A 144,179-nucleotide genomic window follows, 5' to 3' on the forward strand; every position below is an offset into this window, starting at 1 on the left:
GAGAAGATAGTATATGAGCTCAAGGTAAGCAGATTCTTCCTATTGCAGTACCAATTAAGTCAATTCTTTGCTTTACAGGGAATCAATACAATATACCCACAATTTCCCTACAAGCTTTTAAAACAAACTTCTGTCATCAATTATTGCAGAGGAGTAAAACATAGAAATAAAATCAATTGGATAATGGCTAGTTCTAACTAAAAGCATACCTTAGCTATCGTGTTACATGGTTATTGCAGAATGCGACTTTTCTTTCTTATATTAAAAATAACAAGTAAGAAGAAAGAAGAGGAATTAAAGAGTCATGTTATTGTTTAATTTATAAAGTATTTACAAGGTAGCCTTCTGCATATTTACATTTGTCAGGTCTTAGGGTCCTGGTTGAAGTAACAGAAAATGGCCATGCCTCTCTAGATGTTCAGGAAAGGAGATGCACTTGAGGGCGAGCAGTGCTACAGAACATTGATTTCTGTAGAATGAAACGAATTACCCATCTCCACCCAACCCCACTGATGCCATAGCCAGTGCAAAGATGTTTACATGTGCGTTGTGCCTGTGCAATTTGGCTGCACCAAATGTTGGAGCATGTAAAAATCAGTTGATGAAGCTGATCGGTTGGGCTACAGCTGAGAGAGTAGCTGAGCCTGGGGGTTTTGGCAACAGTTACATATTTAGGTTTAGCTTTGCTATGCAGGAGCTTGCCAAGACAGGTTTGCTTCTGGGCTGCTGGAAGAAGATCTTCCAACATGAGCACCTAAGGACCATTTGAATCTCTCTCAAAGGACATTGTGTGAGTCAATGCAACTGCTCACGTGGTTGTATATACGAGGGGTATTTTTTAAGTAAGGTCCATTTGAACGTAGGTACACAACAAAAGTTTATTTCAAAAAAGTAAATTTATTTTCAGAAAGTACATACTTCACTCTATTTTTTTGACATAGTTGCCAAGTCTGTTCAAACACTTATCATACCTTTGAACCTATTTTAAAATACCCTCTTCATAAAAACGTACCGCTTGCTCTGATAACCAAATTGTCTGTAATCAAAGAAGGGCGACCGGAGTGGTCCTCATCATGGACGTTGTCATGGCCATCTTTGAATTGTCGTACCCACTTACGCACTTTGCTTTCACTCATAACAGTATCACCGTACACTTCACAAATCTGTCGATGAATTTCTGCAGCAGGCAGGTTCCTTGCTGACAAAAACCGTATCACTGAGTGAACCTCACATGCGGCGGGTGAGTTGATAGTCTTAAACATTTTTAAAGCACAGAACAGAACCGTACAGGTTAGCTACAGAGCGGAAACTGAGCACAGTTGTTCCCAAGGCATGCCGGTACACGACGCATGCCCTCTTTGCGGTATGCGTGCGAACTACTAGTGTCTACAACAAAACGGACCTTACTTTAAAAATACCCCTCGTATGTTGCTCTGCATTTCAAATAGTAAACTTCTTGTTCTTTACTGATCACCTGCATGGCATATCTTTTCTCTGGCAAGACAGTGTGTGGACTAGTAAAAACGTGAACTATGCATAATTTTTATTTTGCAACAATCCCCACTAATGCCATAGCCCAGTGCACAGATGTTTACATGTGCCTGTGCAATTTGGCTGCACCAAAAAGGGAGAGGAGACTCTGATAAGAGCTGGTGCACCATGTCCTTTGAAGAAAGGGAGTGGAAAACCAACAGTATGATTCACAAACTATCTTACTGTGCAAGACCTGGGTGGAAAAGTCTTCCACAGCTCTCAGTGTAGAAAAACTCCTTACATCATGTGTGCTGCAGAAAATGCCACAAAGGATGTGATAAGTAGCAGAGGTAGCAACTACTGTATTTGTTGGCTGCCAAAAACATGATGTCCTTGCTCAGAGTTTCCATATTACCTGGTCAACACAATTATACCTGGACTCTGAGTGCTTTGTGTCTTCCTCTCATGTCCGCTTCCATAATCAGTTCTGGTCTCTCTCGTAATCTTTGTCTGTCCTGCCAACGTGAAGTCACAAGGATCTACTCTCTGGTTTCAGAGTTTGGGGAAATAGGTTGCATCTAATATAACAACTTTAGGTTAAATCAGGGAATCACTCCCATAACATTTTGGCTAACAAAAATAATACAAGAAACATTATGAGGAGCAATTACATAGCAGAAAGGAAAATGGGTGTACATCTTGAACTCCAAGGGCTGAAAAAATGATCCTAATTAAGAATAAGTGGAATACAACATAGAATTGTAGAGTTAGAAGAGACCACAAAGACCATTCAGTCCAGCCCCATTCTGCCATGTAGGAACACACAACCAAAGCACCCCAACAGATGGCCTCCCAGCCTCTGCTTAAAAACCTCCAGAGAAGGAGACTCCACCATACTCCCAGGCAGCACATTCCACAGCCTGACTGTTCTTACCACCAGGGATTTCTTCCTAATGTTTAGTTGGAATCTCTTTTCCTTTAATTTGAATCCTAGAATCATAAAATCCTTGAGTTTGAAGAGACCTTGTGGGCCATCCAGTACCATCCCCTGCCAAGAAGCAGAAAAATCACATTCAAAGTACTCCTGACAGATGGCCATCCAGCCTCTGTTTAAAAGCTTCCAAAGAAGGAGCCTCCACCACAGCTCTCAGTCAGACATTTGTTGTCTGAAATCAGGCCTGTTTTACATTTTGGATAGAGAGTAAGTAATTTAAAGATCTCTCATCACTAGTTCAAGTCCAACATGTTTATTGTGTTAACAAGTTTTATACAGAATATTCAAGATAACAACTACAAAAAAAATCACAGAAGTTGTGACTATGCTCTTAAAAGAGTAAACACCTTTAAAGTTACAGATAAATGTCTAAGTTACCAACATGAAAAATCAAGTAAATACTTTGAGTTTCCATGGCAATTTTATTTAGGAACTTTACCACACGACATTGTCAGACTGGAATTGCAATAAGATAAACACATCTGTGGCTGATAGCTATCACATGGGCAGTTTGCCTTCCCTCCATGACTGTAGTGGGTTGTAAAACCTGCCAATGCCTCCCAATCCCACTGCTTTCTCATGGGGCATCTGCAGAGGCGGCCCTAAGTAATTTTCAATTGTAAGCAAACAGTATTTTGGTCCCCCCCCCCCACCCCCAACAATCACTGATATATATTTTCTGTTTGTCGTGGGAGTTCTGTGTGCCATATTTGGTTCAATTCTATCATTGGTGGAGTTCAGAATGCTCTTTGATTGTAGGTGAACTATACATCCCAGTAACTACAACTCGCATATGTCAAGGTCCATTTTCCCCCAAGAGCTCCTCAAGAGCGCCCCTGGGCAAATTAAACTATACTGCAAATGCTTACTTTGCGTAATGGGTTGAGCCGCCCCTGGGCATCTGTGGGCTTGATTATCTGCCTCTCCCCCACTTTTTGCAAGCAGGAAGTTTATGTGCCCTCCATCTTTAGCTCTTTTCACACTATGCAGTTATAACACTATGATTCCACATTAATTTCATGGTTTCATGCTATGGAATCCTGGGATCTGCAATTTAGGGAAGAGAATTTGAATTTTCAGTCTGCAAGTTCATCAGATCACAAAACCATGATCTGTAAGATGTTGCCATGACAATAAAACTTGAATCATTTTATTAGAATTGCATAGTGTGAAAGAGCCTTGTGTCTATTGGTTCTGAGTTGGACTAAGGGAAGGGCATACTTCGGGTTGCTGTGACTTTTTTGGACTGTATGGCCATGCTCCAGTAGCATTTTCTCTGCTTGTACCTATGGCAGATATCCATAGATCTACTCTGAACAAACCTCTGACGATGGCTGCCAGAGATGCAGGTGAAATGTCATGAGATAATGCTACTGGAACATGGCCATACAGTCCAAAAATGTCACAGCAACCCAGTGATTCCGGTCATGGAGGACTTCAACAACACAGAGCGTACTTTGTTGACAAGGATCATCTATTTGTATACACACATAAAGACTTTGATAGTTATCTGTCTTGGGAAATAGCTGGAGGGATCCTGGCCATCATCTCCTTACCCAAGGCATTATGTAAATTGAGGGCCTTCAAGAGATATTTTGATACACGCATTTGATACAGTTTATACTGTTAGGGATTGACATAGTACATAAAAGATACAAGGTATACAGAAAATCATTAAATTGCTATACTTTATTAAAGGATACGATAATTTGTAGGGTACAACCGCTGCTAGGTCCATTCTGGAATAATAATATTATTTGCCTGAAGTCTCTTTGTGTACTATAAATCTTGGGGGGTGGGGGGAGTGCTGTGACTTGACAACACATGTGTTCTGCACTTTACATTATGCACCATTTGAATAGGTAGATAGAACCAGAATTTTGATACAGTTTCTCATATAATAGTGTTAAAATCTTAATTGCTAGTTATGTTGTCTTCTTCATTAATAAACCCATTCTGGAATGCTGATAAAACTATGTTTTGTAAAATAAATATTCTCTATTAGGTTGTGGAGTAAATTAATTTGTGCGTATGTTGAAGTCACCTTTTGATATGTAACATTCTCATGAATTTTTCATAGTATTTTCTTGGAAATGTAGTTCCTTCATTGGAAATGAGTCTTGAGTCTGTTTCAGCTATCATTGCCATGTCAAAACACCCTTGATATATGCTAAATTTGGGACCAGTTGGGACTTGTTTCCACTTGACAAAGCAGAGTTTCTCAGGCTATCAGATGTTCAGGATCAGATATTTATTTTTTTCCCCAGTATGCCAGGGACAGGCACCATTTTTGTTCCTTCCTTTCCTGGAAACTTACTAGTGACGGACAACCAAGAATTCACGGGGTAACACAGATAGCACTGTAATAGTGGACATGTTCCTAGACATGTTTGATTTGGAACCCAGAGTTGATCCAGGGATGTAAAATACTTGGCCCTTATTTGTAGTTGTCATCTGAGGTCATCATGCATTACTATGCTTTGAGGGAAAATGTTGGCTTAAATCTGAATATGGGATATTATGTATGATACGGAATGCTGGCAGTCCCCAGATTACAAACAAGATACGTTCTGCAGGTTTGTTCTTAACTTGAATTTGTATGTAAGTAGGAACAGGTACATTTTAAGTGTAACTCCAGCCTATCTCCTCTGTCTCTCTCTGTCTCTCTAAGCTTTGGATAGCATAGGAAAGGGTTAACACCCCCATGGTGTTTGTTTTGCTGTCTGGGTTCCTGTTCAGATTTCACCTCGCTTTCTGTCTCTATGATCATTGGATTTTGAAAGAGTTGGCTTGTTGTGGAAACAAGGATTGATGAAAAAGCTTCAGTGGAGACACTTTCCCCCCGATAATTATTTCAGGGGTGAATTTCCCTTCCAAGGGGTGTTGTCTATCCCCTGTTCTTAACTAGGAGTCATTTGGAAGTCGGGTGTTTGTAACTTGGGGACTGCTTGTATCCCCAAATAGGACCATATTGTGTGCTATCAGATTGGCTCTCACTCATGGTGATCCTATGATAGGGCTTTCCTGGCAAGAATGACTGTCATTGCCTTCTTCTGAGGATGAGTGAGTGTGACTTGACAAAGGTTCCCCAATGGATTTCCTCCACCGCTGATTGGGGATTCGAACGCAACTTTCCCTGAACTTTTATCAACTTCTGGAACTTTTGGAAACTTTTTAGAAACTTTTTTCTCCTCAAACCTTATGGATTTCCATTATGATTTTAGGTCTTAAATGAACTCTGGTGGGTGGGATGGGTTGATATGAATTTCTTTTCCCTCTTTCCCAATGTATGCCTTATGAACCCTATATATGTGTCTGTGCATAAAATATGAAATGCCACCCTTTTCGTGACCCCAGCATGCCGAAATCTTAGGAAATTCTTCTTCATTTCCTGAGATAGATTTCCCCATTGATTATAAGGACTCAACAAAGACTTCTTGCATGGACAGAAACAATGGTGCCCCTCAGGCCTCGGAGCAAGGCCACCTGAAGGAGGCACCCCATGGTGACTCAATCACTCATCAATAAAGAGACATCTTGCCTTCAGGAGGATCTGCGTGCCCCATCCGCCTCACCTATTGTTTTCACACCCATGGCCGAAACCAAAGACCAAATAGCATCAACTGATCCCATACCCAGGGCTAAAGATTACCGAGGCTTGGCATCCGCACCAGCCACTTTTGTATATTTCACCCTCATGAGATAATACAAGGCCAGCTTGAGGAATCTCCGGATTATCGCTGGCAATTGGACAATACATTAAATCACATTAATCCACTCATTTTCCTCTCGGTTCATTGTTTCCCGCTTGTACCGCCTCCTTGCTCCTCATTGGCTGAGAAGGAGCGCTGGTTTCCCATTGGCCGAGGCGCGCCTAAGCCGGCCGTGCCTCCCCTCCAGCTGATGACTCCAGCCAATCAGCGTGAAGCCGGCAAGGGGGCAGGGACGGGGACGGGAAGTTTGAATTTGACAGTTCTGTATTTCTATAAATATGCACACTTTTGCCCTACCAAGCATGTCAGTTTTGGCAAGGGATTACGGTTTGACATCCGTACCAGCTGGGATGAAATAAAGACAACTCAGTGGCTTTTCTTCAACTTGGTGAGACTTTTATTGGGAAAAATCAGGGGAAAATCTTTGGGTGCTTCTTTTCATCTCGGCAGGGCAAACAGACTCTCTTTGGTGGGTCTGACTGGTCTCTGCCTCCTGGCAAAGATCCCCAAATTCTTGCTCGATAACACTGGGTTATCTGTGTCCACACTCATCAGATAATGTGGGATTTTCTGCCTTGATATTCTGGGATATAGGGCTGTATGGAAGGGCCCTCAGTTATCTGAGGCCCCTTCCACACAGCTGAATAAAACCCCACATTGTCTGATTTGAACTGGATAACTGGCAATGTGGACTCAGAGAACCCAGTTCAAAGCATATATTGAGGGATTTTCAGCCTTGATATTATGGGATATAGGGCTGTGTGGAAGGGCCCTGAGAGCGTACTGCACTTCTTTCCTGCCGAAAAGGCCAGAAATAAGGGACCCATGTGAATGTGCTGACCTAAGTGGGCGGCCAGAGGTGCATCTACACCAGGCGTGGGCAAACTTCGGCCCTCCAGGTGTTTTGGACTTAAATTCCCGCAATTCCTAACAGCCTGCTGTTATACAGTAAATAAAGAACAACACTAAAAAAACGGGAATTCCAGACAAGAAACAATCAGGGCCAGCTAATCACCTCTCAACAAAGGATTCCCCCAGGCAGGAAGCAGCCAAGCTTTGGAGCTGCAAGGCCATTTAATGCTAATCAATTGCAATATTCACACTTGCCTCAAACGGACAAAGAGTTCTTTCTCCCATCCTGGACATTCCACACAGATATGTATGTACACCCCACTTGCCTAGTTTCCAACACACCTCACAAACTCTAAGGATGCCTGCCATAGATGTGAGAGAATGCTTCTGGAGCATGGCCGGATGCCTACCATAGATGTGGGTGAAACGTCAGGAGAGAATGCTTCTGGAACATGGCCATACAGCCCAGAAAACTCACAGCAACCCAGAATTAGCACAGCTTGGCACCACTTCAACTTTATTTATTTATTTATCGTGTCAGCAGCGAACCAATACAGTTGTGTTGCATTAAAAACAAACAAACAAACAAAACACAACTGCCACGGTGCAATACCATGGAATTCTGGGAGTTGTAGTTTGTAGTTTAGGGAGGCACTAACACCCCGTGCCAGGGAAGAATAAAGGCTTTGTGAAAGGACAATCCCCAGGATTGCATAGCATTGAGCCACGGCAGTGAAAGTGTTGTCAAACTGCATTGAGTCCCCTGTGTAGGTAGGTGTGCGCGCCTGGCCCATCCCATTATCCTTCCTTCCCCGGTGATTGGCAGGCGAGCCAGGGAGGGGCGGGGCATAGGCCACTCTCCCCACGTGACCTTGTGAGGAGACTCGCTTGCTTGCTTGCCTGCCTCCCCCCCTTCCCTTCCCTCCCTACTTATTGTTCTCCTCCACCTCCTCCTTCCTCGCAAAGGGACAGGCACTCGGAGCACTTTTGGCCCTCATCCGCTGCCGTACTCAGAGCGCCCCGGCGTTGCTTTCGAGTCCTCAAGGCAAGGGCAAGAAGCGAGCGCCGGGCTTTCATGGAGCGCAGCTCGGCGGCGGTCGGGGCCGTGAGGCGCCTCCGGACACAGCAGCAGCAGCAGCAATTCTCCTCGCACCAAGCCCAGCAGCAGCAGAAGCGGCGGCAGCGGCAGCCGGAGAAAGAGGAGGATGGAGAGAACTGGAAGAAGGTTGGGAGGCTGCGGCTGCCAGTGGCGCTGCCGGAGTGGCGCGTGGCGGTGGGGCTGCTCCTCTATTGGCTCGCGCTGCGCGGGCTCGTGCACCTCTCCTTCCAGCGGTTGGTCCAGTCGGCGCGCGACCCGAAGGAATTCAGCGCCCCGCGCGCCAGGTAACGTCAGCCCCCCCCCCCATCCCCAGATCTCCATGGCAACCCTGGGAAGAGGAGGAGGAGGAGGCTTCTGAAGGGACGCAGCTGAAGGGAGACCGGCCATTCTTTAGACCAGGCCTGGGCAAACTTGGGCCCTCCGGCTGAGGGGGAAAAGGAAGGGGCCTAAGGCTGTTAGGACTTGTGGGAGTTGAAGTCCAAAATACCTGGAGGACCCAAGTTTGGCCAGACCTGGCTTAAACTCATGAAAGATTCATTGGAATTACCATTCAGGGAGCACCCAATCAGAGCACCCCCGACAGATGGCCACTCAGCTTCTTCTTTAAAACCTCCAGAGAAGGAGGCTCAGCTTCACCACACTCTTCCAATCAGGAAGTTCTTCTTAAAGTTTAGGTGGAATTCCCACCCCACCTCCCCTGCAGTTTGAATCCCTTGCTCCCTGTCCTAGGCCAAGGTGGTCCATGCCTTAGTCACCTCTAGACTGGATTACTGTAATGCACTCTATGTGGGGTTGCCCTTGAAAACGGCTCGGAAATTCCAGATGGTCCAACAACAGGAGGTTGTTAACTGGGGCGGTCAACCCTCCTGTTCAAGGAGCTCCACTGGTTGCCATTCATTTTCCGAACCCAATTCAAGGTGCAGGTGCTTACCTACAAAGCCCTGAACGGTTTGGGACTCACCTACCTGTGTGACCGCATCTCTGTATACGAACCCACACAATCTCTTTGATCATCTGGAGAGGCCCTGCACGCAATCCCACCTGCATTGCAAGCGCGATTGGTGGGGACGAGAGAGCGCCTTTTTGGTGGTGGCCCCTTGACTGGAACTCACTTCCTAAGGACATCAGGCAGGCCCCAACTCTGGCAGTCTTTAGGAGGAGCTTGAAGACGTGGTTGTTCCAGTGTGCCTTCCCACAATAATGATTCCATAGCACCTTGTCCTCCAAAGCACTTTACATTTTTTAGGTCTGCTTGTATGTTTTCCACAAATGCCCCATCACTTTTTCGCCCATGTTCCAGCATTACTTACTTCCAATTTTAATTTTACATTTGGCCTTCTCACAGTTTTAATTGTGTGGTTTTATTGTTAATGTTGTGTTATTTTATTGTCCATGTTTTTATTTTAATTGCTTGTATTGTTATTATTATTGCTTGTATTGTTGTATTTGGGCTCGGCCTCATGTAAGCCGCACCGAGTCCCTTGGGGAGATGGTAGTGGGGTACAAATAAAGTGTTATTATTATTATATTACTAGGCCCTTTTCACATCTATATAAATAAAAATGTAATGTTATTTATTTATTTATTTCCAGTATTTCTACCCTGTCTTTCTCAACCTCCGAAGGAGGACTCAGGACGGGTTAAATTTGACACCGTTTGATGTCATTAAATATAACAAAGCAATATAACAACAATTAAAACAATAAATAGATATTAATTAAATTCCATATCCAAAGTGCTATATATGCCTGCTGTCCAAAAGCCTGGTCCCAGAACGACAACTTCAATTTCTTCCTAAAAGACAGGAGGGATGAAGCCGAACTTACCTCGTTGGGTCCTGTCTCTCATCCCCGCCAGACGTATTTGTGATGCTGGTGGGAGCGAGAATCATAGAGTTGGAAGAGACCTCATGGGCCATCCAGTCCAACCGCCTGCCAAGAAGCAGGAAAATTGCATTCAAATCACCCCTGACAGATGGCCATCCAGCCTCTGTTTAAAAGTTTCCAAAGAAGGAGCCTCCTCCACACTCTGGGGCAGAGAGTTCCACTGCTGAACGGCTCTCACAGTCAGGAAGTTCTTCCTGATGTTCAGATGGAATCTTTCTTGTAGATTGAAGAAAGCAGGGTCTCCCTGGATGATCTTAAACTGCAAGGCGAGATGTAGAGGGAGATGCGTTCGGACAAGTAAGCTGGGCCAGAACCATATAGAGCTTTATAGGTCAAAACAACCACTTTGAATTGAGTTCAGTAGTGGATCGACAGCCAGTGGAGCTGACACAACAAGGGAGTGGTGTGCTCCCTGTATGTCGCTCCAGTTAGTAATCTGGCTGCAGCCCGTTGGACTAGTTGAAGTTTCAGAACAGTCTTCAAAGGCAGCCCCACGTAGAGTGCGTGTTAGTTTGTGGTATTTACATAACTCAAAAACCACTGGATGAATTGACACCAAATTTGGACATAATACATCTATCAGGCCAATGAGTGACCATCACTCATAAAAACACTGAGAAGCACAGCAGAAGAGACTTAAAGAGCAGAAAAAAACCCCAACAACAACAACACATGCACATAACCACATAAATACACATATACACACACACATTCACACACAAAACACATATACACAGAGTGGGCCACAGCAACACATGTCAGGGAATGGCTAGTCTATATAAATAAAAATGCAATGTTCGTTTGTGGTATAAGCATAACTCAAAAACCACTGGATGATTGGACACCAAATTTGGACACAATACACGTATCAGAAGAATGAGTGACCATCACTCATCAAAACACTGAAAAACACAGCAGAAGGGACTTTAAAAGCCAAAAAAGCAAAAAGACTCCCCCGGCAAACAAAACACACAATAACATATCCACACTCTCTTCCAGACTACAACTCCCAGCATCCCCCAGACCAGGCCCTTTAGGAGAGGAGGATGATCCAAATGCACTGCTTCCAGGATGCAAGCTTTCTTTTCCTTGGATTTCTTTGAGAGCATCCCAATCCCTGCATATTTCCATTTTCCTATTCCTAGACTGCAGCTCCCAGCAATTCTCCAGATAGATAGATTAGATAGAGGTGGGTAAGTAGGTAGATTGATCAGGAGGACTACTAGGAGTTGCAGTCCAATAAGAGGCAGGGAAGGAAGAATGGGGAGAAAGAGGAAGGGAAAGAAAAGGTGGGAAGGAAGGGAAGAGGAAGAAAAGGAAGGAAAGAGAGAAGGAAAGAAAAAAAGGAAGGAGAGAAATAGGAAGGGAAGGCTGGCCACATTTAGCTTCTTATGTTATCTGCATTGAACTGGGTTATATGGCAGTGTGGACTCAAATATCCCAGTTCAAAGCAGATATTGTGGAATTTTCTGCCTTGATATTCTGAGTTATATGGCTTTGTAGAGTACAGCAGGGCTGTGTACTCTCACCTGAGCTATTCAACTTGTTTACAGAGCACATCATGCGATGTGCAGGGCTCGATGAATTCAAGGCTGGAGTTAAAACTGCTGAACGAAACATTACATATGCAGATAATACCACTTTGATGACTGAAAGCGAGGAGCTGAGGAGCCTTCTAACCAAGGCAAAAGAAAAAAGTGCAAAAGCTAGGTTTCAGTTAAACATAAAAAAAACCAAGATTATGGCAACCAGACTGATTGATCTGGTTGCATTGGCAGACTTTGTATTTCACAAAGATTACTGCAAACATAGACTGCAGCCAGGAAATCAGAAGATGTTTACTTCTTGGGAGGAGAGCAATTACTGATCTCAATAAAATAGTGAGTAGAGACATCACACTGGCAAAGAAGATTTGCATAGTTAAAGCAATGGTATTCTGCATAGTAATCTATGGATGCAAAACTTGGACCATAAGGAAGGCTGAGCGAAGGAAGATAGCTGCTTTTGAACTGTGGTGTTGGCGGAAAATTCTGAGAGTGCCTTAGAGTGCAAGAAAATCAGATGAGTCCATGCTCCCTCACTGGAGGGAAGTATATTATGAGAGGACAAGAAAGCTTGGAGAAGATAATAATGCTGGGGAAAACGGAAGGAAAAAGGAAGAGGGGCCAACCAAGGGCAAGATGGATGGATGTTATCCTTGAGTGACTGGCTTGACCTTGAAGGAGCTGGGGGTGGCCACAGCTGACAGGGAGCTCTGGCGTGGGCTGGTCCATGAGGTTATGAAGAGTTGGAAGTGACTGAACACTGAACCAATAAACAACAGCAAAACATGGCTGTGTGGAAGAACCCCCAGTTTCCAGATCAGAGGAAAACAAGCTTGCCTCCTCCTCCTCCCAATTAGACATACTTCGAGATGTTTAAACATGGCCATTTATGTCCCCTCTTGGCCTTCTTTTCTCCAAGCTAAACATGCCCTCAGTTGCTCTTCATAGGGCTTGGCTTCCAAACCTTGGGTCGCTTTGGTCGCCCTTCTCTGGACACCTTCCAGCTTCTCAATATCCTTCTTGAATTACGGTACTCAGTGTTATTATGTGACCAAAGCAGAATAGAGTGAGATTATTACTTTCCTGTAGAGTTCTTAAGTCCCTTTTCATGTCTTTACATGTTTGTACTAGATGTCATCCTTTCTGCTCAGAGCTTGTTCATACTAGCTCTCTTTGCGAAAGATAGGATTGGCCTGTGCAGCTCTTTTTAAACCCTGTAATTAAACATGGAACTAGTTTTTTGGTTGTTGTTGGTTTTGTTTGTTTGTTTTTGACAGACCTGTTCTGAAGTCTCTCTGTGGCTTGTATTTCTTTTCCCAAAGGACACTGATGCTCATTAAGTTTGGCAGTGTTCTGTGATCCAAGCATAACTACAAATGCTGTTCTTGGTTATGTCCTGAAGGGCCCTATAACCCAGGCCCCAAGGCTGAATAAAATCCCACATTTTCTGCTTTGTACTGGACTATATGGCAGTGTGGACTCAGATAACCCAGTTCAAAGCAGATATTGTGGGATTTTCTACCTTGATATTTTGGGTTATATGGCTGTGTGGAAGGGCCCCCACTGCCATATAACCCAGTTCAATGTGGATTTTATACAGCTGTGTGGAAGGGGCCTTAAAAAACATGAATTATAATTTTATTAAGTTTGGCCACCTACACTTTATCTATTGGAGATCAATTATCCTCTCGTGAAAATGTTTTCAGAATGCTCACACTTTTTCCAAACCAAGGATGGTTAATCTCTGTGTGTACTTTTCCTTTGTCCTGTGACTGTCATGAAGAGGTGGATGAGTGAGTGAAAGCGTTGCAGTCATAGGTGCCTTTGCAATCAAGGATATCTATGGCTTGACTTGAGACCCAGATGTGTTTCTTTCGTCGTCACAGGGCTCACAGAGGTGAATGCCATTCAAACCCATTCCATTTATCAAATAGTCACAAATATTGACTTGCCTTATTAGACAGCAATTATCTGAGGATTTGCTATCTACTTCTCTCTGTCCACTGTACATGCCAAAAGAAAAATAGAGCCCATCTGCTCATTCTGGCTGGCACTTTTGCAGAAGGTGGATCTAACAAAAATGTTGCATGTACAGAAGAGGTAGACAGTCTTCTCAGTTTTCAGAGGCAAAAAGAAGCAGCACAAGTCCCTTTTTCCACTCTCTCCTTGGCAAACAGTCCAGATTCAGAGTGAATTCAGGTTGGTTAGCAATGGGCGATCCAGCAACATTCTTTTGGCAAAGCCTTCCTTGCCTTGTTAGATGTGGAGAAGAACAGGTGCTTCTGTGCTTTGCTTGTAGCATATCAAGTCATACCACGCCTGTTTGCAATGGGATAGAAAGTGAAGCAAGAACCATTCCAAGCATTAATCATCAACCCTGAAGGCAAGTTTCTAGTTTGCTTTTCCAGCTATTCATAGTGGGCAGTTTAGTTCAAACCCTCAGCCAAAATTGTGTAAATTTATCTTGATGTAGCACCCCACAGCCATTGTTCTCAATTCATTACTAGCTTCAACAGGTGAATACCAGCAGAAAATAGATTGGGCTGGATCTATACTGCCATATAAAACATTTTATCTGCATTTAACTGCATGTGTTCCGATGCTTCCAAATGTTCCATGGTCAAGAACATTCACCACTACTGTTTTCCACATAACTTTCACTTTGTGAAAGGGTTTTGTGGTCCTGTCTGCTATTTTCTCATTTCCCCCTAATTTGATGCTTGCCTTTTTTCCAATTCCTCTTTTCCTGTTTTTTCACAGTGGGGAACCTCTTTTCTGTATTAGTTATCATCAGCATCTCAGTTTGAGCATAGATGGTCCCATTATTTTGGAACAATTCATAGTGATGAACAATTTTGAGTGCATATCTGTAGAAACACAACTATATATTTTGGACTTACAACTCTCACTAAGCTTAACACAACCAGTAGTAGAGGATTAAATTCCCATGCAAGCAAAATGATGCTCAAAATTTCAAAACAAAGACTTTTACCGTATACATAAAGTCCCCAAACAAGATAGGTTCTGTAGGTTTGTTCTTAAGTTGAATTTGTACGTAATTTGTACGTAACTCGAGCCCCCAATTTTAAAGGTTGAGGATAACATAGGAAAGGGTTAACAACCCCGGAACATTAGTCTTACTGTCTGTGCCACCTCCTCACAGGGTTTTTTCCTCACTTTCTGTCCCTGTGACAATTGGATTTTGGAATTGTTGGTTGTCATGTAAATAAGGATGGCGATAAAACTTCAATCAATGGAGGTCCCCTTTTCCAATGATAACTCTTACAGGAATGAATTTCCATTCCTTGGGGTAGATTTCCTCTTCCTGTTGTCTCATCCCTATTTTTAACTTGGAGTTGGATGTAAGTTGTGTGTTTGTAACTTAGGGACTGCCTGTGTGGAGCTAAGATGACTAAGCAGAGATTGTGGTACTTTGGGCATATCATGAGAAGACATGACTCGCTAGAAAAGACAATAATGCTTGCTAAGGAAAAGAGGAAGATTGCATTCCAGATGGATAGATTCAATCAAAGAAGCCTCATACCTGAGTATACATTACCGGATAAGGACTGTTGATAACAGAGTGTCTGAATTTTCTCATTCATTGGGTTGTCAAGAAGTCACAGTTGACTTGATGGCAGTTAATAGCAACAGGCTTTCACATTGCACAGTTCTAGCATTGTGATTCCAATTTAAGTGGCATAACAACATCCTATGGTGTTTGTAGTTTGGGTTTGTAGTTTGACAAGTTACTAGAACTCTCAGAGAACTGGGGTGCTGTGAGTTCTCCAGGCTGAGAATTCTCTGAACTACAGATCTCAGCCTTCCATAGGTCATTATGGTGGAATACAGCATTATTCCCATCAACTGAATTCTGATAAAAGTTGGGTTTGAAAGATGTAGATTCAACACCTGTAATGCTAGATTATTTGTTGTAAACAGAGACAAAACAGACTTTATCTCTTGTATGTGGTAAGGAGTAAACTGAAGAAAATGTAGCATATTCCTGTGATAACACTACATGAAATTATGTAGATTTTTCAATTCTTTGGGCACTATCCTGGTAAACATTGCAGTTCTGAAGTACACAAATCATTGCTGTGTCTGTATGTGTATGAGCAACAGGAGGCTGTATTAAGAACTTGTTCTGTAACTTTTCCCCCCATTGGTTCCGGTTGTCAGTGGAATGTTAAGCAGTGGACCTCTGCTCCATGACCCTAATACAAGAAGGAATGTTATTAGGCTTATGTGGGTGTATGCGCGAACAGATTTAACTCTTTCCTCTTTGGCTAAGAATTTATTTGGAAGGGCTGTACATTGCACTTAAAATCTATCTACCAATACATCAAAATAAAACTTCTGATGCTTAATTTCATCTCTTACAGGGTGTATCTAGAAAATATTACTGCAATTGGCCCAAGAGCAGTTGGAAGCCCAGAAAATGAAGTCTTCACAGTAAACTACCTCTTGGAACAAGTTAAAGCTATTGAAAGAGAAAGCAGCCATGCCCACAACATCTCTGTAGATATACAAAGACCAACAGGCACCTTCAGTCTTGACTTTCTTGGAGGGTTCACTAGTTACTATGACAATATTACTAATGTTGTAGTTAAACTGGAACCCAGAAGTGGAGCTGAACATGCTGTACTATCCAACTGCCACTTTGACTCTGTAACAAATACTTTAGGTAGGTAAATCAGAAAACTTGGTGTAACTGGAGGGAGAAGGAAATCACAACATGCTAAGAAGTTTGTGCTAGCTGCTCTATTGAACAGATCTCTATCTCTTTGTTCTGATGCCATTTGAAAACCTGCATTAGTGAAGAATTACTCTAAAACAATCCTTATTTTTTCCTACTAATGTCAAGAAATAATAAGATTTGGTTCATAGCAAGACATCATCTCCTAGATTTTATTTAATAAAATAATTTTAGGATATTTTAGATAACATACTCATGCATAATCAATCTCATGTATAAGTTGAGAGCAGGTTTTGGGAGAAAAATTAGGGATTTGATATGCTCTGTGGCTAGGTCGAGGGTCATTCTGCATTAGAGGGGAAAGCACCAAAGCCAACTGAGAGGACCATCTGCTGCTGCTGCCCTTTCCTTGCCCAGACATTTAGAAAGGGTAGAAGCAGCCCATGATGGAAACAGGAGAGGAAATTGGTGCTTCTTTTAATTTCTCCCAGGATAGACTAAATTCTTGACTTTTACTACTGTACTCAGAGAAGAGTATGGTTGTTTTTTTATTAGACTTAAAAGAGTATAGTGCTCACATTGAGTCAAACCAACCCAGGTTTTGGGAGTTGTTTTTGAGCAAAATTGCTAGTTTTATACGTGAGCATATAGGGTATTTCTTTATTAATCTAAGTTTCTAAAATGGCATCAGTATTAAAATTAGAATTTGGATGGATAGATAGGTATCCCTTTTCTAATTATTACACAAATATATATTTCAAAGTGTAATGTAACTGTTGTAATATGTTTTCGTTTTTTTCATTACTAGCTAGGCTATACAGTACTTTTCAATTTTGAGAAGAATTTGCCGTTTAGTTCCTGTGACTTAATGGAAGAAATGACCTATGTGTTCTGTTTTAATGTGGAAGAATCTAATTGTGAAATTATTGTAGTTGAATTGCAACACAAACAAGAGTTATATTTACTTGTTAAGCTGTTAGACTTGTTAGTCGTGTCTAACAAGTGCCACTGATTTTAGTAGATCTAAGTCTAGGTAGGTTTTTGGATTTCACCTGTAGTAATCAGTAATATAATTGTATATAGCACTAACAGTAAAACAGAAAGCCTAGTTATCTGCAGTATAAATCATTTTACTTCATTTAATTGTAAACTATATGTTCTGTCCTTTTTTCAAACACGAAGTGAACAATATTTTGGGCTTCTAGACGAAGCTTATCATAGAATCATTCTGAAAGTCCTAGTGATGCCTAGAGAAGAATTCTTTCTAGGCCTGCAGTTTGATTCTATGGTCAACTTCCAGTAGAATGTCTGCTGGATGTTGACTATCGGTTGTACTATATCCTGGAGAACAGGCATTATTTGAGAGTAATTATGTGGTAGTCAAAGCTCTTTCCATATAGATGAAACCATCTTCAATGAGGTCATAACATAAGTTGGGCCTTAATCCTTATGAAAAAGGAGCCATCCCTTTTTCTGAGTAGATGTGAAAAGTGAGACCATAGTCCATCCTGGGAGAACCTAAAAGGAGCTCCCTCAGTGCTCCTTTGTGGGGAAGTACCAAAGAGCCGCCAACATTTCCTGCCAAGACATTCAAAAAAGCCAGAAGGATCACTGTGGCAGAAAGAGTACAGGTGGTTGGTGCTTCTTTCAGGTTCTCATAGAATAGGCTAATCTCTTGTCTTTTGCCACTCTTCAGAGAATAAAATAGTAATTTTTTAAAAAAAGAAGAGTTAAGATGTTTATAATGACCTGTGTATAAGTTGACTCAGGTTTTTCGGGTTGATTTTTTTGGGAATAAAATGCACGAACATGAGTGTATACAATATATTTGTCTCTGATATCTTTAGTACTATGCTAAAGCATACTGTTCTAGGCAGATTATACAAGAAATTAGTAATATGGTTATTGCATTCTTTCTTTTTCTTGCACCCTACTTCTGAACACACTGTCTAGATTACTGAGAACAACATATTTATTGGACTCCAAATTCCCTTGAGATTTTTAATTTGGAACATGTGTATCCTTCCTGCAATGCTTGATCCCATCACAAAGTTTTTAAAGAAGCTTGCTGAGCAGCAGCAGGATGAGAAACAAAAATCTACTTTTTGTACATGAAACAAATTACACTTGTGTGAATCTGTCACATGTAAGCAAATGTAACAGTTGAAAAGGAACTCACTTTCAAGCTATGATTTTTAGGTCTGGGATGCCTGAAAAACAATTCAGTTGTCATAGGAAGTAATCTGTTGTGTTTTACCTGTGATATGGATCTATAGATACACAGTACATCCCCATATCAATGGCAAAAATATGTTCCAGGACTTCACACGTGAAACCACAGGTGAATAAAATAGGGAGTCTGCTATGTTCCCCTCTCACCAGCTGTCCCAATAACTGATGTTTGGATAGAAGCTGCCTGTACTGTCCTTCCTAAAGCACCCCTATCCAACTGCCAAGTCCAGCAGGAAGTCTGGTTTTCCCTCTTCTCCCTGCTGATAAAAGAGGTCATTTGCAACAAAACAGAGGGATTGCTTTGTTGGCCCGGTGTAGGAGGGAAGACCTTTCCCTCACCCAACATAGCAGTTCTTCAAAGAAGCACAGCGACAGCTGGGCCTCCTGCAAGATTTGGCACATGGGGACTGGACTGTGGGAGCCAGGGCAGAAGGCAAGTAAATTGTGAGGACAGAGTCCTGCTGCCATGATTGTGGGTAAGAGAAGCCATGAATAATGGTCCCACAGATAAGGGGGTCATACTGCATTTTGCAAACTGCTTTTTGTAATGCTAACCAGCAGGGAAGTAGTGGAACTGAGTGTATGCCAAGTGCTTTAAAATGCTCAAACGTGAATAAGGAAATTATTTTTTACAATGAACATTTCTATAAAATACTTGAATATTTCATGTAACAAATTAAGACTGAATGAGGATAAATGAGTAAAAATTAAAAAAATAGGAATTATGTTTCAAGATGCAAGAGTCCATTCCACTAAGTGTTTTATAATTTTAAGGTGCCAGTGATGATGCTGTCAGCTGTTCTGTGATGCTTGAGATACTGCACGCTCTTTCAAAGTCATCTGAACCCTTAAAACATGCAGTTATCTTTCTGTTTAACGGTGCAGAAGAAAGTATCTTGCAGGTAAGGCTATAATTGACAGACTTATAAAGTTTTCCATACCACGGGCCTAGGTCACATGAATGAGATTACTTGTACCCCACATCTTCATCACTAAAATGGTATTGTGGGTAGGCAATAACATTTTTCAAACAATTACATTAACTTCTATCTGAAGTCCTATAGAGATGCTGGTAGTTTATGCAGGTAGTGCCGAGCTGTCTACAGCACAAGATAGATTTGTGCCAAAAGTGTAGCCTTTTAAAGTATGATAATCATGCTGGAAGATTGCAATCTGATTTTGAAGAATACTCTGCAAAGTTTAAATAGGGTTCACTGGCTAAACAGCTAACAAAAACAATACTTTAAAATCCCAAACAGTTTAATAGGTGCCATCTTGAGAAAATGGTGGCTGTCATATAAAAAGGAAAACTGGCCATTGTTGAGAGTTCTGTGCAATCATTAGTTGATCCTAGGGCTCCAGAAGACCAGGATTTGAGCCCCTTACTGAACTATAAAAAACTCAGTGGGTGATCTTGAGCAAGCCATACTCTCTCTGCCTCTGAGGAAGGCAATAATGAACCTCTGCCAAATCAGTCTTTACAGAGTTCGGAGAGATGTACTAGCTACCATCACCATGCCTCTAAATCTTTTTGGCCAAGAAATAATCAGTTGTATGTCCAGAGTCTTATGGTGAGCTATGATTGGCCATTTCAGGCTATTTCCAGGAGGGAAGGATCCAGTCTAATTTTAGGTTCAGATAAGTCATTTTTCAAAGCCAGAAGATAGTTCGTTATTCTAACTGACTTGTTTTTTTATTGTCTATTTATATGTAAACAGATCGCAGACAAAGACTTCTTGTCCTCAAGTTCAAGTGATACGATGGAAAGTCTCTTGGGAAATGATGGCTAAGAAAGTGAAAAGTTTAAAAAAATTGAATATTCTGTGACAAGCATACTGAACAGGGACATAATTATCCCCTTTATTCTTTGTGTTGTATTATAATTAACTTAATGCTCTCAGATTGCTTGCATTCTGCTTCTCTTAGTCCTCTCTACACTGCCACATAATTCAATTCAAAGCAGAGAATCTGGATTTTATATTGCAGGGTAGAAGGGACTCTAGTTAATATTTTGCCAAACCAATGTGTTCAAAAGTAGTGCCTTGACATCATTTATTTTTGCTTCTCATGCAGGCTAGCCATGGCTTCATTACACAGCACCATTGGGCCAAATCAGTTAGAGCATTTGTTAACCTGGAGGCTGCTGGCGTAGGAGGGAAAGAGCTTGTTTTCCAGACAGGTAAGCTACATTGACTTCTTATATATGCCAAGAATGGTTTTCTTCAATTATTTTAGCTGCAAAACCTGATCTCAACTTATATATGAGGTTGACTTATATATAATTATATATGGTACAGATTACATTTATGATTACAAATCCCAAAAACCAGCATGGACATAACTTTTCCATGCTCTGATTTATCTACATAAGCGTGTGTCTGAGGGCATCTGGGTCCAGCTCACATGAATGGAACACGCCTTGTGTGAATTGATGCTTAAATAATAAATTGATACCTTCATTGTAATGTGTGTTTTGCAATGGATGGGAAACAACAATAATTTTTACCAACACTGCATTTTATCAATCGTCTGCTATCAGTGCAAAGGCACTTCTCTGCACTGTACCTCTCTAATTGAGGATGACCCAAATTTGAAAAGCAAATAAATGTTTGTTAGAAATGTTATCTAGAGTAGTCTGCAAAACTGAACAAAGGTAGTCATGTCAGATCTTTAAACCAATTGGAAGAAAGCGTTGTGCAAGTTTTAATTTGAAAACCCAAAACAAAATAAATTACACAACAAGCTAGTTAGGAAACTTCAAGAAAAGATTAAGACATTAAGTGCATGTTGAAAAGTTAACGTTGGAGAAACAACAAAATATGCTAATGCAAGTGGAAGTGTAAATTGCAGAGAACTGAAAAGATCATGTTACAAAATGTGTCAGGAGAAAGATGGGATTGTAAAGAAGCAAAGAACTAATAAAACAAAATAAGATAAAATGCTTGCAAAAGGTGTATAACGAAAAATATATATTTAAGTACCATATATACTCATGTAGAAATCAACCTCATGTGTAAATTGCAGGCAGGCTTTGGGGCAAAGATTAGGGATTTTTATATTATTTGTGATATGTTTAGGGTCATTTCATGGAGATGGGAAAGTGCCAATGTTGTCTTAGGGCACCAGCCACCCCTGGCAACAGCTCCCATTTCCCCACCCAGGCATTAAAAAAGCCTGGAAGTGGTGCCACGGAGGAGTAGAGAGGCTTCTACTTTGAGTGGTCCTCAAAGATTTTAAGCAGAGGGACGATTCATGGTCCCTCAGACTGTTGGGAGAGTGGACTTTGGTTTGAAAAAAATGAACAAATTTCTGTGCACACTGCACATATCTTATTTGCAGTGCAAAAAACAAAAAGAAGAAGAAAAAGGAAGAACAATACAATGTTTAAAATGAAGAACAATTTAGCCAACATAAACCAGTATTTCAATATGAAGTGTGGGCCTGCTTTTGGTTGATGAGACAGTCAAGTTTCTTGGGATTGTTGTTGTTCTGTGCCTTCAAGTCATTTCAGACTTAGGGTGACCCTAAGTTTAAAGTTTAGGCAGGGGCTGGGTGAATGACCGTGGGGGGGGGGGGCACATATGGCCCTTAGGCCACAATTTGGTGAGCCCTGTTTTAGGTTCTCCCGGGATGGACTAAGCTTTCGCTAAGATAGGGCATGGTTACTTTTTTGATAAGTACTCAGATTGGCTCAGTATGGGCTTCAATAATGGGAAAGATTGGGAAGCAGAGTTTTCTGGAATATGAGGAACGAATGGCTGTAATCCAGTTGTAAGGGATGTACAGTACTTTGCATGTACAAAGGACATCTCAGTTTTGAGCTTCATTTAAGCGGTTTGACAGATATGCCAGGCAAATGAATCCACTGTATTAAATGAGAAATTTCAAAATGAGCTGAGTTGTCTGAAATTCTGCAAAAGAATCATAGAAGGCCCATGTTAATTGTTGTAAATTAGATGCTATGTTGTTAATTTTAGATTTTGTAAGGCAGATTGTTCTAGTGGTCCTGTAGCGTGCCTCTACTTCCTTAGACTTCTCCTGAAACTATGAGGTGTAACAAAGATGTTGAGTAAGATGACAGGGAAGAGGAACAGATCAGAGAGGAACTTCTCGGTCGTTCATTACTTTATAAAGTGGGACTAAGAGATTGCAAGAAGGTAGTGAAATGCTTGATTGGTTGTTTGGTTATTTTGTATGTATTAATTTTGTGGATGACAGATTCTGCCCAGCCAACATCTAACATTTTGAAAAAGGCAAAGAAGCTGTACGATTCAGAGAAGTATAGTCCAAAGAAGTAAGGTCCCAAACTCTGCTTGAAAGGATCAAATAATAGAAGCAACCTCGTGTTCTCTTTAGTAATAAGGACTGCCTGTTCATAACCATGGTTAAAGAAACCATTTAAAAACGTACATGAGAACTTTATGTTTCTTGAGGTGTGTCCACTTACAGGTTGCTGGAACTTGCCTTGTAGTTTTTCACTACTGTAGATTCTCTTGGTGATAATATCAAGCAGCTTGATGTGAACTAGACTCATTGAATTGGAGAGCTGCAACAATGGCGATTATGGGGAAAGCTCTCACTGTGCATAGTTTTCTTATGCATGAATGAATAGCAACCAGGGATCATGTCCCCTACATCCACTGGTGAAAGATAGATGGGGGCTTTAGAATACTAGAGACAGACTCTGCGAAACTGAGTTGTACAGCTGGGTTTTGGTTTGTCAGACAAAACATAATACAAAAATAAGTAGAGCTTAGAAAAATAAGAGTATCAAATTTCAAAATCCATATGGGGAATGATACAGAGGTAGGATTGCACCATAAGAGTGCTAAAAATAGGCTTTCTGTACCATGAGTTCTTTGATCCATCTTCTAGGAAATTCTAATTCTTTTACTAGATAATCATTATGGTATTGTTCATATGTACACTGCTGTCCTGAAAATGCCTTGTTCTTGTGATGCTTCCAGGAATATCAGGAATCTAGTCTCAATAGTTAGTAAACCTGCCTTTCTAGGTCAGGCCTTCCTTTAGTGTACAATGATATCTTGAGGCAACTGACCAAAGATGAAATACTTGAGAAACTGGCTTTTTGCATTTTATCACCAGCCAATAATCTCTCTGTCTTTCACTATCATAACCAGGAATCCTAAGAGTCTAATTCATCTAGAATAAACCTCGTTGAATCAGTTGTTAAATAGAATCATAGAATGAAAGAGTTGGAAGAGACGCAATGGGCCATCCAGTCCAACCCCCTGCCAAGAAGCAGGAATACTGCATTCAGATCACCCCTGACAGATGGCCATCCAGCGTCTCTTTAAAAGCTTCCAAAGAAGGAGCCTCCACCACGCTCTGGGGCAGAGAGTTCCACTGCTGAACGGCTCTCACAGTCAGGAAGTTCTTCCTCATGTTCAGATGGAATCTCCTCTCTTGTAGTTTGAAGCCATTGTTCCGTGTCCTAGTCTCCAGGGAAGCAGCAAACAAGCTTGCTCCCTCCTCCCTGTGGCTTTCTCTCACATATTTGTATATGGCTATTATAAATGGCAGATCAACGCATCCGTAAATACAACTGATTATGTGGCTCTGCTCTAGACTAGCTACAAGATTCAGCGCATAGAATCCAGAATACTTGTATTATATTTGTTCATCTCCTCTGGGAGGTTTTCCAGGAAAATACATGGCTAAGATGTTATTACTCTTGGAGACATTTTAATATATTTAATTGTATAAATGAGGAAAGTGACATGCTATATTAATATTAATTTATATTAATTGAACTATTTACATTGTTCATTGAATGTATCGTTATTAGTAATACTGTTTTAACTCACCTTATGAACTGTTGTGGGATAGACGTAACAACTGAACCTTCAAGCAGTAACACGATAAAATGAGGTCCAAATTGAATTTTATTTTTTTACTATACAGTGTTATGGTTTGTCAATGATTTGGATGCATCTTGAGAGGGTTAAAACCAGCAGACACCTTCTGGTGGGGAAAATGATTTTTTGTGTGTGTCAGAAGTGACTTGAGAAACTGCAAGTTGCTTCTGGTGTGAGAGAATTGGTTGACTGCAAGGGCGTTGCCCAGGGGATGCCCAGATGTTTTACCATCCTGTAGGAGGCTTCTCTCATGTCCCTGCATGGGGAGCTGGAGCTGACAAACAGGAACTCACCCTGTCTCGCAGATTCAAACTGCCAACTTTCAGGTCAGCAGTTCAGCTGGCACAAGGATTTAACCCATGGCACCATGAGTTCTACTTACACAGGAAGCTGCAATCTAGCAGACAAGTTTTTTAATGAAGCTTACCATGCCTCTTCTCATATTGTTCCCAACCATCTTTCAATTCTTTGTAATAGCTTTGCAGGGAAACAAAAGACTGCAGTGGAGAAGAGGGCTTGTCAAAAAACTACCTCCTTTGCCACTTCTTTGAGCTCAAGTTTGAGATCTCCATTCATGGATATTTAGCTCCAACTGGAAGATATGAATTATTCTCTGTAATCCAAATTAAATTCCCTCGGTAACAAAACAGGGATGTATTAGTCTTGAACTGTATCAAAACAAAAAAATGTTGGTATCGCCAACACGCTCATTTGCTCTGTATAATTTCTGTTCTCCTCTGTGGAGCTGAATTCTTAAGATAAATCAACTTGAGGAAATTTGTGAAAGCAAGGTTTCCGGTTTCTCCCTCATGTAGCCGGCTTTTCCCCCGAAGAGCCTCCCTATCCTCTGCCCCAATGTGACGTGCGTTTGTGTGCAGAAAACCACAGTGTTGTGGACAGGAACCTCTTCTGAGATCTTCCTTAAGCTATTTTAAGAACTAAGCCTATGACTATGGAATAAGACAAAATGAAAATCAGATGCATGGAATTGAACATTTATTTCGGCATTTTTGTAACTATTTTGTAATTATTACAGGGCCTGAAAACCCCTGGCTTGTATATGCATACATCTCTGCTGCAAAGCATCCTTTTGGTTGTATTATGGCTCAAGAAGTGTTTCAGAGTGGCATTATCCCTGCAGAAACAGATTTCCGCATTTACCGAGATTTTGGCAATATCCCAGGTATGTTGGACAGATGCTGTTAGTACTGACAGGGAGCTTGACTTTAAATAGATGGCAAGAGAGGAACAATGGAAAATGAGTAGCAAGGAGATCATCCCTATGAAAATGCAAGTAGAAGCTTATGATTTAGAATTTTAGTTTAGAGGTTTTGCTTTCAGCATGACTAGAAAAAACATTCTGATGCATGTTTTTCATTGGTTTCAGTTTAACAGCAATAAACTGGAATTTGAAAGTACTGTATTGTGACGTTCTGACATATCATTGTGTGGATCTACACTATGCTATATTACAGGATCTGATCCCAGATTATCTGCTTTGAAATGGATTACATGAGCCTACATTGGAATAAGCAGATTATCCAGGAGCAGATCCTAGGATATAGGGCGGTGTAGATCCTGCCATTGAAAACTTGAGCACTGTGCTGCTGCTTGGTGCTAAAGCCTCTTGCCGGAAATCATCGACAATACTTTTTTAAAAAGTGTAATACTTAAAGCATATCTATATTTCAATAGAAATCTTGTGTTTCTTTACTTCATTTTGGTTGAATTGCAGTGAAGTCCATTTCAACTTGCTCCATACAAGATATATGAAATCAGATCCTTGTTGGTATAAGTTATTTAGTATCCTGTATTTACCCCAGTTTGGAGGTCAAGGTGGCTTACAGAAAGGTTTAAAACAAAATACAATACAACTCTCATACCTACAGGTTCAATATCTTTGGTTTCACCTATCTTCATCTGACAAAATATGTCCTCTCTATGAATTTTCTGGGTCACTATAATCCACAATGTTTTGTATCTATGGTAAGTTCAGGAATGGAGTGAGGGTGTCATAGTGTACAAACTGTTGTAGAAAAGTTTTAAAACAAATAAGCAAACAAATTAAAACTATTTAAAACAGTTTAAAAAGCATTTAAGCATAGCAGTGAAGATAAAAGCACAGCACTCATTCAAAGAGCCTTCAACCACAATGAGTTAACAGGTTTTTTTTTTTTTTTTTTAAAGAGGTCAGAGACGGAACTAACCTAAGCCACCAAAATCCTCCTCATCAAATATTCCTATGGTGGTGTTGAAACCAAGATAAAGTATTTCCCCCCAGGCTGTAAATCTCAGGTTAACTAATATAAAGAGATAAGTTCTTTCAAATAGGCAGCACTCTATCCATATACATTCAAACCCACTTCATCATGAAACTTTACACTCTCTCCACCTAAATTGTGGAGGAGGAGAGCCTTGAGCACTTAGGAGGAAATCGGTATTGCAACCAAGGTAGGAAAATCTGTCCAAAACAAAATACAAGTTACAACAGTGGAATAACTGGGAATTAGATGAGGAGATAACTTGAGCAAAGACATTGGCATGTATTGAAAGGCTTAGTAATTTGGTTTGTCCACCAACATTAGGTCATAGATTCCTAGATATAATATTGTATCCTGGCGTGGGAAGGGATAGAAAGCCAAAGTTCATGAAGTTGGAGCGAATATGACTTTATAGTAGAACAGCACATAAGAAGTGATTTGATAATATTTTTGCTTGTTTTGCCTAGCATTGAATTCGTTAAATGTTTGGAATATGTGTATGTACTTGGGTAGTAATGTAACTGAATTGAATTGAATTGCATTAATAGGAATAGACCTGGCTTTCATTGAAAATGGTTACATCTATCACACAAAATTTGACACAGCAGACCGAATTCTGACAGATTCTATTCAGAGGGCAGGTTGGTATACTTTACACTGGCTACATCTTTTCTGTATTCTCTATTTTTTGTAACTATACTTTAAATAGAACAGCTCTTAATTGTGCCTTTTTGTAATTTTGTGTTGTTGTGAAGAATAGCTATACTTGGGCCAGGTTCACTGTCTGGCATCTGCACGGTATAATTACTGCAGTTTGATGCCATTTCAACTGCCATGGCTCAATGCTGTGGAATCATTGGAGTTGTAGTTTTACAAAGAGTGCTGGTGCCTCAGCAAAGTACAAATCCAGGATTACATAGCATTCAGCCATGGCAGGTAAAGTGATATTAAACTGCAGCAATTCTACAGTGTAGTTTCATCCTTTTAAAAAAAAATTGTATTTCTTTAGAAGTTACATTCAGTATTCTAATATGGTCCAAACTCCTTAAATATTTATTTTGCACTGTCATGTACTGTGTTTATATATCTGCAAAATTCTGGAGTGAATGCAAATCATTAACTACATGCATATGGTTTTTTTTTTCCCTTCAAAGGTGACAATATTTTGGGTGTGCTCAAATACTTAGCAACATCAGATAAACTGGCCAGATCTCATGAATATCGGCATGGAAATGTTGTTTTCTTTGATATCTTTGGTATGTTTGTTCTGGCTTACCCAGCTCGTGTTGGTGCCATTTTGAACTACACCATCACTGCACTCGCAATTCTTTATCTAGGAAAAAAAATTCTTCAGCCAAAAAAGAGAGGTAAGTAAACTTCTACTCATGGCTGTCTGACCGTGGAAGTCTGATAGGAGTCCCTTGTACAGTCAGGGCTGGGCCTTTAATTTCTGCAGATGCATCTCCCTCAGCCTACAGATAAAGTGGCTTCCTTGTTTTAAACTACCTCTACACTATAGAAATAATGCAGTTGGACACTACTTTAACTGCCACGGCTTAGTGCTATAGAATCTTGAGATTTATAGTTTGGTATGATGTTGTTTGGTAGAAAAGGTCACCAAAACTACAACTCTCACAATTCCATGGCAGTTAAAGTAGTTTCAAACTACATTAATTCTATAGTATAGATGCACCTAGAGTGAGTGAGAAGAACAAAAACTTAAGCTACATTTGGCAGCATCTAAAAAGGGAACTAAAACATCTAGGGCTTGTTCATGCTACACAAATATAGTATTGTATTTCTCTTTAGTTGCTGTGTTTTCATTGTTTCGTGCCTTCGAATGGACTCCAACATATTGTGATCCTTTCATAGAATGAGATTTATAGAAGGAAGGTTTGACAATGCCTTGGTCCTTTGGCATATTCCAATTCTCAGATAACTTTATTATATGATGATGCTTTTCATTAGCTGTCAGTTTTTACATTGATTTTTTTTGTTGGTGCATTACATGAAAGCACTTCAACAACCCTGAGATGTGGGACAAAAATATTAATATGAGTACTCATTAGATTGAATCCAATAATATTATTCAGCTTGCTCAGACTTACTACCGCATACAGAATTCCCCATTTTCATTCTTGCAGAGGTATCATACCTAATGCTCTAATTTCCTTTCTCCACAGAATTTTGTCAGGCATTGTGACTTAGAATCGAGTCATAGAATCATAAAGCTAGAAGGACTTTAATGAAGTTCACCATCTTTCTAGTGTAGACAGTTGATTTTCATTGCCAAATTGCAATAAAGTGTTATCATTTGGGATTCTGTCCCCTTATCAGTTCCAGATAGTAGAATTTTTGCTGAAGAAATACATTGTCATCTTTCTTTTATGTGTTTTACTTTCTCTTTCAGCACTCATGTACATAAAGGAACTTGCCATTGCCTTTGGTTTCACAGTCTTTAGTTGGTTTGCAGTGTTTCTTGGCATCCTTTTTGTGGCAATATTTATTTCTCTGATTGGGTGCTCTCTTTCCTGGTACACCCACTTCTATGTCTCCGTTTTTCTCTATGGATCGGCAGCTTTGGCAAAAATAATTCTTGTACATACATTAGCCAAGACATTTTATTACAAAGTAAGTTCTGAATCTTTAATTAAATTTCAATAATTGTCTCTATAGTTATATTTAAATATATTTTTCATTGTGTATGCCTTGAATTGGGTCACCCTATTGTTCTGTCTAGTTGATATATGCTATTTCCATCAGTTGATACCTGAATTCTTTACCTGGATTTGGCAGTCCCGTTTCCATGTACAGCACTTACTGTACCATAGGATGATTGAACAACTTCCCTGAACTACTTAATGTGCATAATTCATAGCTGTATTGCACTGGCTGTCCATGCAATAACTTTCAATTGTACTCTTGTTCAATGATAATGGGAAGGGGTTGGATTCAGTTGCAGAAGGATGAAAATTTTACAACTCTTCAGAAGTTGCTGACTGCATCTCTCAACAGTCCTTACTGTTGCCTGTTTTATTTTGAGACTGGTGGGAGCTGGAGCCTAGCAATAGATGGAGAACCACATGATTCTCATCATATGTTCCAGCCTCCCAGACCTGATTGGCGACCACCACCCAGAGGACCTTCCAGTCGGTCGCCCCAAGACTCTGAAATGACCTGCCAGTAGAGCTACGACAGCTAGATCAGCTGTTGGAATTTTAAAACCATTGAAATACACATTTCTTCCAGCATGCCTACCCAGACAGTTTTTAGCTATGAATACTAAATTCATGTCCTTTGTTTAATATCTGTTTTGTGTATTTTACTAAGTATGTTATAGAAATAAAGTTTTATTGTGGATCTTTAATAGAAATATGTATATTTGTTGAATTCTTGAAATGTTTTGTGTTTTTTAAATTGTGTTGTAACCCGCCTCAAGCTGCAAGGAGAGGCGGGTAAGAAATAAAATTATGATGATGATGATGATGATGATGATGATGATGATTATTATTATTATGTTCCTTATGCAGTTGTAACCATTAGCTTAGCCATAGTTGGTTAAAAGTTCCAGACTATTTGGCTTTCTGTTTTGGATGGATGGGATGACAGAAACCACAGGAAATGTGTTCTCATCCGAACTTACATACTTATAGAATCATAGAATCAAAGAGTTGAGAGAGACCTCATGGGCCATCCAACCCCCTGCCAAGAAGCAGGAATATTGCATTCAAATCACCCCTGACAGATGGCCATCCAGCCTCTGTTTAAAAGCTTCCAAAAAAGGAGCCTCCACCACACTCCGGGGCAGAGAGTTCCACTGCTGAACGGCTCTCACAGTCAGGAAGTTCTTCCTCATGTTCAGTGATGTTTTATTTTGAAAGGAGTGAAATGGATTTAAAATATGCAAGTTCAGTTGAGCTACCTTATATTCTCATGTATGTGTTTAGAAATTATAGTCAAAAAAGTGACCCAAAAGCCCCAAGTCAACTTATCCACTGGTCAGTGTGAATATTGAACCTTAACTCCTACCACAAAGTATGAAAGCATTTTAAAACAGATTTAATTAAAAAGGGAATAATAAAGACAAAAATATTGGCACTGTTAGCCTGCCTTTAGAATATTTGGAGGATTTGTCCCCCAAAAGTAATCGAGATGAATTTATGTTTTCAAATTGTTTTGTTTTTGTTTTCCCAGCATACAAATGAGCAGTTCCTTGCAGAGATCTTCTTTGACGTACCAGTGGTTTTTTGGTCAATTTCATTGGCTTCACTTACTTACCTAGGAGTGTCCTCAGCATTTGTCTGTGCAATATGGGTAGCATTTCCTCTACTCACAAAATTAATGACCTATAAGGAGCTGAAAGAAAAAGGTATGATACTGATACTTACCTTGCAGAATTTTTTCACAGATAACAGTAAGATGTGTTGTATTGAACTGGTGTCCCTCGTCCGATGCAATGCTCTTTGGCCTTTCTACTGATTTTCCACCAGTAGAAAGAGATGAATGATGATTTTGGATGGTTCTCACCTCCTCCTTACAAGTTGCGTTCTACTTCTTGGGCTTTTCTGAAGGGTCCCTAAGACCAAAGTTCTAGAGCAAAGCAAATCTTAGGGATGCTGGAGAGGCAGAGGAAATCACAAGAAATTGCCTTCTTTTGCTCCATCCCGCTGACAGAAATACCCACTGAATAAAAAGGCATTTCATCAGTAAAGTGATGCCATTTGGCCAACATCCAGTGAATATGAAAAATTTAGAACATGCTGCATTATTATGTAGATGCTAAGTAATGTGATGGGGTAGACAAAACTCATAGTGGAAATGTTTGTATCTGGAGAATAATTTTTGTTTTTAAAAGAGTATTTTTTTTTCTCATGACAGAAAAACAATTTTTATTTCAAATAAAAATGAAGAATATTTTTATTTTCTTTGTTTCGGATGGGGAACCTTTTCACTGCCAAGTTTCATAGTTTTGTAACGCAGACACAGATGCTCTTTTATTATTAAAGCATACAAATGAATGAATAAAAGCCAAAGCTACATATCTGTGTCACATGTTTGTATTGCTCTGTGGGTGTGAGAATGCGTCTATCAGTAGCTTGAATCATATTCTTAGTCCCAACTAGAATACACCCATTGAATCCATGTGATTTAATTATCTGACTCACCATTCAGTATTTGGTTTGGTGAATTTTGTTTAGTTGAGACTGCTCATTAGCATTCAGGCCTGTCTGGCAAACTACCCATGTATCATGCTTGCACTACCCAGCTTGGCAAGATTTAGAAATACCTGCGTTTCTTAGTTCTCACTTTGGTCTTGTTCTTTTTTCCTCTGCTCTTCTCATCTCACTTTCTTTAATTCAATTCAGAAATAAAGAAACCCGAAGTACCCTTAATCTTGCAGCTGTGGTGGAAAAGCAAACATGCACAGAGGCCTGCATTTTTATTATTATAGATGCACATAAAGAAATATAGATATATTTTTATTTGCATGCAATTGTCCCCATACTTCATTATGTTTGGACAGGATTAGAGACTTTCCACAAACAACAACATCAGCACCACAGCAGTGCATATCCACACTGGAAGTAATCTGCCTGCGTGAATATTTCAGATTGTGCCAGTACACAGTTGCTGAGATACTGCATCAAACAGGCAGAATGTAACACTCCCAATCGGGACCACATCCTCCTTTCCCAGTGAGATCTTCCTGTAGTTTGATACCACTTTAACTGCCATGGTTCAATGTAGTGGAATCCGAGGATTTGTACTTTGGTGAGGCACCAGCACTCTTTGACAGAGAAGGCTAAAGGCCTATTAAAACTCCATGATTCCATGGCATTGAGCCATGGCAATTGAAAAGTGGTGCCAAACTATATTAATTCTACAGTGTAGATGCACATATGCCATGGAGTTGTGAAGTAGCCAGCACCATACATGTCCCTTTGGCCTTCTCTCCAACTGGTTGCTTTTAATGGAAGCAGCTCACTTACTCTGCTAAAGCTGTTTAGTGATGTGCTTGGCAGTGATGTTTAGCCCTGTATGTATTGTACCTAAGCTTCTGGTGCCTTTCTGCTGTTGTCTTAGATGATTCCATGGACATTCTTGCTTTCACATGCCATCTGCTTTCTGCCAAAATGGGCTGCCCAAAATATTTTGGGTTGTCATGCTGTTCTTTAGTGTTGTTGCTGAGTGTTTCACATGAGAGCTTTAAAGTGAATGCAGTCTTGAAATGTCATCTTGTTTTCTGTGACTGATGCTCTCACGGGCACTCCCTTGCCCGCTTAAGAAAATAAAATCTCAACATTTGGCCCAGGGTTCCTTTCTTTTCTGCAGGGAAGCCCTGTTCTGTGGGCTTTGATAGGTGCCTGGACACACCCACAACAATGCTAACATTGCTACTGCAATTTACACTGCCAGGAAATTTATTCTTATCTGCCTTTTGCCTGTCATAAGGCTAAAAGTTGTATGACCTGTGAACCACATCCAGCCTAAGTGTGTGTATAATCCTCAATTACTTCCAAAATCTCTTTTTTCCTCCCAGTTTCCAAGTCTTTTGGGGAAACACAAGTTTCAATTTCAATGCTGTTGAGGGAGAGTGCACCTGAAAGAGGCCCCAGTCCCCCCCCCCCCAAATAAAACGAGAAAATGAACAGGCTGTGTCTTGTGGGTTTGAGGAAGTGAAGGGGTGCCAGGGATGTCCAGAGAAACTAAAAATGGAGTGGATGTGACCATTAGATCCACTGCAGCTGCCACATCAGCCTAGTGCTATCATGACTTAAATAACTGTAGACAAGTCCTTGCTTATTGCCTCATGTGTTGTGACACATCTTGACAGATATTGATGTATCTTATAGAAAATCATGCCAGAGTTTTAAAACTGTATTCTACAGACAGATTTATTTTCTCTCTCTCCCTCTTTGTCTTGAAGGTGCCACAATGAAATTCTTTACTATGTACCTCCTGGGAATGTTTATTCCACACGTCTATTCGTTATACCTCAACTGGATTATATTTGAAATGTTTGTTCCCATCATGGGACGCAGTGGTTCAGAAATCCCACCTGATTTAATAGTGGCTGCTTTTATTGTTGTTATTTCTATAATCCTGTCTTCCTACTTGGTAAGGATGCTTTAGAACCATAAGCAAAAATGGTGTAGTCTGCAAACTAAGCAGGTTTAAATAACTTTTGAAATGTTTGTTTAACAAATTCCACTCAGTGCAGCAGACTGGGAAAAGGATGCCATCTCCAATGTGCAAAAGTTTGCTTGGTTGTAGTAGAGATTCCATAGGTGGTGCTTTCAGATAGAAAAGGCTTCTAGGGCTACAAGCCATTGCTTTCCTGCTGAAAGTTACAAATATGATTGTTATTAAGGCAGAGAAGGCTAAACTTAAAACTTGTGAGCCATGGCAGTCAAAGTGGTGTCAAACTGCAACAATTCTAAAGTCTTGTCTGTTCCCCTTTCCCCAAACCATATAGTTTCCACACATCCCTTCTGTGATTTTAAAGCAGCATACTTCTGCTTACAGTCCTGTTGTGAAATCCCATCAGTTTCACCTGCAAATGTGCATTTTGTGGGATTTTCTTGAACTACCATCAAATACTACAATGTTGTCAAGTGATCTCTGGGATTAAAAGATTAATACCAGACAGTGGGTCAAGTCTCATTCTGACAGTGCTATGGCATCATGGGAATTACAGTTTTACAGAGTCTTTAACATTCTCTGACAAAGAGTGCTGGTCCCTCATCAAACTACAACTCCCATGATGACATAACATTGAATGGAGTCAGTTTAAGTGGAGTCAAACTACATTCATTCTACAGTGTTGATGCAGCCGAAGAAGTCTTTGCATGCAGTCATAGAATCAGAGTTGGAAGAGACCACATGGGCCATCTGGACCAACCCAGTCATTTTGAACAGCAATTCAGTTCTACAAAGCACCATTTTTGAAATTATAACAGGTACAGATACCCCATGTAATTTCTCCAGGCATCTTTACACCCATAAGAGCTAAAAACCTTTCTTTTTAATTTAGACAAAAAATTGAGTAGTTCAGACTTCTGGATTCTTTGCTCAGTAGGAAATACCACACATTGCTCACTCAGGCCAGAAATAAAGAAGTAGTCAAAGGGCAGGTGCAAATGGTCCAGGCTCACCTCTTCACTTCACAATGAATTTTTTAAAGTGGCAGATCACTGCCTCTCGGGTTGGATCTACACTGTCATATAATTCAGATTACCTGTTTTAAACTGGATTTTATGAGTATACACTACCATATAATTCAGTTCAAAGCAGATAATATAGATTCAGAAACTGGGTGATATGGCAGTGTCGATGGGGCCTTAGTCTCACTTTCCAGAGAGCTGTGTTGGAAATAAGACAGCATAGCTCTCTGTGAACAAGTACTGTAAAAAATCTAAACCTTTTAAAAATAAAGCAGCTTACATGTTCTTCAGGTTATATTTTCAAAATATGTTTCTATAATTTAAAAAAAACTTTATGCTTGCTCTTGTTGTTATTCTGTAGGTTAAGTTCATCTACCTTGCAAGAAACACAAAAACAACAATAATAACTTTAACAACAGTTGCTGTGATCATGTTCACCCTTGTTTGCACTGGAGTCTTTTTTCCTTACAGTTCAGATGCAGCAAACCCAAGGCCTAAGAGAATCTTTCTTCAGGTAAGCAAGTGAGTTTTTTTTAAAAAAATGAAACTGAATTTCCCATGATTCCATAGCATTCGGCCATGGCTGTTTAAATGGTGTCAAATTGCAATAATTCTGGAAAAACAAACAGCTCTCCTTCTCCTTCTTATTATTATTTATACTCTGCTTTATCTCGCCCGAAGGAGACTCAAAGCAGCTTAACAGAAAAGCATAAGCATACAATTTAAAACATACAAATATGCAAATATTAACACAGAATTAAATATAAACAGTATTAAAAATTTCACAGGTAAAAACCATTAAAACATATTCAGAGTTAAAAATCACAGCATCCCCTGACTTTATCTTAAAAACCTTCATCTTTAAAAGCCTGCCTAAATAAAAAGGTTTTAGCCTTTTTATTCAGGGAGACAGCAGGGAGGGGGCTATTTTTGAAGGAACCAGCACCAAAATATGATATTTCTGGACAATGTGTCAGCCAAATCTGTTTCAGCCAAAATCTGTCCATTGACTAGTCATCTTTGTCTCTTTCCCAGCACTTAAACAGAAGATTTCATAGCCTTGACGGCCACTTGGAAAAAAGTGATTCAGGAATATGGATTAATGGACTTGATTATGCTGGAATGTCTCATATTACTCCTCATATACCTGAACTCAATGACTCCATTAGAACAAAATGTGAGGAAAACTCACCACTTTGTGGCTTACCCTGGATCCTTCCTGTGGACTATTTATTGAGGTTGGTAGTGACTTCTCCTCATTGAAACATGTTGTTGTTGTTTTTTTTAAGGAGGCTATCAATAGTTAGAAAACTTCCTGAAAAATCAATTGTTGCCTTCAAAGCTAAGCAGTTAATTAATTATGTTTTGATTGGGATAGGGGGTAAAAAGCTCTTAACATCAGATCTGGTCTGATTTTGGATGCTAAGCAGGATCAGTCCTGATGAACACTTGAATGGGAAATTATCAATCAATACCAGATACGGTGGGCTATATTTCAGAGGAAGGTAATGGCAAAACCACCACTTTGCCTTAGACTATGAAATTTGGTGGGTGAGTTGGAGGCTGTCTTATGTGCACACAGGTAAACCTATGGTGAATATAGGAGGCTGATTTTCACCTGCTAAAAGCTTCACCAGAGCAAGATGTGGTTAGCTACAGACCAAAATTACAAAAAACAAAAAATAAATGGCCAGATGCAGAACTTCCAATTTAGTTTTTGTTTGTTTGAGAATTTGTGGGGAGGAGAGTGTATACTGCACAGCTCTCCAATATCAGCAATCAGCCCCTTCCTGCCCTCTAGAGTTTGTTTGCTTTTTTAATATGCTGCCTTTCTCCTGGGATGTGACCGCATTTAAACAAATAATCACAAAAGTATCCAATTATATAAAAATACAATGGTAAAGCTGAAAATACAGCACACACCCACAATAAAATGGTTGCTTGAAATTGATTAATCAGTTAATATTTGTTTGAATAAAAAGTACTTTGCCTGCCATGGAATGGGAAACGGAGGGGAGCAGCCTGGCCTCCTGTGAAAGGGAATTCCACAGACTGGGTGCAGCTGCTGAGAAGCTCTCTCTCATTTCCTCACCAGGCAATTCTGTGAGCGTGGTGGGGCCTAGAAGAAGCCTTCCTTTGAGGATTTTAGGACTCTGGCAGGCTCACATAGAGAAAATAGTTCAGAAAGTCTAGATCTAAGGAGTGAAGGCTTTACAGATCATAATCAGTACTTACAAGCCTTTAAATGAACTGGTAGGCAGTAAAGCTATTCCAATAAGGAGTTAAATTTGGGTTCAGGATGGAGAAGGAATCCATTCTGCAAGGACATGGTGTTCTTTTGCAGTTGTTTGTTGTCTATTATCTGATGCCAGTTAACCAAAGCATGAAATCCCAGTTTACAGTCAAAACCTTCCTTTGTTGTCGTGCAGTGTCCTTCCTTCTTTAGAAGTTAAATTTAGTGCTATCTTTCCAGCACAATTGCATTTGCAAGCAGTGTGTTCAGTCCAGAGTTGTCAGACATCTGGCCCTCCAAATAATTAGGACTCCCAACTCCCAGAAGACCTAGTCAGTTTGTCCAATGGTTAGGAATTCTACAAGCTGAAGTCCGAAACACCTGGAAGGCCACAAGTTTTACACCACTGATAGTCCAAGGTGCTGGTACCTATGGCCCTCCAGCTGCTGTTACATCCCTGTTCCTGTCATGATGGGAGTAGCATTTCATTGTCAGTTCCTCAGTCTGGCTCATTCTGATCAGATTTATGAGACATAGCAATAATATTACTGTGAAGTGTAACCCATCACTTATCAGAACTGCCATCTTCATGAAACTACACACAATGGTACAAGAAGTCAGATCATTCTCGGTGTCATCTTCTGTGGAGGTAGTTGTTGATCATCATTCTTCTCTCCCTTCCTGTGTCCTTCAACTGGATGGAAAGGCAAAATGACAACCTGTACATAGAGGTCATTCACCCAGAGTCTCACAGGATGTATGATGCCCTGAAGATTATTCCTTTCCGTGTCATTGGTTCCCTAGTGGAACAAAAGAAAGGAATAACCAACAATGGGCTTGTCAGCCTTTCTATTAGACTGCAGATTTTTGCCCCAGGAAGATAGTAGTCTACTCTGAAGAAATCAAAACCCAGACAGGCTCAGTATCCACATGTGTTACCACAAGGCTGGGTAACTTTGCAGCGGAGGATTGCATTCACTTCCTAGAGGAACTTATAGGGCTGCACCTGCTCTCACAAAGCAACAACACATTTCTACCATGTTTCAAGTTTAAAAAAAGACCTCTGGCTGTGCCCTTTGTCCACTTGGCCAACCTTCCAATGACTTTTCCAATAACCCAGGAAAATGGAGGATTTAGGACACATATGAGAGTTATCACCCCAAGGATCTTGTCCATCTTTTGGGGCCATACCAATTAATTTGAAGCAGTGATTTCAGTATAATACCATTGATTTAAATTTTATTTTAATATTTATACGTGTGTGTGTGTGTGTGTGTGTTTATTGGAAACTTTAAAATTGTGTTGGAAGCCATCTTGCTTCCTTACCTGACATTGGGATAAAAATCAAACCAATAAATAATTCAATGCACTTTAAAGTGTTTTGATGAATCACAGTGATTTTTAAAAGCAGAATTTTTTTTCTTATAGAAAGAATTGGTATCTTCCTGCTCCAGCAGTTGCTCCCAAAGAACCTGTCCACTTTCAGCTTCTCTCCAAAAAGCAAACGCCTCGGGGTTCTACAAAGTTAACCTTTGAAGCCTCAGGTGAGTCATGATGGCCATCACTCCTTCCATTGTGACTTTTCTGTGGGAGATATTTTAGATTTGTAATTCCCTTGTAAAACAAGGTACTCTATTCCTCCCTGGTACCTTGTGTTTGCTGAACCTTATGAAAAGCAGAAGTGATCTTCCAGTTTGTAACCTCTGGCCGTTCCAGTGGAGGATCTCCACATAATGGTTCAGAATTGCCAGTTATATGAAGCACAGATTACCTGTTTTAGATTTGTTACTCTCTATGTGAGGAGAATGACAGAACTGGTGATGCATGCTGCTTTTCTTGAGATGCCGTAACCCTTTTGTTCTTTGGAGCACATTCCCATCAGGTTTATTTATTTATATTTCTCTGTAATTTTTCCATCTGGAAGCCTTCAAATAATGTTGAATACTACAAATTACATGGTCACGAGAAGGCTTTAAGATGTTGCTGCTTTTGACAAGGTAACACTGCCCCATCTACACTGCCATATCAAGACTAGATTATCTGCTTTGAACTGGATTATTTGACATTGTAGACTTATATAAAGAGCCCCTGGTGGTGCAGCGGGTTAAACCACTAAGGTGTTGAACTTGCTGATTGAAAGGTCAGCGATTTGAATCCAGGGAGCGGGGTGGGCTCCTACTGTTAACCTCAGCTTCTACCAACCTAGCAGTCCGAAAACATTCAAATCTGAGTAGATCAGTAGGTACCATTTCTGTAAGAAGATAATGATGCTCTATGCAGTCATGCCAGCCACATGGCCTAGGAGGTGTCTATGGACAACACCAGCTCTTCGGTCTAGAAATTGAGATGAGTTCCACCCCCCAGAGTTGGACACAACTAGCCTTAATGTCAAGGGGAAACCTTTACCTTTACCCAAATTCATATAATCCAGTTCAAAGCAGATAATCTGGGTCATCTGCTTTGATACTTTGGGATATATGGCAGTATAGATCGAGCCAGTGTTGATACTGAAAATTACCTGATAGAAAAAGCCCAGTCTTTTCACACAACAGCTGTTTCTTTTATTTACTGGAAATTAAAGCATTTCTGTCATGCCTCAAGTGGCTGCCAAAGAAAAGTAAATGACATTACCTATCCTCTGCAATCTTAGGCCCCTTCTACACTGCCATATAAAATCTAGATTGTCTGCTTTGAACTGGATTATATGGTAGACTCATACAATCCAGTCCAAAATAGATAATGTGGATTATCTCTTTTGATAATATGTACTATATGGAAGTGTAGAAGGGGCCTTAATTTAAGGCTTGATACATGAGAACTAAGGGGTGAAAGGGGGCTAAATAAAAAGAAAAACCAGGGTGCTATTTTTTAAATGACTTCTTAGATGGAAATAGTTCAGATGATGTGTTGGAATGACTGCTGTTGTGTAATAGTTAAGTGAGAGTGAAAGGCAATTGTCCATGCTACATACGTGATAGAAGAAAGGCCTCTCATAGGTGCACTTGGCATAAATAAACCAGTTTGTTGGTAGTGTAAGCATATGTGTAGTTTCATTTTTTTAAAATAAAATCTCCTTTTGAGTAGGCATATATAAGGTTGACTGGTTTGCCTCCTTTTTAGAAAGTAATGCATGTGAGAAGATTGGTGAAACAAACAGTTGGAATATTGGAAAGTTAGCTTCAGGCTGAAAATAAATGCACAGCATCCCCTCAGAACACCCAGAAGGATTTCTCTCTCTCTTTTTAAAACAACTTCATGCAGAAATCTGTGTCTGCTTTACGCTTTAGGTCCAAGTCACATGTCGCTGTTCCTTCGGCCACATAAAGGCTCAACTCTTTTCCTGTGGTCTCTTGGAGATGGAACTCCCATGGTGAATGCCATCGACGGGGATTACTTTGTGTTTTATTCTCATGGGCTCCAGGCCTTGCCGTGGCAGTTCTGGATAGAGTTGAAGGTGAGGCTATGAACACTAATGCGGTCTTGAGCAAACTTTGGCCCTTCCTCCAGATGTTTTGGACTTCAACTCCCACAATTCCTAACAGCAGATTGTGGGAGTTGAAGCTCAAAATACCTGGAGGGAGGGCCGAAGTTTGGCCATGCATGCTTTAAAGTGTAATGTCATAAGGATTATTAGTTTCGTGGGCAGGTTTGACATCATCTTTCTGTTCTTTTTTGCCTTTCAGGTCTCAGATGAGAACTCTAGAGGGATGGTCACCCTTGCTATAGTTACCCATTATTTATTTGGGGACGATCAGAAGTCTCCTCAATTACTTGCCTTAATAGACCGATTTCCCAACTGGACATTTCCCTCAGGCTGGGTCTCCACTTATGATCAATTCGTCTTTTAATCCAGCAGCAACAGAAAAGCCAGTGGTTGTCCGTACCTTGTTGGATGTGATTTCCGATCACATGATGTTTGGGCAAGTTGGATGATATGGTATTATTGACAAAAAAATAACTTAGCCACAAGTGTATTTCTATGGCAGCTGAGAACCATAAAAATACTGCTATATTTCCTGCTTGGGCAGGAAGGAGGGGGTCTCTGGGTATTTTATGCAAAATTATCCCCTTTTTCTCCCACTCAAATGGCCTGTTCACCTCATGTCTGCTTAACATGAAAACTGCTTTTGCTGAAACGGCATTAGCGCAGCCCTCCTGGGCATCTTGCAATAAGAGAAGCTTTGTGCAGAAACTCCAAGCACAACGTATAATAATTTCACAGGCTTTAAATAACACATGTCCTGCCATCTTTTAGCATTGTCCTAATCAACTAAAGACTATGGCTCGGAGACTTTTAACATTGGAGATCATGAAAGCTAAGAAAGAAGTCATGGTGATCTCAGTTTGGCAGTACTGATGCTCATTTTGCATGCAATCAAAGTCCTTTAAATTGTAATGCTAGAGAACATGGTGAGCAGGCTCCAAATTTTGCGTGACCTGATGGTATTCCTGGGTCCCTTTCCCCTGAACTATCTGTATTTCCTTCCTTGATCTTTCTACTGTTGTGTCTCTTGCAGTAAGAGGCTGAATCAGGTCCATCTTCCCTTTGGGAATCAGTGAACATGAAAGCTAGTCAGGCAGAGGTGTCCGATGCAAGCACATAAGCACTGTTTTATATATTTCTAAGCACTGAGCCACCACTCTGGCCTTCCGTATGCATAAGTGTGTGTGTTTTGTAATTTCGTCATGGGTAATCTGTTGATGAGTAGATGTTGCATTACCAATGACTAACCTTTGTATTATTTATTTGATTTCCTTTGCGGTTTCCACATCAACTCAAAAGTTGTGAGCTTTTGAGTTGGTTTTGAAAAACTCCTCACATGTCTAAATGTCTAGAAAGTGCTTTTGTCAAAGATGTTCAACTGAGGGTGTCTTCAATGAGAAAGACAAAGAAAGTTTAAGAATGAGTACCTGGTAAGGGAATTGCTATGGTTTCCCTTCCTCTCTTGAATTTTAAGACCGTAATCCTGTGGTCTCTGAGAAAGTATCACAGGGAGTATAGTGTTTACGGTGGAGCACTTTCTATTTTCAGTTCCAAGAGAGGGGCCACTTGCTCAAGCCACCTTCTTGCCAATCACGAAACATTTGCACCCCTTTCCTGACTCTAGTGATGGTGCTCCAAACAGGCAGAAGAACAGTCTTTTGTGTGTGTGTGTGTTGGGTGGTGGAATCATACCAAGTAGTGGTTTGAGACCATAGGACCTGAAGCAAGGAACTCATAAATGTCTCTTCCCCATTTGAAACATTGGGAATGGATGGGGAAGGAACCAAGCCAGACAATGTAACCAAAGGCAAAAAATTTTAAAAAGTAAAAAGACACTTTTCTCCTTGTTTTCATGACACTCTCCATGACATAGAACTGTTTTATTGTGCGAAAGTAAATTCCAAAGATGTCATTTCATGGGGGAAATTATTTCCAAAGCCGAATACATTGACCAAAACCTCTTTTTCAGTCATCCATCTAGAGCAGAAAGGTGGTTGCGAGCAAGTCTCATGAACTAGAAGCCATTAAGAAAGAATACAAAAAAGCACACAACGTCTGGTATTGTCTTGTTATGACTGGTGCTGGGAAAACTGGGGACCAGGAGCAGGTTACTTTTTGGATGTTGAACAGGAAGAGAGTCTCCTTGCATGTTGTAGCTCTACCTCCAACAAGTCAAACAGCCTCAAATTGGTCAGAGATATTTCCCTTTGTTATATTATTGTTTGTCTGGCAGTTGTTCAAGTGCGGAGGTGGATTTCTATGCTCTTCCAGTGTTAAGTAGGATCTTGGCCACTGTGCTTTTAATAAGATATTTGATATCTATGTGTGATGACAAGATGGGATAGCAAATTTGGTCAAGGAACCTTTATGAGATCTTTAGGCAAACGTTTTTGTTTCCCACAAAGAGCCCAAACACAAAGAAAGTATCTCAGGCTGGAGCTACACTGCCCTATATCCCAGGATCTGATCCCAAATTATCTTCTTATCCCAGATTTGGCAGTGTAGACTCATATAATCCAGTTCAAAGCAGATAATCTGGGATCAGATCCTGGGATTTGGGCAGTGTAGAATCCAACCTCAGATAGTAGGCAGCTCAGACATGTTTCCATTTCTCAGATTCTTTTTCTGCCCAGTTTCTACTTCTGAAGGAGAAAGTTGTATGTCATGTGTGTAATGTAAACTGGATTGTTCTGTTACAGTGAAAGATGTAAAAACAGCACTTGCCAAAATATTCATATATAAATTCTTCCATATGTTGCACATAGATTATAATAAATTATGCATATTTTGGTAGAGCACTATAAGAAGAGCAGTGCTGAGAAACTAAGATATTAGTTCACACCAAGCTCACTGAGAATATTCTTACGTTGTAGGAACTTTTTCAGGGAAAAAGAGAACATCCATATGGAAAGGACAAGGTGAGAAATATTATATATAGACAGCATTATCTGGAAGCAATTTTCAAACCGCTTTTACAAGTGAAGGCAATTAGAATCAGGTACTCGTGCAAATCCATAGTAATCCATATTTTTACAATGTAGATATATTGTTACAGTTGCATAATATGCATAAATTTGCATAAATTCTGAAGATGATAAATTGCCCCCCCCCCCCATAAAGATGACTTCACCATTTTGAAAAAAATTAATTGCAACTTAAAAGCAGGTTTGTAGAAATGTAAATTTCAATATTACATTAAATGCACTATTCCCAGGCATTTAGCTCTCCCTACCTTTCTGGTTTTTTTCGGTGTGTTTTCCTGCCTCAGTTTCATATCATGAACAGACAGAAGTAAAGAAATGCAACCCACATGACTTCAGAACACAGGCAGTTGTACTTGGCATGATGGAGCGGGGACACAAATGCAGAGCTCCCCTTGTTTAGTGCAATATGTCATTTAGCCTTAAATCACAGCATTGCTTTAGGTACTAAACTCAAACACTTGAAGCAAAGCTGACCAAATGTAGCCTATATTAACATATGCATGGAATCCTTGTTTCCAAAGCAGCTGATCTTGCATGCAATATTTTACCTTCTATTTAGAAATATTTTATAGCAGGAAATGAGCCGTGTTGTAGATTGTTTGCCTCTCTTTACGTATTTCTCTATCCATGTGTGCTTAAAATCTCACTGCACTTTATTGTGCGGTTCTCCAACAAAATAAAGCTTGGAGAATTTCTAAATCTGTTGTACAGAAATGCACAAAGCATCCCATTGTGCCTCTAAACTTGGGTGTGACGTTTTTTAATGACTGCATGATGTATATACAGAAAAAAGGGGGAGGGGAGACCTACATTTCTCAGTGCATGCTAGGATCATCAGGGCAAATGATTAAATATTTGCTTAACTCAGGATGCATATTTTATGAAGAAGCTGAGTGCCACGTAGGATGTCTTTTTGCTGAATTCCTGCCTTTTAAAACAATACTTAATTGTTCAGCACATGGGTTCATTTCTTGATCGTTTTGTCCAGCCTTCCTTGGTTTAAACATTACACTGAAAGCCCTCAACAGAGCTGTTCAGTTGAAAATTTCTCATTGACAAAATGAGTCTTGTGTGGAACCCCCTGAGTTCATTGCATTTATTACAAAGCTACTTTATTTAATTTAGCTTAACTGTGGACTTTATAAGTGAAAAATAAATTGATCTGTGCTTCTGTATAACACTATAGGCTGTATTTAGAGGCTCTATAAAACAAATATAGATGGTGTGGTGGGGAAACAGCTGTCTCTTTCTGTTCTATGCTATTTTTCTGTGTGCAAGACCACTTCTGCACAGAAATTCCAGGTGTGAGCCCTCGGCTGCTGTTTAAAGTGTTATACTAGCAATGCAATCCTATGTGTCTACTCAGAAATAAATCTCATTGAGTTCAGTATGGCTTATTCCCATGTAAATGTCTATAGGATTGCATCTTAAGAACTACAGGCGTATTAACATCTTCTGAAAACTAAGCCATAGTTGAACCAGAAGCATGTTAGAACTACTATGGAAGAAATTCACAAGAGGCCAAAAGGAAAATGGAATGTATGTAAAGGATAACCAATGCTAAATAAAACAATTTTATGAATAAAAATTATGTTTTTTATTAAATTCTCTATTTAGATCAACTTCACTATGAACAGAATGATGATACCCACAACTACATTTCTTTTCTGTCATGGGACACTTATATCAGTGAACTTTGCTATATAGCCAGACATTGCTTACAAACGAAAGCTGACAGAGGTAAAATGAGACGGAAGACATGAAGCTAGCAGGACATTAATACAGTATTTGCATGTATTTGAAGCATCATTAAAATTGGGTGTGTAGGTTGAAGCTTAAAGCAAGAGACCTTGGGGAGATAACACTGGTTTTAGAGGAGAGATAGAAGTCTTAAGGCATAATGATAGTGAAGGAAGGATGACAAAGGCAGAAGAGAGGTCGAGAAGAGAGACTTTGACAGTAAGATTGTTGTGGTCTTTGTAAGGGCAGTTGCCACAGGGCAAGAACAGAGTTGCAAGAAACTCAAATGTTAGCAAACACTACACAGAGAGAGTTGGGGAAACAAGGGAAATGGACATTTCAGCCATTCAGGTGAAGGAGTTTCAAGTAAAAGTAACTTGTGTTGCTGTGAGTTTTCCAGGCTGTATGGCCATGTTCCAGAAGCATTCTCTCCTGCCGTTTCACTCACACCTATGGCATCTTTGGAGGTTGCAGGTCTGTTGGAAACTAGGCAAGTGAGATGTATATATCTGTGGAATGTCCAAGGTGGAAAAGTAAGTTGTTGATGGAAAGATTTTGGCATCTTTGAATATGGTAAAAAGGTGCCAAAAATATAGATCTGATCAAAGGTGCCAAGGAATTTAAATAGGTTGACAAGGTGATATAGAAGGAATTTGCAGTTATGTTAGAAATATAGTATACGTGTATTGTTATAAAAGGAGACAAGCAGGACATGATCAAAAGGGAGGACAAACCGTTGAGGCTGTTAGGATGTGGGCCAACATGTCAATATTGCTTTGGCAAAAAAAAACAAAAACAACCCCCCCCCCCCCCCCAAAAAAAAAACCCTGGATTGGGAAAAGTCAAGTTTGCCTCTGGTAGCAAGACCACTGTGCCCATGCCAAAGGCGAAAGATTCCACAATGTTCCTTGGCAATGGAGCACAAAACTGCAAGACTCCATTTAATTTTTGACTTCGAGAAGTCTGTCTTGCAAAGGAGGGAGCTCTCAATGAAATCAAAGCTAAAAGAACTACTCCACCATCAAGATTTAGGAACTGCAAAGTATATAGAAGACCCCGAGGAAAGAATATAGTTTTTCCACTCAAGAAAAAATAAATCCTATATGGACATTTTTGGAGAAACAAGTTGCAGAGGATTCTGCTCATTGTATCCACATCCTGGCACGTAATGGGATCTCCTGTTTCACCTTGTCATCTTGTATGTCTGTCTCTGCTCTCTCCATCTTTATATCTTCAGCTTAAAGTAAAGGTAAGGTTTTTCCTGACATTAAGTCTAGTAGTGTCTGACTCTGGGAGGTGATGCTTATCTCCATTTCTAAGCTGAAAGGTAGTGTTGTCCGTAAAGGTCAGATGGCCAGCATAACTGCACGGAGCATCTTCAGCTTAAAACCCCCTTTTTTCTTAATCTTTATATATCAAATGAACAAGAAACTTGGAGGGCAAGGTCATTTCCAACCTTTGTCATTTTATTTTAAAGTTATTGCACATGTACCAGTACTAATGGTCTTACCAATGGTAAGGGCTAAGCAACAGCAATAAAACATATTTAGTTACATGTATCCATTAAAAGACATTTAACTTTGTCTTCTAGAGAATATACATATTTATGACCAATACTCCCCCCCCCCCCTTTGAATGTTCAGAACATGTTACCAGTTCCAAATTCATACAGGGAAAATTGCATTAACAAATTGAGTAACTGTACCAGAGCTATGGCAAACAGCGATGTTTATACTCCAATGAGAAATGATTTTGGTCCATGTCACTGTTCATTATACCAACGTTATAAAAATAAGTGTTAGGCTTTCTTGTATAAAAAACTAGAAGTGTTGCATTTCCCCCCAAATGGACAGTATAAACCAACCAATGTTTAAATTTTAATACTGTTATAGGTATTTAATATTATACACATTGAGAACAGCAGAGGGGAAAGGTACCTCAAAGCAACCATGAGATTCTGCTGCAACCAGCTTTTTATAACATTGCTGTATTAAAGTTAAAATAAACATTTGTAAATAGTTACAGGTGTATGCATTATAAAATATTTGCAAGATGGCTGTTCGTGTATTTACACTGTACATTGTGTAACTGAACCCTCAGTTGTAGTAGCATTCATATATAAGGGGGTATATTTACATAAAATAGTTTTCTGAAAAGAATTTACAAGTGAAATAAATAAGAATCTTCAGGAATTTAATTTCCTTTTCTTTGAATGTGTCCAAATGACAAGTGAAGTCCCAAGCAACTGATACTACTCTTAAAGTCAATCAAAGTTTGCTGCGTCTGGTTGGAAGTGCAACTTTGCTTTTAGTTTTTCTGAAGTCAACTATAAAGACATGCAAGATAGAGAGGGGAACCCCCACTGTTGTACAAGCACCAAAAGCATAAAATAGTAACCTTAATGTACAAGAGTATTCACAAAACATACAATGTATTTTACAATTTATTCAATATAAAAGCTTAATGATATCAAACAGCATAATCTACACCACACACACAGCCCAACTCCATCAGGCCATGATTTCCTTAGGCAAACTAGGCAGAATGTACCACGTTTTCATCCTAACTAGCTTCCCGGCTGAATTTTTAAAACCTGGGTTCAAATACAAGGCAATCTGAAAATGAGACACATTCCAAATATTGCCTCATTCTTCTGGGGCAAATACTTGTTTAGAATTTCCCCTCAACATAATGATAGTGTGCACGGATATAGAACAGATGTCCTTCTGCATGATTAAGTACCAAAATACAAAGAAGAAATCCGAGGTATAGAAGAGAAAATCTCAACCAGATCTACAGGATAAAATATCATTGTGTGCAAACTGAAATACCTCTACTTTCCCAGTAACCACTTTACAAAGGAAAGAGCCAAGACTGCTTATTGGGAAGCATTCACAGATTTAAGGAGGTTCTTTAGTCAGTGGATATTTTTTAAAATGTCATTAAAAAACATGTTTTGTGTAAATGTTGCTTTGAAGGCTTTGATTACTTTTCTCTGAAAGCAATGTCCTTAAATGCCGTCATTATGAAGCTGTGCTCTTGTATGAAACCTCTCCACCAACCGCTTCAATGCTGTCAGGACACCGTGCAGTCATAGCCGCTTTCCTGGAGTGGATCCTCCTCCTCCTCCAGGCCCAGCAGGTCCTCCTCATGCCGCGTGGCGGGGCTGCTCCCGGCCTCACTTTGGGGGCTGGCGCTGTGGCTTGCAGAGGCCCTGCTGTCCTCCACCCTGGGACTGGCCTGCTCCGCCACTCGTGAAAGGGCCACAGGTTGAAAGGCTTCTGGCTGCTCTTGCTCCTCTGTGATCTCACTCAGCTTCTGAAGCTGTGGCTTGATGACCGTTAGAAACGGCTTATAGCCAGGACTACAGAACAGCAAGTGAAGAAAAAGGCTATTTTAGTTACCTTGAAATTCCAGTTCAAGCTCTGCCAGACATGGGCAAACATTGAAGTCCAAAACTCCTGGAGGGAGGACCAAATTTTGCTCATGCCTATCCTAAACACTAAGCCATCGTAAGAATTATGCCCATAAAAATTTAAGAATGACACTGGCCAACACACATTTTGGTTGCTCAAATGTTAAGTCATGTTTCTGGGTATAATTGAACCTGCTGATTCCAAAAATAGCACAAGCTCCCCCTATCAGCTCTAGTTTTTGTAATACAGAACATATGCCATATACCAGTTGCCATCTGCTCACCTATAGAAAATAATAACAATATCTAAATAACTAGAGCTGATGTGGTCTATCAAATGCAATCATCTAAATCGGCAGCCCCAATAAACCCAGACACAGGCCTAAAACCCAAGACACCAAGAAAACATTTTTTTGGTAGGGTTGTGTTTGTATTTCTTTATTTTCTATCAGAAAGGAATTGTCTAGAATATTTACAACATTTGTATTGATGATCTAACTCAGGCCTCTTCAATCTGCAAAACCCTCTAAGTGTTTTGGACTTCAACTCCCAGAATTCCTGATCATTGAACAAGCTGACTGGGGCTTCTGAGAGTCCCAAACACTTGGAGGGGAACCGGTTGAAGAGGTCTGTTCTAATGTTTTGTTTTCTAAACATGATTATCTAAAGGCCAATCTAATTGATACATTAAGTTACTGTAATTTGTAAAGCAATCAATATATTTCACACTGGTCAGGTGATAACCCAATTCTCTTATATTACTGTGCTAGTCAGAAGTATACTTCCATACTATCTTTAACATATAGTTTGGGTCACCAACAGAGCCACCGTAAATTTGCTCTTCCACATTTAAATACAACACCGTGTTTCCCGCCACCATTTCCTTCTTTTTAAATGTTCAGGAGAGCATTCACTAGAGAAATGTATTCTATTGTCAGAAACTATTTACAGCAACTGAAACAGGAAAAGCCTCTAAAGTAAAACAATTATTGCTAAAGGCCTCTGAACAATATACCTCATGAGCTTTTTATTATTCCAGGCATTGTATTTGTGGAACTTGTTTCTAAAACACACCAAATCCATCTGAGCAAATTGTACGGGAACTGAAAAAACATGTTGAGGATAATATGCATTTTTCTGCTGTATAGTGCATTATTCCAAGTCCTGTACCAAAGTGATTTGATACATTTTGATAGTTTTGATCTGTGCATAATTTTCTACTCCTAGTCAAAAGTGTGCTGCCACCTATAACTCATTTTTCAATTTTGGGAAATTTGGTAACTTTTGGAAACCACCTCCACATTTCGAGAGCCTGACTTGAGGAAGTTCAAATTAAATAGTTAATTTGTAATAACTAGTTTACAATCCAGTAAAAACTTGAGCATCATGCTTAATGGCATGCAGATTTAGCTGATAGACAGGCAACTGGAAACTATTGCAACACTTTAAAACTTACCAATCTGTTGAAGCCCATCTATCTACTGCCTGCAACCCTGTTTTAATATTCTGCAGCATCTCCCCATCGACCTCTGAAGACTGCATGAGGCTAAAGACTTGGCTGATCACCGAAGACTCTCGGAGAATAAGGCCTATAATAATGCACCAGTCCAAACATCCAGCTTCCATAAAAATATGAAGCAAATACCTACCAAAAAAAGAAAAAGCAACTTTTAAAACAAGCAAAATGTCAGCTCTTCCATAGAACACTCTATTTTGTCCACATTCTGCTAGGTATGGCTGAAGGGACAACTCAAATTACCCCTCAAGAGTTCAGCATGACTTACCGCAGCTGAACCTGTGATTTATGCGGCCCTTTGCTGGCCAGCTCCAAGGAGATATGTTCCAACTCTGATTGTGTTAAGCTCAATGTAGAAAAGTTTTCATCCACCATAGTCCAGTCTCCATCTACTATAGAGCTGGTTTCTGTCAAGTCAGTGGCTGAACCAATACTGCATTCATCACCTGTCAAAATACAGTAATGTACACATAAAAGTATGTTAAAAATCTAGATGATATTTTTGCAGCAGACAGACCAATCTTACTAAGATCTTCTAGCTTAGCAGACCTATATTCTTTTTTTCTTAATAAGACCAGGAATAGTACAAAACCTTCTCTGAAAGAAAATGTTCCTATCATTACCAAAGTCAAGAGCAGCATTAAATATATTTTAGAGCAAAGCCCCAGACACCACAGCCAAAAGCCAGTAGCATTTTAATAGGCTTTTAGAGTTGTCTCATGCTTGCAGTGCGACAGCATGGCCTAGCAGATCTCAACTGAATTCAGGAATGACACCCAAGTCAAGTTTAATGGATGAGGACTGGCAAATAAATATCAAGCTGAGAGACCTTGTCTAGATCTACTAGTGGACCCATGTTTCTTTCTCCCCCCCCCCCCCCTTCTTCCCTTCCCTCCTCCACCCCACCTGGAAACCTACTTTGGTGGTTTTGAAGTTTAGCAGGAGTTGCTAGAGGAGATGGAAATGCTCCTCTCCCAGTTCTTTTACAGAAGCAAGTTTCATCAGTGGAAAAAAAACTACTGGATCACCCCACCTGTACAGTGAAAATTGCAATACTGCCTTCTTCATTACCAGATGCTCCATCCAAACACAGTGTCTCATGCTTTTTTAAAGAGTTTGCTTATTAGCATGAGAGCTAGAAACTTGTTTTCTTATGGAAAGCACAGTGTTGTGACTCTTAGCGTCTCTGTTACTGGCCATTTGATATACTCTGTAGTACAATAGTAACCATGCAGATTTCTAGACTGTTCTGAGAAGGACATCATTAATCTTTCACTAAGGAAACACAAAGCACAGTGTGGCTTTGCTCCTTAAGAAATGTCCTTACGTGCAGTCTTTTACACTTTAAAATATAGTCTTCTAGATTTCTCCCATTTTAGGGCTGGATAGAAATATTCTGAAATTTAAAATGTGCATAGATTTATTTGGTAAGGAGATAGGAAATTACATTCTTAATGGTGCTTTTTCTTCTCCCAAGCATTGATGTGGGTTTCCCCCCAGGATTTCCTACACTTAGAATGCAACTCTGTAGATTATTTTGTGTAATTTTAGGGGAAATTTGCTCCCCACAACTTTTGTTGCTTTTGACCCAATTACTTCTCTGAATTCATCCTATTTCTAATAACTAACTTTGCATTTTATTATTTGTTATTGTTTTCTTTTGATATTCAATTTTCCTTCTGTATTTGATGAGTTCCTAAAAAAGACTAAACGTTCAGGAAAAAGCTGTAAGACTTTTTCATTTGGGGGTAAAATATAGAATGTAACCATATAGGAATATGATGATTCGAAGAAAACCAAGTAAAGGATCAAGAAAAGCACGCACCTTTATTCAACAAAGGCGAGAGGAATGCCTCCTGCATGTGGGGTCCATGGGATGATGCTGCATCCATTTCTCTCTGGGAGGAACTAATGGAACCAAGCCAGCTGTGACTTCTGGACACATTTGGAACGCCAGTATCCACCTCCATATTCAAATAGCTGTCAGCAGACTGAGACTTTAAGAGCTGCTCACCTATTACTGGAAGTGAAAGCACATGAAGAGTTTAACGCCCCAATAACTGGGAAAATACCATGCCTACATTGAGCCCTAGGGAACTTTAAATCAAAATGCATTGTTCTAGTCCTTCCTGATCCAGTGTTTGGCAGTGTCTTGTGTGTTGGACTATGGATCTGGAAGACCAAAGTTCAAATCCCTATATGGCCATGCATATGCACAAGGTGATGTTAGCCAAATAACACTCTCTAAACCCCCATTTCAACCCCCTTGAATAAAACCATATGGGAGAGTTGCTTTAGCATAGCCTTAAGTTGGAGATGACCTCAACCAATGACTTTGCTATCACTTTTCATTTTATTCATATCAGCCCTCACAACCAGCTAAGTGTTTCTGGAATACATAGCCTCATTATATGTGAACAAGGCTAGGTACGATGAAGTCCCATGAAAAAACCAAGCACATTCATTTTCTTCCTCTATACCATATTTTAAGCATGGAACGTTTATCAGCCATGTATCATCTTCTTGCAATAACTAATTGCTATACTTTAAAATCTGCTGACTCAACACTTCAAAGAAATTCTTTATAACCATATTGTTAGTATCAATTGGCCATGGTAGTCGATGCACTTGTTACATACCAAACAGACTACTGCAACACACACTACATGGAATTGCCTTTGAAGACTGTTCAGAAGCTCCAAATGGTCCAACAGGTGGCAGCCAGGTTGCTCACTGGAGCAGGGTACAGGGAGCATTCAACTCCCCTGTTATGTCAGCTCCACTGGCTGCTAGTCTGCTACCAAACACAATTCAAAGTGCTGGCTTTAGCTTATAATGGTTCCGGCCCAGCTTACCTATCCGAACATCCTCTTTGAACCAACATGGAGATTAAGATCTTCTGGGGAGGCCCTGCTCTCGGTCCCACCTCTGTCACAGGCACAAATTGGTGGGGACGAGAGACAGGGCCTTCTCAGTGGTGGCCCCTCAGCTATGGAACTCCCTCCCCAGTGATATTCGATCAGCTCCTTCCCTGTTAACCTTCAGAAAAAAAGTCAAAACATGGCTATGGGACCAAGGTTTTGGGGAATAACCTCAGTGCAGTAAATGAACAATGAATTAGTGCAATGACAATTTTGAAATGGACCTGGACTATGACTTTGGATGACATGAGTTAATAATTGATTTAACTGTTTTTGTTTTAATTTTCTGTTTTTAATGTGTTTTTACCAATTGTATGTTTTTAAGGCATCAAATTCTGTCATTATGTGAAGCCGCTCTAAGTCCCCCTCAGGGTTGAGAAGCGCTGGGAACAAATATAGTAGGTAAATAAATAATAAATGTGTAAAGTAATTATTTAATTATAGAATAACAGAGTTGGAAGAGATCACGTGGGCCATTCAGTACAACCCCATTCTGCCAAGAAGCAGGAAAATGGCATTCAAAGCACCCCCGACAGATGACCATCCAGCCTCTGTTTAAAAGCCTCCAAAGGAGGAGTCTCCACCACACACTGGGGCAGAGAGCTCCACTGTTGAATAGCTCTCACAGTTAGGAAGTTCTTCCTAATGTTCAGGTGGAATCTCCTTTCCTGTAGTTTGAAGCCATTGTTCTGTGGCCTAGTCTCCAAGGCAGCAGAAAAGAAGCTTGCTCTCTTCTCCTTATGATTTCCCCTCACATCTTGAAACATTGCCCTCATGTCTCCTCTCAGTCTTCTCTTCTGCAGGCTAAACCTGCCCAGCTCTTTAAGCCACTCCTCACAGGACTTGTTCTCCAGACCCTTGATCATTTTAGTCACTCTCCTCTGGACACATTCCAGCTTGTCAACATTGCCCTTAAATTGCAGTGTCCACAATTGGACACAGTATTCCAGATGTGGTCTGACCAAGGCAAATTATAATACAAGACACATGCACACTGGCCTTGGCTTTTGGATTTAACACAAACACAGAGGGAAAAAGGATGGCTCAGAACCACTGCATTTCTGTCTCTTCTCAAGTTCTGTTAGGCATATGGCTTCTGTACTTCTTTCTGACCCAAGCAAGGCAATATCTTACCTGTCCTATACTTTCCATTTTTAAGAGGTGAATTTATGGAACAGACTGGAATAACAGGAAATGGCCAGAGGAAGTCATTGTGCAGTTTCTTCAAGGCAGTCACAAAGTCATCCACACGGGCCGCTCTGGTGCGCTCCTTACACAACCAGCCTATCAGCTCAAAACCCAGCTGGGCAGCAAAGCAACCCAGGTCCTTCAGCCGGATTTCTTCTAGCAGGTGGCGAGCATGTCTCCAGAGCATCATATCGATGTACATATTCTCAGCACAGTCGCTGTCCTTGCTCCACCTACAAATAATTTTTTTGAAAGACACATGTCCATAGCCAAATTAATTGAAGATTCATTTCTGTTGCCTTAGCTTCTTAGAATAATGTCGAACTATATGTTACTGACAGCATAAAACAGTGGCATGCGATATATTGCATTTCTTCAACTGTAATGTGCAACTGATTGCAAGATGCACCCTAATTTCAGTACCACCACCAAAAATACGTAAGATACACCTGTGATTCTAAGACACAGCCCATTTTAGAGGGGTTTTTTTGGGGTGGGACGGGACGGGATGAGTGTTAGAATTATTCTTAACTTTATTTCTGCCCCACTTTTCTCCCCATACAGACTCAAGACGGTTTACAATGACATTACATATTCTAATAAAAACATGGAAAATACAAAAGTTAACAAAAACAATTAAAAAATGAAAGGTTGCTTACCTGTAACCGTAGTTTCCCTAGTGGTATGCTGTGAATCCGCACTATTGGTATCTCTCTGCGCATGCGCAGCATAGCTCGGAATTCTTCAGTTAAAGATTTAAAAAGGATGGCGGTTGGCCCCGCGCACACTCCCCAAGGCACTATAAATAGCCCGCGGAAGGCTAACCGCCTCAGTTCTCTTCGGCCGCAAAAACAGCTCAAAGAGGAGGCATGACAACTGCGGGGAGGATGGGCGGGGCCGTGCGGATTCACAGCATACCACTAGGGAAACTACGGTTACAGGTAAGCAACCTTTCATTTTCCCTGCGTGGCTATGCTGTGAATGCGCACTATTGGTAGCAGACTAGCAAGCTACTCACTGTGGCTGGTGGGCGTCATGCCACCGCAGAAAAAAGCACTGCTCGACCAAAGGAAGCATCCTTCTTCGATGCCAGGTCAAGCTTGTAGTGTGTCACGAAGGTTATGGGTGTCGACCACGTTGCTGCACGGCAGATTACATCTAACGGCACACCCCTCAGGAAAGCCGAAGACGCAGACTGCGCCCTAGTCGAATGTCCTTTTACTCCATGCGGGACCTCCCGTCCCGACCTCTGATACGCCAACCTGATAACAGACACAATCCAAGCAGACAGGCGTTGTGGTGTTACGGGAAGACCCACAGAGTCTTGGCGGTACTTTATGAATAGTCTCGGTGTTTTCCTTATGTCCTTAGTCCGATCAAGGTAAAAAGCAATAGCCCGGCGAACATCCAACTTATGGAGCCTTCGTTCCAGAGGGGAGGATGGCTCCTGGAAGAAGGCTGGCAACACAAGTTCCTGGGACATGTGAAAGTTAGAAGTCACCTTGGGCAAGAAAGAAATGTCCGTTCGAAGCACAACTTTGTCCTTATGAATGCGGAGGTAAGGAGGGTCCGCTCTGAGCGCACATAACTCGCTCACCCGTCTGGCCGATGTGATGGCAACTAGGAACGAAACCTTCCAAGTTAAATGAGAGATGTTGCATGTAGCCATCGGTTCATATGGAGGACCTTGAAGAGAATCTAGTACTAACTCCAGACTCCAAGAAGGGGCAACAGGGTTGACCGGCGGTCTCATGTTCCCCATCCCTTTCAGGAAAAGCTTGACATAGTAATCCGTGAAGAGAGATGGGAGACCATGCTTTCTCCTAAACCACGACACAGCAGCCAGATAGCACTTCACTGATGACAAGGCGAATCCTGAGTCTAAAAGAGAGCCAAGGAACTCCAACACCTCAGAAATCGGGGCTGTAACTGGGTCATTTCCCCTTGATGTCACGAACTCCCTGAAGCGCCTCACCTTGTACGTATAAGAGCGCTTAGTGGATGGCTTATGAGCCGCTTCCAGCACCTCCCTGACTTTCTCAGACACTTGGGTGACTAATCCCTGGGTAGTATTCTCCACGCTGTCAACTTTAGGGTGTGGACATCGGGGTAGAGAACTTTGCCGTTCTGTGCTGTTAGGAGATCCGCCCTGACCGGCAGACGCCTGAACACGCCCCGTGACATCTCTAGAAGTGCTGCAAACCATGGTTGCCGGGGCCACCATGGCGCGATTAGAATGCAGTGACTCTTGTCTGTTCGCAACTTTGTAATCACTTTGAGGAGTAGGGGAAAAGGGGGAAAGGCATACAGGTAATCCCCCGACCATTTCAAGAGGAAGGCATCCCCCAGACAACCCTGATCGTAATTGGGCCTCTTGCGTGCACAATACTGGGTGCATTTCGCGTTCTCGTTGGACGCAAACAAGTCTATCTTTGGTGTTCCCCACATATTGTAAATGAGATTCAAGGCGTCCTGGTTGAGGGACCACTCGTAGATTGTCAGAGGAGACCTGCTGAGCATGTCGGCCAGCACATTCTCCTCCCCTGGCAGGTGAACCGCTATCAGGTAAATGTCCCTGGCCACACACCACTCCCAGATGCGTATTGTCTGGTCTAGCAGTGGTTGAGATCTTGTGCCTCCCTGCTTGTTTATATAGTACATTGTGGTAGTGTTGTCCGTTACCACCTGAACTACCTGGCCCAACAGTGAATTTTCGAAGGATTTCAGGGCCTTCTCCACCGCCATGAGCTCTAACACATTTATATGGAAAACTGCCTCTTCGGGCGACCATATCCCCTGGGCTGTTATGCCCCTGAAATGCGCCCCCCAACCATGCATGGAGGAATCGGTGGTAACGACCCTTGATGGCTCGGGGAGCTGGAAGGGGTGGCCTGCTAGGACATTGGAAGGGTTTGTCCACCAACTGAGGGACTCTTTGACCATCAGTGGCATCTCCAATCTTGCATTGGGCTTGTCCACCCCTGGGCTGTGGACTGACAAGAACCAGGCCTGCAGTGGTCGTAGCCGAAGTCTGGCATACAGCGTGACGGAAGTCATCGAAGCCATATGGCCGAGCAGAGCCTGCACTGTCTTCACCGTCACCCGCTTCGCCTGGATAACTGGAGCTATCATGGATTGCAGAGACGCAAAGCGGTCCTCCGGCAAAAAGGCCCGTTGGTGCTCCGAATCCAGCACTGCTCCGATAAACTGGATTCTGCGACACGGCAGGAGATTTGACTTCTCTGCATTCATAACAAGGCCTAGAGACTGGAGAAGAGAGAGAGTCGTATTGATATGCATTCTCAATCTCTCGCGAGTATTTCCCACCAACAGCCAGTCATCTATGTACGGATAGATAGTCACACCCTGGGTTCGCAGGTAGGCAGCAATCACAGCCATACATTTTGTAAACACTCTAGGGGCTGTCGTTAACCCAAAAGGGAGGACGTTAAAACAGAAGGCCCGCCTGCCAACGATGAAGGAAAGGTATTTCCTGTGGTGTTCTGCCATTGATATGTGGAAATAAGCATCCTTTAAATCAATAGTGGCAAACCAGGCATCTTTATTAAGCAGTGGTAGAATCAAAGACAAAGACACCATGCGAAACCTCTGCGAAAAAATAAACTTATTAACTTCCCTCAAATCAAGAATAGGCCGTAGGCCCCCTCCCCGCTTTTTAATCAAAAAATACCTAGAGAAAAAACAATTTGGAAGATCACTAGGGTCAAGCGGGGATATAGCCCCTTTCTCCAACAATTTAGAAACTTCCTCCAGCAAGGGTGGAGACTCCGGGGTGAACTTTAAATTGCCCAACGGGGGCAATGTTACAAACTCCATTGCATAACCTTCACTAATAACACGAAGAACCCACTTATCAGTGGTTATTGAACTCCAAACGTGACTAAACGGCCTCAGCCTGTCAAAAAACATAACTGGTTGTTGAGGGGGCGTGGCTGACGAAGCTCCTGATCTAGACAAAGGTGAGTCCCTCTGAATCTCAGTTACAATGGGAACATCAAAGACGACGCTTTTGATTCCCTCCATTCCTAGCCTTACTGTTATAGGGCTGGTATCTCGCCTTGGCATTGTAGTTCTGCCTCCTATTGGGTTGGAATCTACTGTTTGAATTCTTAAACCCCGTACTATTAGTATAACCACCAAAGTAACCTTTACGGTAAGTGCTTGCTGGCTGTTGCCAACGCTGCCTCTGTTGATAAGCAGGCTGCCATGGGTAATCATATTTGGCCGCCTGTAGAACCTCCCTTGAATGTTTTATTTTTTCGTCTGTAGAGGGGTCAAACAGTCCCTCCTCTGTCATTGGAAGGTCCTCAGCCAAGGAACGGCTGTCCTCTGATAACGAGGAGGCCCGAAGCCAGGCATGACGTCGGATAGCAGTTGCAGTGGCCAGCAGTTTGCCAGCTGATTCCGCCATATGCTTTCCAATGTCCTTTTGGAACTTTGAGAGGGGTATAGCCTCATTCACAAATGCCCGAGGTAACCTTCTCTCTTCTAATGGTAGCTTATCTATATATGGAGCCATCTTGTTCCACAAAAAACTTTGGTAACCACTAAGATAAGTTACATAGTGTGCAATTCTGGTGAACAATCCCGCCGCTATGTGAACCTTTTTTCCCAATGTGTCTACTTTTCTGCCCTCCTTATCTGGTGGGGAGACCGTATACTTCTTAGGCTTTTTAGACTTAGCCGCCTCCGCAACCACAGTATTGGGGGCAGAGGGGCGAGCTATCCACTTTGCGGCTGACAAATCAACTTTATAAAGAATGTCCACCCTCCTAGGAATGGCGGTGACAACAGAAGGGGACATATCAGGGATCTTTGTCAATTTCAACAAATAAGGTAACGTTGGGAGCACAGTAGACATTGGAGTGTCCTGCTCCTCCGAAGGAAACATTGGGTCTTCCACTGCAGCTGATGGCCTTGGGATTGCAATGTCTAAGGCAGTTATCATTCTGCCAATCAATTGCATAAATTTATTGTAGTCATCAGAACGGGTCACAGGGTGCTCCATGTCCTTTTCCTCCCTTGATACTTCATCAGCCTCTTCAGAAGCTTCTGAATCAGCAGCATTGTCTGTAATAAAAGCCTCGCCTTGAGAGCGCTCCGATAAGTCCATATGTCCAGACTGTGTGCCTCTGAGCGGGCGCCTTTCCCTGTTAACTGGCATAAGGCATTGATCTGTAGCCTCTGCATCCGGTGCTGGGTGCTTACTGTTACGTTGGCCCACAGGAGATGGGTGGACGTTCTCCCCGATGAACACTATTCCTCCATTGGGAGTCACTTGATAAAATCCTGCCTGCAGGGGGGGGGGGGGTAATCAGCTCTTCCCCCTCGCCCTCTGTAGTGTGATGATCTTGAAGAAGCCACAGAAAAAGCTCTCTCTAATCGAGCGCGTCGACGCTTCCTCACTGAACAGGAGGAATCTGAACAAGTCGACAGAGAGTCACTGGAGGAGGATCTGTCCCTGCGCCTCCTTCTCTCTCTCCTTCGCGAAGGCGCACGAGAGCGGCGCCGAGCTGCTCCATCTGGGGCCCTCCCAGCTGCTGCCGAAGTCGACGGGCAGCCTGGGGAAGCCCCGCGCGGCTCCTCCTCCCTCTCGCCTGGGAGGGATGGAGGCGGGGCCGATGCCGATAGCATCGGCATCGGGGGCGTTGACTCAGTCTGTTGAGGAGCCTCTTGCGCACGCGCGAGGCGTGGCTTCTCTGATGTCGCCTCCCCTTCTGGCCGCAAAGCACGCTCGTGGCGTGGTTGAGACGGCGTCGGCTGGAGCATGGCTTCTGCTGCGGCTGGGGAGGCCTCCGAGTCCTTCTCCACCAATTGCGCGAGCCAGGCTTCCCCTGTAGTGAGCCCTGCCGTCTTTTTGATGGTGATGGGCTTCACTTTTTCAACATTGTTCGTCTTCTTAGACTTCTTCAGCGTTTTCAAAGGTAAGTCCTTCTTTGACTTGGGCTGGTCTCCATTTTCCTTAGGAGGGAGGAGAGCACGCTCATAAAGAGCCGCCTTAAGCCTTATCTCCCTGTTTTTCCGTGTTTGGGGAGTGAAAGACTGGCAAATGGCACAACTCTGTGTCAGATGCCCCTCACCCAAACAAGCAATACATAAAGTATGGGCGTCATTGTCAGGGATATTAGAAGGGCAAGCACTGCAGCGCTTAAACCCCTTCGTCTGCGACATCCTGACGGCAAACGCTCCCGGTTCCAAGCCTCAGCAAGGAAGTAAAAGGATAAAAACAATCCGAGCTGCCTGCGTTAGCGCGGATGAAGAGAACTGAGGCGGTTAGCCTTCCGCGGGCTATTTATAGTGCCTTGGGGAGTGTGCGCGGGGCCAACCGCCATCCTTTTTAAATCTTTAACTGAAGAATTCCGAGCTATGCTGCGCATGCGCAGAGAGATACCAATAGTGCGCATTCACAGCATAGCCACGCAGGGAAACTATTAAATACTTATGTCAAGTATACAAAACACAGTTAAGATACAATAAAAATACTAGTACAATAAATATTTCATTTAAAAATGAAATATCCTCCCCAGCTCCCACTCACAATCCCCCCCTAGCGGAATCATCTCATCCTCTTTCAAATGCCTGAAGAAATACAGTAACAGAAATGCTCAAACATGAACAAGAGACTGTTCACAGATGCTGACAATACAAAATGGAGAAACTAGGATATTAAATTACCTTTTGCCAGATGGACCAGAGGGCATGCTCAAGGTCTTTTGCAAGTTAAATTTGCCTGGTGGAAGGCTGTCTCCTGACTGGGACAAACTAATGCTGCGATGTCTAAAAAATTCAAAGCCACCACTTGAACTAGGTTCCTACACAAAAGAAAGTAAAAAAGAATGTTAATGAACTACAGAAAGAAATATAGTCCAGTCGAATAGTAAATTGATTTTTTTGTCTAGATCAGTGCATATATGTTTGTTACCAGTTTATCAGGACATTTTAAGATAACTCTCCTGACTACACAACATCAGAGCAAGGGTGCTGGAGAATTTCGTTTGGCCTGTACTTTTAAGTGAACTGTTCAAACTGACACTTCCCAAGTCTAAACACATGGATCAAAATGCAATTGTCCTTTGGACTGTGCACTTTTTTGAATTTTAATATAGTTCTGGATTCCATAAATGCAGTACTTAAAAATTGCATATTTTGGAGAACATGTACAGTGACATACAATTACTGTGCATTTTTAAAAAGTAAAAAATGAGATGTAATCGGCTTCTTCAACACATGGGAAAATAGCACAAATTAGAAACAGACTGATCTAGTCACAGTAATACAGAAGGTAGGTTATTCTATAGCCCCTCATATTGTGCTCACATATAACTTATTTATACCTTCATGCAGTATTTAGCTAAATACTGCATGAATGACTAAAAATAAAGTCTAAGGCTGCAACTACAATGTAGACTGAATGTAGTTTGACACCACTGTAAATGTGGCTCAGTGCTATAGGATCCTGGAACATGTAGTTTTGTGAGGTACCAGCACTCTTTGGCAGAGAATAGGCCTTATAAAACTACAACTCCCATGAGTGTACAGCATTGAGTTATGCCAGTTAAAGTGGTATCAAATGTCATTAATCTGACAGTGTACATGCATCCTAAACCTTTATAGTCTAAAATTTATAGTTGTACAATATTGCACATAAAATGTTGTGCAATTTGTAATTGCTGTACAATTGTCAGTTACAAACACACATGCAATTACTTCTTGATCATTATACCTGATAGATCTGGCATGTTCTTAACAAACCTGAGTAGTTGGTGTAGGAGGAGGCGTCTCTGATTCTCCAGAGCCAATGGCTTTCAGAAATCTGATCATGTGCCGACACAGATCCCACTTCCCTTGCTCCAGAGCCGTATTGAACAGCAAAGTTGCATGTTGCCTGCTAACTGCTGGAACCTCCATGTTCTAGATACAAAATAAATTCACTTTTAGAAAGAAGGGAGGAGTAGGACTTTTTTTGAAGAACTTTCAAAAGTGAAAACGAGACAAAGCATATTTGATTCTCTTTACTGCGGGTTGTACTACCAACACCTCCGTGAAGACATTACATAACTAACTGGGATTGCCAGGATAATTTGAATTAGAATTTCCTGTTTCTTGGCAGGGGGCTAACTGGGTGGCCCATGAAGTCTCTTCCAACTCAAGGATTCTATGATTCTAATTGCATAGGGCTATTGGTGACCCGGGTATAGGAACAATCCTACTAATGAATCAGAAGAAGATAAGGGAACAAAAGCAACAAAGAACCAAAAGGACCGAATTTCCCCTCTTTCCAAGACATGGAAAGAGAGGAGATGAAAAGAGACTTCCATCGCTGGTAAAGGCAGGGGGAAAGACTACGTGAGGAAAGAAACTATGGTTGCTTACCTGTAACCTCGGTTCTTCAAGTGGTCATCTGTGGAATCTACACATATGGTACTCTGGTGCTTGTGTGCAGCAGTTACGGAAGCTTGAATAGCTAATGAGGCTCAACTACAGCCCCACCCACCTTCCCCTGAGGGGATAAAGGCCCCATGTGGTGCTATAGGCTCAGTTCCCCGCCAACGAAGCGGCAGAGGAAGTGGCATGACCATGTGTGGGGAGGATGGTTGGGGTTGTGTGGATTCCACAGATAACCACTCAAAGAACCATAGTTACAGGTAAGCAACCATAGTTTCTATCTCGTGGTCTCTGTGGAATGCACACATATGGTAGATTAAAAAGCCACTAACATGGATGGTGGGTGTCATGTCAGCGCCGAAAAAAGGACCGTCCTCCCGAACATTGCTTGGCATCTGGAGAGCAGATAATGCGTCACGAACGTGAGCGGAGTGGACCAGGTGGCTGCTTTGCAGATGTTCTTGAGAGGGACACTGCAAGAGAAGGCTGTGGATGTCGCCACCACACGAGTCGAATGGGCCTTCAAGGTTTGTGGTCGACGCCAGCAAGTTCGTAGATGAGACAGATGGTTGCGCAGATCCAGGAAGACAGCCTCTGTGGGGAGACCATAGTACTTCTGGTGTCTCATCGGTATTTAAGGAAAAGTTGTGGGGACTTCCGGAAGGGCTTTGTCTGGTCAAGGTAGTAGAGCAGCGCCCTGTGGACGTCGAGGAGATGTAGGGCCTGTTCTAGTGGCATGGTAGGAGACTGGAAAAATACAGGAAGGATGATATCCTGTGTGGCATGGAAGAGGGAGGGGATCTTCGGTAGGAAGGAGACATCTGTGCAGAGCACCACTTTGTCTTTGTGGACCTGGAGGTAAGGCTTGTCTGTGCGGAGAGCGCAGAGTTCGCTTGCTTGTCGGGCAGTGGTAATAGCAACGATGAAGACTGTTTTCCAGAACAGATGGGCGAGGTCAGACGTTGTTGATGGTTCGAAGGGAGATTTGGTGGGTGCGTAGAACCAAGCGTAACTCCCATGCTGGCGGGGGTAGGGGGCGAGGTGGGAAACCATTCTGGTAACCTTGTAAAAACAGTTGAACTAGAGCGTTCTGGAAGCACGAGGCATGGCCCTGGCGGTTCCTGTACGCCAAGATCGCTAAGAGGTAACATTTGACGGAGGAGAAGGAGAGGCCCCTGTGCGCCAGGGTGGCAAGGAAGTCGAGCAGGATAGAAGTGGGGGCGGACAGCGGGTCCGCATTGTGGCTCCGAGCAAAGGCATAAAACTTTGTCTACTTGTGGTCGTAGGAGTGTTTCGTCGATGGCCGGTGCGTCACGGACAGGATGTCTAGAACTGCCAAGGAAAAGGCGTGGGCCAGATCTGCCATGCCGTGAGGTGGAGCCAGTGTACATCTGGGTGGCGTAGCATTCCCTGGTTCGCAGTCAGGAGATCCGGCCGGATCAGTAGAATGTGATGGTGCCCATCTTTCATCGCAGTCAGGAGGGGAAACCACAGTTGGTGGGGCCAATGCAGGGCCACAAGAATGGCGTCGGCGGTGTCGTGGTGCAATTTTGCTATCACCCTGGAGAGGAGGGGGATGGGAGGGAAGGCATAGAGGCGGGGGCCCTTCCAACTGAAGAGGAAGGCGTCCCTCAGGCATCTATCCGGGGAAGGTGTTGCTCCCTAAGAGCAGAAGAAGGGGCACTTCGCGTTGTCCTGCATCGCGAAGAGGTCTATCATCGGGGTGCCCCAGTGGCGGAATAAGACATCAACTTCATCTCAATAGAGTGACCATTCATGGCCAGTGTGTTGCGAGCAGCTTAAGATATAGGCCAGGTCGTTGGCCTGGCCCGGGATGTCAACTGTGATCAGCTGAATGCGGTTGGCTACGCACCAGTCATCATGAAGGCCAGGAGAGAGCGAGAGCGGGTACCCTCTTGCTTGTTGAGGTACCAGACAACGGTGGTCTGTACAGACCTGGATGACACGATGGCGGAATAGGTCACGGAAGGCTTGCAGAGCTTTGAAGAGGGCAAGCATTTTGAGGTAATTGATGTGCCAGCCCTGTTCAGTGGGTGAGCAGTCACCCTGAACAGTGTGGTGGCCGGTGAGTGCTCCCCAGTCCATCATGGAGGCATCTGTGGCAAGGGTGCGCGTTGGCTCCGCAACACTCCAGCAAGCGAGAGTCCAAAAGTGGCAGGCTAAAACCCAGAACCTCAATCAATGGCTGATACCAAACGAGAGACTCCCCCCTGGGCACACAGAAAACTGGGCGACTTGGAAGGCGCTGAACAGACTGTGCTCTGGCACCATGAGATGCAGAGCCAATCTTAAGAAATGGGGCTACAAAGTGGAATCCACAACATGCGAGTGTGGAGAAGAGCAAGCTACAGACCACTTGCTGCAATGCAACCTGAGCCCTGCTACATGCACAATGGAGGACCTCCTTGTGGCAATACCAGAGGCACTCCAAGTGGCCACGTACATTTAATCAACTACCAAGCTTGCAAATCCTGTGTTTTGTCCGTTTGTTTGTTTGTTTTTGTTAAAAATGTAATACAAATGTCTGGTTGCTGATGACACGATAAATAAATAAGGGGAAGGTGGATGGGGCTATAGTCAAGCCTCATTAGCTATTCAAGCTTCCGTAACTGCTGCACACAGGCACCAGAGTACCATATGTGTGCATTCCACAGAGACCACGAGATAGAACTAGCAGCATCCATTCTCGAGACATGAACTCTAGGTCACATGATCCCTGCCTCTTCACATCAGCCTGACAGCAATATCATGACATTGGGAATACAGGCAGCCCTCACGTTATGAACAAGATAGGTTCTGTAGAATTCTTATGTTGAATTTGTTTGTAAGATAGAACAGATATATTTTAAGTGTAACTCCAGTTATAAATATATTTATTTTAGATTGGCTAGCATAGTGAAGGATTAATAGACCTGTGATGTTTGTTTTGCTGCCTGTGCCTCATTGAGAATGAGAAAGGATTATGGGAGTTGCAGTACAAAAACAGATCTAGAAGGTCACAGCTGCTCAACTGTGTCCTAGAGAAATTAACGAAGTCAAATGTTATTCTTTTATTTTGGGTAACAGGCTTATGACACCAAAACAGGAATGCAATTACCTGCAAAATGATAAGGTAAGAAGCTGCGGTGTCTAAGTCCTGGACCATCAAACACTCTTCAAACAAGTCTTTTGGATTCCCAACAGCAGCAAATAGATAATTCCATAGGGCATACTCTGTCTTCCTAGCACAATGAACAACTGTCTGCAGGAAGAGGGGGAACTCTGTAATGAATTTAGCCACAGTGGGAAGTAGAGGGTCGGGAATGGGATCCCGCGAGGTAGCTTCTTCTTCCAGCACTTCATGAAGCATCAATTCTAGCACATGAGGAAAATAGGGCAACGTGGCACAAGAGTTAGCCAAAAGCAAGGCTTGCTCGCCCAGATTCTTCACCAAAAGCTGGCGTAAAATGTGATGGAGGTAGATCTGAGATGTCCTCTCAACAATACAGAAAGGGAACAGGAACTCTAAGTGGTCCATAGTGCTGCTGTGAGTATATAAACAGTCATAGGGCACAGTGTCATTGACAGCACCAAGAACCAAGGCATCTTCAAACAGAACCGCCAAGGGGTATATGTTGATGTGGAAAGGCAACATGATCCGTTTCGAGAGAAAGGAATGCGGTTTGCGGTGATCCCTGGGGAACAAAGGAAGCCAGACTTTCATGCCTGATCCACCGCAGCTAAGCCACAGAGCCTCCAGTAAGTGACGCTTCTGCTTATTGGAACGGCATGTAGTCCAAACATTTTCAACAGATTGGGCAAGAACAACTGGAGTACAAAATGGCAGCTAAAAATACAAACACAAGTTAATTATCATCTTTTCTTCCATATTTTTATACAAGTGATTAAAAAAATTCTGTGTAAGCCATGACAAGCCATCCATCATTCCCTTCTCTCCTCCCTTCCGTAAATATCAAGTGTTACATCACAAGTTAACTCAGATACCCTTTCACTATAGTTTTTCTTCTTCTGTTATTTCAAAGTAATTTCCACACTGCTATTTAACAACAACCTATAAACACCATAGTCTTTTATCTATTATCCTTCACCTAAATGTTAACATTCAAGTGGATACATAAGGATAGCATGTCAAGTTCTACAAAGCTGATGTCTACAAACCTTTTGTATAGGGCTAAAACAGTATGATAAGGCCTATTTCTACTTCATGAAAATACACAAGTGACTACATGTTTTACATAACAGTTAACACCCAGCCGAACAATATTTATATTAATTTGTCAGCTCTATTTCATCAGTCAAGCTACACGGAAAGTGATTGCAGTTAGGTAAACACATGCTACACTTTACAAATCTGTGAGAATCTGCACTTAAAACATACTATTTAAAAACTGCTTTGTAAATAAGTCAAATAAGTGCAAAATTTATAGTGCTTTATCTACAAAGAATCACAGATGCCTCAGTAATTAGTTGAAATCATCAACACATCTCAACTACACAGCTCATCGCAACCACGTTTGAAGAGTAGAGAAAAGATATAGCATTATTTTCAAATTAACTCACCAGTTTCCTTTGGTTAGGACTACTTTCCTTTTCTCGAATCTGTAGGCCGGATCGATCCCTTTGTACCATAATTAACTGTCCTGCTAAGTTTAACATAATGCTCTCTGCTTCACAGGCCTAATGGAAAGAAAAGGCTATATTATTTTTTCCAAATCTACAGTCCAGGTTGAGTATCTCTTATCTGAAACAAAATTTGGAATATAGTACTTACATATACATAATGAGAGATGTTGGAGATAGAAACATTACATTCATTTTATGTTTCATATAAATCTTATACACATATCCTGAAGGCAATTTTCTACTCAATATTTTTAAACAATTTTGTGCACAAAGTTTCCGTGCACTGAACTATCAGAAAGGAAAGGTGTCGTCATCTTAAGTCTCTCATGTAGACAAATTTTGAGTACCATAGATGTACAAGTCGATCTGATGTGTAAGTTAATTGCAGCTTTTGGGGCTGAAATGATGAATTTTGATATGACCCATGGACAAATTGGGGGACATTCCACAAAGAGAGGAAAGAACCAATAATGATGGACCGGAGGGGCAGGAGGAGATCAGTAGTCCCTGATGGCTACTGACATTTCCCTGTCCAGACATTCAATGAGATGGCACAAAGAATAACTGTTTCTTTTAAGTTTTCCTAGGATGAACTAAGCTCTTCCCTTTTGCCAATCTAGTCAGAGAAGGAGATGGTTCCTTTTTTAATGAGAGTTCAGGTACAGCACTCACACTGACTTATGGATACACTGATCCAGTTTTTTTGGATTGATTTCTTAACTGAAATTTCTAGTCCTATACATGAGTGTATAGGGCATTCTGAATTTTGAAATTCTAGCTAAGAAATACTCAACTTGTATTACTATGCCTAAGTTCAGGCACACTCATCCAGATCACAGCTGATCGGACTAGAATTTAAGAACTTACTGTTTCACCTACATTTGATGAAAAGGAGAAATAAGAATCATAAGAATCATGAAGTACAATGTTTAAATCCCAAGGAGGTGCACAAGGTAACTTGCACAGAAAACTGTGCTACTTTTAAATTACACTTTCTAGAACCTACCCTCCCTGGGGGGTGGGGGGCACCTCCCCAAAGCTATTATTACTATTATATTTATTTATACCCCATTTTATCTCTCCCGAAGGAGACTCGCATACAATTTAAAATATACAAATGTGCAAACACTAAAACAGAATTAAATATAAACATTATTTTAAAAATCACAGTTAAAATCCATTTAAAACCCGCCTCCATTCTTCAGTGCTATAACCCAATCAACAAATATATTATGTTCAATAGTGCATAAACCTGCTGAAATGTGCAAGAGAATCAGTGTTAATTATGCACACATAATTAACTTTGTGTATGAAGGGGACAAACAATTTCACAAGGCTACCAGATCCAAGAGTGGTTTAAACACATATTAATTACCACACAAACCAGGTTGACCAATGTTTATTGAAAACAGTAGCCTCCCTGAATATCTTGTGTTTTGAAACCACTAGCAATTAATTTCCTATGACCAGTGTTTAATGTTATTAGATAAAGACAACTTAATAAAACCCTTGTTTTCACAGAAACAAGGGTGCTTGCTTTCTCTATCAGCTGCTCTTTATGTGATTATCTGCCTAGCCAGATTTAGTACACAAGAAACTGCATAAATACTGTTTGTGAAAATTACATACAGCACAGAAGGCAATCACATGGTTCTGAATTCCTCCATCTACCCTTCAATCCCCACTTCTAACTTTCAGCAATTTCAAAACTCACGGTATTTACTTGGGCAGTGTACTGTTTTCAGGAAGCATCTGAAATTTACTCCGCAAGATTTATAATTCTTTTAAAAACTGTATTTTTACATACCTGCTGTGGCAGTTTGAAGCTGATGCCTGTCTCTGTTCTCACAGAGGTCAAAGTAACAGAAACAACAAGGAAGGGATGAGGAATATAACGTGACATGGATACTTCCTGAAGAACCTGAATACTGGTAGTAGGGTTAGGACTGAAAAAGAAAAGCAATAATGATGATTTGTTGGGAAAATTTTCACAGAAGCCATCTGTTGAATTTAGAGGGCCTATATTAATTTAAGGTATCAATTAATATGACTTCAGATAATAATTTTCCAATAAAACATTCCTTAAAAGACCATCAATACAGATGCATTTAATATTTTAGACAATTCCCCTCTAGCAGAAAATAAGGAAATACAAAAAGGTATCTAGTATTAACCACAATTTGACTTTTTTTGTCTTAGCTGTAGAACAAGGAAAAAACTAATTGACATGGGTAATGTCGTCTTCTTTGGGACTCACAATTTAGGAACCAATACAGGTTAATGTCACATAATTACAGAAGTGGCCACAAATACATAGATATACATTGTTAATTGTGGAGTTGTCTCCAACTTTCTCCACATCCCAGCAGCACATTGCTATTTTAACACATTTCTTGTCCGCCAAAACCCTGCTTTATATCCCTAAATATGCTCCCAAAATTTGACAACCTCTGGAAAAAAATCATGGAAGGGCAATGACAATTTAGGAAGAGACAAGAAAGGTGACATCCCATTGCACAAGTAGAATTCTATTCATGTGTTGTTCTCATTTTGTAAGACTCCACAGAAAAGATTTTATCCCCTCTTTCATTTTCTTGACTTATACACACAAATTAAACACAATGAAGAAAGTAAATTATTAAAATGACCGATCCATACTAGACTCACCCGTCAGATTTTCTTTTAATACTATAAAGGCAAATAGAGCAGTCAGCTCTAAACAAAATTACTATGTCCCGAAAGACACTAAGCAATAATGTTTCTGCCTGCACTTTGGTGATATGAGCAAATGCATTGTCCAGATTGGCTGTTCGCAAATACACCCTTAGCTGGAAAAAATAAAAATAAAACAAGCATCAGTAATGAGTATTATTAATTGAATGCTAGTGACTATGAATCTATTGGAAGAAAATGGATGAAATTATCAAATCACACACAAATGAGAAACCTGATCAGCAAGGGGTGGTTGTTTAGCTCACCCTGAATTACTAAGGCTTTCCAAGAGATGTGTTCTCTCTAGGACTTTATAGGTCCTCCAATGCAACTCTACAATCACTCTGGAGGACCTAGTTATTCCTAGAGAGAACATATAAAATTAGAAAATAATCAAAGTCAAAGTCACAAATGGGGAGGACAGAAAATAAAATTCTGGGATCTGTCTTAACAGTATGAGTTTTTAGGGAATAAAATCTACAGAGGTAGACTTTAATCCCTAAAACTCATACTGTTAAGACAGATCCCAGAATTACATTTTCTCTTCATTCTTCTCTTCTAATTATTCTCTTTGGAATCAGTAAGGAAAAGAAAGAAAATTTTTCCTAGGAAAGTGTGATTGCTTCCCCTCCCCAGCCCAAGGTAAAGGACATGAATATTTTCTACTGGCACATTATTCTGTGAATAAAAGTAGTTACAAGCTGCAGACAGAGATATATTTAATTCAGGCTTCTTTTTTAAAAAAAACTTACATTAATGGCTTTTGGAACTTTTTTTTAATATTTTGCCAAAGTCTGTCTTAATTGGGCACTAAAAGATACAACCAAAAGCAAAAAAGACAGCATCAGAAAAAGTCTGCTTCCCTCTGCTGGTTTTGTTTGAAAATACCATGGGGCACTTTAATTTTAACATATTAATTAATTCATATTATTCAGGGGAAAAAATATGCTAGTAACGATTTTAAAAAACCCATAGATTTTTTTTGTGTGACACTAGTGAGTCCAAGAGGTTTGCACAAAGAAGGAAAACAATAAACCTTAAATGGCTGAAATGGCTGAGGACACAATTTTCTACAAGAACTTCATGGTCATGACAATTGTTTCAAAGACTTATGTCTTACCTCTTCTTGGCAATCACTTAAATTATAACACGCAACAACAATGAAATCATTCCACCAAGCTAAGCCACCAGTCACGGTCATATTTTGTTCCTATGAGTAAAAAAAGAGTCAGGAATAAACCAATTTAAAAACCCCAGTAGTAAATTCATGAACATTGAAGGGATTATGCAAGCTTTAGAGGTTTTTTTTTAAATTATGTTGATTACTGCATTGTTATTTAACAACAGGATAATGATAATGTAAGGACACTTTATAAAATAAACACTAATTTTAAAACATGACACAAGCTTCCTTTACTGTTTATCTCATATCTCTCCCTGTTGCACCCAATAAAAAGGAGCCAAACTAATCAGCATAAAAAACTGTGTTGTGTTGCGTCCATCTAGTCTGCTACAACAGAATCTCAGTGCATGGATCTTTCATAGCATTTGCTATCTGAACTTTTTATCTGGAGATGCCAGATTTGGGACCTCTGGCATTCAAAACAAATGGGTTATCTCTAAGGAAGCATTATTCTAGTTTCACTACAACCACAGTAAGTAGAGAGTGTGATGCTACCTGAGAAAGAGTTGAATTACATCCATCTGTGTGGCTCTCCAGCAAGGACATGCTAAGATTTCATTTTTTATACTGAATGCAGCATGTGGAAGAAGTGACCTCACTACTTTAAGTAGTTTTCATCCTGTCAGATCATTCCTAGTGGAAGCCATGCTTAGAGGCTTAGAGAAGCAGACCATAGAAAAGTAAAGTGGGAAAGGGAGGCTTCCATGCACATTTTGTTTAGGATAAAACCACCCTTTTTCTTAAGCAGGTGACCATTTGTATTATTAAGAAACATACACATATATACAGTAGTTTGACCTGCTCTTCAAACTGTAAAAATTATTTGTAGTCATTTATGGATAAAGGAACTACCTGCTCGTAAGGCCGTAAATTTTACTGGTAGACACACCTTTAAACAAAGGAATTATTGCACTGGTTAACACAAATGTTCACCCTGTTTCGGAGTATATTTGACCTGCTCATTCCAAAAATGGCACCAATTTCCCCTATCAGCTTAGTTGCCATATGCTCACCCACAGAAAACCGTGATAACCATATCTAAGAAACTAGAGTCTATCTAATGTTAAGCACACAAGTAGGAGTATGTCTCTAGCCCCCATCCACTGGCAATGAGGAATTGTAATGGGGGTTCTGCCATCCTCTTTATAATAATATTATTTTATTTATTCATTTATTCATTATTTCATTCATTCATTCATTTCATTCATTCATTCATTCATTCATTCATTCACAGTCCGCCCTATCTCCCTGAGGGTATTCAGGGCAGTTTACACACAAAAAGGCAAACATTCAATGCTCAAGCAAGTGCAATTACAGGAAAGCAAAACAGCAAATACAAATAATGACAACAGTGAGCTAATTGCATAAAAGACTTAAACATCAAAATAAGAAACAGGATACAAATAATCACAAAAACATGAAACATTAAAAATATAATCAACATTAAAACAACTATCAAAGTAATAACAATTAAAATAGGTGAGCACTGGCTGTTATAGTTGTTCTATAAAATATACCATACTGGCCACGGAGTACAAGTAAGTCAGCCAGCATTCCAATTATATTGATCTAAAGTATCTTAGTCCGTCCCCCGTCCCCCCCAATACCAAAGTGCGGTTTTAAGAGGGTTTTTTTATGGAGAAGAGGGTAGGAGCTGTTTTCATTTCTTTAGAGAGGGAGTTCTAGAGACGGGGAGTGATCACGGAGAAGCCCCCCTCTCTCGTTCCCACCAACTGCACTTGTGAAGGCAGTGGGACCAAGAGCAGGGCCTCCTACACTGTCCACAGTGCCCAAGATGGCCTATATAGGGAGAAGCGATTTGACAAATAGCCTGGACCAAAACCGTTTAGGGCTTTATAGGTAACAGCCAGCACTTTGTATTTAGCTCGGAAGCAAATCGGTAGCCAGTGGAGCTGCCGCAACATGGGAGTAGTTGTCTCCCTGTATGGATCCCCAGTTAGTAAACTGGCTGCTGATCTCTGAACTAATTTTAGCTTCTGAACTATCTTAAAAGACAGCTCCATGTAGAGAGCATTGCAGTAGTCCAAACGGGATGTGACTAAGGCATGGACTACCATGGCCAAGTCAGGCATCTCAAGATATGGGTGGAACTGGCACACAAGTTTTAACTGTGCGAAGGCGCTCTTGGCCATCACTAACACCTGGGGTTCCAGGGTCAGCAATGAGTCCAGGATCACCCCAACACTGCGAACCTGTGTCTTCAGGGGGAGTGCAACCCCATCCAGGCTGTAATCCCACGCCCTGATCCACCTTTCAACTGACCAGGAGTTCCTTTGTCTTGTCTGGATTTAATTTCAGCTTGTTGCACTTGAATTAGCAGATATTCTTCACTCAATGGGGGAGGCAGGATTTATATAGCCTCACTGAATACGGAGCATTTACAGATTCCTAAATCTAGGTTATGAATGCGCAACAGCAATATAGCATTCCAATCAATAATATTACTATCACCATCATTTTACATACCCCATCTTTCCACTCAAACTAGGATTCAAATAAAATAAAACAAAACAGACACACAAGAATCAGTATATCTAGAACATTATCTTTCATCATATATATTGGCAAAATAAAATTTCAAACATTACTCCTTCTTCAGCCAAGTATAACTACTTACCTGGGTAATGTTTCCGAACAGTTTCCATTTTTTGGAAAGCAAGGAGTAATGTGCAAAACCAGACTTGCCAACTACGGCTACATTCTGCCCCATCTTATCGATGGCTGAAAGCTGTTTGTGTGGAAAAGAAAAGAAGTATGTCAGAGTTTCATACCAGAAAATCTGAAATATGAGGTTAGCAGCTTCCCTGTTTAATCCAAATAATGATCAAGATTTGTAGAAGTGCCATGTAAATATATGCCAAGCTATAATAGATCCCATAGATGCACAAGGAATAACAGCACCACAGGTCTGAGAGCAACAGCCTATAAGCTCCCTGTGAGCAAGAGGGACCTACCTGTATGTATGTTTGCAAAATGAAAGGCTACATTAGGGATTGTGCAGTCCCTTGTACAATTATTTTCACGTGACTATATCATCCCAACAAGATTTCTGGCTAATGTTCTGCAGTATTAAAGCTTCATTCCCCTTCATAAGGAACCCTCGGTTGCACAGAGGGTTAAACCCCTGTGCCGGCAGGACTGAAGACCGACAGGTCGCAGGTTCGAATCCGGGGAGAGGCGGATGAGCTCCCTCTATCAGCTCCAGCTCCTCATGCGGGGACATGAGAGAAGCCTCCCACAAGGATGATAAAAACATCAAAATCCTCCAAGCATCCCCTGGGCAATGTCCTTACAGGCGGCCAATTCTCTCACACCAGGAGCGACTTGCAGTCACTCCTGACATGACAAAAAAAATCCCTTCATTTCTATAAAGTTTAATGCTTATATTACATACAGTATACAGCTGTAAAAGAACAAGTTTAAAAAACAACTCACCCTTATAGGCCAATTGATCTCTAAGTAGGTACTCTGAATCTTTTAAAAATCAAACAAAAAAAAGCATTAATAAAAATAAGTGGTTTTCTTCTTTCAAATCTTTCTGTATTTCATCCAAATTCCACACTATTTGAAATGCAAATATATATATTTCTAATTTGAAGATATTCAACTATGTAAACTAATTCTGTTTTTAAGTGTGATACTTCAGGCTCCAAAATACTCATTTCTACTGGTACGAATACTTAATGTAATTATTGTCTTGATAAATTGAATACTATGATGAAATGAAGGCTCCAACTTGGCTTGGAAGTAAGCATTTGTGTTACAGCTGCTTACTCAAACCTCCACTGAACATATAAAATCTTGGCTGCATCTGAATGGAGTGAGATGAATTATTTCACTAGGGTAAGAGTGAAGAAAGTACAGCCCCTTCAAAGCCATTTTGTGGTCTCTAAATCCCTCAAGCACCACCAAAATTGACTCTCTTACCTCATTGTATTACACAGTAATATACAGACACAGATGGGACAAAACACAAGCAGTAATAGTATGCTGAAAAAAGGAAGTTACCTGCACAACATGCCAATGTCTGTGCCCTAATAAAGTGCTTAAACCCTGAGAATTGACACTTCCATCTGAAAACTGGCCTCTGAGCGCCTTATGTTCAGAATGTGCTGAGGAGCTTCTGGGATTCTGAGCCTGTATGGCATCTCCGCAGTTCAAGTACAAGCGATCTTCTCCCTGAAGGAGGACTTGCTCCTGGTTGCTCTATGGATAAATAAATACTTTCAATACTCTGCAAATAGTCAGGAAACAGTAAAAAAAAAAAGATACTTCAATTAAAATGAAATAAGCCAAACTGAACTACAAAGGAAACTTGTTTTTAAATGTTACCAGCTTCAGTTTTGACAGACTTACGTCAATGAGTTTGCAAGGCAATAGAAAAATAAACTATTTTGTGATCAGAATTAGGCCAAAACCTAGCCAAACGAACATTAAAAGAGATGTAGAACTATAATAGATGCATAAATACTTACTATGCAAGGATTAACTGTGAGTGCACTTTTGATGAATTGAAACTGCAAAATACCACACCGCTGAGACTCATTTTTGCACTTGCTCTCGGTTACTGAATTGCTAAAGCTATTAGCATCAATCACCCATAAATGATAGCCTTCTGATCCCCAACTCTAGAAAATAATAATAAAAAGCGTTAATAAATTATTTGAAACTACTGAGTGCATCAGAAACAAACCACTCTATAACAAATTGCAACTTAGTACAAACTATCTTATAATGCCCTTAAAATATTATACTACAGATTGAATGTCCCTAATCTGGAATTCTGCAATTCAAAATACTTCAAAATCTACAACTGTCCACATGAGTGGCTGAGATAATGGCTTTTTAATTTTCTGATTGTTCAATGTACACAAACTTTGTTTCATGCACAATATTATTAAAAACCTTGTAGAAATTACCTTGAGGCTATGGGTGTAAACTGCATATGAAATAGACTCGAGTCCCCTCTCCAAGACACCTCACTATGTTTGAATATTTAAATACAGGCATTCCAAAATCTGAAAAAATCCCAATCACTTCTGATCCCAAGAATTTTGAGTAAGGGATATTCACTCTGCAATATGGGTTTGTGGGAAACAATAGATTGTGATTTTCTTGCTGCCCTTTCCCACCGTTTTTGTATCCTTACCCTTAATAACTGTGACTTCAATGGCCTAGAGTTCACATAACAATAGGTGATTGCACAACCCAAGGTCAACACAGATAGTTAGTCTACACTACTCAGGACTATAATGGATTTAACCTCATGTAGTCTGAATGGTATCCAGGATAGGGTACAGTGATAGGGTAAAGTTCGACCACTTTACTCAAACAAATAGTTCATAAGAAGTGTGAGACTACAGTATTCAACAGTTAAATTCATATAAAATGCATGAGGTATAAATCTCATTAAACGTAAGCTGCCGAATAGAATTAGCAAGTGTGTGTGTGTGTATATATATATATATATATGTGTGTGTGTGTGTTTAAAAAGACATTCTATCTAGCCCAAGAAGCCTGTCCATATGCTTTTTTATGAGTTTTAAGAATGTTATTAGCTACAAGGCATTTAAGACTGAACCCTAATTTATGGTACAGAAAACAAGATTGTCTCATAATTATCCCAATCTATCTCAATCTCTGCAAGTATGTGCTCATTTTGGAATGACGTATTCCATTCTGGAGCTGCCCAGGCTTGTGCAGATTTCAGCTGAATAGCTTCTTCAGTACTGGAAAGGAAACCTGACACTTAGATAAAATCTTTCCCTTTAGAGAAATCCTCTTAAAACCTTAATTAATGTTCTCCTTTTTGGTAAGAACATTTCACAATAGCTGAATATGTAGGTGTTTTACAGATGTATAAATTCCCTATGATACTTTTGTCTGAAGCAGAATACCCACATGAGGTCCATGGCTGCTGGAGTGGAACAGTGCATGCAGTACTGTTTCAATACAAGGGCTGTATAGCTTCATCAACACGTGATTCTATATGAAGAGATTTATATCATGCCACCTTGATACAGGAGTTTGGCCAAAATGTTGCTTTTTGACCTTATGCTTTAGTCATTGTGCATAAAAGGAAATTGATACCAAGTCTTGCCATAGAAAACAAAAACTATATTCTTCCATGAACAATTTCTTTTTACAGAACAATTAATTAGTGAAAATGGTTAATAGGTAGCCAAACTGGAACTACAGATTGAAAACAATCATCAAAATATTGTAATAAACCAAAAAGCTCTGCTTCACCATTAGCTCACCCAATTAGGGACCTCATCACCCCATTCTTTTAGTGAAAGAAAAAACTTTCAAGACGGTGCCAAGATGTAAAACTTTGCACCACTACTCTATGGCAAGACTTTGTTTTCCCTTGGCTAAATAAATGGAAACAATTTGAAAACTCAATATTTTATAATTAAAACATTAAGATAATGTTGGGATACATTGAGTAAAATTCAGATTAAATTATTTGCTTGTCTTGTACATTCATGTGCAAAAGATAGATTTAACTATGCTTACCATAGAGCTGATCTTTAGAGGGTCTTTTTTGGTACCATCAGATCGATGTCTAACACAAAACATGTAAAACAAACAAACAAAAAACAGTAAGACTACATTGAAAAGGAGATACAAACTAGAGGTAGGATTCAGCACTGATGGAAGAATGGGATCCAGCAGAATTGGAAGGAGGGAAACCATCCTCTTATCCACTCTATGTGTTTGTGTGCCCCCAAAACAGCTGAGGAGGAGGGGTGCTGAGAAACTAGAACTGATGCTTTAGGTGGCATGGAGTGGAAGGGGAAAAAAGTTCCGTTGTGACTGCCCCAATAACACTATTTCCCTAGAAATTGAAAAACACCCATTATATTTTTGTAAACACAAAGGTATACTAATGACAATTAGATTTTTCCCCTTAATTCCAAATCCCACCTTTTGACTCAGACACATTAAACTGATAACAAAGTCCTGCTGCAAAAAACAAACAAAAAAACTTTATTTTCTTGATATAATGCTAAACATGCAGATACAACCTTCCCTGCACGTATGCACGCATACACATAAAACCAACTAGTGTGGTGATCATTTGTTTTCCATGATCAATCAAGATTTAAAAACAATGTGTGCCAACTGTAACTTTCCTAACAGCAACTGAGAGATTGGGCTCAGAGCCATCCGAAACATTCTGTTGTCACAAATACATGCCCATTCTGTGCCTAAAAAGTAGGAAAAGCATGTAAAAATCTAGGAGACCTATACCTTCCAACAACAGGTGACAAAGTATTTCTCCTTCCAAAGACGGAAAAGCACAATCAAGCAGAGGTAGTTGATGAGGTGAAAAATGGTAAAATCTTGAAATAACACTGGTAAAAGATGCTCCAAGACATTAAATGTAAGATGGGATTGAAGCATAATGTTTAGAAATATAGCCTATATAGGAAATGCAGCAAGGTTCAGACTGGTTTTGTAGTTGGGCCTCATAGCAAGTTTCAATAAGACATTAACCAATTTGGGCCCCATACTGAGAAGAAAGCAATCTCTCGATAATTTGGCAAAGAGTTCATTTTTTGGAAGAGTTAAAGGGGTTATTGTAATAGAAACAAATGAAGCCTAACATATTGTAATGTTAAATTACTAGTCCACTTTAAAAAAAAAAACTTCTGTTAAATGGTTGTTAGGACACATCTCATTAGATAAACTGCAGCCATTGTGCTTCGTGCTTAACTGACCAGCAGCTGAAACACTTTGCTATAGTTCCCAAGTTTAAAAATACTAGTACTATGTTTAAAATACTTACGCAAAGTCTCCTCCGAGAGTACAGATAAGCTGGGCACCAAATACACTCCATAAGGAAAGACCTCCACACTCCCAGGTCACCATAACAACACAGTTATCAGGGGACCATCTGATCAGTTTAACAGCTCCGGTTTTGTTCCAAACATCTATTTAAAAAGCAAAAACGAAAAACAAAAAACAGTCATAAAGCTTGCCATAGTTCTTTGACCACAGAATTACAGAGTTGGAAGAACCCTCGTGACTTTCCTGTTGAAGATCTCCAACTGATCCAACTTTAAGGAGGGCACTATTTCCATATCAATTATTCATACTCAAAGGGCACAATATAATCTGCTGAAGGTATAGATGAAGAGTCCCATGAACTCAACAACCTCATCTCTTCCCCCATGGTCACAGCTGCACACAGGCAACACTGGCTGTCAACAGACTGAATAGGAGAGATGCATGACTGCCTAATGCCCATCATGTTATCTTTCTTGCCTTTTTAAAAAATGATTCATATTCTTAAGCATGCATAGCTTCACTGAGCTGAATGGCAGGAGGAGGCATGAGTGCAAGCACAGATATGCCTCTGCCTCAATGAATGCCCCCAAGCTGGCTGTAAATGCCCATTAACATACTTAAGCAAGGGATGTAAGAAAGCTTCACAACAGCATCTATACTGCACTCCATTGTGCCAGATATAAATGTAAGACAAAAGCAGGTGTATTCGGCATTATACATCAATGGTTTGGCTGCCGTTAACTAAATAGTTAAAAATACTAAAAGGAAGTATTATAAACCAGGGCTTCTTAAACTTTTCCACTCGGGATCTCTTTTGGCCTGGGAATTTTTTACTTGCCCCCAGATGTGTATGAATATAGACTAGGAATAGAAATCAAACATTTACTGAAAGCAAATTGTCATTTGCAAGGCTTTCTAAACAGGCAGATGTTCTTTTTTTTATGAAGCACAGCTGAAGCAGAGTCCACTGTAAAAAATGCACAAAATATTTGTGTTAATGTCTAAAACAACCAGTAGGTGATGTTCAGAAAACTTTTTCAGGATCCCCAACATTGAGCTAAGGGGACCCCATTTGGTGTTCAGACTCACAGTTTAAAAAGCCCTGATATAACTATCATACTACAATTCCGATTTTGTTAAACTTTAGTTTTTGTTTAAACATTTCTTTGTTATTGTTTTCATTGTGTGCCTTCAAATCATTTCAGACTAATGGTGGTTTCTCACTGCTCTACTCCAAAATATAAACTACTACACCATGCTGGTTCTCAAACATGTTTTAAATTAAATAACTAGAACACATGTATGATTAAAGTGTTTGAAGACTATGTGTATTTATAAGAGTTGAGGCTATAGAACAGAATTCTTAAAAGAAAGGGAGAAAGCTACATCTGATAGGTTCCCTTTGGGGCTTGATTTTGCACTGTAGCCCCTTTCCAATCTTTCATAAGAAAGATTATTTAAAAAATAGTGTGCAATATGGTACAGGAATCACCAGTTCAAAAGAAGCAACACATCTTACTACTGGATACCAGCAAGCTCTTGGTTTAGTTCTAGAGATTTGCTGGATCCCTGCCACAATTCCTTTAAGGTTAGTAAAGGCACTTGGAACAGTTCTAGCAGTTTGCAGCTGCCTCCTGGGCATCATTGATTTATGTAATCCACCCTTAGTCAGCACACTGGCCCAAAGAGTAGAAAGAGATTGGAATGGTATGCTTGATTTAAGAACAGCAGTGCTAGGTACATTTTTTCCCTCCTGATAACAAGACACTTTATGTATACTTTGAAGACAAATAAGATCAATAAATTAATTTTGTATCCATGTTGAATAAATTGTTAAAATTAATTATTTTGCAAACGTATAGACTTAGACCGGGCATACTGAAAAATAGCTCTTCTTGCATTCTATGGCAATATTGAATATTTTAATCATGTTTACAATGACAAAATAAATGTAGACTGTATCACCGTAAGCCACAAGTTGAAGGGACACAACAATAACAGATGAAGGTCTGTATTTTAAATTACTCTGGCTTGTTTTGTTTTTCTTTGAATGTCTATTGTTCATTCACAAACTGTAAAAAAAAATGTCAAAGGGAAGGAAAGAACACAGTAGCCTTAATGCAGTGAACATCTTAGCCCTGAAGCAAGTTTTCTATTTATACTGGCTATTACTTGAAACATATATGTTAAGATCTCCACTTATCTTGATACTGGACAGATGATGCAGTATTTACGACAGTGGCTCTATTTGTCTGATCATTAACTTGATATATGGAATTATCCCAAAAAGCAATACCAAACTATATCCCAGTTTTCATGGGATTTGGCTTACCAGGATACTGTTTGGGTGTTAGCTCCAGTTTATGAGACAGCTGCATGGCCCCTGAAGCATTATCTATTGTATAAACTTGCACTGAACCACTGCAAAAGAATAGTTTGTTAATCATTAGAAATGTATAGATTCCAAATCAAGGCAGACAAGCAGGCATTTAAAATTCAAATTCCAAATCATATTAGTTTATGGGCAAAGATTACATTAGCGAAAAGTTAAGGAAAATGTATCCTCTGTATAAGACTACCAGAATTCTACTGAACTCAGCAGAATATTATTAATAAACAATAATGTTAAGGTATCTTGCTTGTTTATGCATTTATTTGTTTCTATCCCATTTCCCCCTCTAACATGGAAGTGCTCTAACTGGCTCAGCCAGGGCAAAAAACCCCCCACAAAAAACAATTATCATCACTGAAATAAAACCATCTCAAACATTTTAAAAAGCAGCTCCCACCACTAAGCTAGAACCAATAGCTTAGTGGTGGGAGACAATAATACTTCAGGAAAAGCAGAAGAAAACACAACCTTCTGGAGCAGGACATTCTACTATATGTACACGGCGACTCATTGGAAAAATGTCCCCTCATTAACCACCACAATGTGCAAGGAATATACCTGGATTATATTTGAGGGCAGACTGACTTGCAGCGAGGATCCTTTTTAGACCTATTCCTGAAAACAAACTAGCAACAAGTATATCTAGTGCAGCCAGGGAGATAGATGATTCCCAAACTAGACACATGTTAAAATCCTAATGACTGTATTCTTCATTAGACAAAAGGTTCTGGTCAGAGGTTGTATACAGACTCCTAATAAGACTAAACCAGTGTAATATTGTAGGTATGCTCATGACTAGATTTAACTGTTACAGGAATTGACACAACTGGGATATGAGCTAAAGATCAGGAAAATTATCCCAAGACATTGGGTAAAATTCCTCAATAGGTCTTCCAATGGAAAAATTGTCTTTGAAAAACTTCCAAACAATCTATCAACAAATTATCCAGAAGGATAATATAACCAATAGGTAATTAAAAGCCATGAATCAATTCAGCTGTATAAATACATTCCTCTACCCTGTTTCCAGCACAGTTAATCAAGGCATTAGGAGAGACAAACATATTTTAGTCCCCAAACTGGGGGAAAACGCTATGACAAAAATAAAATCTAATCTACAACTGAAAGTCATGCCTTGTCAACAGATAAAAGCACAACCAGATTCAAGAACTGCAATCTGAATTCCAAAATTTATTTTAGACACTGAATATTGTCACACAACATTGAAACTGGGCAAATGAAAATGCGAATTTCCTCAGGAGAAGGAGACATACAATGTTTGCTCCCAGTACTTAAAACCAAGCTTCAGCTGTAAATCTGAACTAGTATAAAACAAAATTAATTTGAAATGAAACTACTAAGACAGAATAAACATGGGAGCCAAAGGTCACTGGCAGATTCTGTAACTCAGAATGCACTTTTCAATAAAAGTAACTACAACCTTATAAGTAAAGAATGTACTCATAAACGATTTCTTCCGGCAATGCTTTAATTAACCATTACCATTTTCTATCTTGGAAGATTTTCTTTAATTTTGAAAACAAAGCCAGAATCAGATAAAAAAAATTTTTGATGTTTTATTCGGTTGAAAAAAATTAGATGGGTGAATTAGAAATTACAACTACTTTGATTGTAGACCATCAAATTTATATTGATATATCATAACTCATGTTGCTGTTCTCTCAGCTATTAAGACTGAAAGCAAATAAAATCTTTTAAAACTCAATACAGGTATGTGAGTCTCTCCCCTCAGGCATTCAGTATTTACAGATCAAATAAAGTGGAGTGTAATTCTGTCCAATATTAGACTTCCCCTCCTCAAATCTTGCTTATTCCTCAGGGAAATATTTAAATTTTCCTGCATCTTCAGACCATTCAATGAATATTTTGCCATTTCCTTTCATTTCATTACTGAATAATCACCTTCCATCCCATTTTGAGGGGTGACAGAAGGTTTGTATGTTCCAAATTTCCTGTATTGCCTTCCGTACATTTATAAATATTTTCAGGCACAAAAGTATCTACACTAACTTCACAGAAACACAGAAAAACAATATTAATTATATCCATCTGTGTTATTAGAAATGCCATTAGGAAGCTTTCCCCAACCTAGTCCCCAGCAATTGTTCAACTCCTTTTACCATTAATCATATGAGATGTGGCTGATGGTATTTACAGCTGAAAACATCTGGAGATCAATAGACTAGGGAAGGGTGATTATAGAATTGTAAATTGTACATACCATCATAATGCTTCAGGGTTAGTGTCTCGGCTTTTAGAAACATCTCTCATCTCCACAGGTCTATTCTAAACATTATATCAGTGACACACAAGTTCTGGCATGTCAAACCATGCTGTACTATTCATGTGAGCTGAGATTTTCAAGTATCTATTCTTTTAATAGTGAAAATTAGGGGAAAATGATGGTAAACCATTTATACAATGAAAAGTATGAAGTACTAAATCAGGAAGAAAAAACTGACTCATTTGCTGTTTCTCCATTTTTCTAGATTATATTTTCTTGTAATACAATGTGAAAATACTGTTCAACTGAACAGTAATAACTTAAATGATTTGATATCAATTTTGTGAATCATATTGTTTTTATATTTACTAAGTTATCAAGACTTTAGAAACTCAAAAAGTCAAATTATCCACTTGCAATGCGGTTTTTTCAATGGGTATGAACTGCTGGTACGCTTCAATCTAAATTTACTTATTCCCTTTTAATGGAATGTTATGATTCTTTATCAGCTAGGTGTGAATGAAGCATTCTAACCATAAAATGGGGATGAGAGAGTTTACTTCTCTGAGTGATGCATAGCAACTTAACCCTCAAATTGTATTGCTGATAAGATTTCTTCCAAGTTTGGGTAGAGCAGGATAGCACAAAGAGAAAAAATATGATGTCTCACGAACAATCACAAAAGGCCGTCTCACACACTTCAAGACAAAATATACTTCAGGGGAAAATCCTAAATATTTGTTCCCAATCCTATGTGTGATTTGCAAGGTGCTTCTTTCATTAATAACTGTATCCTAAGATATAGTTCTTCCAAGACATACTATTCTTTAAAGAATAAAATAGTATTGTCCTAGAATAACTCCTAAACAGGAATTCAGAAACTTTCAGTATAGATTAAGCAAGGTGTACTGCTAAATCGAAACCAAATCCAAATTCAAAGACATAAAACTTACTTTGCACATCCAAACGCCATCAATCTGTATTTATTGTTTACAGCCACACAGGTTCCATCCAAAACATCTTGTGCCCAAACACCATGGAGCTGCTAGAAGACATATTGCAAAGGATTTTCTTTATCACATTTTCCATTTTGTACAATCTGTGTGACAACTGGAAGCGACACCTAGTGTGTACTTTTTCTGAAGATAAACAATACTAAGGATGTGATATGCAAGATCCTTTCAAAAGAAATCCTGCATAATTAAATCGTATCTGAATGTATTACACGTTTCCTCAAATCCAGGACATAAGAAATCTTATTTGCTGTCTACTACATTAGTTACTTATTTCTACATTTAAGCAAACATCCCACCCCCCCACCCCCATCTCTCTATATAAAATAGATCTGACAGAAATGAAATCTCTTTTCTCTTCATAACAGTCTCCCAACTGCTCTCTACACAAATGATACAAAGCGGAGTCTGCTGGGCTTGCTGTGAAGGGGCAATAAAGATCTCCAGCCTGCTCCCAGGACTCCTTGTGAGTAGCCAGCAGCCCAGGCCTCCTCCAGTGGGGTGTGACTCAGCAATCTGCAAGGAGGCCTCTACATCGCCCACTAGACCGCAGACATCGCCAGCAAGGCCGCACCTGCCACCAGGCCGGACCATTGCCGTCACCGCAGCTGCTGCGGCCGCTATCACCACCAGCTTGCTGCTTATCTGCGGCCGCCATCGCCCAGCCGAAACCACCACAGCCGCCATCGCTGGGAGCCGCATAGGCCACACCACAGCCTAGACCATCTGAACGGCCGTCCCACTCTTCCATCTGGACGCAGCGACGAGACTGCGGAGGGTCTGACTGTCCCTGTGCGGACCCCTGGGTAGACATTTTGTGCCGACCTTATATTGTGTAGACCTTATATTGTGTAGACCTTATATTGTGTAGACCTTATATTGTGTAGACCTTATATTGTGTTGGCCTTCTCTGTGTAGACCTCGGTGCAGACCTTTTGGGTAGACCTCTGTGTAGACCTTTAGCGCTGGCCTTGTGTAGACCTTGGGCCGGCCCTCTCTGTGTTAGTACAGAGTGTGTAATTACTGTAATTACTGTAATCGACCAACAGTGCTGTCCCACTGCCGAGTTGCCACCCCCGGAAGCCCCCATCCGCTTCATTCCAACCGTCTAGAGACTCCATCTGGGTCACAACAGCTTTGAGCTAACTTGCCATCTCTCAGCCCCATAGGAGGGTGATTATATACCATCAGCTTGCACATTCCTGGGCTTATATCGGTTGATAATGTGATATAAATACGAAATATAGCACTTTACGTAAGAAAGCACTTTAAGGCGCCTGCCTTGCCGCCAACTGCACTAGCACTTTCGCCCCTTCCCTGACCCTCCGTGCCGCATTTTAGCTACTGTAGCTACCGTCCAATCAATATAGGGCACTTATTGCACTTTAGACCTAGCACTTTACTTGTGCACTTTATGAACTATTCGATTGGTGTGGCCGGAACATCGAATACCACCTGTATAGCTGTTATCCATGTGGTCCCCCATCCCCCTTTGTGTACTATCCTTGTTACTATTGTATAGTGTAAGGGACAAGAGAGGAGGTGGGTTGGACCCTGTAAATAAAAATGAGGTGGGGAGGGGGGTAGAGGGGAAGAAAGGATATGGCCAAGGACCGAAAAATCAAACAACGAACAAAGCAGAAAGCAAGATCTTGTCTTTAGATTGCGGCATGGAGGGGGGGGAGGTGTTCCATTAGCCGAGGGGCCCCCATAGAGGTCGTGGTGGGAAGGAGGAGATGCGGGAAAAGGAGACCTCGAATTCGGCCTAATTCGGACCGCTTATCCACATTAACAACCCCCAACCGGTCTCCTAAGGTAAATTGGTGTAACCAGGTGAGCGGGCCCTCCGGTTTGAAGGTGGTGTTGTTGAACGCCAGATCTGTCAACGGAAAAACGACCTGGATCCAGGATTTAATCCTGGAGGAGCGGGCAGATCTGGCGTGCATCACGGAGACCTGGCTGGATGAAGCGGGGGGCGTAAATCTCTCCCAGCTTTGTCCTCCAGGTTTCTCCGTGCAACACCAACCAAGAGCCGGAGGACGGGGAGGCGGGGTCGCAGTGGTCTATAGAGATTCCATCCATCTGACCAGGAGTCCCATCTCGCAGACCACAAATTTCGAATGCGTCCACCTGAGGGTGGGTGACCGGGACAGAATAGGGATTCTTGTAGTGTACCGTCCACCTCGCTGCACTACAGTCTCCCTGCCTGAGCTAGCGGGGGTGGTCTCGAGCCTGGTGGTGGAGTCCCAACGGCTTCTTGTGCTGGGGGACTTCAACATCCATGCCGAGGCAACCCTCACAGGAGCGGCTCAGGACTTCATGTCTGCCATGGCAACCATGGGGCTGTCCCAACAAATAACTGGTCCCACCCACTGTGCTGGACACACATTGGACTTGGTCTTCTGCCAGGGATGGGAGCAAGGTGGCGGTGTGGAGGAGCTGTCTATCTCTCCGTTGCCATGGACCGACCACTTCCTGATCAGATTTAGGCTCACTGCGCCCCCTAACCTCCGCAAAGGTGGAGGACCCATTAAGATGGTCCGCCCCAGGAGGCTTATGGATCCGAACGGATTCCTGATGGCTCTTGGGGAGTTCCCCGCTACCTCGGTAGGTGACCATGTCGAGGCCTTGGTCGCTCTCTGGAATGGGGAGATGACCAGGGCAATTGACAGGATCGCTCCGGAACGTCCCCTCTCAAGTAACCGAGCTAAACCAGCTCCTTGGTTCACTGAGGAGCTGGCAGCGATGAAGCGAAGGAAGAGGGAACTAGAGAGCGTGTGGCGCTCGGACCCAAGCGAGCCAAATCGAGCACGGTTTGTGTCCTTTCTAAGGGCATATGCCGCGGCAATAAAAGCCGCAAAGAAAACTTTCTTTGCGGCCACTATTGCGTCTGCAAAAAACCGTCCGGCGGAGTTGTTTCGGATTGTCAGAGGTCTTTTAACTCCCCCTACCTCAGGTGGGAGCCCTGACAACTCGGCCACGCGCTGTGAAGCATTTGCTCGGTTCTTCGCAGACAAAGTCGCTTTGATCCGTTCTGGGCTGGACGCCACATTAAATGCAGTCTCGGTGGATGTGACACAAGCACCTGCTTGTCCTATTTTGATGGATTCTTTTCAGTTTGTGAAACCCGAGGATGTGGACAAGATACTTGGAGGAATGAGGCCTACCACGTCCATCCTAGACCCCTGCCCATCCTGGCTTCTGAAAGAGGCAAGAGGGGGATTGGCTGAGTGGGTAACGGTGGTGGTTAATGCCTCCCTTCGGGAAGGCACGATTCCAGCGAGCCTAAAACAGGCTATTATAAAGCCGCTGTTGAAGAAACCATCACTGGACCCCACCAAATTTGACAACTTTCGGCCTGTTTCCAATCTTCCCTTCTTGGGCAAAGTCATGGAAAGCGTGGTGGCCTCACAACTCCAGGTATTCTTGAGAGACACGGATTATCTGGATCCGGCACAGTCTGGCTTCAGACCGGGACATGGTACCGAGACGGTCTTGGTCGCCTTAGTGGATGATCTCCGCCGGGAGCTAGACAGGGGGAGTGTGTCCCTGTTGGTGCTCCTGGACCTCTCAGCGGCCTTCGATACCGTCGACCACGGTATTCTTCTGGGACGCCTTGCAGAGATGGGCCTTGGAGGCACCGCTTTGCGGTGGCTCCAGTCATTTCTGGAGGGTCGTACCCAGAAGGTGTTATTGGGGGACTCCTGTTCAACACCACAGCCGTTGACCTGTGGTGTTCCTCAGGGCTCCATACTGTCCCCCATGCTGTTTAACATCTACATGAAGCCGCTGGGTGAGATCATCCGGAGTTTCGGGGTGCGGTGTCATCTGTACGCAGATGACGTCCAACTCTGTCACTCCTTTCCACCTGCTACTAAGGAGGCTGTCGAAGTCCTGAACCGGTGCCTGGCCGCTGTGACGGTCTGGATGAGGGCGAACAAACTGAAATTAAATCCAGACAAGACAGAGGTACTCCTGATCAGTCGCAAGGCCGAACAGGGTATAGGGTTACAGCCCGTGCTGGACGGGGTCGCACTCCCCTTGAAGGCACAGGTTCGCAGCTTGGGTGTGACCCTGGACTCATCACTGAGCCTGGATCCCCAGGTTTCAGCGGTGACCAGGGGAGCATTTGCACAGCTTCGGCTCGTGCGCCAGCTGCGCCCGTATCTTGGGAAGTCTGACTTGGCCACGGTGGTACACGCTTTGGTCACATCCCGCCTCGACTACTGCAACGCTCTCTACGTGGGGCTGCCCTTGAAGACGGCCCGGAAGCTCCAGCTAGTCCAGCGTGCGGCAGCCATGTTGTTAACCGGAGCGGGACGCAGGGAGCACACAACGACCTTGCTGTCCCAGCTCCACTGGCTGCCAATTAGCTACCGGGCCCAATTTAAGGTGCTGGTGTTATCCTACAAAGCCCTAAACGGTTCCGGCCCAAAATACCTTGAGAACCGCATCTCGGCCTACGAGCCCACGAGGACCTTAAGATCATCCGGGGAGGCCCTTCTCTCGGTCCCGCCTGCCTCACAGGCACGCCTGGCGGGGACAAGAGAGCGGGCCTTCTCGGTGGTGGCCCCCCGGCTGTGGAACTCCCTCCCTGCTGAAATCAGACAGGCGCCTTCCCTCATGGCCTTCCGCAAGGGCCTGAAAACCTGGCTCTTTGAGAAGGCCTTCAACTAAGTGCTATGTTTTTGGAATGACCACCGGAATGGACCATGACTACGAGATTGATTATGACCCTAAACAAGACGAAGCGGATTTTTAGTTAAGTAGCTGTGTATTAGTAAGATGTGTGTTGTGGTCCTGATTTATTGTAACCTGTTGTCCTTTGTGTTCTATGTTCTGTACACCGCCACGAGTCGCCTTCGGGCTTGAGAGTGGCGGTTAACAAGTGCAAATAATAAATAAATAAATAAATAAATAAATTAATGGGTGCCACTGGAAAGGGGTAGATTGTCTGGAGCGAGAGAAAAGGAGATCCTAGAAAACTAGCTAAAGGATTTACAGATGTACAATTGTGTCAGTTTCATTGCTGAGATCAATGGTATATATCAATATGAAGGTCCAATATGAAGGTTTTGGACCTTCATATTTTTGGGTCCTATTGTACCAGGGACAACTTCCGAAAGTCCAGGAGTCAGCAAACATCATGAGTTCTCCCTGAATTTGAAGCCAGCCATAGGCCAGAATTTGGACCCTGAATAATTTGTATATAACAGGGGGTGGGAAGTTGTTTACAAGTTTTATAATGATTAATACATTAAAATAAGAAATGAGATTGCAGTTTCTCCAGTGCTTATCTGAAAGTCACTCCTGGTTTTGAAAAACTATTCTCTATGGCAAAACCTAAAATAGTTTGGGAGTGCATCAGAAAACATTTTACATATGTGATATTTCATCTAGGAGTATGTGTTCTTTGGTTATTTGCAGCAAAATGGCAAGGGGAGTAAATTCACAAAACTAAGAGCAATGACAGGAGAAGACACTAATTTTATTGTGAACATTTTCCTTAAAACCTTCCTGAGCATATTTTCTTGAGCAGGTTTAAGTGTATGAGACATTTCCCAGACACAGCCCATTAGTAACAAACAGTCAATAGTAGGGGTGGAGATGTTCTATCAGTTGGGAAAATGTAAGCAAAAAGCTGAACTAGGAAATCATACCTCTGCTGTGAAACCACTTGACATTGGAGTAATAAAACCCACTCTTCCATCATTAAATACAACAGCAAAGCCATCAAGAGTAGCACAGTACTCCATATCTTTAATGTGCACATCTTCAAATCCCAAAAATGAACCTGTAATAAAAGGGGTCAAGTATTAAAAACTACTATTGTCAGATTGCACATTTTGACAATCCTCATTTCTATTTCTGTCAAATAAAAAAAAAATTGGAACCATCTATGTGCACATACACACACATTCCTGAATGTAGAATTCCCTCCATCCCTACAAAAGTACCTCTAGAAGAATGCAGATCCACAGAAAATGGTACTGTGCAGAGGTTTATGGCTTTTCTTCCATTCGTCATTCCATCCCAGTGAATAAGATGGAGAAGACCATCTGCAGTAGCAACTAGGAGATAATCATCCAGCATTGACTGTAAACTAGAAAAAAGTCACAGTACTCACTATGGGTTGAAGAGAAAGAGAGAAAACTCAATCTATGCAACATGCAGCCACAATACGGTTTCATTCCTGTCGCCCTGTGCGCTTCCCCCCTCCCCCCCCCCAAATGCGATCCAGGGGGTTCTCTAACTCTCAGGAGAAAGGCAGTGGAAAAAGATTAAATTTGCCTTCTCTCTGTTGTCTTCACAGAAGCCCTGTCTCTTGAAGAAAAATAATTGGATTCTACAAAATGTCAAAGAGTACTCTTTGAAGTAAGGCAGCCTTCTTTGTTCCTATTTAATATTACTGCAGCTCTCAATGTTCTTAGTGCCTTGAGGGTTGCTTTGTATCTTCCTTATTTACGATCATGCATTGTACCTTGGTACTGAAAGCGAATGTACAGGTCTGCCTCATGAGCATGAAAGAGGACCTTATCAACAGCTACTTCCAGGTTATGGAAGGTCCTTACAGGGAATGTCAGGATGGTCCTCTCTTTGTTGTACATCAGCCAGCAATCACACCCTGTCATTCAAACAGGTTTTCAGCACCTGACTGGCAGCTAAGGAAGGAGCTTTTATAATGAGACTACTATACTTCACCATTTTGGGGGAGAAATTGCTTTGAATTTCGTTGTTGTTTTACTACCAAGTTGGATCCCAGTCGTAAGAGGTTGGGAGGGCATAAATAAAAAGATAGCAACAAAAATAAATAATGATTTTTAAATACCTGGTTATAGATGCTTGCAAATCCAACACTTGCTTTTTCTCTAGATTTAATAATGGAGCACACTGTTCTTCCTTATAGTGTGGTGTTCCCTTCATATGGGGGCTTCCTCTTTAAAGACAAAATCCAAAACACCATTAAAAAGGGGGGCTTCACTGCGAAACATTACTAAGTTCTTTTAGTCTGTTGTTGAACTAGAACAAAATTTAACTTGAAGTGAGTTGATAATGCACTAGATAATACTAGTAGAAGGCTTAAGTACTCATCATCTTAAACAGTAAGTTGAACATGAGCCAGGAATGTGATGCTGCAGCAAAGGAGGAGAAGCTGTTTTATTAGATTGTTGTAGGTTTTTCGGGCTGTGTGGCCATGTTCTAGAAGCATTCTGTTCTGACGTTTTGCCTGCATCTATGGCAGGCATCCTCAGAGGTTGTGAGGTCTCAGAGGTTGTGAGCTATTTCATTCTACATTAATAGAAAAGGCTATTCTGACTTTTACACCCTACATTACCAATTTAAAGACTCAGAAACTCAGCACCACAAATGCAGTCTCAATGCCATATCTGAACCTAATAACCATGGATGCAGCTATATCCAGCATTATTTCATGACTTACTCATAACCATCCCTCTTCCAGCCTGGAATTTATAGAATCATAGAGCTGGAAGAGACCTCGTGGGCCATCCAGTCCAACCCCCTGCCAAGAAGCAGGAAAATTGCATTCAAAGCACCCCTGACAGATAGCCATCCAGCCTCTGTTTAAGCTTAAGATCATCTGGGGAGGCCCTGCTCTTGACTCCGCCACTATCACAAGTGAGGTTGGCGGGGACGAGAAGCAGGGCCTTCTCAGTGGTGGCCCCTCACCTGTGGAACTCACTCCCCGGAGAGATAAGATCAGCAACTTCCCTTTTGACGTTCAGGAAAAAATTGAAGAACTGGATTTGGGACCAAGCCTTTGGTCATTCTGGCAGCTAAAGATCTGATGATAAATAAGGACAGATGGAATGGAATGGACATACGGACTCTGAACACTGAGCATGAGATTGTTTTGCTATTTTTTCTATGTATTGATGTTTTTAATTGTTAACTGTTGAATTGCTTTCCGTATTATTTGTTAGTTAACTCAGGCATCGAATTGTGCCTTCATCTGTAAGCCGCGCTGAGTCCCCTTCGGGGTGAGAAGGGCGGGGTAAAAGTAATTGAAATAAATAAATAAAAATAAATAAATAAAAAGCCTCCAAAGAAGAAGCTTCCATCACACTTGGGGGCAGAGAGTTCCACTGTTGAACATCTCTCAGTTAGGAAGTTCTTCCTAATGTTCAGGTAGAATCTCCTTTCCTGTAGTTGAAGTCATTATTCTGTGTCCTACTCTCCAGGGCAGCAGAAAACAAACTTGCTCCCTCAACCTCCACTTATTCAATCTTCTTTCTAAAACACCTTATTTTTTAAAAAAATCTTAGAGGTTTAAGAGGGGGGGAGAAGGTGGTGGGATTGAGGGAAAATACTTGTATTTTGACTGCTGAATTTTGAAGATTGCATGTTTCTATGTATGTGTGTGTGTGTATCTTAAATTAGAAATCTAGATAGTGCTTTAAATTACCAGCATTTTCTGACACAGATGTCTAATAATACTTGAATGCACCCCCCCCCCACCTGTAGATTCTAAGCAAGCAAGAACCATGCCAACATTTAGAAAGGAGAATCCCTCAATTAGTATTTCTCCTGCCTTAGTAGCAATAACTGAAAGAGAGGTATGTGGTACATTGGAAGGTGTTTATAATTCAAAGTGGTTAGATGCAGCACATACCCTTGTGAGCCTGTTTCTGTATTCCAACTGCTTTGACCTTTAAACTACAACTGTGTATTGGTGACAAAACCAGGAAGGAATTCTTCATCTGTGCTACCACGTCAGCACTTCCTACACTTCTGTCTGAACTCTGAGTTACTGCCATCACTTCTTATCACTGTCTGATAGAGGGGAAAATGGGTAAAGAGAAAAGTCTTTACCTTATTCTAGAAAGCTGGAGGTCCACAGAATGCAAAAATAATCTTGCTAACGTTCTAAATTTCTGTCATCTATAGAAATTCTGATTCCATTGCACATCTGGGACATGAATACAGAATCATAGAATTTGCAGAATTGTAAGGGGTATCAAGAGTCATCTGGTTCATCCCCATCAACAGAGAAAACTATAACTAAAGCATCACTGGGTGATATTCAGATTCTGTTCAAAACCTTCCAAGGAAGGTGAGCTCATCATCTTCAAAGTTGGCAGAATTCGAAGACATAGCCATGTTAGACTAGAATATTAGCATGCAAAGAGATCTTGTGCATTTCAGACTAACTGTGAGAACAAAGTTGGTAGCATAAGTTCTTATACACAGTACACTCAACCTAATGAGTGATGCCTCTGAGGAAGCACTCACCTGCAAAAGCTTGTTATCAACTTGTTTCTCTCAGTGAATCTCTAAGGTACTACAAGAGCTCTTTCCATACTTCTGAGGTGCTGTTCATAATAATCATAAGGATTCAAACCATAATAAATCTCTTAACATAACTGCATATCTGAATAATTTTTCCAAATTGTATTTATTTGGAAACTGGGATACATATATTGGCTGAGATCCTACATATGTGTATAGTTCTGGACATGCACTGTCTGTCAGCTTACGACCCTCAGGAAGTTTTTCTGCTGCTGTTGCATAACAGGGAGGAAGGTAAGTAGTGAGGAAACAATTCAGATCATTGAGAAGCAGCTGGCCTATATCTAACTGGAGCGGGGGGGGGGGGGGGGTGACAGAGCACTCTTAGATATCTTCCTTTTCCTTCCAATTGGACAGGGTTCTCCAAACTAAGGCCGGCTGCCTGGATGCAGTGTTTCAAGATCATTTACCCAGCCCCAGCTCTAAACTTTAGACTTAGGGAAACAACTTAAAGGCACACAACAACAACAATCATAATTAACTTGACTATCGCATCAACCAAAAGCAGACCCATTGAAATACTGGTAAGTATATCCTGGCTGGAACTGTTCTTCATTTTAAATATTGTATGGTTCTTTCATAAATTTTTGCACTACAAATTAGGTATGTGCAGTGTGCATAGGAATTTGTTCATGTATTTTTAAAACTATAGTCTGACCCCCCAACAGTCTACAAAACCATGAACTGGCCCTCTCCTTAAAAACTTTGAGGACCTCTGCCCCAGGAACTTGCAAGAGCTCCATTTTCATCTCCCTTTCCTCTGCTAACAAGGAGCAACAGCAGTCCTTCCTAGAGCTTGACAACTAATGAGGCATGAGTGTTTCTGGTTGGAGAGCAAGGACAGGAAAATGGCCCTCTTCATCCTATCCAAAAAGAAACTTATGCACATGTTAGCTGCACTTATACAGTGCATTTACAGGACACCAGTCATTGCATTATTCACATGCCTGATATAATCATTTTTACCAAAGCTGAGGGTTACACTAAATGCCAAATTAGCATTCCTGCTGCTTATATGTTTCCATGCTTTTAAAATTAGCTTTAAATGCTGCTTTCATTCAGTGTCTTTACTACAATTTAATCATTTTCATCACCACAATAAAGATTTAGCTGAAAACTGAGTTGTACTTTTTATGCGTGCACTTGGGGAACGCATCCCAGAACATGGCTTAAGGCGAAACACTGATAGTATGCCAAGTTCGACTGTGAAATGGAAGACTGAGCAGTTGGAGCAGTGCCACCTATAGTCTTGGCCCACTCAAGTACCAATTGCTATTTATTCTCCAACTTTACTCCAATATATACAGTAGAGCAATGCATTGACAAATCTTTAAGGACGAACCTGAAGTGTTTTATAATACCCCACAAACCCAATTTCTACATCAAGTCTTTCCAAATGATTGATCAAAGCATCCCTGAGTAAAAGTCTGCTTTTGTGCAATCTTTTTGTAAATTTATTTTTGATTATGAAGGAATATCATCCCATCTGTAAAGAACAGATGGAAATATTGACTTCAGTTTCTCTGCCATGTTTTCTTAAAAAGAAAATGTGTACTTCAGAAAAAGCAAATAAAACGAAATTCAGAAGTTTTTTTAAAAAGAGAGAAAACAATACAATCGCAAAATGCTAGAACACAGATATAAGGATGAGCAGGGAATATCTTGTGTATTTGCCAAATTTGAAGTACATGCTGCACTACAAAAGATTGGACTCTTCCTCAATTTGGCATGTGTTAACATCACAGTGACTCAATAACATGGTCGTAGTGTTCCATTTAAATAAATTCATTTCAAAGGGAGAGACTTACAGTAACTATCAAAGAATATGATGTGAAAAAATAGCAATAAAGAAAAAAATGTGTTTCAATTAGTTTGCTTCACATTCAGTGCTTGGTTTTAAAGCAAAATATGCAGGCGCTCCTTGTGAATTATACTAATATGTAATTCAAGATGCTGGTGGTAACTTTCAAAGCACTAAACCATCTGGGATGATATTTGAGTAAAAACTGCTTCCTATTATCTATTAAGATCAGCCTATGCATGATTCACTACTATCATAGATAGTAGTGAAACATGTATAAGAGATAAATTTCTCTACTTGGTGTTCTAGTTGTGGAATATTCTTGTTTGGCACCAAGTAAAAGGACTTGGTGGGATTATAGTTAGCTTTTTTTTGTCTACTGGATTGTGGGGTTTATTTAAACTTGAATATTTAAAGATTTTAAATTTTTCTCAAATTACTTTAGATAGTTAAAGGTTTTCCCTGACATTAAGTCTAGTCGTGCCTGACTCTAGGGGGTGGTGCTCATCTCCATTTCTAAGCCAAAGATCCAGCTTGTCAGTAGATGGCTCCAAGGTCATGTGGCCGATATGACTGAATGGAGTGCTGTTACCTTCCCACAGAAGTGGTACCTATTGATCTACTCACATTTGCATGTTTTCCAACTGCTAAGTTGGCAGAAGCTGGGGCAAACAGCAGGAGTTCACCATGCTCCCTGGATTCTAACCGCCTTTTTTGTCAGCAAGTTCAGCAGTTTAGCACTTTAACCCACTGTACCTCCGGGGGCTTCCAGGGGCAAATTACTATCTTGTTGATTTTAAAGGGCTGATAAAATATTTCAATAAATATACTTGGCCTGACAAAACTCTAATTGCTTTCAAACTATACGCCTTCAATTTTGACATTAAGTCAGTTGCTTCCGCTTAGAGTCATTATAACAACAATTTATTATTTATTACCTCTCCATCAGTTTCCAAACCTTTGTCAACAGAGATACACTCATTTTATTAAATAAAACTGGAGGCACTTTTCTATCCAGGATTTACTTGCTATGAGGTGAAAGAGTACTTAAACTCAAAGGAAATAACTTCCTATGTTTCTGTAGCATTTTCAGAATTATAAACAAATGAAAAAAAAATCAAGCACTTAAAGGATAACAAAAAGTTGACAATTTTGGTCTATCAGAAAACCTGTGACTTTGTGTTTACCCCCTGACTATTGAAAATAGAAGACACAAGACAATGGCCTCAGATTAAAATCTTTACAGATAAGAATCCAGAACAAGATCTGAGTAGCAATACTCCGTCTGGGGATAGAAGCGGGGGACAGAATCTCAGACAAGTGAACATATGCATTCCCTAGAGATTACAGCTACAGTATATTCTGGCATATAAGACTACTTTTTAACCCAAGAAAATCTTCTCAAAAGTCAGGTGTCGTCTTATACGCGGGTGTAGACTTATGCATGGGAGTCGTCTTAACTCTATATTTTAACTGGAAAAGTCTTATACGCCCAGTCGTCTTATATACGGGTAGTTCACAGGGGAAAATTTGGATATACATATATACTCTTACTCATGTGAACAAAAAAGGTTGCATTGTAGTACTGACTTGTTTGCAAAAATTGTATAATTGAATTTAGTAATCTAATACTTTCTGAAATTCCACTAAAAAGATACACCTCAGATATAATTTTGTATGGCCCTATACAAAAGCATGGCTTCAACATCTGAATGTCTTTCCTGATTAAATACATGTTCAGCTTCATTTGCCCAACTCCAGGTTCAGCAACAATATCCCTAATTATAAATCAAAGCACCAAAGAAGGTATTTGATGTAGTTCTTAGTATTCTTTCAATGAGAAAACAACAAACTGTACTGTACAATAAATTGAAATGAACAATGTAAGGCAAGACTTACTTGGGATAAACTGGCTCATAAAGGTACTTTTCTCCTGAAGATGGAAGATTAAAAAACAGGATGTATCCATTTACAGTCTGAAATATAAGATACATTAAATCAAAGATATTCATGTAGAAAAGTTCTAATTGAATTTCTGTTAGAGCTTGATCAAAGTATTATATTTTAAAAACATGTAGAATATGATACCCAAAGAATACCCAATACATATTTTTCTGAACTACAATGAAGGTATTTATTTTTTATTTATTTAAAAGTTTTGTATACCGATCTTCTCACCTCTCTTGACTCAGACCGGTTTCCAACCATAATATCACATACAATCAATAAAACATCATAATTCATATTACAGTAAAACATTAAAACAGCAATTACATTAAATAACTACAATGGTCAGTCGTCACACTAAAATCGTTGCTCATCATCCTCCATCCATATCTCAGGGTGTTGGCTCACTCGTCAAACGCCTGTCTCCATAACCAAGTCTTCACTTGTTTCCTAAATGTCAGGATAGAAGGGGCGGTTCTGATCTCCAGTGGGAGAGAGTTCCAGAGTCGAGGGGCCACCACCGAGAAGGCCCTGTCCCTCGTCCCCACTAGACGCGCTTGCGAGGCCGGTGGGACCGAGAGCAGGGCCTCTCCAGACGATCTTAATAATCTTGATGGTTCATAGGGGAGAATACGTTTGGAGAGGTAAACAGGGCCGGAGTCGTTTAGGGCTTTATAGGTTAACACCAGCACTTTGAATTGTGCTCGGAAGCTAATTGGCAGCCAGTGGAGCTGGTGTAACAGCGGAGTGGTGTGCTCCCTGTACCCAGCACCCGTTAGTAGTCTGGCTGCCGAGCGTTGGACTAGCTGCAGCTTCCGGGCAGTCTTCAGAGGCAACCCCACGTAGAGAGCGTTGCAGTAGTCTAAACGGGATGTAACCAAAGCGTGGACCACCGTGGCCAAATCAGGTAAAAACACTAGTTAAAAATAAAGGTGTTCAGGTACACAGACATGCAAACAAAATTCTCTTCATTTACATGTTAATAAAAATAATCCTAGATATACATGGGACTTGATTCTGATTTATCCTAATCTGGGTTTAAATAACTCACAGGTTCAGAATTGGTTCAGACCTGTGGTTGTTTAAAATCAAAAGTGTAGGTTTCTAATGTATAAAAGAGAAAGAAATGAATCAGAAAAAACCCAAGGACAAATGTGGCTCTGTTGTATAACCAAAATTTTTCATTTTGAACTGTCATGAATAACACAGTACTGTCTTCTACGTTACATACAATACATGTTCATATAACAGGTATGTTAAATACTACGACATGTGGCGTCATTTCCTCCCAAAAAGAACACACAGTTTTTTCTATGACTTGCAAAAGCTAAGCAGGCCTAACCAAAAGACAGAAAAAGAAGAGAAAGAAGAGAGGGCTAGATTTCTTTCACTTCCTGTTGTCTTACCCCTGTTCTTAAGCATGAGTTGTTTGTAAATTGGATGTTTGTAACTCAGTGACTGGCTGTACTCATGTATAAATTGACATCATCTCAAGTGGAGGGGAGATTTTGGGGCCAAAATTACAGATTTTGATATGACCCATGGATACGTTGAGGGTCATTTGCAGAAAGGAGAAAATGGCAGTGTAACAACAGAATGGGTCACTGCTTCTTTTAGGTACTCCTGGGACAGGCTATGGTCTTGCCTTTCACCACTCTGCACAGACAAGGGGATGGTTCCTTTATCGATAAATTAATGTACAAACACTACTCACAATTATCTGTAAATCAAGTTTTTTTGGCTGACCTTTTAAAACTAAAATTTCTAGACTTAAAAATGGTTATTTAAGGTAAATCCCACGATATGTATGTGACTGGGGCTGACATATCTGTATTTAGGATCTGAACACAGATCAAAAACAGATTCTTCTATGAAAAATACTGTATATATTTTAAATAGGACAGTTCCATTTAAGGCACTGAATAATAGTGAAACATGCCTCTTCAAGCAGCAAGACTGTAGAAAAAAATTGAAAAGGTTTCAGATTTCTTTCCAGGCATGGTTTCCTGTTTTGCAATTGAGAACACAGAAGAAGGAAGGCATGCACTTGTAAGCTTACTTCACTAGCTGTGCTGACCATGAACATTTCTCTCTATAGTTTAACAAACAAAATCATAAAAAGCTCAACAGAAATTCGATATGTTGTTACATTTCGTCATCAAATGCAAAACAAGAGCAATATTTCAATTTGTTGGTTATAGTCTACTGAATTTCAATCCCAGTGAAATAAAAGAACCCTAGTTATTGCTAACATACTTTCCTTACAATGTAGTAACCTCTAAATAATTTATACTCATTGTCTAACCTATGCCATTAGAAACAGTAAGACAACACCACACAATACTATCATTGTAACATTAGCTGACAAAAGATGTTCTTGAATTCAACCTCCATGCAAATTGAAAATACTAGAATATTCATTCTGCTCTAATTACCACCAAAATAGTCTGAACTACTTGCAGTTAACCTACATCTTCCCATGATAATCTTTTGGATAAACCCTTTTGATTTATACCAAGGCACACGCAGTGGGACCTTGGTATTCACTGGGGTTTGGTTCTAGTACCTCCTGTAGATACCAAAATCCTTGGATATTAAAGTCCCATTGTATACAATGACAGTAAAATAGTGTCCCTTATATAAAATGACACAAACTGGGGGATGGGGGATTGCTGAATATGTGAATGCATGATCCAATGATAAGGAGTGGCAATTGTGGTTTTACCTCAAATTGCCATGAATTTTACTACTGATAGTATCGTCTCCTCTCTCACCATTGCCTAAAACTGGTTCCTGAGGATTTCTCAACCAACAAGAACACATTTTATTCATAGGAGACTGTGCTGAAGAAGGAAGACCGCCCACACCCAGTGCCACAGATGATGCAGTTCCACCAGAGTGTATATCCTGCTGAATGTAAGCTCTGGAATTTGGAAACCTAGTTTCTGCAACTGAAAAACCAATCTGCTAAATCCTACCAGTACTGGTAGAGTTTCAACCAAATGAAATCTGCATAATTGCTACATTCACTACATTCACTACATTCATGGAGAGCCTATTATTGCAAAAAACAAACAAACAAACAAACAAAAACTTCTGCAATTGCAGCAGCCAGAGATCAAACAGGAGTTTTCTCAGGCAATTTCTAAGTAAATGGCTATGGAATCTCAACCACCATGAATAGACACAAAAGTCAGAAATCTTGTGAGGGCCAGAACTCTGGCCTTTTCCTGACATAAGCACATGAAAGGTCTTGTTCTGTGCTCCCCCTAGCTTTCACTCAGATGAGTTATGGCATCAGGATTAGGGAGCAAACCTGAACTACAAACAGAATATGGATCCTTTTTCTCTTGAAAGGTGGCCTGCTCAAAGGCCATGGAAGTCAGGTAAATAAGTTCAAGTGGGAATTGAGAACTGTCTGTGACCAATGGAAATCAGAATATCTCTCCCTCCCCCTGCCCCAAAATCCATATGCACTCGAGTCACATCATACTAATTAATATGGGACTCAGGGTTAGCAGAATCATAGGAGGTGCAACCCACACTAGGCGACACCAATATGGAATACAATATTATAAACCTACATATAACGAAAAACAAAAAACAATCCTATATACACCTATGAAATTAACTATATATACACAACTACATATAATAATAATAATAATAATAATAATAATAATAATAACAACAACAACAACATCTCACTTGTCAGATTACGGATATACAATATCCACTACATCTTCCTTCTGCTTCCTGAGTGCTTTTAAAGCAACTCTTCTGCTGTGAAAATCTTGATTCTTTTCTGTTCTATATAAATGTCATTGTAAATTCAAGAGTAGACATTTATAATAGGCTGTTACCTGGCAGCACTTTAGCTGACAGTCCAAAAGTTGATGGCTCATCAGCAATATACTACAATTGAAATGTTGTTTATGTATCAGATATAGTCCCCATTTTCTTCCAGAAACAGGATATCTTTAATAGAGTAGAATGGTGGAACGTTATACTACCACACTCTTTCAAGCCTTCTAATTCATCTAATGATGCAATGTCACAATTGTTTTTGGCTCTCTTTTCAATTACTTAATAATGTATAAATGTAGCAGGAGAAGCACACCTTTTATAGCCATGGTATTAAAATCAAGTTATCTGTAGAAACATAAACCACTACACAATTACTCAACAGAAGTATTTTGATATATTAACTAATAAAACCTGTTTAACAAAAATTGTAGCTACCGGCTATGCTGCAAGAGACTAGAACACCCCACCCTCAATCCCTTTTGAAAACCAAAAGATTAAAAATGGAGACTGACACAAATTTCTTTACCTGAATAATTATAAGAAAATACTATTTATTGTGTCAGAAGTGAACTGAGGGTTCCTATGTAATGTATTTAAAACCACAAACAAAGAAAGGACATGAGAGAGACCTCCCCGTAGGATCATAACACATCCGGGCGTCCCCTGGGCAAACGTTTTTGTAGATGACTGATTCTCTCACAACCAGAAGCAACTTGCAACATGAAATCAAACAAATGATTAGAAAATACTGATACCTACAATCCAAACTTTAACTTTACTTTAAATTTTTGTAATGAATTATGCAAACAAGTTACTCATGCTGCTTGGTTTCAGTAGTTTACCTGCTGTACTCTCATAGTATTTATGCCACCCAATGAATAAGGAATAAAATTAAAGTGGTATATTTAATTGTCAACTCAAAAACCATTGGAATAAAGGCCATTTTAGATTATAAATTTGAATTTCAGTAGCACATCCATTAACAGTTATTGCCAATAGCTTATTTAAAATCCTATAAAACAGTACTTTGGAATGCAATCAGCGAGAAAATCATTACTAGTTAACTTGATGGATAAGAAAGCTAGTGACTGCAGCTTCAAATAGGGTTGTGTGTAAAAAGCAAGGGGTTAACATAAGTCAACAAACAAATTAAAGGCACAAGCACAATGTTACTACAATTCTTAAGAAGGAATTTTTCAAAACAGATTCCAGTTTGACTTCCACATTAGGCCAGGACATATTTGAACTAATTGAAACCATCTATGGCATGTACAAATTCTTTCCATATTTAAACATCCATGTCCAAACATAAAATGAACTATTTGCTTGAGACTTCTCATGAGCCATTGCATTCTTTTACTTTCCTGCTGACGTGAAACCTTCAAACCTAAAATAAGGTACAGGAATGAAGTAGTTTCTTGTAATGGCAATTATGAATCCAGATGTGGCCCAGTAACAAAAAAAATGTTATGCATGTTTCAGACAATTCAGAACTGTGCGAACATGAGTTTCTTGGTGTTTCTGTATAGTCCTCAAATTCTTAGTACATTCTAACAGAGAATCTGAGAGAGACATTGAATCAGAAAAGCACTATGTACACGTATTAACCCTTAAAATGGCAATGAAGGAATCAAGTATTATGTACTTGAGTATGTTTTCAAAGGCAATTAACATTTTCAATATTATTTAATTTTTGATTTAAAGAATTATCAATACCCAGGCTCACTGTTCCCCAGCTTGCTGAAAATTCAATAGAAAAGAAAAAAAAAACTTTCAAACTGATCAGCAGTATTGCATTCCAGAATAATTAAAATTATAATAAGCACACGAGAATATGAATGGCGGCATTCACTTATATATAAAATTGATAAAAATTGTTCCAAAATACACCATCCTGTAACAGGTCTGTTTCAGTCATTAACATTATCATCTTCCAGAGATCAACTCCATAAGAAGTATACCAAGAATATATAAGAATATACCAAGAAAACCCACCCAGTTAGCTACCTCACAGCTTGGCATAGTGGGCAGGAATAAAAAAGTAGTGGCAGCAACAATGTCAAGCAAAGCAGAGGATAAGCAAGCATTGAGCAGGTACTCCCCTTCACAAACTTTTTCTCTCACACCTCAATCATCTCCTGCCTTCCAGAGCCATGTGGGGAACAAGGATGTTATACTTAGGAGAATAAGAAGCATATACAGTACACAGACTGAAAAAAATATGCATGGACATTAGGGCACTGTCTTTTCATTCAGAGTACAGTACAATGGTAGCTGCATTTCCTGAACCACTCTTTTAACCCCACTAAATTACAAATAACTACTTCCTCAGAAGTCACAAGTTCACAATCTGGGTGCACTCTTGGACTAAACCTTGGACTGAGATGTCCAAGTTTCTGCAGTGGCTAGACATGCGTTTGCACATTTAAAGCTAGTGTACCACACATGCCCATTCCTGGCAATGTCTCATGTGGTCACAGCCATGGACACAAGCTTTAGTTACATCCAATCTGGACTACTGTATTTGCTCTATGCCTTAAAACACTGTTCAGAAATATCACTTGCTCCAAAGAGTTGCTGGCAGCATTGACTGATATCATAATAAGTCCCTTGCTCCAACAGTTCCACTGGCTGCCTGCCTTTTTCCAAGCAGAATTCAAAGTGCTGGTTATTATGTATGAAATCTTTTATGGTTTAGATCCTGGCTATCTCACAAACAGTATTCTTCCCTATGAGCCAGCCTGGCCCTTGAGATCCACAGGAGAAGCCCTTCTTTCAGTATCACCATCTTTGCCAGGATGGATAGAGGAAAGAGAACATAGGCTCTTCTCAGTGGCTTCCACCAGACTTTGGATCTCCCCTAGGGACACTAGAATTGCCCTCCATTTCTGCCCTTTTAGCATCAAGCAAAGTCTTTTTTATTCAAAGATGTTTTTAGAATTGATAGGTTTTTCAAAGAGAATACTGTTAGCTAGTCCTCTATTGCTTTAGAAAGTATTGTTCTCAATTTTTAAACATTTTAATTGTTTTAATATGGTTAAAATTTAATGTTATTTTATTTTTGTATGTTTAAAACCACAATGTAATCATTTGAATTTGTAAGCCACCTTAAGCCCCATTTGGGGGGGGGGGGGAGGGAGATACATATAAATAAATAACATTAATACAGATGCTGCTTCTACTGATGGCAACACTATCAACTGTATAACTTTGTCACCTTCATATTTATATCCCTCTTCCTTAGTGATGGAAACCAAAGTGAGTTACAATTAAAAGATAAAAGTAAACAGATACATTAAAAATACAAAAAGTGCTAGAGTGTTCCCTCGCTACTTCGCGGTGACTTTCATGGGTTTTTGAAAATATTAATAAAAAATATAAAATACAAAATAGTCCAGTGGAGGCCAGGGAGCCCAGAAGTGTGGTGGTCTGAGGCGCAGCGGGGAAGGCCTGCCTCCCTGGCCTGCTACTGCCTGCGTGGCTCTGCAGGCTCTGTAGGGGTCTGCAGAGGCCAGGGAGGCAGGCAGGTGCTCTTGGGATGGGCTGGGAGGTGGGTAAGGAAGCACGGGTAAGAAAATAATATATCAAATAATATTAAAATTAATATAGCGTCCCTACTTCGCAGATTTTCACTTATTGCAGGTGGTCCTGGAACAGAACCCCCGCAATAAGTGAGGAAACACTGTATTTTGTTTTAAGGACTCAAACATTAAGCACCATTTAAAACATAGGGCAAGAACAAATACTACAACCTGCCATTAAAAGCCCTTTCATCATAAACAGTTCCCAGAAGGCTTTTGGATTAAAACAATTATTTGCCCTGCCAAGGGAAGGACAAAAAGGGAGTCTATCTAGCCTACCTACAGAGGGAATTTCAGAACATGAGCATAGAGGTCCTCCAAGGCCCTCTCTTTCATTCTCACCAAAAGCGTACATGAGAGTGACTGGACTCAGAGAGGCCCCCTTCCATCAATCTCAAAACCCAGAGAACCTTCAGATAATACCAGTAGTATTTTTAAGGCTGTTCCTGATGTTGGCAAATAAACATTCTACCTCATGTGAGCATGGGTCATCTGGCTTTGACTTTTTTATATACTGTGAAATACCTTTGATGTTGCAACCACAAACTCTCATATAGATATGGAGTATCTTTACTCTGCATTGGAATTAGAAAATACAGATCATGTCATGATTTGTATTTGCCTGCATGAGTGTTAATCATAGTTTCCATTTTACACCATGATGAATTCTGTGCTGGATACAAACTATTATTCTACTTCAATAACTTATAGATCTCTTAAAATGTGTCAAGTGTTATAATCAGATAGTCCCCAAACTCTGAACATCTAAAACGAATGACAGAAAAGTGGGGAGGTGAGGTTGGAGGGAAAACAAGCAAAATTGAATGACCAATTTGAATGGGAACAATTCAAGCAAGCAAATGCAGCTAATGGAGAGGGTTTTGCTGTCATGTGGATATGCACAGCAGCATGCAATTACAACTAAAAGATGACAGCTTATAGAAGGAGCCAAAAGCAACTGAATACTCTGCCATCTCAATGGAGTGAGCCCTGGCATGCCATCTTTTCCCTACGCTGCAGATGAAAGTAATAAATATTAGCATAATGACTTTATACTGTTGAAGTATTTCATATATTTACTTCAGTAATCCATCTAACAAGCTCATAAGGCAAGCCAGTTTTTTAGTACTGTGAAAAATGATTACTAGCTTATTTAGTATCATATAACAATTCACAAAATGCTTTAATGTAAACATTTTTACTCACCGAAATAGCTATCATAGTACTGTCAGGCCTCCACTCAGCTTGGTCATAATGTCCAAATTGTGATACTGCTTTTTCTGATTCTTTGTAGCTTACAATTAATACACTAGGCTGTAAGAAAAGAAAGAAACATGGCAGTTAAATTTCCCCTTTAAAGTTCAATTAAATAATCGGGTAATATTTCACTGCTCTCAGTCAGCTGTAGGAAAGCTACATGTGTGATGAAAATATATTACACTTTCAGAAAAGAGTTCACTATGGCAAGCAGTATTCTATTTCCATTTTTTGTCTTCACATGCTGAATATATCTTATTCCTTTTGTTATACCCATATTTTTGTAGCTTTTTATGTATACTGCATTTGATCAAACTCTGACTTATTGTAAGGATTTTCTTATTAAAAAATTTACTTAGAGGAAAAGAACATACATACTATGCACCAGTGGTTCCCAACCTGTGGGCTGCAAGACCTAAAATAAAGTCTGTGGCTCTAGACTATTACATATGGTTTTCTGTGGGCGAGCAGATGATGACTACTGGATGGCATATGTTCTGTATCCGAAACTAGAACTGATGTGGTCTACCCAATGCAATTTTCTGAATCAGCACCCTGAATAACCAAATCAAGTTGAACCACTGCTGTACACTGAAGTTTTTAACTAAACGTTGACCACTGAGTCCCTCTTGGTCAAACATTGGCCCTCCAGGTGTTTTGGACTTTTCCAATTCTTAACAGCCAGTAAGCTAGTTGGAATTTCTGGGAGTTGAACTCAAAACCTAGAGGGCCGAAGTTTGCCCATGCCTGCTCTAGGTGTTTTCAACCTATAATTCCCATTAATTCCAGCCACCATCACCTATGGGAAGAGATTATGAGAGATGTTGTGCTAAAACGTCAGACTGCCACAACTGAAGAGCAGGAAAAATTAACACATTTATCTCAAAGTGAACAAGTTTTTTAAGTAAAGTTCAAGCAAGTCTATGAGCATTCCCGTAAAACCCCAGATAAACACAACAGTTCATTACTTAGTTCCTCTTGCTAGCTGATCTTCGGAGCCCAATACTGTAGCACCAGCCACTATTGCTACATTGTTTCTTTTCCTATGCTGCAGAATGGCAGTGCAATTGGTGGTACTACAACACATAGCTTCATCTAAAACAGGGGTCTTCAAACTAAGGCCCGAGGGCCGGATACGGCCCTCCAAGGTCATTTACTTGGCCCTCACTCAGGGTCAACCTAAGTCTGAAACGACTTGAAAGCACACAACAACAACAACCCTATCTCATCAGCCAAAAGCAGGCCCACACTTCCCATTGAAATACTAATAAGTTTATATTTGTTTAAATTGTTCTTCATTTTAATTATTGTATTGTTTTAAAGTGTTTCTTGCACTACAAATAAGATATGTGTAGTGTGCATAGGAATTCATTCATATTTTTTTTCAAATTATAATCCGGCCCTCCAACAGTTTGAGAGACTGTGACCTAGCCCTCTGTTTAAAAAGTGTGAAGACCCCTGATCTAAAACATCTCAAAATTTGCAATGCCATTTAGGTTAATAAAGTTTACTGAATATTTCTAGAATCTGAAAAATAACCAGGGCAGAGCTGCCACTTGCCACGCACATGAAGCTGCTTTAGCTACAATATCCCAACCCTGGAGACTTGACAGTAGTCTTCATCATTCAGAGCTGTTTTCTATTAATTGTACAGTGAATTAAATATACATTATTAATTACTGGAAACTCTCAGCTGCAAAGTGCAGGTCTTAGCAGCAGTAACATAATAAGCACATTAACAATTACTATCTGCCTATAAAAACATGTAGTTTCTATAACATACCACCTACAAAAATGCAAGCTAAAACAATGCAAGTTCACACTAGACTTTATGATGTCATATGGCAAAGACCTCAGATTTTCCATACTCTGCATGACCATTCAGCTCTTACTGCAACTGCATCATACTCTTCCTTCTAGTCTCAGAAATACAATGCTATTATGCCACTGTTTGTTCCAGTAATTTTTTTTTGTCATGTCAGGAGCGACTTGAGAAACTGCAAGTCGCTTCTGGTGTGAGAGAATTGGCCGTCTGCAAGGACGTTGCCCAGGGGACGCCCAGATGATTTGATGTTTTTGTCATTCTTGTGGGAGGCTTCTCTCATGACCCCGCTTGGGGAGCTGGAGCTGACAGAGGGAGCTCATCCGCCTCTCCCCGGATTCGAACCTGCGACCTGTCGGTCTTCAGTCCTGCCGGCACAGGGGTTTAACCCACTGCCCCACCGGGGACTCCAGTAATGCATTCACAGAACATCCACCCCGCCCCCACAACCAAAAAAACCCTTTAATCAAATACAAGATACAAGCAGGACATTGAAAATTGTTTGGATAATGCATACACATACTTAAGAAACACTGATTTACACAGCACTATACATTTTGAACTGCAGATTAGAACAAAATGTCAGATTAGAACAAAAAACGAAGCTTTCCTTGGATGGGTTGTGTTTGATTGGTGCACTCTCCTGACAGAATGTTTTTTGATCCAGTGGAGGTTTGCATATAGTATGTACTCAAAGGGCCAAAATTATGGATTGTATATGATCTATGGATTAACTGACAATGTCACCTCAAGGGATCAGCCGCCTCTGGTCGCCAAAGCATTTTTCCACCCAGGCATTAAAAAATGCAGAAGTGCCATAATGACAGAAAGAGTAAAGAAGGTTGGTTTTGATGCTTGTTCTATATTTTGTTATAATTGTTTTTTATGTTATTTTAAACTGATGTCATGCATTCTAGTGTGCAATGTTTTTAACTGTTGTTGGGCTTGGCCCCATGTAAGCTGCCCCGAGTCCCTCCGGGGAGATGAAGGTGGGGAATAAAAACAAATTTATTATTATTAAGGTCAGTGTTTCTTTCAGATACTCCTAGAATGGACTACGCTTTTGCCTTCTACCATTCTGCTCAGAGAATGGATTCGACAACACAAAGAATGTTTACTTTTTAAGTAAGAGTCAAGGTACAATAGCCACAATGTTAATAAAAGCAGACCCCAGTTTTTGCAGTTGATTTTTTTGACTGAAATTTCTAGATGTATGCATATAGGATAAGCAGAACAAGTAAGAGGGTGGTTTTGAATTACTCCTGGCTTTCAACACCCGCCCCCTCCCCCCCCCCCCCCCCCCCATTTTAAAAGGCATTTCAGTTCTCCAGAACACATTCAGGAGACTGCAGACAGAGCAGCATGGTAGTGATAGAGAAGTACTACAAACTACATTTTCCCTCCCTCCCACTCCCTGGGATCAAAGGGCATCTCATCAGTGGAGTGACGCCAACTAGGTATTACTTAAATGTTGCTACTACAAATGCTACCACTTTTAAGTCAATATGTCCAAGGTCTACAGGGTGTTTTCCTTGTCCAACTTATCATAAGTTTTCAAACAAGAGATTCTGGGACTGAATTAGAAGTGGTCTGCTACTGAGCTATGGCTCCTTTTACCTTGGTGCATGAGACTACGCTAAACACACCTGGCACTTCAGGCTGCCACTGTCTAATAGCACAGCTGCATATATGTATGTAATAGAGTGGAAATCCTTGATAAAATATCATTTGATAAGAGAATTTTAAAAAAATAAAAATGCCATTCTTAATGCTGGAAGTTTTCTTTCAAAATGATAGCAATGCTACTTCAATGCTAAAAGTCATTATATTGTTCAAAAACAGTCATTTAGCAGTCTGAGAAAAAACCTAAGATTTTTTCACAAAAGGGAACTGATTTTGGAGCTATTATTTAGGAGGCTAACATTTGGTTTTCCTAGAAGTGGTGCGTATTTTAGAGGTGGGAGAAGAAAGTAACTTTCAAACAGAAGTTCCTATTTGGAATAACTGTGAAATGTGTACTTACATGCCGACAACTAAGACACTAGCCTGTAAACAGAATGGAATGGACCAATATACGGTTGGCAAGTAAAAGTAGCATTTTTGCACTAAACACTTCAATACAAGCTATGAGTTATGCTTGGCATAAATATAAGCAATGGCTTGCTGGATCAGACCAATTGTCCATCAAATCTAGCATTTCATTCCCAACAATAGTCAGCCCTACAGTTTTGGGCATTTAATTGTCATTTGTGCACATTTGGAGACAATTTGGGAAGGTTTTCAAGCAATACACATAGTAATATTTAAAGTGAATAAATCCCTAGCCATGATTACACTTAAGAATGAGGGGGTGGGGGCTTATTTACAAATAACTGTACATATTATATTTTACTTAAATCAATTTAAGATGATGGCCATCACCATATCTTACAGCTGTGAAGTCTGCCATAATGAGGCTTTCTTGTTGTTCTCACTTGCCATCAAGTTGACTTTGTCTGGGGTACATATGTCCACATGTGGTGGCAATGCAAATATGTACAGAGGTTCTGAGGAAAAGTTATAGTAGAAGTAGAAAGTATTATAAAGAAAAAAATAATATAAATCTGGTGACTGTACTGTTATCTATTTATAATACAGATGAATGGAAGGAAAATGAAAAAAAAATCTGATGACCATGTTGTTAACGGCTGCAAGGCTACTAATAGCAAAATATTGGAAAGAAGAGGTGGAAATTAAGATAGAAGAATGGTAAAAGGAAATTTGGAAATTAGCAATACATGATAAATTAACATGCAATCTAAAGATTAAAAGAGGCCTAAGGAAGGATAATGATTTTGAAAATATATGGAAAACATTTATTGAGGAAACATTAAGGAACGATGATGGGAACCAACCTCCACCAGAAGAAATGAGGTTCTGGTGGGAGCATAAAGAAATGAAGAACTCCGGAGATGGATAGCACAATGGGGGAAAGGAGAAGAAGTAATTATATGAATTGTAGAGATTTTTTTTTGTAATGAAATGAATATAAATGCAATAAAATTATTTTTTTTAAAGCTGACTTTGTCTTATGGTGATCCTATGAATGAGATAGTTCTAAGATCCTTGGTTATCAAATGCCCTGCTTAGGTCCTACAAACCAAGAATTTACTATTTCATTACATGGGGCATGGCATTTGCTCATCCTGAATCTGCTCTCAGTTTTGCTCTGCATTCTCAAGGCATTGAATTGCAACACACATAAAATTTATCACCCACTATACTTATTCCCCTCTGACCGCAAACTGTATTTCCCCCTAACGAAGATGTCTCCAAAGTACTTCCTACATAAGCAATTTAATTTTAGTTACCATATTTCTTCCCCATCCCCTCATAACTCATGTGCACCAGAATGGGATATCTGTCTTGCTGCACAATCCACAGCGAAAAAGTCCTACAATTTAGGCATTCTGTGGCATTCAGAAGTTAAGAACTATAAACAAATTCTAAACATATTTCATGAAGGTTTTAAAAACACAAACAAAAAACACCCCCATCCAAAAAAATCTGACTGAACAAATCCACTGCTCCAAAAATATCAGCACATGCTGGGTTTTATGGTGAACCAAGATGTTAACAGTGCAAAATTGATCTATTCTGGTCATTCAGGAGGCTGACCACATTTGGAGGATTATTGGAATTCTCACTGTGGTCAAGAAATACAAAATGCATGAATTAAGCCTTAATGCTTTATACACTGAAACTGTCACTAGAGTCAAAAACTATTGCAAATCTCTCCCAATACAATTTGTGTTTTGTATCAGCTTATGTAGTTTGAATATGGAGCACCCAAATGAAGTAGTTACAGCTTAACACTATTAAAATGGCTGCTAGGGTGCTAATCACACATATATTTAAGGTCACAGTTTGACAATGTGGCAGCATCACTGAAAGAGGCAGACTAATCCCAATCTACCTGGCAGTCTTATCTTTTAAAGCCAACATCCCCAAAGGCTGATAGTACTACAAATCGCACTGTTTCCCATAAAATAACATTGCATCATGCCTAGGTGTATAGCCCTTCAAGTCACCCATCAGTTCTTAGCCCATGAAATTCAGCTTCAAAAATTTCCCTTTTTAGAATTAATCACATTCTTGGCATTAAGCTTAGGTCAACAGAGCCAAAGGATACGAGATGCCAACTTCTATGTTGGAGACGATTGGGGGGGAGGGGGGGGGGGTGGGGGGGCACACATTTCATTTTACCTATTTTAATCCCAATAAAGAAATATTTTTATGGCATCCACAGATACTAATGTAAGAACTGTCTTGTATATACCCAAGTCAGTTCATCTGAGCAATGGAAGACAAAAGAGGAAAACAATTAGCCATTCCAATAGTTTAGATTTTTCCAATAGTTTAGATTTTAAAAAAGAAAAAAGAAATTTAGCATTAGAAACTAAACTGCTAACAGAGAAAAGATACTGTGAAATCCTGCAGAGAAGTCATTTCAAATCAACATTATTTTATATGCACCTATTTACAGATCAATGTATGGGAGGAACAGTTCAAACCAGCCTTTAAAAACTATAAATGGAATGAGATTAAAGTATATAATTATAATACACCTTCCCACAACAATTCAGAACTAAAATGGTGTGGAGGTGGTGTTCTATTTTTGTTCTAAAGGGCACCAGGTCCCATCTATTCTTGGATGCTCTGCAGGGGCCAGCTCTGGTTAATAGTAAGATGGGAGACCAGCAACAAATGCCAGATGCTGTAGGTTATATAGTATTTCAGAAAAAGGAATTGGCAAAACCACTTCTGAGTAACCCTTGTCTAAGAAAACTCTATGAAATGAGATATCAAAAGTTAGCAGGCAACTGAAGACCTATAGAGAGATACATTGTAGGTACAGGCTCTATGCCTGCCAGACAAAGAAAAAATGTAGTCCCTATGTGTAGGCTTACTTTTGCTTAGGGATCTTTCATTTCCTTTTCCAACACAATCTATTGGCAAGCCCTTTAAGTATTGTCTCATGAACACTTTTTCCATTTGAGGGAAATACAACATTTTTCAAATTTGGTACTGTTTTCCCCGGGGGGGAGGGGGGGGACACAGAAATCCTAACTCCAGCTATCAACGTGCATAGAATCACATAATGCTAGAAGGTACTCCAAGGTCATCCAATCCAACCTCCTGAAGTTACAAGACTGGTCACTGAGAGCACATCTTCACATATGGCAACCAAAGTATGCTTCTAAACTTTCAGGGGGAAAGAGACCATCAAGCCATGGTTCTCTTAAGATACCTCTACACTGCAGGTACAAACACATATTATATATCATAAATATTTTATATTTCAAATCTACAATATCTAAATAATATTTTGTAAAATTCTGTAATGAACAATTTGTTTGTTAATAAGGTACATTTAGCTACAATTTCCCATTTCCCAACATATGGCAACTTTTGGGATACCCTGTATTTCAGTGTTTACTAGGGTATATGCTTAGTGTTGTTCAGGTTTGAATTTTATAAAAAGTGTTTATTAGTGTTTACTTCAACTCCCCAAAATCCCAGCCACCTTGCCAGCTGTTAGGAATTGTGGAAGCTGAAGTCAAAAACACCTGGAGGACAAAGGCTGGAAATCACTGTTTTAACAAGACTGTTCATGGCTCACTTCAATTTTATGAACAGTCTTGTTAGAACAGTGATTTCCAGCCTTTGGTCCTCCAGGTGTTTTTGACTTCAGCTCCCACCATTCCTAACAGCTGGTAAGGTGGCTGTAATTTTGGGGAGTTGAAGTTCAAAACAACTGGAGAACCAAAGGTTGAAGCACTGCATTAGAAAATGCATATGCCTATAATGGGACATATATAAAATCCATACAGCAGATGTGGCTGGCTGCAACTCTCATCAACCCCAGATCTGACCAAGATGTGTCTACAGATCAAGCTGGACTACAACTCCCAGCATGCTCTATCAGTTCCCCACTCCCACCCCAAAATCCACTAGTAATTTTTGTTGGACCCTGACATGTATGTGTACCATATCTGACACTGATCCATCAAGCCATGTAGGAAACTTTGTGGTTCAAACAAACATACATGAAAATAAACATAAATACCCAGAATTGCCCAGTTAAGTACAAACAGTACCTGAGTTACAAACATCTGACTTACAAACAACTCATAGTTAAGAACAGGGGTGAGAGGAATTCACCCTTCGGGAGGGAAATTCACTCTTGAAAGAGTTATCACGCTGAAGCTTTATCACCAATCTTTGTTTCGAAACAAGCCAAACTTTTCAACATCCAATTCTAACAGAGAAGGAAAGTGAGGCTACATCATCTGAACAGACAGCAAAACAAACACCACAGGGGTGTTAACCCTTCCCTGTGCTATCCAAAACACACACACACACAAATATGTCTGGAGTACACTTAAAAATGTGCCTGTTCCGACTTGCATACAAATTAACCTACACAACCTATGTTGTTCATAACTTGGGAACTGGCTGTATTTTGGAAGCCGGGTATCTAGAGTAGCGTTTTAAAGCACTCATATGTTTCAGATCTATCGTCAGTTGGACTGATGAGGTTGTTTGGGTGTGAGTCAACTACAACTCCCATCATTTTTCCATTTTTTCTCCATCAGCCCACTTTGGTTGGGATTCAATGTTTACTTTTAAGCTCTTTTCTGTATTTCTATTTGAATTATTGTATGTTTACTTTTAAACTTTTTTATTGTATTTCTATTTGAATTACTTCTAAGCTTGTTATTGTATTTATATTCAAATTATTATCTCATGTTTATTATTGTATGTTTAAATTGATATGTTAATTGTTTAAATTCATATGTTATGTTTACTATTGCACTTGCCCAGAAATCCAACATACCACCTGTCACACCCAGCACTTTTTAATCTGTACCCATCACTTGGCCCGGCCCTGGTTTTTACTGTGTTATGGTGTAATATTTTGTTGTTATTGCTTTATGTTTTGATTTGCTTTGAATTGTATTGTTGTTGTTATGCTGTTGTTGTGTTGAGGCCTTGGCCTGTGTAAGCCGCATCGAGTCCTTTGGGAGATGCTAGCGGGGTACAAATAAAGTTTAATAATAATAATATGTGCAATGCGGCATTGTATGCCAAGGATTGTAAGCCACCCTGAGTCCCCCACTGGGGTGAGAAGGGTGGGGTATAAATGTAGTATAATAATCTTCTGTCAACCTTCCCCCACCAAAAAAAACAACTCACCAGACACCAGTAGTGCTATGTTTGGGGTGCGGAGTGCTCTCTAAATATGGGTGGACTACACCTCCCATCATCCTGGCTTAAATAACGCTGATGGCGGTGTGTGGGGAAGTTTGGTCCTGATCCATCACCTGTGGGATTCAGATTATTATATATATAGAGCGAGAGATTAGATCAGTCATGAGCAAACTTTGGCCTTCCCTCCATATGTTTTGGAATTCAACTCCCACCATTCCTAACAGCCTCAGGCCCTTTCCTTTTCCCCCTCAGCCGCTTAAGCGGCTGAAGGGGAAAAGGAAGGGGCCTGAGGCTGTTAGGAATGGTGGGAGTTGAATTCCAAAACACATGGAGGGAAGGCCGAAGTTTGCCCATGCCTGAAATAGATAAATGGAGGTTGAGGTCTGCCATGGCACATTGCATTGTTTGCAGCGTTGCGTCTCCTTTAAGAAGCAAGCGGGCGACCCTGAAGAGCCCTGCCAATCAACGGAGTCCGAGCTCACCCTGTTGTACCAGATGCCGAGCTCCGCCGGGGACAGCACGGCGAAGAGGGTCCGGTGCGGGTCCGCCTGGATGCGGAACGGCGGCGCCTGGGCCTCCCGGGGCCAGAGCAGCCTCTTGGGCCACCCGCTCAGGAAATACATGGCGACGGGCGGGGGGGAGCGAGGACCAGCCGCTCCGGGCCTCTCTCGGCCTCTCAGGGCCCTTAAGCGGCGGCCAGGGCCAGGTGGGAAAGAGGGAGGGCCCTGGAGGAATCGGAGGAGGAGGAGCCCGGCATCCTCCCTCCCTCCCTCTCTCACTCGACGCCGCCGGGTGCTCTACTGAAGGAAAACAGCGACGTCGTCGAAAGAGGAGCCGCTTTTTTTTTTCCCCTGAGGAAGGGGGAGGAGCCAAAGCGACGGTTGGCTAGAGCTCGCGACGGCGCCCTCGCGACGCCCCCTCCTCCTCCTCTCCCTTCGCCGCCTTCCGGGCGGCTCGCGCTCTCTCCTTGGCCGCCATCTTTCTCTCGCCGCCGCCTCCTCCGCCTCCTTTTCTCCTGTCTGGGTTGTTTGGCAGTCGAAAGCGAGGAGGCGGGGCAATAAAGCGCACCGCCAATCGGCCGTGGTTCGGAAGTGACGTTGTATAATAGAGCTATGGGGGGGGGGGAATAGAGAGGGTGACCAAAAATTGCAGCTTCCTGTATGGCTGAGATTGGCACTCTGCTTTTTGCATAAAGGGGCGGGACGATGTGACGTGGCATTAGAACGTCGGGGAATGTGTTGTCGAAGGCTTTCATGGCTGGAATATGGAGCCCTCGGTGGCGCAGTGGGTTAAACCCCTGTTCCGGCAGGACTGATAACCGACAGGTCGCAGGTTCGAATCCGGGGAGAGGCGGATGAGCTCTCCCTCTACCAGCTCCAGCTCCTCATGCGGGGACATGAGAGAAGCCTCCCACAAGGATGATAAAACATCAAATCATCCGGGCGTCCCCTGGGCAACATCCTTGCAGACGGCCAATTCTTTCACACCAGAAGCGACTTACAGTTTCTCACGACAAAAAAAAAATGGCTGGAATCGCTGGGTTGCTGGAAGTTTTCCGGGCTGTATGGCCATGTTCCAGAAGCATTCTCTCCTGATGTTTCGCCTTCATCTATGGCAGGCATCCTCAGGGGTTGAGGGGTCTCTTGGAAACGAAATAAGTAAGGTTTATGTATCTGTGGAAAGTCCTTTGGACCTTATGGACCAGCCCATGCCAGAGTTCCCTGATACAGCATATTATTCGAGAACACAGAAATGCTGGACCACTCGTAACAACCACCATGTCAGACTACACAGAGAAGCCATTGAAACCCACAAGCATGTGGACAATTTCAAGGAAGAAATGAAAAAAAAATCTGGCTATCAGTATTTATTTAAAAACCCTCCATAATCAGGACAGTAAATACAGAGGAATGCTAAAAAAAACAAAACACAAAAAACGGGAATTACAGACAAGAATCTATCAGGGCCAGCTAACACCTCCCAACAAAGGATCCCCAGGCAGGAAGCATCCAGGCTTTGAAGCTGCAAGGCCATTAAATGCTAATAAAGGCACCAAATTGCAACATTCTCACCTGCTTCAAGCAGACAAGAGTACTTTCTCCCACCCTGGACATTCTAGAGATATATAAGCCTCACTTGACTATTTTCCAACAGACCCTCTCAACCTCTGAAGGTGCCTGCCACATGTCAGGAGAGAATGCTTCTAGAACATGACCATACAGCCCGGTGTTGCAGCAGGTTAAACTGCTGAGCTGCTGAACTTGTTGGCCAAAAGGTCAGTGGTTTGAATCCAGGTAGTGGGGTGAGCTCCCACTGTTAGCACAGCTTCTGCCAACCTAGCAGTTCGAAAACATGCAAATGTGAGTAGATCAATATGGGAAGGTAACAACGCTCCATGCAGTAATGCCAGCCACATGACCTTGGAGGCGTCTATGGACAATGCTGGCTCTTTGGCTTTGAAATGGAGATGAGCATCACCCCCCAGAGTTAGAATTGATTAGACTGAATGTCAAGGGGAAACCTTTACCTTTTTAAAATTCCTTGCATAAATCAAGTAAAAGTTTCATGACAACCACCACTCCTATAATTTTTTCTCCAGCAACAGCAAGAACATCCCTCTGAGCAGCTAAACCAGGAAATCCCAGTTGGAATCCCCCCCCCCCCCCCGCCATGAAGGTCTGCCTCCAGGAAAAAAGCAAGAATGGGCAAAGTGGAAGTCCCTGAACAAACTCAGAAGGAGAGTTGGCAGATAAAAAGACATCCTGGCAAAATGGCAGTACCTAGAAGAACCCTCCACCTTGTGCGACTGTGTAGCAGAACAAACAACTCTGCATCTGCATGCTTGCCCACAATGCCCTGTTGTCATACGTAAATTGTTCAAAGCTGCAGACAATGCAGTCGTCGTTACCTGTTTTTGGTGTAAAATTATTTAGCTGCTTGTGCTTCCTTTATTTTGTCAGTTTTATACTTGTTTATTTATGCAGTGCTTTTGACACATTTTTTTTTTAAAAAAAACCCTGCTTTAACAGCCACAGCACAGTGCTATGGAATATTGGGATGTGTAGTTTGTTGAGCCACCAACACCTCTTTGGAAGACTAAGGGCATTGTAAAACCACAACTCCCATGATTCCATAGCACTGAGCCAGGATAAGCAGAATGGTGTCAGACTGCATTATTTCTACTGTGTAGGTGCCATTGTTCATTAGGACCTGCTGCACTGAAAGCAATAAGCAAAACTTCAGCCAAACCCGGAGCTCTTCTTGAACCATAGGGAGAGGTGGGTAAGAAATAAAAATATTATTATGTAATACACAACAAGATTAGTACACAGCAAACAAGATCACTATGCTGGCTTTTGTAGTCAATCACATGTTGGATACTTCCCAAATGTCTAGGATTGTGTGATGTATCAGTGAATAATCTATGCAGATCCAAGTAGGGTGGCCTTTTGCAGCTGACAGAGAGTAATTTTGTCAGTGTCTATTGTTTTTAAGTGCAGGCCAAGGTCTTTAAGCATTGCACCCAGTGTGCCGATCACCACTGGGACCACCTTTACTGACTTGTGCCAGAGTCTTTGCAGTTCTGTCTTTAAATCGTCATATTGTGTAAGCTTTTCCAGTCATTATGATTAAAATAGACTTAAAATACTGAAGTTAGCTACAAAGATTTATACTGAAAGATTCCATTTCTTTCAGTATAAATCTTTGTAGTCAGCTTCAGTATTTTAAGTGCATTTTAATTATTATTACTATTCTTACCCACCTCCCCCTGCGGCTTGAAGCGGGTTATAACAGAATTAAAAAAACATGAACATTGCAAAAATTCAACAAATATACATCTTTCCATTAAAGATCCACATTAAAACTGCATTTCTATAAAACACACATTAAAATACACAAAACAGACATCAAACAAAGGACACGAGTTTAAGATTTTACTCCTAATTCTCAATTTTTCCCCAGTTTGGCTATTTATAGAATCGGTGGTCACTGGATGCGTCCTTTAAATACAGTTCTCGAATGTGTTCCTGCGATGGCTGACCATAAGGTTAAACTACCCTCAATAAATAAAATCTCATTTATAACAAGGGTTAATTTCTGCAGTTTATATAAAACATAAATATGTAGGCCTGTCTCAATACGTAGGATATTCTGTAAATAAATCATAGGCACCAGATCCTTTCTGATCTTAGAAGCTAAACAAATCAGCCTTGTTTCGTACTTGGATGGGAGACCACCAACAAATAATAAGCACTCCGAAGCTGTATTTCATAGGAAATCGCCTTTTTAAAGTCTTCTTTTCTTTAGAAAATCCTTTGAAATTTAAGAGGTCACCATAAGTCAATAGGCAACTTGAGGGCATACAGTTTTATTTATACACATTGTTTCAATGTAATAGAAAGCACAAGGGGGAGCTACAGAGCTGGATGGAGAGCTGAAATACCCCAAGTTACTGATTTTAACCTTTTGCTACACTTCATTACTTTACTCAAAACATACAGAGCTTGAGGAAAAATTAAAATCCAAAAAAGTTACTGCATTTTTGCCTTTACATCTAATACCTCAAGAGTCAATGAAACATCCTGAGGGTTTTTAAAGCTTCATAGTAAATCTAAATAAAATTATGGTCTGCTTATTTTTTGAGTGAAAATGCATTAGAGGTGGGAGGTTGTTCCATGTAAATGGGATAGCCGGGTCTTATTGGTTGAGAAAGTTTATTATTGGGTGATAACTTTGTTAGAGACCAACCAAGATGTTGTCAATTAATATTAAAGTTCTCCAGAAAATTATTCAAGAGAATCGGAACAGCCAGCTGACATATTTAAAGTCATGGCTTTTTTTCTTATTTGCAGTTCCTCCTTATCTGGTGGACCCCCATAAATAGTATTGGTTCTAGTTATTGACCTGAAGCAGATTTCTTAAATGGTATCTGCAGTTACAGAAGTTTAAATCGGAACAACTAAAGAAAGATCTAATTTCAAGTAAATGGGTGAAGCATGTGGCATGATCCAGTCTCTTAGAACATGTGCAGATATGTTTGCATGCAGCAGATTTGCTTGGCTGTTTTCATGAAATTAAAAGGCAAATAACACCATGTAACAAAATTTGAAAATGTTTCTGTTCCTTGTTTGAAAGTGTTATTTCCTGTTTAATTGTGTGGGGTGCTTACTTTGAAAGTAGTTGTTATACTCCATAAACTTTGTTTTTGTGGCTACCACAAACTATGTTGAATTGGCTAACACTCTATGAGATATTAATTGAAAAACTATAGCAAAATGTGCTGCAGGATTTCCTGCAAAAATAAAGTTTTTCAATTATATAACGTTTTCCATGTTTTTATGCTAGAACTAATTAGGAAATAATCCAGGGACAAAAATCATGTTACAAAAGTGTAATTAACGGTACCATCAGGTACCCTAAATTCATTTTATGTAATCTATAGACATATCTGAAGTTCATCCAGCAATCTTAGGGTGCATCTACACTGTAGAATTTATGGAGTTCGACACTACTTGATCTAGTAGAAATGAATATACAAATAGAGGAGTGGTATAAAGAAGCATGGAAAATAGCAATAAATGATAAATTGACATGTATATTAAAGGTTAAAAAAGGTATATGGAAACAAAGCGATTTTGATGCTGTATGGGGAAGATTTGTGGTAAATGGATTAAAAAATAAGGAAGGAAAATTACTGTCACAAGAAGAAATGAAATTTTGGACAGATGAAATGTAAGAATGGTGGCTTGAGACGGGTGGAGGGGAGCACTGTGGTGAAAAAAGGGGGGGAAAGAGAAAAGGGGGGAAATGTCAGAGCAAAACAACAAAACAACATGTTAAAGAGGTTGATGTACAAAATGTAATAAATAGTATGTAATAAATGTGATAAATCAATAAAAAATTATTTTAAAAAAAGACACTACTTGATCTACCGTGGTTCAGTGTCTTGGAATCCTGGATTTGTGGTTTGGCAAAGAAAGCTTGTAAAACTACAACTCCCGTGATTAATCCTACGGTTTAGATGCACCCCAAGAGCAGGGAGCTATTTTTATATCAGTGTGCATACTACTTATCTGTGTTGTTCCTTCATTCCTGTCTTAGAAAATTTACATAGCATTACTCCAGAATGTGGGACTGTTAAGGTGATTGTGGCTCCATGCAACCTCAACTGTTGACTAATCAGTATCTGATGGGGAAAGGGGACTCTCAAGTGCAATCTGGCTGCATTTTTGCAGTTAGGACCAAAAGAAGAAATGTTCCTCTGACCCCTGGATCTCCAGTTTACTCAGGTCCCTTCTGCACTGCCATATAACATGGAAGAATTCTATAAAACTAAGGATATCTCAAAACAATATAGATATATTCATCTTATAACTAACACTTCTGTTTAGTAAACAACACTGTAATGGGGTCATAGCAACCCATAGCATGTTAATTTAGTGTTCCACATTGTTCTTTTAAATGCATGAAGTTGCTAGTGCTGTGATCCCCTGTAAAAGTCCCTTGGTTAACTTGTGTGTAAGACTATTACCATGTAGCATCAATGAAGTAAACTAGATCTTCTTTTTTAACATGCTGTTCCCCTTGGAAAGCCCCTGAGCTTATACAAAGAACTGGGTAAAAGGAAGTTTTTGATTGTCAATAATATTTATTCAGTACTTTGTTAAAATGCATTTCTGTACAAGACATGAAAGTTTATGAAAGCTGGCCCTTGTTAGCATTATTATAACTGAAAAGTTATAATAATGCCAACAAGTTTATATAATGATTTTGTGGCTGGGGTTTGTGTCAGAGAGGGGTGTAAAATTACTCTGATGTTTTTGTTTGAGAACTGCATATAAAACCCATTAATAAAAATGTAAACACCGAACATGGGATAATATGGCGTTTAGGTGGCAGCTAGATCATAGAATCAAACAGTTGGAAGAGACCTCATGGGCCATCCAGTCCAACCCCCTGCCAAGAAGCAGGAATCTTGCATTCAAATCACCCCTGACAGATGGCTATCCAGCCTCTGTTTAAAAGCTTCCAAAGAAGGAGCCTCCACCACACTCCAGGGCAGAGAGTTCCACTGCTGAACGGCTCTCACAGTCAGGAAGTTCTTCCTCATGTTCAGATGGAATCTCCTCTCTTGTAGTTTGAAGCCATTGTTTCGTGTCCTAGTCTCCAGGGAAGCAGAAAACAAGCTTGCTCCATCCTCCCTGTAGCTTCCTCTCACATATTTATACATGGCTATCATATCTCCTCTCAGCCTTCTCTTCTTCAGGCTAAGCATGCCCAGCTCCTTAAGCCGCTGCTCATAGGGCTTGTTCTCCAGACCCTTGATCATTTTAGTCACCCTCCTCTGGACACATTCCAGCTTGTCAATATCTCCCTTGAATTGTGGTGCCCAGAATTGGACACACTATTCCAGGTGTGGTCTAACCAGAGCAGAATAGAGGGGTAGCATTACTTCCCTAGATCTAGACACTATGCTCCTATTGATGCAGGCCAAAATCCCATTGGCTTTTTTTGCCGCCACATCACATTGTTGGTTCATGTTTAACTTGTTGTCCACGAGGACTCCAAGATCTTTTTCACACGTACTGCTCTCAAGCGAGGCGTCCCCCATTTTGTATCTTTGCATTTCATTTTTCTTGCCAAAGTGGAGTATCTTGCATTTGTCACTGTTGAACTTCATTTTGTTAGTTTTGGCCCATCTCTCTAATCTGTCAAGATCGTTTTGAATTCTGCTCCTGTCCTCTGGACTATTGGCTATCCCTCCCAATTTGGTGTCGTCTGCAAACTTGATGATCCTGCCTTCTAGCCCTTCATCTAAGTCGTTAATAAAGATGTTGAACAGGACCGGGCCCAGGACGGAACCCTGTGGCACTCCGCTTGTCACTTCTTTCCAAGATGAAGAGGAAGCATTGGTGAGCACCCTCTGGGTTCGTCCATTTAACCAATTACTGATCCACCTCACCGTAGTTTTGCTTAGCCCACATTGGACTAGTTTGTTTGCCAGAAGGTCATGGGGGACCTTGTCGAAGGCCTTACTGAAATCCAGGTACGCTACATCCACAGCATTCCCCGCATCTACCCAGCTTGCAACTCTATCGAAAAAAGAGATCAGATTAGTCTGGCATGGCTTGTTTTTGATAAATCCATGTTGACTATTAGCGATGACCGCATTTGTTTCTAAGTGTTCTTCAAATAAAATTTGAAGAAAACGGCACTCACTAACTTCCTTAACAATCTTTTCCAGAATCTTGCCTGGTATCGACGTGAGGCTGTTTGGGTCATCCTTTTTTCCCTTCTTGAAGATTGGGACCACATTGGCTCTCCTCCAATCTGCTGGAACTTCTCCCGTTCTCCAAGAACTCTCAAAGATTATTGCCAATGGTTCTGAAATGACTTCTGCTAGTTCTTTCAGTACTCTTGGGTATAGTTGATCTGGCCCTGGGGACTTGAACTCATTTAGATGGATTATTATTTTATGGTGAACTAAGTTCAAGACCATTAGCTTACTGACATTTTGCCTTCAGTTTACTGATCTTAATCTATGAGCCCTCAAAACTAACTTAAACTATCCTTTTCATAAACGTGTGACTGCTTCCCTTTTCTGATTGCCACTCCATTGCTCACTAAAGATTCTCTTTACCTTCTCTCTGTTTTGGCTTCTGAAGGTGTGAAGATGAGCATGTCTTTGGGAGAAGGATAGAGGGAGGTACAGGTGAAGGAATAAACATGGCTAACAAGTATTGCTATCATGCTTTTGGTAGTTTGTTGGGATGATACAGCACAGGTCCAAAACTTCCGCAATCATCAGTTCAAAACACTTAAGAAGAGTACAGTGAAATGCCAGTATCCACTTAGGTTTGGTTCTGGGACCTCCCTGCCTTCCCAGGTTACAAAAAATCTGTGGATGCTCAAGTTTTGTTATACACAATGGTATAGTAAAGTGGAGTCCTCTGTATGCAATGACTAACAATTAAAAATATGCCACAGTGATCCTGAGAATCTGTGAAATGTCAGGAGGCTACAACAAGATATGCCTACCCATGAGATATGCCTCATGGGTAGGCAATCACTCGTTGTCCAAGTATGATGGACTTCCAAGCATAGTGTCTTGGCAGTGAATACGTAGGTGACTATAGAATGCTATTCTTGACCCGCATGTTCTTCCACAGTAACGACATCGGTTTCCAGGCGGAAGGTAGTCCCGGTCAAGGTTCCTCTTGGCACGTTTCTCCCTTTCACCCTCCATTCATGCCTCTTCAAATTCCACAGCACTGCTGGTCACAGCTAACCTCCAGTTAGAGTGGTCAAGAGCCAGGGCTTCCCAGTTCTCAGTGTCTATGCCACAGTTTTTAATACTCAGTTAATACAGTTTTTAATACTCAGTGCATGGCAAAATAAAGGATTGCTTTTTTGGATTTTTAAAAATATTTTCAAGCAGTGGCTGGGTACAGAACCACTGTATCAAGAGGGACAACTGTATCAATATGACACTGAATTTCTAACTTTTCAATCTTACCGTTAGTGTGTATTTAATATGAATATTGTTGGTCAGTTGTAGCATTATTCTTTTGCTCCACCGTATTCAGTATCCCCATTTCAACATCCAGTTCATGGTTTTCTGGTTCCATAACTGCCACCAAATGACTCTGAATACCCTACTTTTTATTTACTTTCTATTAAATTGCCACTTTCAGGTGTATTATGTGTCAGGTGGTGAAGAGCACTGGTGCAGTGCGGTGTCACAATGTTGTCACCCCATCAAAACAGACTGTTAGGCATTGAAAATCAGAGATGTGGTGGAAGAGAGGCTAGTAACCCTTATGTTCCCTCATCACCATAAGATCTCCCCCAGCCTCAGATGAGATTTCACAGCTGTATCAACAAGCTTTATTTTGATTAATTGCAGCATGAAAAAATTCCACTGTTGATATTAGGAAATGAAGCTGAACAAGTTGGAGGAAGGAGAGCATCATTTGGATTGCCAAAAAGAAAGTGTGATGTCCTCTGCATCAACAGTCATATCAAGTGAGACAACGCCATGGTTTGTTCCAAAGCAATAATTTCTGCTTGAACTGGATGCTGCTTCTTCCAACGCATCAAGGAACTATTTAAGTAACATGCTTCCATGATGTTTTAAAAAATCCTCACTGCCCCCCCCCCCCCCCCGCCATAAAGAAATGTCACCTCTGTTTCCTTGGTCACTGCTTTCTTTGTGGCTGATCTGGTCAGTCTAACATTTGATATATCCCAGACTGAGATAATACAAGTAACAGGAATGAGCGATACTTCCAGTAGAGGACTAGCATGCATCAGACTGTCCACCTTCCTCCTGTCCTTTAGAGGGAAACTTAAGATTTGGCTATGGGACCAAGCGTTCGACCAGTGAATGGCAGCAAGTGAAAGAAGCAACTCGTGACAATGAATGGACCTGGACTTGAATTTTGGATTCTGATTTTTAATCTGCATGTTTTAATCTATTGTTTTAATTATTGTTTTAATATTTTAATGTATTGTTGAATGTTTTATGATGGTGGCATCGTATGGTGCTTCTGTGGGGCTGCCCTGAGTCCCCCCCCCCCCCCAGGGGTATAAATATAGGAAATAAATAATAAAATAAATAAGAAATAGGCACTTAATTTCTGTCCTGGGCATACTTTTCTGGGACTACCATTTTTCTTACATAGGCCTTACTTCTAGAGTGAGATACCAACCTATCAAACATATGATCCAACATTTCACAGAAAGCAAAATCAAAGTGTGGTGAAGGTGGTGGCAAAAGTTATTAATGAGGAAGAACACACATGCTAGGAAAGTCTCCAACGGTTTTGCTTGATGCTAATCTAGTCTTTACCCTGGCAGGATTAATTTTCTAGTTCAGAAGGATTTTCTCAAATTGCACAGATCAGTCATGCATTTCCCATCTGAGTAAGCAAATTAGGAGTTGCCAATTTTCTGTCATTTCAAAACTTTCTCTTGTGACTTTCATCTTTCAGCTATTTTGCCTAGGACAGGAAATACTTTCTTCTGTAATGTCAAGACTGAGCAAAATTAAGTGGAGCAGAAAGTACAAAAAGTGGTACTCAATCCTTGCTTGAGGGTATTACAGATAGAACAGTCATGTACAAGTAGTAGAGTAAATACAACAGAAGCAAATACAGTATAGGGACCTCCAGTGATTGAAATGTGAGAGTGACTTCACTCGTCTTTAGAAACAGCAGCACCCATTTGCTATCAGTGTTAAGATTAAAAACAAACACATGCTGATAAATTGACTCTTATAAATATGGGAGGATTGAAGTCTAAATCTAACAGGACAACCACCAATGGAGTCACTTCCTTGAATGGAATCAGGAGGAGATAAATCACTTCTCCCTACTGCTGTCACCCCCGCAAAGTGAAAACCTACCCCAAAAGGTTGGAAAACTTACTAGAGCTACTTTTCAGCCCACAAGACTTCAGGGAGTTCCAGGCAGGAGAGTTGGGGAAAAGGAAAAAATGGGGACCTACTGGCAAATTTCAGGGAGATTTACAGTAGTTTAACAAGAATTCAGACTTCTTGTTATCTCTCAGTAACATCATCAAAACCCCATCCAAATTATATTGCTGAAATGCATTCTCTGGGAAATCTGGTTGTATATTTGTATGCAAATACATATGTGGGCTTCGTTCTGGTACTACTCACAAATTCCCAAGTTAAACAAGTACAGTATGACTGAGGTGCCTCTGCAAGAACCCTCATCATTTACCCCTATTTCAGCCCTTTTTAGTTAAAGGGAATTAGCATTTTGTGTATAGTTTTGTGAGGGGTCAGTCTAGACAGTCTTTTGAGAATCCCCTCAAGGGCAGAGCACTCCTGGTTCTTGGAGGAGTTAGCCTTTTTGGTGACTGGAAGGTGAAGAGAGAGGAAGGCAGAAAGTCTACAAAATTGAACATCCAGTCAGGGCCATTTTCAAATCCAGTCAGAGCTGTATGAGATGTATTCAAGTTCAGTCAGAGTTAAATACTGAGACCATCTTAGAGACATTTGAACATTATACAAGGAAGAGACTATAAGAAAAAATAAAGATCCAAGAGCCTCAGTTTGGCCAGAACTGTCTCTATCTCTTTACCCCTTCTCATAAGGAAGTGAGACTCAGGAGAGAAGGTCTAAAATTCTTCTGAGTTAATACATTCTTGTTTGAGCCTATAGTCTCCAATCTGTTCCTGCGCAGCCAGTTGACTTTCCAAGTAGCTAAGATACCATGGGGGCAGAACAATGACTACCAGATGAGTTACATCCAAGAGTATGGCGGATGTCCTGTATGCTTTGTGGTTCCCTTTAATCTCCATTAATCAGACCTTTCTGGATGCCATGAGATGATCTTCTGGGACTAATGGCTCCATGTGAGAACTCCCCTTAAAGTACTAGGATTTTTAATCCCACTTTCTTATTCTGGATTAAGCAGCTGTCTGGAAGAGTCCCATGAAAGCATTACTCGTGGTAAATGTAACCAATAAATGGTCACTAACAAAGTGATTAATGCTCTAAAGTCAATTTTTACTTAATCTTAACACACTTGCACTGATGTTCATACTTCCAATTTCTGGCAAGCTTTGGACTTGTAAGTTTGGGAGTAAAAGAGAGCCATGGTCGTCTATCCCATTATCTTTGGGCAGTTGTAGAGAGATAATTGGGAAAGGGCCAGACAGGTTCTTAATCATTTAGACACTTTCTAGTTTCCAAGTTACAGAACATTTTATTTGGAATTCCAAGATACCCCAAAATGCAAAACTATCCACATGAATTAGTTGAGAAAGCGAGACATTTTATTTTGGTTTAAAACATTTATTTTGCACACAAAATTATTAACAATACTATGTATATCACATTACACAGGTGACCTTTAAGCTATGTATATGAGAGGTATATGAAACATAAATAGATTTCAGGTTTAGACGTGAGTTCCATCTCCATATGCAAAACAAGTATTCCATAATCCTATTTCTAGTGTTCACAGTTCTCCCCCAACTTCCATATTCCTTTCAAGAACTATCTTTGGTAGGGCAGTATTACTATTCACACAACGCAGAAATGGAAAGAAGCAGTGACTTGCCTAAGGTCACATGAATCTCATCACTAAGGTTATTAATGGGAATGTCCTGCTTTGCTACTTGTAAATGTGACCATCCTACCATGGCAATAAATAGATACATAATTTAACTTCAGTTAACAGTTGACTAAAGTAGCTGCTTACTGATAGAACCAGCTCCGTGTACGAAGAACATTGGCAAAAATACCAGCTCAGCTATTATAACAGATGTTTAATGGTTAAATTTCATGAAGTGCCTAGAAATTTCTTAGAACTGAAAAACCTCAAAAAGCTTTCGTGGAATACATGAAGTGCCTTAAAACTGCTGAGCGGTGACACATTTTCAATGAGTTGGAAAACTCAGTGCTGAAATACAAGAAAAAGAGCACACAGCAGTAAAGTGAAATGACTTCCTCATATGGCTTTTAAAAGAGTGGAACAAGGGAAAAGTGCAGAAGTGCAGACAGGGAAGGTGGAATGTTTCTTGCCTTTGCTCATTTCTTCAGACTGGATTTGCTGCATTTAAATTCTTGGTCTGAAGATCCAAATCTTCCTCTAAGAGAAGAAATAGGAAGACAAAAAGTAGCAGACCGTGATAATGGATACATGTGCAAAGTCCTGTTTCTCTTGATTAAAATAGTACATATAGCTTATAATACATCAAAATCCAGGTGTGTAGACATTGACTTTGGTCAGTGTTTGTGTGTGTATATGTATATATGTATGTGTGTGTGAGAGAGAGAGTGTGTGTATACAAAGGTAAAGGTTTCCCCTTGACATTAAGTCTAGTCGTGTCCAACTCTGGGGGGTGCTGCTCATCTCCATTCCTAAGTTGAAGAGCCGGCATTGTCTGTAGATGCCTTCAAGGTCTTGTGGCCAGCATGATTGCATGGAGCACCGTTACCTTCCCGCTGGAGCGGTATCTAACTGCTAGGTTGGCAGAAGCTGGGGCTAATAGTGAGAGCTCACCCTGCTCCCTGGATTTGAATAACCGACCTTTCAGTCAGCAAGTTCATCAGCTCTGCAATTTAACCCACTGCGCCACTAGAGACTCCACACACACAAATGGAATCTCGTAACTCAAAACGTTACTCGGAGAGGATAGTAATTTCTTAGACTTTCAGAAATTACCAACTTACCACATCTGCCATTCTCAGTTTTGAAATACATTGAGAATCAAAAATCTTTTGAGAACAGCATTAAATTTGCAGAAGATGAACATTATTCTTTTCCACATGCTTTACGACACATGTATAGTTACACAATTTGGTCCTTCCAGAAGTATTTATTTGTGCATCAAAATTGTACATTGGATATTGTACAGAAAAAAAACCCTACGAACATTGCAGTACAAATATTTAAAACGTAAGCATACATAATAACTAAATGGAGGAGACAATGTGCTGTACTGGTTTGAGCTGACTAAGTTCAAATTCCCACTCAGCTGTGGAAACACACCAGGTGACTATAGATAAGTCACACACTCTCAGCCTTAGAGGAAGGCAAAAGTAAACAGAATAGATCTTGCCACAAAAACCTTGTAGTAGGTTCACTTTAGGGTTGCTGCAAGTTAGAAATCTACTTGGAACATGATTAGATAGAAATGAATCTATGTCGCTATCTAGCATCTCCCATCCTGACATCCCCAATCCTGCCTTATTGGGGAGCAGCTGCTGCAAGCAACAGAGATCTGTTCTCCTGTTGATCAGGACAGAGCAGAGAATTGTTTCCACCCATCTTCTGTGAGCAACCTCCAGTGTGAAAGACAAAAGGATCCCTGTAGTAAATCCTGCTCACACCAGAGATCACTTGCAGGAAGGTCATGGGAACATTAGTCTGCCGCTTCATAATCTACAGGAAAATAAACCTCTGTTATCTGCAGTGACCGCTTCCTGGTAAATCAGGATTTGGGGATTTTTACAATCCTTGTGTATTTACTACACTATTGAATACATAGGGATCATGAATACAAATCTGTTACAGATGTGTAACACTTCAGTGATTCTCATACTCTGGTCCACTTGGTATTTCAGTCTTCAGCTCCCAAATCTCTGGTCATTGGTAAGGTGGCTAAGGCTGCTGGGAATTGAAATCCAAAACATCTGGAGAACCAGAATTTGTGAATCACTGCTTTGCATTCATAATTGCAATTGTGAATTTCATCCCCATTGATACTTATATGCCTGGAAAACACTTGAATACCTCATTCCTAAAGAAGATATGCAAAATATTCTGCTTCTAATACTAATGTTTAATACCAATATGCATATATATGACTGTGTATGTGTATGGAAGTTGCTGGTGTCTGAACGAGAAAGAGCAAGGCAAATAACCATTTGAAAGCCCTTGAGGGATAAACAACTCAACAGCAGCATAGAAAGAAAGTGGCTGGAAGGCTGAAACCACAAGAAAGAACATACATTTTGTAAACAGAATGGTTTTGTTCCTGAGGTCCACTAGTACAGTTCCTTTAATATCTTCTACCCTGCCATATAATCCAAATTATCAAAGCAAATAATCTACATGATCCGCTTTGAACTGGATTATATGAGTCTATACTGGACTTTATATATGGCAGTGCAGAAGGGGCCTGAATGAGCAACATGGGGAATAATTATATGCAACGAGCACTCTTCACTATACATTGTCAAAGGTCTGGCTATTGATTTTTCTAAAAGGAAATGTTGAAAAATATATCAATATTGTATTACTTACTTCTTGATAACTGGTTTCTTCTTCTTCTTTCACCTGGTGAGAAATATTTTTAAAAATGATATACTTTTACTTGTGTTTTATATGTCACAGTACTACACATAAAATGGGGCCTCCTCTGTGTCCCACTGTGGGAGAAATGTATCACACAAGGACATGAGACAAGGGCCCCTTCTACACTGCCACATGATCCAGATTATCAAAGCAGATAATCCACATTATCCGTTTTGGGCTGGATTATCTGAGTCTACACCGCCTAATAGCGTTCAAAGCAGATAATTTGGATTTTAAATGTCAGTGTAGAAGAGACCAGGGATTTCTTTGCTGTGGCACCTCATTTGTCAAATGGGATTTAATTGGTCTTGATATTTCTTTGCCAAGTCAAAACATAACTTTTTGTGTACACCTTTAGTACCTTATTTATTTTTCAAATGTACACATATCAGGCTTCAACCTTAACTGGTTCAATATATTTAAGGCCCCTTTCACATAGTTGAATAAAATTCCACATTTTCTGCTTTGAACTGGAATATCTCAATGTGAACTCAGATAACCCAATTCAAAGCAGATATTGTGGGATTTTCTGCCTTGATATTCTGGGTTATATGGCTGAATATCTACATTATTATTGTTTTAAATCTGAAATTGTCTCCAACAATTTTTACTGTTTTATTTGTATACTGTTCTGATAACCCACAATAAAAGATGGGATATAAATATTTTAATCAATTAAATAAAGCCAAATTTCAAATTTTACATTTAACTAAGTAAAATGATTTTTTTTGTAACAGCTACAATTTTTCCCATCAAAACAAAATCAGCCTTCCTACTCCCTCCCCTTGCACCTTTATATGGTATTCTTGAATATTTATACTGTCACAAATTGGGGTAGTGTATCATGGGACAAAATCTAGATTTGGTAGGAAGCAAAAGACCTTTAATCCCATAAGGCACCTTAGGGATGTAGTCAAAGGGTGCATATACACTACAGAATTAATGCAGCTTGCATATTTTTTAACTGCCATGCCTCAAAGCTATGGAATCCTTGGTGTTATAGTTTTACAAGCTCTTTAGCCTTCACTACCAAAGAGTGCTAGGGCTCATTCAGAAAAATGCATTTTCCAAATGAAGCAGAGAGTGTTTGAGGACATCCGTAGGGATAACAAGGGGCTTGTTTATAAAGCTATTATCCTCCCAACCCTAATATACGCCTGTGAAATGTGGACTGTCTACAGATATCACACTCAACTCCTGCAACGATTCCATCAGCGTTGCCTCCGAAAAATCCTGCAAGTCTCTTGGGAAGAGAGGTGGACAAATGTCAGCATGCTGGAAGAAGCAAAGACCACCAGCATTGATGTCCTCCCGCCATCAACTCTGCTGGACCAGCCATGTTGTCCGAATGCCCGATCTTCATCTCCCAAAGAAGTTACTATACTCCCAACTCAAGAACAGTAAACGTAATGAGATGCCACAGCTTTTAAAGCCAACCTTAAAATCTGTGGCATGTTGTTGTTCATTCATTCAGTCATCTCCAACTCTTCGTGACCTCATGGACCAGCCCACGCCAGAGCTCCCTGTCGGCTGTCATCACCCCCAGCTCCTTCAAGGTCAGTCCAGTCACTTCAAGGATGCCATCCATCCATCTTGCCCTTGGTCGGCCCCTCTTCCTTTTGCCTTCCACTTTCCCCAGCATAATTGTCTTCTCTAGGCTTTGCTGCTCTAGGCTTCTCTAGGCATAGACACCAAGAACTTGGAAGCCCTGGCCATTGAGTGCTCTATCTGGAGGTCAGCTGTGACCAGCAGTGCTGCAGAATTCAAAGAGGCAAGAATGGAGGGCGAAAGGGAGAAATGTGCCAAGAGGAAGGCGCATCAAACCAACCCTGACCGGGATCGCCTTCCACTGGGAAACAGATGCCCTCACTGTGGGAGATCAAGATTAGGGCTCCACTGCCGCTTACAAACCCACTGCCAAGACACCAGACTTGGAGGACCATCATCCTTGGGCTACGAGGGATTGCCTAAGTAAGTAAGTAAAGTAAGTAAGTAAGCAAGCTTGGGCTCACCAAACTACAGCTCCCAGGATTCCATAGTATTGAGCCATGACAGTTGAATTGGTGTCAAATTGCATTAATTCAGCAATATTGATACACCCACAGTCTCTAAAGTCAATGAAAAAAAATCTCAACAATCTGGGGAATTAATTAGTGGTATAAAAATTTGGCTGAAAACATCACCTTCTAGCATTATTATTATTATTATTATTATTATTATCATCATCATCATCATCATCATCGTCGTCATCATCATTATTTATACCCCACCTTTCTCCACATAGGGACTCAAGTGGGCTAATAACCACACAATCTAATAACAATTTAAAACAAAACAAATATAAAAAAATTAAAAAAACAATTAAATATTAGTGCATTGATATAAAGAAAAATATATAAGATCTGACAGGTTCGTAGACCGACCTCTCCTTACAGAGACTTTAAACCTAACTAAGTGCCATGAAATAAGGACTTTGAGTATCAAACGACTGTTGAGTTGCCAAATAGAAGAGGCAGAAGCAAATTAATACTCTCTTACCTTTTTGGGTGTACCAATTTGTGAATTGTTTTTTCCTCAACTTTGTGAAGATGAATGTTGTCAGAACCAATACTACTAGCAGACAAATTGGTAGCAAAACAATCAAGGGGTTTTTTTCCATAGTTGATTTATCTGCAAAATCTGTGAGCAAGAAAATCCATGTGATCTATTTGCAGTTTACACACAAATCAATCCATTACTCAGGCCAAAGAAGTTATGTATAAATGCTTCTTTTCATAAGTGTCCCTTGCCACACCAGTGATGGCCTGATGCATATTGTGCAGGTTCTGTGGGAGTGAGAGTCTGCCCCAAATTCTATATGTATAAGTATTTATTATATTCTTAAAAATGTTCTTTCCCCAATGGTTTAAAGCACTGGTTTCCAACCTTTGGTCCTCCAGGTATTTTGGACTTGAACTCCCACAATTCCTAATATATGGGAAACCAGCTGGGATTTCTGGGAGTTGAAGTCCAAAACACCTGGAAGGCCGGGAACCACTCAAGGGATGTGGTAAGGATCAATGTGTGCAAAATTCCAAGCAGACCTTCACACAATTCAGAGCCAACAAAACGTCCTAGTATTACCCACTTAATGGACTGGATTGAGTTGGCAGTGAGATGCCTGAGTGCCTTCCGTGTTGACAGAGGATGCATCTAGAATTAACACAGTTTGACACCACTTTAACTGCCTTGGGTCAATGCTATGGAATCACAGCAGCTGTAATTTTATATGGTTATAGCCTTTTCCATTAAGGAGTGCTGGTTCCTCACCAAACTACAACTCCCAGGATTTCACATCAGTAAGCCATAGCATTTAAAGTGGTTTCAAACTACATTCATTCTACCATATAGGTGCCCTCTTAAGCAAAAGCAATCGGTGGCAGCTTCTCTTACTTCATATGTCCTTCCTCGCTAATAATTGTTGCCATCTTGACCACTCTCTTGGCCAAGTCTCTTCATTTTTCTCTTCCTAACAGCTGGCCACTGATAAGCATCAAGGATGTTTCCAGAGTTTGGCGAAATGGGAAGAACCCGTGTCTCCTTTACTCAAACTTGAAATGGAGAAACACCGCTCAGTTTCCATATCTCAAGGATCATAATGGCATCCTCTAGTGAGTCAAGTACCACTTTCCCCAACTCAAAATGTTACGGGAGGAGATTTTCAGTGAGTAGAGACTGGAGGGGAAAGCAAAAAGGTAATGAAGCAATGCAAATTGGCACATGAAGACCAAAGTCTAACATTACCTAATCGCTCCACTGGGATCAACTTATTACAGTTCAGGACCAGGTAGAGTTCAGAAAAAGCTGCTTGGCAGCTGTGTGATGTTTCATCTATAGCTGGAGAAGGAGGACAATGGCTTCATTGTGCATTCAAATAAAGTTTTTCTGAGCTGGCTGGGGAAGTGCAGAAGATGAAGAGGGGTGGACATGAGAGGAGCTCTGCTCATGATGTCATGTACCTGTTTCATAGACAAGTGAGGATGCATCTGCACTGTACATTTTATTTATTTATTTATTTATTTATTTACGACATTTATATGCCGCCCTTCTCACCCCAAAGGGGACTCAGAGCGGCTTACAAGGTATATATACATACAATATATTATTAACATAGTACAATATCAGTTTTAAATATTGCTATATTGCACTATATCAATTATACTGTAATATTATTAGTAATATTACATGTAATATAAATATATAATTATAATATCATATTATTATTACTAGTATTATATTGCATTACATTACATTACAATATTATGCTTTAACTGCCATGGCTCAATGGTATGGAATCATAGAAGCTACAGATTTGTGAGGCACCAGCCCTCTTTGGTAGAGAAGGTAAAAGACTTTGTAAAACAACAACTCTCATGATGTATTGTGCCATGGCAGTTAAAGCTGTGCCAAACTGGATCAATCTGCACAGAGTCAATTAACACTGAGACTATTTTCAAATGGACAGAGGACTTATAGTGCTAACGATCAAAACGTATTATGAACCTGTTCCACCTTTTTCTCCATAACAGTTTTTTTTCCTTTTATGGAAAACCGGTAGAGTTACAAATGGTAGACAATCTCTGGATTTCGTAACTACTCTTCACATAGTAGATATGATGTTCAAGGAAGGATCATTGCAAGATATATTACCATAGGAAGAAATAGTCATTGACAGAGATAGAATGAAGACTACTGCAGAATGAATGCAGGTTGACAATACTTTGACTGTCATGGCTCAATGTTATTGATCCAGGGGAGTTGTAGTTTTATGTTGGTGTTCACCAAACTAAAACTCCCATGATTCCATAGTACTGAGCCAAGTCAGTTAAAGTAATGTCAACCTGAATTCATTCTGCAGTGTAGATGCACCCTGTTTCTGAAGGCAAAATAAAGAGACTAGTCATTTTCTCCTGACCCACTGTTTACACATTTTCTATGGCATTCTCCCTGCTGTATCCCCAGCCCTCAGTTTCCCAAACACCTCAAGAAATTCACTCTTATCCTTACCTGAGGTTGTAATCCCAGTGAAACCGACTTTTCCCTTTCCTCACCAAATATCAGTTATTTTATAACACTCTGTTTCTGACTGTTTCATTCATTCAGTCTCAAAACCCTTTTTATATTACCAGATACATTCCCTGTATGTATAGATACATGGAGCTGGAATAAATGCAACTATGCGGCTTCTGTGTAAGGAAATTCAAAATTCGTTTGAATGTACGCATAAATGCTTACCGAGCGATAATACTGCACCATGTGCAGATGTGTTTTCATTTAGTTCCCTATTCCAGAATGCACAGCTATAGTTTCCGTGATTCCCTGGTTTGACTCTCAGGGTACTAGTTATGTTGAAAAGTCCATCCTCTGTAATTTGATGCGTAGTGAAGGCTAACCCGCTGAGATTAGTACTCTCCTCATTTTGCCAAGAAACCTCAGCAAGAGGATATCCTTGTGACTGACAAGTCAAACTCAGCTCTGCTTTTTCTTTTCTCTTCTGGAAATGTATTTTCTTGTATGGTGCTGTACAAAAAAAAAAAAAAAGGAAAAAGTGAACTACAATTACTGTAAGACTCCAGTAATCATGGAACCCATATACATGGTTTCACCTCACTTTCTGTCCCTGTGATAATTGGATTTTGAAAACTTTGGCTTGTAGTGGAAACAAAGATTGGGTGATAAAACTTCAGTGGAGAACCCTTTCCCCCATGATAATTCTTTCAGGAGTGAATTTCCCTTCCAAGGGGTAGATTTCTCTCACTTCCTGTTATCTCACCCCCATTCTTAACTATGAGTAGTTTCTATTAGTCGAACGTTTGTAACTCAGGGACTGCCTGTACAGCTAAATGAATGAAAAGGTGGAATATCCTGTCCTCGCTTGCTGAGATTCTGATCATTATAACACATTATAACACATTACATAACACATTATAACACTCTCCAAGCCTTCTGGGTACAACTGAAGACATGGCCTTTGACCATGTCTAGAAATTCGAGGACCTGGAGATTTTTCACTGTGCACTTTATGAGACTGATATTGATTGCAGTTTGTTTTGTATTCTGCAGTTTGCCCTTTTTGTATATTGCATGTTTGCACCTTTGAGTGCTTAGTGAGGTGCCCCGAGTCCCTCTGGGAGATGGTGGCGGGGTATAAAAATGATGATGATGATGATGATGATTATTATTATTATTATTATTATTATTATTCTCCATACATTGCAGTTTTTAAATATATAGTGCATTTGAAGATGCATTTAGCAGTATTAATTTATTTCTATGTTAATTACGTATTTTTACTGCACCTTCTATCTACAGCCCTTAGTACAAGGTACCATCAATTTAAAGAGCACTATACAGTCCAATACTCGCAGGGACACCTCAGCAAATGAGAGTCCAAAAGTGGCAGGCTAAAACCTGGAACCTCAACCCATGCCTGATACCAAATGAAGAGAAGAGTGGGTGGCTTGGAAGGCAATGAACAGACCACTCTGGCACCACAAGATGCAGAGCCAACCTTAAGAAATGAGACCACAAAGTGGAGTCCATGATATATGAGTGTGGAGAAGAGCAAACCACAGAACACCTATTACAATGCAACCAGAGCCATGCCACATGCACAATGGAGGATCTTCTCATAGCAACACCAGAGGCACTCCAAGTGGCCAGCTGCTGGTCAAAGGACATTTAATATAATGCCAAGGTTTTCTTAACTTTGTGTTTTTTAAATACAACTGTACCCTTGGTTCGCTCCTGATACAATAAATAAACAGTCCGAAACGAATGTGGAAAATGTAATCCAACAAGATAAAATATTGTACAATCCAGTTGATCAGAATCCAGCTTTGTCCATTGGGCCAAAAGGCGTGGAGGTGGGACCTAGTGGCTTCTCTTTATACCAAGTAATGTAACTGCTTCCAAAGATATACGGCATGAAATGGAAAAAGCAAAGGCTGCCAAGAAAGAAGAGAGGCACTTATCTTTAAAATTGGCCACTGTTCCCACGTTATAATGTGAAAAAACCCAAGGGTTTTTGCTTAAGGCAGCTGACAAATCTCTGAATTAAAGCCAGGGTTTGAATTGTCATAAAAAGAGACTAATCAGTATTTCTTGGTCCCAGTATGCATTCATAAGAGTAACCTGATACATGGATATTTACTTGGGATTTATTTAATCCACAGGCTGAATTTAACTGTTGACCTTCTGATCACAGCTTCTACTTAACGTTTGGATTTTCCCCCCAGAGTATTAACATTCTTGCGCTACTCACCTTTAACATCTAAATAAATGTACTTCAGGTCAGCTCCTTCATAATGAACAAGGCAAACATATATTCCTGCATCTGCAATCTTTACATTGTTGATACATAGCATGGAAAGTCCCATTTTTAATTTGTTGCGCACAACGGTGGCTCTCCCTTGATAGTCTGTGTGTTGCTGCCTGAGGTCTTCTTGACCCTTACTGAGCTTGTAAACTTCTTTTACTTCATTTCCCCGGGAGGGTTTTCTTTGCCACAAGACACTTAAATTGGTCAGACTGAATGGGTTATGGACTGGAAAGCGGCAGCCCATTGTCACAGTGCTCCCATGCTCTGCGGAATAACGTGGCTGAAGAACTTCCACTGTGAATAAAGCTGAGACACAAATGTATAATTATTCAACAAGCAAAATAGTGGCATTTTTATAGAGCTGAAAGGATCTAGTAGGTCACTGCATCTGGCGGGCCACATAAAATGACATGGTGGGCTGGAATTGAGCCGTGTGCCTTGAGTTTGACACATTTGTCCTATACCAAAACAAGAAGTAATTTATACAGCACATAACTTATCAGTGTTAATTTTCAATGAAATTTTCATATAAATAGTATTAGCCCTGAAATTACACTTAGGCCAGTTTGGGGTCTGTTTACAAACAGTTTCATGAGAGATGTATAGAAATGTATCTTCTTAGGTGACAATTTTTGGAATTTCATACCATGCTGAACTTGGGTTGGAGGGATAAATAAATAAACAAACAAACTTTATTTATACCCTGCCACCATCTCCCCAAAGGGACTTGGGGCGGCTCACAAAAGCACTCCAGAATACTGCACATAAAATAAACAACACATAAGCATAAAAACAATAACAATATAAAATTACAACAGCGAACACAGCAAACGCACATAAAACAACACAAAATAAAATTTTAAAATGTGGACAACATCCCTCTATGACCTGCCACCTTTACTGATCACTACTAAATTAGACTCTGTACATTGAGATGGCCTTCATCCTCCTTTTTGCTTTACACACCACTCTCACATATTTGCTTTTTAGAACTTTCTTCCTTTTTCTGAAAAGCTTCAGAGGTTTCAAAATCATGTATCATTCTGGGCTCATCCAGACAGGCCTTTAAGCTGAAACTTGTCTTGATTTAATCGGAGGTGCCCAAATGATGCCTCCGGTAAAATCGAATTAATTTGGGACGAAGCAGGTAAACCCTGTTTTCTACCAAATGAATTAGATGCCTGATAAAACTCTGAAGTTTGATAAGATCCGGGTCTTTCCAGGTGTGGACGCAGTATGGATTGGGCCCGGGGACTGTGTCATGCGATCCCTGGGCCCAATCCACACAGCCATCTTGGGTTTTTTCAGACTCCATGAGCCTGGAAAACCAAGAGGGCACCGACTCGCTCCAAAACCCAAAAATAAGCTCTTGAAGTTAAAATAACTTACCTTAATAGTGGTCGGGTAAGTTGCTTTAATTTTAAAAGGCTTATTTTGGGGGGCTTCTGGCAGCCTGGGTGCCCTCCCAGAAGTTACCGGGAGAGCATCTAGACACTCCCCCATGAAAATGCGGGTTTTGGGGGGAGGTGTGGAAGCAGGTTTCTTGAACTCGCGCCAAATAGGATTTCTTGAAGTCTGGAAGTGTCCTCTGTATCCTTTGCAGTGGTCAAATAAAAATTCTAATATAGTTTTGTTAATTCTCACTACAGCCAATTAGAATTCTTCTTGAAGCAACACCAGAAGCACTCCAAGTGGCCAGATACTGGTCAAAGGACATTTAATTAACTACCAAACTCACAATTTTTGTATTTTTTTCTGTTTGTTTGCTTTGTTCTGTTAGAAATGTAATATAATTGACTGATTGCCCTGACACGACAAATAAATAAATAAATTACAGCCAAAACAGTCAGTTTTTCTTTCAACATAGCCACAATAATTTAGTCTGTAAACCAGAAGTGTGTATAGCCTGCAGTTCATAATAAAAATTCAATTCTGAAAGCTATGCCTATGACTTAATGGCTGATTTGGCTTCCCTCACTATAGCTGAATCTGACCATCTTCAGATCTGTGACAAACCCTTCTATTCTTGCCAAAATTAGCCATGCAGAAAAGGCAATCTTTGCTTGCAAAGTAACAGGCTCTGCTTGGATGGATGTAACACATACAACCAAACCCACATAACCATTTCAGGAATTAAATAGGCCACAATCTAATTGGTTACAGCTGAAAAGGCTTTATCCACCAGAAAATTTGCCTTTGAAGACAGCTCGGAAGCTCCAACTAGTCCAACGCTCGGCAGCCATGATTTTAACAGGAGCGGAGTGCAGGGAGCATACAACCCCCCTGTTGCGCCAACTCCACTGGCTACCGATCTGCTACCGGGCTGAATTCAAAGTGCTGGCGTTGGCCTTTAAAGCCCTAAACGGTTCCGGCCCAAGCTACCTATCTGACCGCATCTCTGCCTATGAACCCACCAGGACTTTGAGATCTTCCGGGGAGACCCTGCTCTCGATCCCGCCTGCTTCTCAAGCTCGGCTGGCGGGGACGAGAGAGAGGGCCTTCTCGGTGGTGGCTCCTCGGCTGTGGAACGCCCTTCCTGCGGACATTAGACTGGCACCATCTCTAATGGTATTCCGCAAAAAGGTGAAGACCTGGATGTTTGTGCAGGCGTTTGAGTAATTTAGTGCAATCTGGTAATGGAACATAGGAATGGAACAATGGACGACGAACCTGGACTACGCTTGGATGATGAGAAGATTGGGTACGGTTGTTTTTTGTAATAATTGTGCATTGTAATTGCTTATCGGTAATTTATGGATAATGTGTTAAGTCAATTGTTATATGTTGTATGGAACCACTGCTGTTTCTACTGTTTTTACTGTTTGTGAACCGCTGTGAGTCGCCTTCGGGCTTGAGATACAGAGGTATATAAGCAAAGTAAATAAATAAATAAATAAATAAATAAAATCAGATCTGTTCATCAACCAACAAGCCAGCTGATGCTGGGGCTGAATCTACACTGCTCTATATCCCAGGATTTGATCCCAGATTATCTGTTTATCCCAGATTGTTTGGCAGTATAGGGTCATATAATCCAGTTCAAAACAGATAATCTGAGATCATATCCTGGGATATAGGGTAGTGCAGATCCAACCTGAGTGATGAAGACTGCCCACATTCCTGAATTGTGTTCTGCTAGAATTCCATTCTAGCAGATGCCAGTGTGTGGTGCCATTACCACCAGGGAGTGAGGAAGAGTCTATTGCCCTCTAATGGGCATAACTATGTTTGTTTCCTTTGATCCCATAAGCATAGGGCCCATCCATCTCCCTGCAAACTGGGTCTGGCCCAAACTTTTCCAAAGTCATGACAAATCAATTTTGCAACACGACTATGCCTAACATTTGGACTACAAGCAACAGAAACCCAAAATATGAGAATGGATAGGAAGGTGATTTGGTGCTGATTGCTCCTCAGAATAACTGAGGCTTTTCCTTCATGTTCCCAGGATTGGCACAGAGTGAAGCTTCTGCTTTTTCCTGGATCCCCGCTCTTCCTGGTAGATTGCTTCTTTAGCCATTGCTGGAGCAGTAACTCTTTCTTTTGCTTTTTTTCTCTCTTTCTTTCACTTTCACTTTCTGTTTGCATTCAGTTACCAATTTCTGATCTTCTGTGTACATATTGGGGCCAAACTAATGGGACACTCCAGTTGGGTGGGAAGGCTTCCTGCCAGCTAATGAGTATGGAGAAGGCAGTTTCAAGTCAATCGACCAGCCACTTCCACAGCAGCCAATGAGCTGGGATCTAACACAAGACTCCCAGAACAATTCCATGGCAGCCGCACAAACCTGAGCAGCTCTGCTCCACCTCACACTGCAGCCTAGTCACCCGCTATGTTTCTTCAACAACCAATACTGTGACAGGTGAAGCAAAGCAGAGAACTCTGCTTAAAGATGTGTTCTGTTGCAAATTGACTCAGGCACCATACTTTTCAATTGTCTCATATGATTGCAACATTAAAATGAGGAAGATCTGAGGAACATCATGTCAGTTGTTCAATGTCTCCTATTGTGTGCAATATAACTTGGGGAAAACATTTCTCTGGGGACCCCCAAATTGCAGTCATGTATTCACATTTGCTGAATGTCTACTAAAAGGGCCGGGTTTTAACACTGGTTTAAACTGCCAGTTGTAGAAAATTTTGTCAATACAAGGGTCAACAATTGAAGCCCAGGTTGGGGTGTGCTCCCACCATCAGCCCAGCTTCTGCTCACCTAGCAGTTTGAAAACAGCAATGTGAGTAGATAAATAGGTACTGCTTTGGTGGGGAAGTAATAATCGGGAGAGGATCTAAGGACAACAAACCTTGGCATGGAAGATGGAGCAACAGCACCCCCCATGGCCAGAATCGAGCACAACCTCCTGATGCCAGAGATGGAAAAAGATTTTTTTTTCGTGTCAGTAGTAACTTGAGAAACTGCAAGTCGCTTCTGGTGTGAGAGAGAATTGACCGTCTGCAAGGACGTTGCCCAAGGGAGGCCTGGATGTTTTGATGTTTTCCCATCTTTGTGGGAGGCTTCTCTCATGTCCCCGCATGAGAAGCTGGAGCTGACAGAGGGAGTTCATCCGCGCTCTCCCCGGATTCCTTCCTATGACCTGTCAGTCTTCAGTCCTGCCGGCACAAGGGTTTAACCCACTGCAGCACCAGGGGCTCCATGGAAAAAGATGGGAAGCCTTTACCTCTGTTTATGTACTGTCTGTCTTTGTTAATTGTGTAACAGCATTGAATGTTTGCCATATACATGTACTATAATCCACCCTGAGTCCCCCTGGTGAGATAGGGCGGAATATAAATAAAGTATATTATTATTATTATTATTATTATTATTATTATTATTATTATTAAAATTGACTCCCTCATCTTGGAATATAGGAGCTATGCAAACTCTCTAGATAGTTTTGGAGTTCCTGAGCAGATCACAAGGGAAATGTACAACTTTTAGAGTGATAGTGAATTGGTGTAGTGGTCTGGGCATTGGACTAGGACTCTGGAGACTAGGATTAAAATCTTCACTCGGCAATGGAAATTCATTGGGTAGCCATAGGCAAGTCACACTCTCTCACCCTCAAAAGAAAGCAAAACGAAAATCTTTCAACAAATTTAGCCTGGAAAACCCTGTGGTAGATTTGTGTTAGAGTCATCATATGTTGGATACAACTTTCAGACACACTATAACCAATTGGAGTAAAAGGTCTCACCTGATACCAAATGAAGCTGGATCTGAAGTAGTACAACTAGTAGGGGTCCAAACATTTTTCTAGATGTATCTAAAAGACAATTTTGACATCATAAATATTCCCAAATGTATGAGGAAGTTGACACATGAAAAGAAACAAGGAAGTTCAAATAATCCACAGCGGGCTTTGTTCAAACTATGAATAACTGATATGCTAGGAAATAGGTGTGTTATTTGTCCACTCTCCTTGACCCATGCCTAGCAGTACAGCATGCCTTGCTGTCCATGAAGCATTTCGTTCAATTCAGCATGAAACTACAAAGGAGGGGTAGAGAAT

At 40.6% G+C, this 144,179-nt stretch overlaps 3 protein-coding genes across 6 annotated transcripts in view; 1 reads left to right on the top strand and 2 right to left on the bottom strand.

Annotated features, from left to right (window-relative positions):
• The first annotated feature begins 7,891 nt into the window (after positions 1-7,891).
• ERMP1 (endoplasmic reticulum metallopeptidase 1) lies at positions 7,892-45,086 on the top strand. The gene is made up of 15 exons (XM_060762291.2): positions 7,892-8,415; positions 15,947-16,248; positions 19,267-19,394; positions 20,566-20,671; positions 25,408-25,554; positions 27,181-27,273; positions 27,787-27,999; positions 29,043-29,263; positions 30,827-31,001; positions 33,561-33,751; positions 35,159-35,311; positions 35,833-36,035; positions 38,459-38,574; positions 40,318-40,484; positions 40,714-45,086. Exons 1-15 carry the CDS (start codon positions 8,108-8,110, stop codon positions 40,876-40,878), a joined length of 2,688 nt encoding a protein of 895 aa, XP_060618274.2. The 5' UTR covers positions 7,892-8,107; the 3' UTR covers positions 40,879-45,086.
• Positions 45,087-46,683: 1,597 nt separating this feature from the next.
• Positions 46,684-116,506, bottom strand: RIC1 (RIC1 homolog, RAB6A GEF complex partner 1). 2 transcript variants are annotated; one of them, XM_060762290.2, is made up of 26 exons: positions 115,952-116,506; positions 106,343-106,450; positions 97,701-97,777; positions 91,521-91,628; positions 90,649-90,794; positions 90,352-90,485; positions 84,632-84,720; positions 81,374-81,462; positions 79,040-79,184; positions 77,764-77,812; positions 75,720-75,872; positions 75,253-75,450; positions 74,680-74,718; positions 73,862-73,972; positions 71,161-71,250; positions 69,996-70,156; positions 69,136-69,274; positions 67,266-67,382; positions 65,803-66,531; positions 62,052-62,210; positions 60,975-61,111; positions 54,225-54,511; positions 51,995-52,189; positions 50,438-50,615; positions 50,110-50,298; positions 46,684-48,602 (listed from the first exon to the last, which is right to left on the bottom strand). In XM_060762290.2, the coding sequence occupies exons 1-26, from the start codon at positions 116,090-116,092 to the stop codon at positions 48,314-48,316; spliced, it is 4,257 nt and encodes a 1,418-aa protein (XP_060618273.2). In that variant the 5' UTR covers positions 116,093-116,506; the 3' UTR covers positions 46,684-48,313. The 2 variants fall into 2 exon arrangements, with proteins under 2 accessions (XP_060618273.2, XP_060618272.2); XM_060762289.2 differs by having other exon boundaries at positions 84,632-84,723.
• Positions 116,507-128,263: 11,757 nt separating this feature from the next.
• Positions 128,264-144,179, bottom strand: part of CD274 (CD274 molecule) — a 21,067-nt gene continuing 5,151 nt past the window's right edge. For 2 of the 3 annotated variants that reach the window (XM_060762285.2, XM_060762287.2), the window contains 6 exons: positions 143,865-143,933; positions 138,609-138,971; positions 136,580-136,864; positions 133,844-133,984; positions 131,255-131,287; positions 128,264-129,094 (listed from right to left, as the gene is read on the bottom strand). In XM_060762285.2, the coding sequence (XP_060618268.2) occupies positions 129,042-129,094; positions 131,255-131,287; positions 133,844-133,984; positions 136,580-136,864; positions 138,609-138,971; positions 143,865-143,919 (930 nt within the window). In that variant the 5' untranslated portion in view covers positions 143,920-143,933 and the 3' untranslated portion in view covers positions 128,264-129,041. The remainder of the gene's footprint in view (positions 129,095-131,254; positions 131,288-133,843; positions 133,985-136,579; positions 136,865-138,608; positions 138,972-143,864; positions 143,934-144,179) is intronic. The other variant, XM_060762288.2, reaches the window with a different exon arrangement.

The sequence above is a fragment of the Anolis sagrei genome, chromosome 2, assembly GCF_037176765.1.
Source record: "Anolis sagrei isolate rAnoSag1 chromosome 2, rAnoSag1.mat, whole genome shotgun sequence".
NCBI lineage: Eukaryota > Metazoa > Chordata > Lepidosauria > Squamata > Dactyloidae > Anolis > Anolis sagrei.

Bases quoted from the DNA above. Each gene is read 5' to 3' on its own strand.
- ERMP1 (XM_060762291.2), top strand. From the start codon at position 8,108: ATGGAGCGCAGCTCGGCGGCGGTCGGGGCCGTGAGGCGCCTCCGGACA. The intron at 28,000-29,042 runs GTAAGTAAACTT...TTTCTCTTTCAG, and splicing joins TCTTCAGCCAAAAAAGAGAG to CACTCATGTACATAAAGGAA. The intron at 35,312-35,832 runs GTAAGCAAGTGA...TCTCTTTCCCAG, and splicing joins CTAAGAGAATCTTTCTTCAG to CACTTAAACAGAAGATTTCA.
- RIC1 (XM_060762289.2), bottom strand. From the start codon at position 116,092: ATGTATTTCCTGAGCGGGTGGCCCAAGAGGCTGCTCTGGCCCCGGGAG. The intron at 106,451-115,951 runs GTGAGCTCGGAC...CTTTTCTTACAG, and splicing joins TCGGCATCTGGTACAACAGG to CCTAGTGTATTAATTGTAAG. The intron at 75,451-75,719 runs GTAAGTATTTAT...ATTTATCCATAG, and splicing joins TCACAGTTAATCCTTGCATA to AGCAACCAGGAGCAAGTCCT.